At 40.4% G+C, this 139,355-nt stretch overlaps 4 protein-coding genes across 7 annotated transcripts in view; all 4 read right to left on the reverse strand.

Moving 5' to 3' along the window:
• Positions 1-70,645: 70,645 nt before the first annotated feature.
• SPTSSA (serine palmitoyltransferase small subunit A) lies at positions 70,646-75,352 on the reverse strand. Its single transcript, XM_066551782.1, has 2 exons — positions 75,197-75,352; positions 70,646-71,900 (listed from the first exon to the last, which is right to left on the reverse strand). The coding sequence occupies exons 1-2, from the start codon at positions 75,297-75,299 to the stop codon at positions 71,797-71,799; spliced, it is 207 nt and encodes a 68-aa protein (XP_066407879.1). The 5' UTR covers positions 75,300-75,352; the 3' UTR covers positions 70,646-71,796.
• Positions 75,353-80,233: 4,881 nt separating this feature from the next.
• EAPP (E2F associated phosphoprotein) lies at positions 80,234-85,278 on the reverse strand. The gene is made up of 6 exons (XM_066551783.1): positions 85,145-85,278; positions 84,494-84,675; positions 83,764-83,853; positions 83,290-83,413; positions 82,341-82,460; positions 80,234-80,849 (listed from the first exon to the last, which is right to left on the reverse strand). The coding sequence occupies exons 1-6, from the start codon at positions 85,216-85,218 to the stop codon at positions 80,588-80,590; spliced, it is 852 nt and encodes a 283-aa protein (XP_066407880.1). The 5' UTR covers positions 85,219-85,278; the 3' UTR covers positions 80,234-80,587.
• Positions 85,279-85,505: 227 nt separating this feature from the next.
• SNX6 (sorting nexin 6) lies at positions 85,506-115,101 on the reverse strand. 2 transcript variants are annotated; one of them, XM_066552263.1, is made up of 14 exons: positions 115,050-115,101; positions 114,842-114,889; positions 109,237-109,341; positions 107,393-107,503; positions 105,841-105,962; positions 103,764-103,887; positions 102,446-102,541; positions 101,072-101,177; positions 98,567-98,642; positions 97,262-97,301; positions 96,046-96,132; positions 94,990-95,149; positions 93,866-93,951; positions 85,506-87,329 (listed from the first exon to the last, which is right to left on the reverse strand). In XM_066552263.1, the coding sequence occupies exons 1-14, from the start codon at positions 115,053-115,055 to the stop codon at positions 87,276-87,278; spliced, it is 1,221 nt and encodes a 406-aa protein (XP_066408360.1). In that variant the 5' UTR covers positions 115,056-115,101; the 3' UTR covers positions 85,506-87,275. The 2 variants fall into 2 exon arrangements, with proteins under 2 accessions (XP_066408360.1, XP_066408359.1); XM_066552262.1 differs by having other exon boundaries at positions 114,842-114,892; positions 115,050-115,093.
• A 21,311-nt stretch (positions 115,102-136,412) lies between these two features.
• Positions 136,413-139,355, reverse strand: part of CFL2 (cofilin 2) — a 5,716-nt gene continuing 2,773 nt past the window's right edge. For all 3 annotated transcript variants that reach the window (XM_066551633.1, XM_066551635.1, XM_066551636.1), the window contains exon 4: positions 136,413-139,355. This exon is cut by the window's right edge and continues 629 nt beyond it. The gene's annotated coding sequence lies outside the window, so the exon portion shown is untranslated.

The raw sequence follows: 139,355 nt of genomic DNA on the forward strand, positions 1-139,355 counted from the left end.
AGCTTGTAAATGAAGAAACTTTCCTGAAAGAGATCAGGAAAGTTCCTTTTCTAAGCATAGTTTGGTATCATACCAGTCAAAGCTGGAAAGTTAACGGGTTGCATATAAAGCTTAAGACAAGCTGATTACAATGAAGTCTGCTTTTGACAGCTACCATCCTGGCACTGATGAAACATTGTATTCTGCCATCAGGTTTCTCCCTCTAGCAATTTGTATTTCTACTAAACACATAAGCAAATTTCTTCATATAAAGAGGGAATCAAGCTATAGCTTCACCTGTCCAAAACACTAAAAGAATAAAGCTAGCAGAAATGAAAAGCTAGGGTAAGAGGATTTTATGGCTTCACCTGTCTGTTTGTTTTGCAGCTGCTGTTCTTGTGTCCTTCCAGGGCAAGCTATGGTCAGAAATAGAAAATTACATACCACAAAGAATGTTTTATCAGAAATCCAAGCTATGCTGAAAGTAGCAAGTGTCAAAACCACAGCAAGAGCCTTTCTTGTGAGATGTCTCAGCTTAAACACCTTGAGCAGTTCAGATAATGTTTACCAAAGCCTGTGGATATGATTTTCCAAGCCTCTCTAACTGTCTACTCTCAAACATGTGGATTAGACTAGCTGGTTCAGCAGCCATTTTCCATCCTTTCTGCTGGGAGCTGACAGTTACATGGACATTGAGCTTTCACAAAAGCAATCCTCAGATTCCCAGGAGCACCAAGCCTCCTAAGTGAGGCTGGCACTCAGACCAGCCTCACCTTGCTACTTGCCCAAGGAGGTTGGGGAGGGCAGCATGAGGAGGCTGTATGTGAGCAAATGAAAGCCAGCAAGAGCACTAGGGAGCAGACAGACAGACAGACAGATGCAGGAGTGCTGTTAGCCCAGACACTGCTGAGCTGCTGGCAAAGCTACCCTGACACCCCCCATTCTTGTGGCACTGCCAACCACCTGTGTATGACAAGGGCCAACCCAGACCTTCTATCACATCACAAAAAAGATATGATGGTAGAGACTATTCAAGATGCACCAGGATAAAAATATTGCAAACTGATAAGCTCCTCAGCATTCATTGTCTCTATCCCATGCATAGCTACAGTATTTGCATGCCTTCTCTTACCCCCTCCTGCAGCAAAATCCCAGCAATCACAGAAAATAAATACAAGCTATACACACTGGTCATTGGTATCTGGACCATATCTTGGATTAAAAAATTCCTTCCTAAAGCACTCACATCTATTTCACCAATACAAACAGGAATTTTCAAATTTGAAATGTTAAGAAAGACTGCACAAGTTCACCAGAGGAACAGATGAGAGGTGCACTGAATAGAATTTTAGTGCTGCTCATTGTCCTAATTGCAGTGAATAATACTTTGGCAGAAAGACCAGAGTCCTGATTGTTCCAGGAACTTCCAACAATCAACAGACTATTACCTCACTTATTTACCCCAGAGACCTGATCTTCCAGTCACATGAAGCACGTAGCACGGGCTTTAAACACATGAACAGTCTAATTGACTTGTTTGCCACAATGAGGTGCTGAGGAATGAACCTGAGACTGAAGCACAGGTTCTTCTGCTAAAGGCTTTCTTGGTGTTCTGCATACTGAAATCACTCCAGCCTCCATTTCTTTTCCCCTCCAAAACAGCTCTGATATACTCCCTGATGTCCTGCCACCAACCCACCACACTGGCATGATTTGATCTGGAAATTCAGATGGCTTACTTGCACAAGAGCCCAGTGGAGTACCCCAGTCACTTAGGAATGGCTGGAGAGGATGGAAAGGTTTGGCTTTGTTGGCAGTAATTACAAAGGTGATAGCTACATTAAAGCAGACTCATGAAGTTCAACGCACCCCTTTCTCTTGCACTGAGAACATATATCCAAATGCAAGACTTGCAAAAGGGTAGAAAATTTTAAAATTCCAGGTCCCCCCAAATAAACTTCCTTTGATTCGTGGGTTGTCTAGGGCAGTGAAAGCTAACAAGGAATAAACCTAGAACTGGAAATCAAATAATCCTATTTAATTTTATGGTTGTTGACACAACTTGTTACATGTGTTTCCTACCAGAATAAATGAAATCATAGTCATCTGATTTCCAAATTACCATATCTATTGTTTCAGAAATACAGGGTGTAAATAATTGCAGTGCAATCGCCTATGTCTGGACCTCTCTCATCCGGAACCGTTATCAGGATTAGCATAAATTACGGTGCCATCTAATAATGAAATCACTGAACACTGATTGTGCCAGCTATTTAAACCTGTAATTATTGCTCATTAGAAACGTGGTTCACATCATTTGCCCCTTGCAGGCCCAAAGTTTTTGTCTAAAGGCTTCTGCAAAGAATTCTACAGAGAAGACTGTGGAGAAATTTGAAACAATAGGCACGAATTTCAGCTGCAAAGACTGTCTATCAAAAGAAACATGTTGTGGGCACCGTTCATCCAACCTGAAAGACATTTGTATCTGTTACTGCAGAGGAAAGTTGCAGCAGGCAAGAAAGGAATGCTCTGGTATCATTCAAATAGGATGAAGAATACGTGATTTTCTGCTTAAGTGGGCAGTGATTAGCTCACAGTGTTTGTTATCATAGTACACAATTAGCATAACAGACTCTAAATGAAATAAGCTCCTGACCTAGCCAGAGGGAAGACTTTTTGGCAGCTCTTCTCATGGCTAGGTAGGGATTGACAGCTACCTGGGACACCACACCAAAGGCAGCTTAGGACAGATGCCAAAACTAAAGCAAAAATGACTGTAACTCTTGCATGCTCCTCTGTAAAGGGTTTGCAGAAGAGAGCTGATTAAGACTTGTCAGTTGCCCTTCTGGATCAAGCTGTTTACAAAATGAAACGTTTAAGAAGAGGCTTACATAAGTGCTCTTCAATCCCAATAGATATTTTAAATCCATTTTCCTTGACAGAGTGAAACCAATTTAGTTTTTGCCATCCTCTTTGAACTGCACATGCAAAAATTTTAACAGAGGATAAAATAATAGTTTTTGACACTTTCAGAAGCAAAAGGGTATAAAAGCAAGAGAGGACAGACAAGTATATATCATTTTGAAAGACACATCTGAGTGCAAAGATCTCAGCTGACAGTGAGCCTATTCATCTTCCTTGAGGACTCCCTCCAACAGCTGATTCAGGCCACAGTTTAAAGTTCCATTCCTGTGGTGAGTGGGTTCAGTAGACACACAAACACACACGTGTACCTTCAGCTGCCAAGGTACACATCCCCTGCAGACTGCAGACCCTCACAGCAACTGGAGGCACACCTGTGAAGGCTTGAGCACTCTTGAAAGTTTAGCTTGTGTAAATACTTCACAAAATTGTAGGAGCCCACCTCCACTTCAGCCTGGATGCAGAAGGCTCAGACTCTGTCCATTCTCTGAACAGAAGGCCCTTATTTTACTTACCACAGGCTCTGCAACAGGGAGAGCCTCCAGCCTTCTGATAATTGAGTGATTCTGCCCAGCTTCCAGCCATTTGCACCAATATATTGCCATGATGCAAGGCCAACAAACCTAATCATTGTGTGGGGCATTTAACTAATTGGTTCTGTATCCTTAAACTTCTTACCATCACCTGGCAGGTATTACAAGCCTTACCAGAGGTTGTAATTTGATATATGCAGAATATAGGAGAAACTCTACCCTTCCTGACATGATGTGCATTATGTGCAGCTGTTCTTTTTAGCCTTCAACAACTAACAGCCTCAAAAAGAAAATAAAATGTTTTCTTGAATGTGTGGGACACAATATGTTCAAAAAGTAAGCCACAACTGTTGTGTTGACAGGTGTTTGCAAATAGAATTAAATATTCCAGGCAAAGACAATCTAAGGGTGTTGTACCAATATGATACTATCTGCAGGTATTTACCCTCAGATAAAACTTTGCATTACCTGAATATTGCCTTACTTACACCTGTAGTCTGTGATGTTACTACTGCAAATATTTGAAATTCAATGTCTGATGGAAATAATAAGTGGACTTGGCTTTAAAAAATTATTAGGCAGTTCTGTTGTACTGCTATTATCTCTAGTTTTCTGCTCTAGTAAATATCCTCACAGAACTGTTAGTGAACAGCCCCTCCTCCAAAAAAAAGAGCCATTCTTGGCTGTTCTAATCTGTATCTGTGAACGATGTAGAGCCCAAGTGCATTTTCTTTTTTATTACCAAATAGTCTTCTCCAGTAATTTGCTGGGCACTAAGCCAGATTCTGTTATTTGGTCTTTCTCTCCAACTTTTTGGCTTCGTGAGGAAAATAAGCCCCTTTCTCTTTCCTAGGGTGTATTTCCGAAAATAAGGCTTTTGCAGGTTTATTATTTATGTTTCTGGAGAGAAAAAACTCCAGGAGTTTTTTATTTTTTTAATTGTTTATTAAAATAGTTTTAATTGTTTATTAAAATAACAGAAGCACTTTGATAATTTGTCAGTGTTGGTAACCTTCAACCTAGACTATGTGGACAGCACTGGTTTCTATTGCACAGGATGAAGGATACACCAAATGGAGACAAAATATCCATCTTAGAACTGTTAAACTTCATTAAAACTGTTGAAATCTTTAAATTATTTGTACTTTATAAAATAAATTGGTATTCTTTAACACCAAAGAGGATAAACTGCAATTCTATTCAAATTATTGTTCTGCATTTTCTTTTTGACAGTAGAAACCAGGAATTTTCTTTCCATTTGACTGTAATATTATATTTGGTGCATTTATTCTGTTTTCTTCAAATAGAAGTGGTGATGTGTGGTGACAAGAAAACAGACCTCATATTACCATATATTTATACTCTCTAGAAGGAATGATGGTACATTAATAGGTTTATTAAAAAGACTGCTGTCCTTTAGGAACATGAAATAAAGGACAAGACATCAACCAGTTTCACAACTATCAATCCACTACCTATTTGTTTACCCAATTTAACATATTGAAAACTAATCAAAGAGGAGAGATTGGGGAAAGAGGACAGTTTAAAATAGCAGCAGTTAGCAAATACATCATTGGAGAGATTTGCACATCCTGGACAAGATACCAGGGCTCTGAAGTGGATTCACCATTTAAGTATGGATTAATTGCCTTGGTCATATTTCATTGCAAGGTCACGTTAAAGCTTTGATTAAGAATTATCTTGGCATACCTCTGACCAAGGGAGAAAAAGGAGCACTGCTATTGCTGCTGCTACAAGAGCAAACCAACAATCAGTCATTCAAAGGAACTGTGTTAATGATACCAAACATGTGCTTTGTACTATTTTGTGTATTTTATACCTGCTTTCATCTCCTTACTTTCTCATACAAGATAATTACTAAAGAAAACTTTAAAGCAAAAGTAGGTAAAAATGTCCTGATATTCTAGTCATACAATGATACACAAAAGTAAGGATACCAGGAAACACTACTTTATTATAAATATGAAGGGAAAACCAGAGAAGTCTTAAAACACCTGAGATACCAGACCTTAAATGAATCTTCTCCCTAAACTTCTCAATGGCCTGAAATAGCAGAAAGAGCCTCAGAAGAGGTAGAATAGGGAGTCAAGTGCCTCTGTAGTCAGCAGTACGCACTGAACACAGTTTAGCATAGGTAAGATAAAAATGCTATTATCACATTTAATAAGTGTGAGCATATAGGGTTTGTTGAGAGATGTATAAATATTTGCCCATTACGATGTGCGTGTGTTCACATGCAGGTACATTTAAATATGATATAATGTCCTGGTATAAAGAAAATGGGGAATTGAAATCTTAGTGTAGTTATGTCTCCATAAAAGCCTGCCTAATAGCTCCAGGTCAGGGAGCCCTCAGCAATAGATGGCCTAGCTCCAAGCTGTAAGCAAAGCAATATGGTTCTAGCCTAAAAAACTCACAAAAAATTACACCATGAAAATTGGCTTTATAAATAAAGGAGATGATAGCCTGGATGCTTAGAAGTCATTTCTCTCCACATAAGAGGGTAAGATCTTTCTGGTATTTCTACATGTAAATTCTGAGTCTTAACCTCTCTGGGAGAGATAAATGTGATATCAGACTCTAGAGCATTACATATTCTCTCTGTCTCTGTCCCTTTCTCTCTGTATATATTAATTTTATAGATCTTTTTATTGTCTCAACTATACTGGTTGCGTGAGAAGCAGAACAATAGGCCAAGTACTTCCATTTCACACATGCCACCTCCATAATTCAACAAAGAATAGTAAAGAAGATCTATAAACTTGTTATAAATCACTGTCCTAAACTAAATTAACCATTGAAATAGATTACCATAAAAATAATGTCTTAAAAATATTCTTCACCTTTCTAGCCCGTGTGTGTGTGTGTGTGTGTGTGTGTGTGTGTGTGTGCCCACACTTGGGCTGCTATCCCAGCACCAGGGGCAGTGGTCGTGCCGACCCTGTGCCAAGATGCCTTCCACAGCCCTGGAGGAGACAGCAGGCAGCCTGTGAGGATGGGCTTTAATATCCCTGTGGCTGGGAAAGTAACCCATAAACAGATCCCTAACTACATCAGTCACCTTTAGTAGTACTGAGTCAGCTCTGCTTTCTTATTAGCACTGAAGCTCTGGTCTTTGTGGCTGTATTTCTGAGGCACTTTTGGAAAAAAGATAAAACCAATCAAGTCGCAGGCTAAAGGATATGGCAATTTATGCAATACAATCTTTCCCAAGTCTGGGTCCTGCTCTGCTGTCTCTACACACCCACCCCCCAGTATTTGACCTTTATATACATTAAGCTGCATGAGAAAGGCATGTGTAAATACATGGAGAGCATATCGAGACAACTGGATGAAATTCATTTCTGGACTGATAAGGCACTGTTTCAAGAGCTAGTAGGAGTTCTTCTGATGAGTGGACACTCACTCTATAAAGAGACATTAGAACAGCAGAGCCCAAGGTGGTGCTTTCCTTACCCCCCTCCAGCAGTGTTTTCTTCTGAGCTCACACATTGCTATCATTTAGTTCACAGTCATCACATGGGAGCACACCTGTATTTCTCAGTTGTTGTCTAATGTTAGCCATCAAAATGGCTTTTTAAAATCTGGAAGTGCCAGATCTTCCAGGCACAACAACAACAATCCCTGAGAACCAGTGGCAACACGGCAAGAGTAACTCAGCCCCTATACTGGCTTCCCTCTACAGCCTGCCATTCCTGATTGACTTTCTCAATCTGTATTTTGACAAGATGATTCTCTCAACAAAACTGAACTGTGAAATCTTCCAGAAAGGCAATTCAGCTGCTTGAAATGGTAGAATTGTGCAGCAGCCACCTGGCACAACCAGGATCTCATCAGCACCAGGAAACATTGCCTTTTGCAAAAAATGGGAATGGAGCACAAAGAATAACAATGTCCAGCCAATAAAATGGGTTAAAACCCTAGAAAACTGCTCTCTTTCCTGCTAGTGAGATGGAGAAAACAATGTGGAGAGCAACAACCACCTCATGAATAAGAAAGAGAAAGCCTGGGGAAAACATGTAAGGTCTGAACTGAAGGAGAGGGAGTTGTGATACGTGACAGAACTGAAAACAGCTGTTTGGGAGGTATCAGTCATTATCTCAGCTCACTTTAAAGGGCTGGTCAACACTTCAGGAAGAGCCTGTGAGGTATTTCCTAACTGGGGATTTTAGAACTGGACAGGAAATATGGATCACACTGAGGAAATGGATTTATTTCTTTCTGCTCACTGGGTTCACATGTCTCTATTTTGTTCTGATATAGGACATAGTGTTGCTGTAAAGAGTCAAGCAGATCACTGTCAACTAAAGTTCCCTTCATTTGAAATGAGCTCTATCTCAAAGGAGCAAAGAACAGTCTGTCATTACTGGGGCTAGGGCTGAGAGAGTAGGTGCTGAACTAGGATAGAAGTAAATTAAAGCAGCCATACAGAATTGTAACATGAATTTTCTAGTGTAACTGGCACAGAAGTTAATCCAAACTGTGCAGCAATTCCCTTTTTCATACACTGTGGGAAGCAATGGGGTTCAAAGCACCATTGCCCCCGAAGGGGAAGGACTGCACATTTTGTTTTTAAATGCCTCAGTCTGGCAGATGAGATAAACTCATCCTTCAAGATAGAAGAGTCTTCATGCCATTCCAAATAATCATTGTTAGAAATACACTGAACTGCTGGGCCAGTTAATAACGACATCACATTTTATTTATATGGTTCCCATCTGCTAAAGCCTTCTAGGCAGCTCACAATGGGTTTGATTTTTGGCCAGAATTTAGCATAGCTTCTGTTTATATGGATGCAAATAACAGCAGTTGGATGGCTGTGTGCATAAACAGGTCTGACTACTAATCTTTGTGGCCACGATGCAGGGTTTTATTCCTTCACGCAACAACAAAACATCCATCTGAAAAATCCCTTTGACAAAGAATACAAAGTGTGAAAAAGAACTAAGCTTTTCTGAGTTTGAATGGTTTCAAAGAATCCAGCACTGGCCTTGGCAGCCTCATGAAAGGGTCATCCCCATGAAAGGGGCATCACCACTGTGCCTACGGCTTAGCGAGGACCCTGGACTTCACACTCCCCAGGACAGGGTGCAGCCCTGCAAAGAAGAAAGCACTGGATGCTCATTTCCTCCTCCCATCACCTCCTCTCTCACTCACCATTCTCTTCTGTACTGTCAGCCAGCCTTTCTCACCCAACTCTGCAGGCATCTCTTTGCCAATGTCCTTCCCCTCTACCTTGCCTCCTTTCTGAGCTTTGTTTCAGCTTCTTTCATGCTCCTCACAGCCTCTTCTCTGACTCAGGGTACTGACTTCTCCAATGGTACTGACTTCTCTTCCTACACCACCAGTGCTGCCAGTGCCACGTGCACTGGTCTCCATGCTCTTGCTTGGCACTGCCTCCCACATGTCCCTCACCAACATGTTTCAGCAGTGGATGACTGGCTTCTCTCTTAGGTGTCTGAGTAGGACAGATTTCATCTTTTTTGCCTTTCATGCTGAAAAAAATGGAAATATAAATACCCTGTCGAGTTCAGTGCTTATTGTCTGGAGTGCTTCTATCAACTTGATGGCAGTGAGTGCAGTGCCTGGCAGTGCTCACTGAGCTGGCCCTTGGATAATGGGGATATTTATAGTATATGCATTGCTTATGTACCCAGGGCTGCCAAAGTAGTAAACAAACAAATGCTCTCCATAAAACAATGAGAAAGTAGGATCATAATCTTTGATCGATGAATGAGGATGACAGCTTTAAAAAGGCTTCCTTGCTCTTTTATGCAGATTGCTTTTCCAACTTCCTGAATCTCAGCCAGCATGAGGAGGCTGAAAGTCTGGAAATGGATTGGGAAAAGCAACTCTATGCTCTGCAATCCACCCACTGTTGGAGAAGGATGTGAATGTGTGTCTAGCACTGACACTACAGGGCAAGAGATGCAAGAGGACAGTCTGTCCAAGTGCCAAGAGGGACAGCCCGGAGCCACATTGCAAGATACACACCAAGAAAGCTTCACCTGCAGGAGCAGGATATGGACAGGACCTAGCAAAAAAACTTGTCAGACCCTTTGAGATAGATCTCCTGCTCAGATTGGTGGAGACTTCAGTGGGTGTAAGAATGATCTTCTACAGAAGCTGTTCTGAAGAGTGTTTCATTGAGGTTTGCAAATTGAATCTACTCCTGGAGGACAAGTATAGGCATGGTTCATCCAACAGGTGCCCCAACAGGATTACAGAGACTTGTTAAAACTAAGATCCATATATTACTCTGTATCTAAGCTTTAAATCAGTGTCAAATCTGCCTGCAAACTCTAAATCTGCATTTGCATTTCCTTCCATATACCCACATTAAAATGAAGATATGCTCAGTGCAACCTCATTTATGTTTAAATTCATATATAAACTAACCAATCTGTGAGTCTGAGCATGGCTCCATGCACCTTCCTGGAAGTCCAGAGAGATTTAAAATCAGTGATCTTGATCAAGATATTGAGTAACTAATTAAATTCCATTTAGATATTTGTTTAGGCACTACCTCAGTAAATTGCAATATGTGTGGTTTAAAAAACAGCTTAACTAAAAATGTGGGACAGTTGTACCGCACTAATCCAAGACAGCTCATGGTGAGTTTGAGCTATTACATGTGAATGGCCTGACTTCCAGATTGGCACGCAGTAATAACTACAAGTTACATCAGTGGGTGTTCCTATGTTTCCTTTGAAAACCCAGCCATTAGAGACATTCACCTTGAAATAATATTAAAAATATTAGGATGTAATATTAGTGTGGATCCAGTAAAATAGTATTTTTATGAAAGATCTGTATTACCTGAATAAGAACCATTATTTGTTGATTGAAATACAGAATAAAATTAATGTTGATGACTGAACTAATAACTCTGTATTTAAACAACAAGTTTCAAGCAAAGGCTCCTCAGGCATTATGGAGATGGGAAGCATAAACATGCCATTAGAATTTTAGGTAGGCAGAATGCAATTATCCAAATTGGATTCTGGCCAGAAAAAATGGGCACTACCCCCTCCTATTCTTGTTTTTAAAAAAGCTCCCTGACAAAAGAGACAACAGCTGTTACAAGAGAGGAATCCATCAGTTGCTCACACCACCCACGTACTTGATTTAAACATCCTCAGTTTCTACCACAGACAATCAGCAAAGAGGAAGAAACCGGCCAATCACCTACACACGGAGAGTTGCAAGCTAACATTCTCCTTTCTCTTGGACTTTATGCAGGAAAAATTCAAATTTCTTACTTGAACTTAAACTGCTTTAATTTCTCCTGGAAGATGGGGGTCCAGAGCTGCTTTGAGTGGGGTGAATCTGCTGGAAGATATTACCCTGTTGGGCAAGACTTACTGAGAGATGCAGGAGAAAAAAATGGCATTTGTAACACACCTGCTGCTGTATCCTCCCCATTTCTCTTTGCACTCTAAGTCACCAGGATCTGTCCTGATAAATGGGCTTGGCAGATAGAGACAGTAATTAGCTTTGTTCCCACTGGTGATCATGAAGACCAGAGTTCACAGGAATTCTCCCTGTACCAAGATGGGACTGCAGAGCGATCCTCTCTAGAATCTATTCCACAACTTTACTATCCCAAAATGAATATTCTCAAAAGACAAGTCTTCTCACTACAGTTTCTCCTTAAATTACAAGGCATTATGTAGTCCCTCTGGGATTCAAGTATCATCTCAATCCCAGAACAACCTCTAAGGGCCATTTAGGATTCACAAAAGACCTGTTTCAGTGGGGCACTCAAGCATGACTCCAGATTATCAGAAACTGCAGGTCAGGAAAGCACTTGCACCCTGGAAAAAATTGTAGAATTGAGGTACGTGTCTAAATCCCCCCTGGATAGAGAGGAGGTTATTCACACTTAAAAATGCTTTACTTTTTGGGGCTCAAGATTCCTAGAAGAATTGCACTGGACCAGCATTGAACCCTGCCAAAAAAAAAACCACCAAAATTATCTCCGTCCCTTTCTTCTTGAAATGCCTCCAGAGCTGTTAGCAGACCAAGGCTATTCTAGAACTAAAAAGGGAAATTTATTCAACAAGCACTATAGCAGGTGGCAGCTGCTAAACAATCTGCCACCAATCAGCAGTTTATGAAAGAGAGTAAAGAATCCAATAATAACTCACAGTTGGGGAGGGAGACACCAAGCCTGCAGTTACTGAAGGAAGCTCATAACTACACAGAGTCAACTCTTCAGCAAAATTATTTCTCCTAAAATCTGCTTAATTGCTGAAGTTGGCACTCCCCAGCTCCTGCAGTCAGGACATCCACAGCTGACCCACCACAAGGTAAGCTGTAGGTTAGAGCTGGGAGGCTTCTTAGGAGGGCCAAGTTGGTAAAAATTGAGGCTGGTGGGTAACCCAAATAATTTTATCTCTGTTCTTTTGACCATTTCCTTCTCCTGGAAAAAGTTTATCCCTATGCAAGAGCTCTGGATTTTTAGGACATGCAGCCCTTTCCAAGATGTAAGTATGCAGATCAGACAATGGCACAATTTTCTGCAGTACCTCCATGGTGCCAGTCTGGTGAGGTGGAGCCCAGGCTGAACAAAGCATGAGGAAGATGGTGAAGGTGGTGTGCCAGGGCGCCTGAGCCCATCTGCAGGATCCTGTACCACTCCATCTCCAGTGAACTGAGTTTGCTGTGGTTACTTAGAACTCAAAATCCTGCAGGTATGAAATTAAGCAAAATAGATCTGAGTTCAGCTTCTGAGGACTAAGACAACTCCATCCAGCCGCTGAGTAAATCTATTTTTTTTTCAGTTATATTACAGCACCATCTACAGGCCTTTCCTGATGGAAACCGTGCCTCAGACAGGTTGTTTCACTATATGTGTATAAATATTTTGCAGCTGCAGCAGCATGCCTAGTGCAGTGACAGACTGCACAGTCCAGCTTAGTGTAAATGGGGCAAAATGCCTGGGCTAAAAGAATGGGCTAAAATAGAAAAAAGTTAGGTAACAGATGACAGACAGGTTTGCTTCTTCACAAGAAGTAGCAATTAGTGAGTGGCCTTGGATTTCAATAGCTTGACTCTACAGGACAATGTAGGGTCCATCAATTCATTCTTACTTTAAACATTCAACTAAAATTGTCTTTTAGTTACACAGTTCTGTTTAGAACAGTTGAACCAGAACTGCAAGAGAGAAAAGTAAAAATGCAGAACTCAGATTTCAGCTAAAAATGGAACAATATATATTTTTCTGCTATAGTATAGGATGAAAATACTACTGTCCATGTAGGACCACATATAAGTAAGAAAAGTTGATCCACCAGGATCCATGATTCTGATCTTAGCTGTTTGACACAGGTAGAACTCTCTACAAGACATCTGGCTCATCTCTTTCTGGAGACTATTATTTGCTAAATTGCATGACAGAACAAAAGAAACTTAATTTCTACTATGCATTTATAAGATCCTGGGATAAGCACTGGTTCAATGGGAAGGGGGGTGTGATGAAGCAAACCTACAGGACAGCAATTATTTTTAATAAAATAGCATCTCTTCATGCAAAATTTATCTGTCATAAGAAAGTGTTTCTGTGTTCATCTGAAGAATAAAACCACAAGCACAATGTAGATTGGTCATTTCTGGCACCAAACGCAGTCACTTGAAATCCACAAGAAAGATCAAAAAAAGTAAGATCTAAATGGGAATCAAAAACTCCAAAAACTGGGGAAGAAAAAAAAAAGCCTTGGAAAACTTTACCTTCCTCCTGATGTTTTTTGGCTCTTGGGAGGGGAAATGGTATTTCAAGATGTTCTCTGCAGCTAGGAAAGAAATGGGCTTTTCTTTTTTGATAGAAACTTAAGATTCAAAAAATCACATGTAGAGAAAACCTGAAGCTTTAGGACAGAACATTAACTATCACAAGGCTCGTGATAATATCACAAGTGCTGGCAGCACTTTGTGAATCAGCACACAAAGCCTACTGGAAATTTTCAGTTTTTGAATCTCTGCCATGAAAATAATTTAGCTCTAATATCTATGTCATGTGGGGACCACATGCATAAATGCCTTTTAAATGACATTCTCCCTCTCATTCCAAAATGGAGAAAAGGTAAATGGTCAGGGGGATATGCACACGTCACTGTTACCACCTGTGCAAGGATTTTGTTTTCTAAAATGTAGTTGTCTTGAATAGTACACATCTTATGGAATTAAAGTCATAAAGTTGCTGTCTTCTTGACGTGTAACAGCACAGAGTGCACACCAACCGCTTTGGATTAATTGCACGTACAAAAACAGATTTCTTATTTAAAAGCTTGCACACAGAGAAGAATCATTAATTTCACTTGAACTGATTCCCAAACAGGATACAGAGCTCTAACAGCCCTTTGGGTTGTGCCAATTGTTTTGTGCAGGTGTTTAATCCAAGTGCTGAAGCGCACGTAGGGAACAGTCGTTCTGCAAGCACCGGCTGGAGTGGGAGCTGCATGCTGGTGTCACATAACTGCAAGGGGTTGATTCCTTAAAATCAGCAGAAACCTCGGGAAGCTGCTAATTCTTGTAAACAAGAGCCTGGCTTTTATGGAGCAAAATGGAGCAGAAAACACTGAAGTACACGAAAACCAAATCCCTTCTGCGAAAGCCTCTTTTATTATACCAGGGAAGCACTAAAAGCTGCCATAAACAAGCTGATTGCTCATTCCAGCCTCTCTCTCTGCAGTCAGGAAAAGCAGCAGCAACCACAGACTGAGCTGAACGGCTGGAATAGGAAACATCTCTTGAAGGTCAATGTTCCTTGTATTTTTAGGTTTCATTAGAACTTCCTCATTCACACAGACGTGAAAACAATGTATACACATATAGGATAAAAGCTGAGCTGCAATCGTATGTACAACACATCCCACCCTTTTCCCTCTCTTTGTAGCATTGCAGTTTGATAGCAGGCTACAGAAAGATTGGATGGCTCTGAGGTGAAGGAAGGGGAGAGGTTCCAAGGTGTCATAAAGAATTTTTGAACCCACCACATCTGATTGTGAGGAGTTTGATGAAAAGAGAGGCTCCCTTAAAAGCCAGCATGGCATCTAGAGAAACAGATTGCATGCCCACCTCTGACTTGCAGGAAAGCAGTCCTGCTGCAGGAACCAGGCTGAGTCATTGGCAGTGTCCTGGGAGGACAGAGAGAAAGAAGGGGAAGAGAAAGTCAAAGAGGATGCAGGAAGACTGCACCCCACTGCCCTGCATAATCAAAATATGTTTCCAAAGGGATGGTGGTTGCAAAGCTCTGTGCAAGGCTACCTGTGGAGGCTGAGTCACAGTCTCAAACCTCCTAGAACTTCTTGTCCCAGTCTCTTTCTCACAGGCCACCTGCCACAGCTCTTCCTTCTCTAACTCAAGTAGGTCCTCAAAGTGACTCCCATTCAACAGATCTGAAATTAACTCCAGGCAGTGTCAGTTTAGTACCTTCTGGAGATGCGGAACCAAGCAAACAAAAAAAGTAGAAAATCATTAAATGGGTATGAAGGCTACAGATGATGCTGTGATCAAAATCCAGAAAGCCCAGAGTTCAGGCCTTGAAAGAGGAATGTGGTCCCATGAGAATCTGCACTCCTGCCTGTGTTGATCCAGAGTTAGCAGTTGCTTTCACTCAACCCTATTCAAAGATCTGTGTTGCTTTAAGTATTGTCAGGCCAAATACACAAACTTACTGGAGCAATTGAAGGGCAGAAGCTGAGCCATGGCAGCAGTGGGTGCCAGCCCAGCGTGCCTGGTTCTGGAGGCCGCAGAGAAGTGCAGGGAGAGCTCCCAGCCAGCCCCCAAAGCCCACGGGGACAGCAGCGCCCTGCCCGCTCCGCACCGCGGTGCCTCCGACACAGCCCCTGGAACACTGCTCCTGCCACCAAATGGGACGGGCTGCTGCAGGCAGGCTGAACAGAGCAGACCAGCTCAGACTGGGTTTCACCAATGAAATTTAGGTGGCATAAAGCAAGTGCATTCACTAATGAATTATTCCAAGATAATTAACAGTCTGAGGGAGACATTTGCAACAGTTTAATGCTTACTGTCAAGGGAAGCGAGTACCAAGCTCAGCACTGCCTCACCAACTCACAAAAGGAAACAAAGCAAAAATACAAGGGAGTGGAACATCAATGAAAAAAATATGGCATCTGAGAGCTGTTAATTACAAAGGTGCACATGTTGGATGTTAATAGAGTGTTATTAGCAGAGGAGAGATCTGGTTTTGGTAGCTCTGTAAAAGAGGAAGCACCCAGTGGACCCAACACTGGGCTGGTGCAAACAGAATTTCACTAAAGCCAATGCAAACCTGACTTTGGCACTCAGCACTGTCTGCATCTCCCACCTCCCTAGTAAAGCTGCCTGCAAGGTGCACGGGGAGCTGTGAGGTTCTGTGCTTTTCACACACTAGGTGGTTGCATGCCTGGCATTTGATATACATTTGCATCTTTCAAGCCACAAAATGCATTTGTTTTTCAGCCTTAGCACTGGCTCTAAGTCTAACACTCAGCCCACTAAGGTGCTGGGCAGTTGGAGCCCCTGCACAGGCAGAGTGGCAGCTGCACACACAGCCTCTGCAGGGAAGACACCCCCAGGAGATTAGTAGCTTACCCACATATAACAGGGATAAATAAATGGCAGATAATCTGATATCAATCTTACAATGTGCTTTTTTTTTTTACTATGCTCGAGGCAACATAACTCAAATGCTTCTGTGCAGTCATTATGCACAGAGCCAACATGAGCTCCCACTTATTAGAGTATATTTAGCACCCTTACTCTGAAGCTCTCTGATCAATGGAGTCCACAGTCTTAATCTCATGTTGTTCTTGCTAACAATGTGGTTACTGTAGTGTTGGCCCCGATTCTCCAAGGAAAGAGGATATTAGAGCAGAAACTTCTGGTAATGAAATCTCGTGTAATGAAAGAGTGTTTACAGTGAAATGTTCACATGTTGCCAGCAAATCAGAGCCTTACAAGGTGATTTCTGAAAGCCTCTGTAATTATATGAGTGCCACGAAGTGCAGTTGGGTGGCAGGCAGGCTATTTAACATTTATTGTTACCACATAATACACTACAGCTCTGCAAGCAAAAAGGGTGTGAGGGATAGCAATATTTCACAAAATACACACAACATAATTAAGAATCACAGGCTTGGAACATTTATAAGTGCTTTGAGTATATGTTACTCCTTATTAAAAATGAACTGCATGCAGCTCAAGAGAAAGTCCTGTAGATAGCAAGAAACCACAAGGGAGAAGAAATCTTTCCAGTGGATACTAAAAGAGTGCAGCAGCCATATAATGAAGAATGAACATGGTAAGGAGAAAGCCTGTGTGCTGTGGAAGTGCTGTCCTGTGGGACAAGGTGGTTCAGCTTACCTCATAACTGGTAACAGGTGAATCAGTGCAATCTTCTTGTCACCAGTGGTACAAAAAGAAGGGAATCCTTGCAGTGCTCTAAGTGTGAACAAACGCTGTGCATCTGCAAATCCTCTGTATGTGATGACACCTCAACACAGAAAGGTTATCTGTGTTATGAAGGGTTGTAGGATTAGGCCCTCAAGGTGAGAATTCAAGCAGAGGGGAGCAGAGTGACTTGCATGCACAGATGCTTCCCCTTGTGTAAAGAAACACAGTTAAGACATTTGCTTTTGGTTTGCCCTCTGAGTTAAATGAGTTAAAGCTAAGTGTAACTAAAGCCATCTTCACCTCTTGCAGTTCTAATGCCCATCCTGACATTCAGCAGGAATTCAGCAACCCTTATTCTGCTACAATAATAGTAAAACTTCTATATTTGAAACATCCTTTCAGAATGTTCTCAGCAATATCAGCAGCTTGCAGACAGATGTACCCATGTAATCATCAACCAGTTGATTATCTACCGTTTACAGTATCCCACATTAGTTACTCTCTCCCTAAACAGAAGGTCCATAAAAAGACACTGGTGTTCAGCTCCTCGTTATCAATTTAATTTCAGAGGTGGAGTAGGGGTTAATAGATCAGGTACTATGAAAGCCAGGAAGCCAGATGTCTCCTCTGCATGAACAAGCATGCTAGAAATACGTCTGTCTGCTTGGCCAGCTCTGCCAAGATCATCTTCCATCAAGATCACTCTATCAGGATAGCACAGGTGCAGCTTGTGAATCCAGTACATTCATCAGCAGAGCCTGAAAACTCTATTACAAATTGGAGCTCATTTGATCTAGACTCTGTGTTGATACATTAGAGGCAGGTCCTAACATGGGATATTCAGTGTCTGAACAAATAAGGCAGATAAAGACTGGGAGGGAAAGAGACAGCACAGCTCCCCCATGATCATAAAATAAAGGAAGAACCAGGAAAAGAAGTGCTGTAGTCTACCCCATCTGCTGTGCTGTTCAAGGACCTTTTATTTTCTGTTCATTACTTGTTAATTATTTCTGAATGCTGTAGAAGGCAAAAAGCTAAAGACAAACAAGCCCCCACAGAGTTAGAAAACATCCCTGCTGTAAGGCAGACTCAAATTGGTTGAGTTTGCAGCCAAAAGCATTCCCAGGAGAGGGAGCAGTGCTTGCTGCTACAAGAGAAGGGCCAGTTGGTTTCTGAAGCCCATGGACCCATAAAGATAAAACTTGAGACAGAAACTTGGAGCTAACTGCCCAGTGGAAGCTGCCCACACATGAGCAGGCTGTGTCTCTCAGAGGCTGGGATGTGCACTAGCAGGCTGCTGTGTGCAAGCATGCAATGACTGGGACACAAATGTGCCACAGCAAACCTGGCTCCTTCGGCACGGGGCTGCCCCAGCGCCGCGCTGCAGCTTCACGGGCTTTAAACACCAGCTGGCTCGGTCACTCCAATCCTGTGTCCCTGTAAGCTAACCAGCAGACATAAAAAACATCTCAATGACACTGCAATCCCACCTTTCTGTGCTGAGGAAGTGCCTGGTAGGCTGGGTGAGCACTCAGATGGACAACTCAAAATTATTTGAAAACTGTGGGCATGTACATACTATCAAAGGTATTCTGGCTCAACACAGCTGCTGCAGATGCTCATGCAATTTACACAATAAACTCACCTCAGACACCAAGCTCCAGAAAGTATCTTCCATTTTGAGGTTTTATGTCTCATCAAGTCAAAAGTCAATTAAAATTAAAGTATGACAGCTGTATAGAATTTTATGGCAACAACATAAAAAATTGTGACTTACAGAAAGGTTTTTTTTCTTTGTTGTAGACCAAATATGAGGGGCAATCCCTTGTCTATAAAGCCATATCCTTCAGTAAAGCCATCATAAAGAATTTAAAACCCTGATAATGATAAGGGGCAAGCTTTAATTTTTTAGTACTTGGAGTACCTATGCCAATGCAGATATCCTCTACATCTTTGCTTAACATTTAACCATTCCCTTTTTTCCCCCTAAAAATTTTTTTTTGAGATAAATTTCTAACATATATCCAGAAATATTTTAATATGAAGTTGGTTTTTTTGAAAAACTCTTGTATGAACTAATTACCAAGTATAAGAGAACTGAGCAACTGTTTTCTTTGTCAGAGTTAACAGTAATGTTGGGTCAAGCAGTAGAGCCCAGCTTTACAGCTGTTTGCAGCATTTATTACAACAGTGCTTAAATGAGCAATCTGAAGCTACCTGCTTTCACTTCTTGCCTGAGCTCTGCCCTTCCCATGGTGAATTCTGCTGTGACTGATGGGGACCGAGCCCTTCCTGTGGGGCAGAGCAGAGGAGGAAGCGTGCAGGCAGACATGAGCACCACTGACAGGGTGGGTCCTCAGGACAGCAGGGATCTGATGGGGTTGAGGCAGCTGCTGAGTGCCCAACCAGCACCTCTGCTCCTGGGATGGGTGATGAGGCACTTCTGCGTTAAGAAGTGGCATTAATCTCACTGCGCTTGACCACCAGCAACTGATCTACCCCTCTAAAAGAGTGTCTAATCTTTTTTTGAGCCCATTTAAAGCCTTGTTCTCTAGTCAGGTTAAAAAAATAAGAACACAATTCAATTAGGAGCTGTACAAAACAAGAAGTTTCTTTTATTTCCTGCCTGAAAGGTTCACAGGTTACTCAAACGAAGCTTCGGCACTGGTGAGCACTTTCATCTCCCATTGGCTTCAAAAAGTTCCATGAGCTCTTAGCAACTACCAAAAACCAAGTCCAATATAAACACATAAGCTAAATTACACGCACATTTCCTTTCTTATTCATCTTTCTCCACTCTACAGAAATGTTGACTTTCCTAATGATGTTTTAGACATATTGGAAAAGTGTATAACCCATTACATAGCCATAAATATAACTATGGAATTACACTAGTTTTCTAATTGTCTAAGGAATTAGTAGGGACATGAATGCCCCAGCTTGCAAAATCAATTTGCATATTCAGCTTAGATGTTTATCCATCAAAACATTTTAATTTCCAGTTTAAATCATTATCATGAGTTCTGCTCTGATCTTCTTGCCACAGATGTAACTCAAGTAACAAAAATCGGAGAAAAAGCTAAAAAGGAAATCAATGAAAGTTCTGTGATGAGAAGGTCAAAATATTGTTCAAATTTGAAAGAGAGGCAGTGGTGTTCATGCCACTACAGAGTCTGTATTACTCACTGCTTTTCCCCAGCAGGTAGCTTTACCAAGCATCATATTCTGCTGGGTTTCAGCTATACTTGTATGGATGTTGCTCCACAGATAAGAGACACAGAACCATAATAGAGGGAGTCATATTCATAAACGTGCTCCTACACCACTGATTTGGCTGCAGAGCTAGAATAGTTGCTATGTCACCACTAATCCTCTTTTTTCTGGTCAGCTTTTATATGTTATGGCTGAGACTGTACTTACTTCTTTTTAGTGACTGGGTAAGGCACAAAATACTTCCCACAGGTCTCTTGTTCACACAGATTCAGGCAAAGTTCAATCCAGGCATGCCACCACAGCTTCAGAGAGCACAGATGATGGACGCACAAATTCATGGCCACTGTAAGGCACGGACAATCAAATCAGTGATGGATAGCTTCCCCTGCTAAAACATGGCCCAAATAAAACTCAAAAAGGCTTAACATACTCACTGCAGATGACGAGGATCCTGAATAATTGCTCCAGGGAGTGTGTGCAGTATACAGCCATTTCAGTGTAGTAAATCAGGTGATTTGGTTTGAATGCATGTCTCCCTATCATCACTCCTGCATTGATCATGCTGCCAGACCCCAGATGAAGTATCTGCAGCCTCAAGAAGCCAGGAAGGGACTGGTAGGTCCTGGCCACCAGTGGAGTGGCAAGTTTCCCTCTCCACAGCAATGCCTTGGTATGAAAGAGAATGTGAAGAGTGGCAGTTTGCAGGCAACACACATTTAACCTGTCTGCCTCTAAACATGCACGGTCCAGAACTGCAATTAATTTCCAGATCAATCCAGACTCCTTCTAGTTCCCTCTCCAATGTTTTCTAACAGGTCTTTGTTATGAACATGATCTGTGGATGGAGATAAAAACAAAGAAATCAAATAGGTAGGAATAAGATTTGAAGTCCATCAGCAATTTGATTCAGCTTGTAGTTATGAACATTCATGGCTGTAGAAATATCCCTGGTTTTAAACAGTTTCTGGTATGGAAAATTGGAAAACCACAATAATTGGAATCAACCTGATTAATTTAGTACTAGGACACAACATTTTGGAGGGGGATTTATGCAAGTTCTGTTGGTTTCCATGGATCAGCTCTAGTGTAGGGCAACTCTAATGTCAGGTAAAAGACTTTGATGTCTTTTATTATATTATAACATTATACTTTAGTATAATGTTATCTAGCCATGCTTTTTATAATTTATTTTTAAATTTTGAGCAGAAAACAGAAGTATTGTATTTGTTTCAGCAGACATCTGATAAATGTCTCATAACTCTATAACTTCCCTCCATTTTGTCCTACCCATTACCCTTTGCCCTACATTTCTGTTTGAGGGGTTTTTTTGGTTGGTTTGAAGGGGTTTTCTGAGAAAGAAAGACAATTAATTTTTTTTTTTAAATGCAGCAGTTGCCCTGCTGCATTTTCAGTATGCCTGTACAGGTAGGCTAATCTAAATCCTCCTTACTTGTCATTTTCCTAGGTTACCATCATGTTTCTGGCAAAATGAGGTGTGTTTTCAGTTCACAGAATGCAGATACGACTAACAGAATTTCCAAAGATGCTCAGTGTTGATCTGCCAGCTTTCCCTTCAAAAATGACTTTCTACTTGCCATCAGTATGAAGAGGACAAACTAGCACAAAGCACTTTAGAACCTACTCTTAGCACACTAAAGAGAAAATTACTTCTTTAATGATTATCCTTCTATTTTCTTGCATAACTTCTTTACTCACTCTTATTCTACTACTTATCTGTGGTTATCACACGGATCTTGTACCTTCAGAAATGGGTCTCTTTTCTCAACTCTAGATACTGTTATTTGACCTAATGCAAAATTTGTTTTCTCTTCCTTTCCTTCACACTTTTTGCCTCTCAGTAAGCTTCACAAAATAACTTTTCTAGCCTTGCCACACAAGTTACTTGCATTGGTAACTTTTATCAAAGCACACTTCCCCATATACTTTGTGATCTCAGCTCTCAAAATCTCTAGGAACTTGCCTGCAACTAAGTTCAATTTACTACCCCATTATTTCCTCTTACGATACTGCTTCTTTCAGAGACTAAGATAATGTTAGTTTTCTTTGTGTCCATTTACACCACTCTGCCTCCCTATAGAAATATTACATGTTCATTAATAATTCAGTCAATATTCTCCTACAGCAACAAAACTCAGTACACTCCTCTGTCTATTTTTGCCAGACCTGAAGTTCTGCATGAAAGTGTTCAGGACCATGTATAACAATTCATACACATAATCGTGCAAGCTACACCTTGTAGATAAAATCTTTATTTAGAAGGGAGGGGACCAGGGGTCATAGGCAGTAGTGAGAATGGTATAAACACTGAGTAAGAAACCTTTTCTACAACATCAATTTGCAAAAGGCAGACTGAAGTGTTTCTGCTCCCCATGGTAGAGGAAGAGTGCAGGAACCCCTCTGGCTAGACACATGTTTAGAGGTAATGCCACTAAAAGGAGGGAAAAAACCCAGAGATAATTTGCAAAGCTCTGGCTTTAAAATACCCTTTTCAAGAGTGTAAGGGAAGTACAAAGCAGACCTTAGTACCTAACATGCCCTCTCTCATTCTGTAAGGTAAGGAAATGAATCACACTTGCAGGAAAACAATGTGGCTTTAAAAAAAACATATTTCTGGGTGCCTTGCTACCCCAGCTCAGCTCTCAGCCTCTCCCAACACTGTCAGAGTCCACCTGTGATGCTGTAGCTGCTGGTGATGCCAGCAGAGGCTGCACATTAGGACAAGGAGTCCACAGTCAGTCCCATTTCACAACTCTTGGCCACAAACTCTTTTCCTGGGTCAGGCCCTTGAATAAATTGGTAGTTACTGCCTTGATGAGCAAACACAAAGTATTCCAGAGCCTATAGACCCACCCTGAGAAATTTTTCCCTTTTCCTGTAATCAGATTTTTCCACAGGCAGACAAGCCTGGGAATGTCTTCTGGCAAATCCCTCCCCAGAGCATTTCTCTGGAGCCAACCTCATGACAAAAGAGTGAGTAGCTCATTAGCTGTGAGGAGAACTCAGGTGGCCTTACAAACACCCCTTGCCAGGAGATGTGAAGGCAGGGGCTCCAGGGCTGCCAGCAGCTCTATGTGCCTCTGCACGGGCCAGCAGAGCCTGGTGGGCTGGCTGGGCTTGGGAGGAGGTGGTGTGGGCTTCCTTGGCTGGCAGGATCTGGCCAAACAACAGTGGCTTGACAGAGCTTAAGCTGTAAATCATTTCCAAACACAAGAATTGACCTGCCAGTCCGGAGCTTGTCCTGAAACTCTGGGTTTCTTAAACAAAGACAGAAAAAGGTGAAATAAAGCAAATCTCTCATGGGCTAAACCACAGACTGTGTCCAAGCCCTCCCCACTTGTATTAACCCTAGCAAGTCTAGGTGATACTCTTTGTATCAAAAATAATATAAAGGAATATCAATTTAGCCATAAGCTTCAACTTATAATTTATCACAAATCCTTTACTGACCTTAAATACTTGATGCAAAGAGAGATGTTTGCACGCAGATTTTGGTGCACACACCTTTTGGGTATTTAATTAGTGACTGGTTTTGCCAAGTTGCATGCCTAGTGGGAAGCCTGGCTCTTATTCATCTTTCTCCTAAAACACAACTAAAGTAAGAGGCCTCGTGCAGTCATCCTCAATGGGTCTGATCCTCAGAAACAAGACTGGAGGCAGCAGGTGTCTTGTGGCACACTCCCAGATGGGCCGGGCCGATTAGTGCGGCGGGAAGAGCTGCCTGCGCTGCGGAAGCCATTCCAACAGCTTGGTAATGGCACCGCTCTCCTGAGAAAAGCAGGGTCATTATTAAGTGGATGGAAACTGTTGGTTGTAAAAGGCATTCATACAAACATAAACCCTGCTTTACTGCCACATTAAATTTATCACAATGCAAAGAACTGTCAGTAAGTGGGTGTTCAGTCTTCCCCCTCTACCACAAGCCCATTTAAAGCAGATAACTTCATCACTGGTGTCATAATCCAAAACTGTATGTTCAAGAGTTGATCAAAATACTAATCCTGTTAAATCCTTTGCATTCCTGGTAGAATCCCTTTCATTCCTGTTCAAGGTGAAGCTGGTCACTGATTGCATGACATACTGGGAGCAATGCTTATATAGGGTACTTAACACCTTCCTTATAAAAGAGAGGGACAGAAAGAGAGAGAGAAATTGTTCCTCCTGAATAAATTTGCAAGCAGCTATTACTCACAGCAGACCTATGACATTTGGTTTGAAGAAAAATGCCTTTACTTTCTTTCATAAAATTTCACTTGTGCTTTGCTTGGCTAACAGCTGAGAAGAGAATCCTCTCTTCTCTGGCTTCCATTTTCTGAGGAATAGCAGCTCCACAAGCAAATCCATAAGCAACAAGGAAGCACCACAATTTTTTGCTGGAAATCCAAGAAATTGCTGCAGCACTTGGAAAAGCAGAATGGAGACAAAGAGGCTGATTGTTACCCAGCTACAAGGTCTGTGCAGCTTACACCCCACCAACACCCAGAGACAGCAGAAGCACTCCCAGAAATATGAAAAAAATCCAAAAAAAAAGAGGTTTGCCATAATCTTTCCTCACTCTGCTGAACATCACCAAGAGCCAAAAGGTAACTTTTATAGCCCTATCCATCACTGGGATAACAGGATCTCCTGCTATCATTAGTTTTCAGTTCAAGTGGTAGTAGTCTCTGCTGCAATGCTTAAGGAGATGGATGAAAATCCTACAGGTGACAGGGAAAACGTAATTCATAGCATCATACAGTACTCAGTTTAACTGTTTTTCTTTAAAGAAGTCCTAGTTTAAAACCAATGCTTTGCTTTTTAAAGTGATATTCTGGTTTTAAAACAATGTTTTCCGATTCCAGCACTATGAAATATCATTTCTTCCAGAAATGCATTCCCATATACACACTTAAGGGACACAGTCTGCACTAGCATTTCTCCACAGAAACCTGCCTCAGTCAATAACACATTGAAAAATTAAAATCAGGGCAGCAACTAAAGCCTTCTTCAATAAAGGCTGACTAGGTTTTGAATGTAAAACTAGCAATTATGCATAATTAAGAAAAAAAAATCAAAACAGCAAACAGTTTTCTTCAAAGTAAATTTCATTTAGTTATCCTTAAAAATATTTTCCCCCAAAAGAAATGAACAGGTGGATATAGACTGACCTTGAAGTGTTACACCATTATCTTTTGTGATATCCAGCAGAAAAAAAACCCCACAAATTATTTTATAGGCACCTGGCTCATTATGTCTTACAAATTAAATCCTCATTTATCTATATGCACCTAACAGTACCTATTCATCGACTTCACTTAAAAACACATTGCCCTTCTTTCTAGCCTTGTTAATTTCCAGATGCTAATTAAATTTAAACTCGTAAGTGTATCTGTTTAGCATGCATGACTAGATCATCCCTCAATATCCATTATCCATTGTACATTCCAACATGTTTACCTACTGCTTTTGTTTTGGTTTGTTTTGTTTGGATCCATTTCCATCAGTTTAAAGGAGGGAGCTTATGAATTTAAGTTTCCTATTTTGATGCTGGATGGCTGGATTCTCAGGCTTAGTGCTTTTGTAAACACCTTTGTCTCAACCTACTGTGAGACAGAGGTATTTTCAGATTATAGCATCAGAATATGGAAGAGCAGAATGGAAAAAAAATCCCTCTGCAAAGCAGCATATGGAGCATTTCAGCAAAGGTAGATTTTTTTTTCCCAGTCCTGCCCTGCCATTGCAAAGTCTGGCTAAATATGTTTTCTGTATTCCCTGCTCCACTCAGTGCAAGCAGCACAGCCCAAACTCCTGAGGAAGGGGCTGGGACTGTCACAATGGAAAACAGCACCTGGGTTCCAGCCTGACTGCTCTTGCAGGTCTGCAGGATCTGGTCAGGAGGATGACCTGGCAGCACAGCTGAGCACTTCCCTGGTGACCTGACAAGCAGGCAGGTGACTGCCTCCAGCTTCTGCACCTGAGCAAGCACAGAGCCTCGAGAGAAGTCTCAAATGGAGAAAACCTCTAGAGCTCTGTCCCTGTTCTTGTCCCACACACTGCCACTGCATCTGCCCAGACTTGCAGCCCGGCCTTCACTGGCTCTCCCTGCAGCCGGCTCCCAGACTTCCCCAGCCACCATCTGGTTCTTAGGGGAGGGACAATAAAAGACAGATATTTCTTCTTCTCTCTTTCTGAGCCTGAACCAACTCCCTGGTGTCAGAGCCTGGTCCACGCCACACTCTCCATTTTTGTGTGTTTTGCACTTTTTTGGCATCAACTAATGCCATCAACTTTGGTCTGACACTGAGTGACTGGGATTTGTTGTCATGAAGGACACTTGTTCTATAAGAAATCCTAAGATTTCAACAAAAGTTTATATTTCAAGATAGGATTAAAAATCTGCTTTTTAGCAGTTGAGAGCATTTTGGAAAAAAATCTACAAGTTTTGTTCCTTTTCTCTCTCCCTTACTAATATTTTCTTACTGAAATCTGATTTTTTTAATACTGAATTACATCAGCCAGGGAGGAGTTCAACCCAGTTTGACATTTCACAGTGCAGACTGCATATCAACATAGCATTCCCTGCCCTTCACTGAAATTAAACCTCAGATCTGTCTTAGACTCCTAAGGATCTCATTCCAGGCTGCTCCTTCTCTCCTGCCATGCTCTGTCCCCCAGCACAACCACAAAAACCATGACTTCCAGCATGGCTCGTTCAGTCAGAAAGTTCTGTGTAGATAGAAAATGCACCTGTCCAGGAAGTCTGAGGTCAGAGAAGCCGTGTGGCTCAATGTCCACAAACTTCCACCTGCACTGGCCATTGCAGTACTTTTTAGGACACAGATGGATTTTGATTCAGTCTAAAAGCTACCCAATTTGATTGAAATCAAGTACATGCTGAATTACAGAACCTGTCCTCCATTTTCTCCATGTGAAAAACGTGACTAAGCAAAGTCAACTGTTTTTTGTTAAGAAAACGTAAGTGAAACATTCCCAGTGCAGAACTGGCACATGTGAAACCTGTACATGTGATGCTTACTTGCAGAGAACTCAAAAACTTGGTTTAAGCATGCCCCTAATGCATGTCCCCAAAACTACCAAAATACATCACTGCTCACCAACTTAATGGAAAAGATTCTTTTAAAAAGTCAGAAATATTCCAAGAAGGATGGTTTGACTGATGCATTTGGCTTTGAAGATTACAGGAATGGCCTATTGGGAAGAAAAGAGCAAATACAATTCTTGTCACATGGGCTGGTTTTACTGCCAGTAAAGCAGGAGAGTCCCGCTGTAAGAAACACCTGAGACTGAGTTTGCTGCAAAAGCAGAGGCAAACAATGAAGGCCACTGGTTCACTTACACGCCACCAATTCAGTGATTCGCTTCAGCACAGGATCTGCAGTGATATTTCATTCACTCTAACACAGACAATCATTATCTGCATGTGGGTGCTGAGAGGACAAGGCGCGAGCGTGGAAATCAAGGTCAAGGAAGCAAGAACTCCCTGGTTTATCCCAGGGAACAGTTATTCCATTCTGCAATAACACAGGTTAACAAATAATGTAATAAAGATTGGCATGCTGCCAGGATGACTGAATTGATTCCTACACAGCACAGCACAAATCTTTTGATCTCCCCATAAAGAATGGGAAATTATAGCCACAGTGTGTACCTTGCAGGGAAAGCAAATAAAAATGAAATGAACATTTCTAGCAGTTTTGACCTTGCTTTGGGGAATACTGCTTTAAATTTGATTGCCCTGCCCACTTATTATTTCACAAGAAGACACAAGCAAGTCACAAAGACAGTTTTTAGTATTCCCTTTGATGAGGTAAAAAACTGGATTGTCTTCTCCCACCCACTTTTTTTTTCCTTCATTCTTACACTCAACAGAAAAGATTTTATCCAGGCTTTGATTTGATTTTCAGGATTTCTGGTGGGAAATTCTTACAGCAGATATTTTGCTTCCGTTGGGGTTTATGGTGCTATTCTGTCTAATTATTTCTGGCATTTTGCCCATCAAATTGTGAGTTTCTTCAAAGGAACGAAATGACAGGAGGCCTCCTTTAGAGCAATCATGGATCGGGTTTGAATTTTGTTGTCTTGGAAACAAGCTAGTTCTTGTCATTGAATATATTCATAAAATAATGGTTGAAACATCACTGATAATAATGGGCTCTTTCCTTGTCAAAATTCATGTTCTGGGGACTTTGCTGCAAGAGGCTCTGTCAAAGAGTTTTTGCAGATGTTGAAGATAATTTCAGCACTTCTGTTTAAAATCTCCAGCTCAGGATCCCCATCTTTCCACACCTGTGGCCAGCTCTGCTCATGGGAGGGGTCAGGGGGTTAGGAAATCCCCAGCATCCCTTCCTAGCCCAAGGAGCACTGACTGCATCCCTACAGCCGAGACACCGAGACACGCACCCTCCTATCCCCATTTGTCAGCAATGAATCCAAACTGGGGGGTGAGCACCCAGCATGGATAACTTAGGCTGCATTGTGCCAGTTAGGTAGAAAATGTATTTTCCCCCTTGCTTGCTGATACAAGTCCCCAGGTTGAGGGTATTTACACTCTCTGCCAGGGGTCTTACCAGCTTTCCAGCAGGTTCTTCACTTTTCAAACAGACGGATATTGACTGATGAGTAAAACCCAGAGACCCAGAGAGGGGCTGTTTTTCAGGGAGACTATTCAAATCAGGAACCCCCTGACTCTGACCTTCTGTATCAATTAATCTGCCTTTGGTTTCAGTTTTTTATATTTCCCTTGGTTTTAAAATCAAAGGAAAAAAAGCCCCTGTACTGAGATGCTGATGGCTTCTGAACAGTGTGAATTATGCTGAGAACTGTGCAGGACTTGACAAACTCCTGTGTCTCCCTGAGACTTCCTTTGTGTGTGTGGACATGCATGCATGTGTGCATGAGTGTGGCACACAAGTATGGAGGAAGAGGGGGTGAAGCTTTAAAAGCCACCAGTGGGGACAGGTCATAAAAAGCTTCCATTCTGCCAACTTGTCCGTGAAGCATTTGGCTGGATATAGTAAACCTATGGGAGGCTTGAGAAAATTAAAACTCTAAATTATTATGAGTGAGACTAGCTATAATAGATCTGCTGTGAGAATCTTACTAGCAGTTTTATGATTTTATTCTGTCCTTCTCAAATCACTACATAATGACACTCAATACTCAAATGTCTAACAAGGCCATTTAATGTAGCCTGCAGAAGACGATTCTCCTGTGAAATTTTACTACAGCCTCTTTAGCACAAAGCTTTCTCAGATTATTAGTAATTTGCATTAGGTCTATTTAATTTTGAGGAGTGCCAGTTCAGTGACCACATGCATATTAGAGTTTAGCAAGTGCATGTGTCTAAAAAGTTACCAAAAGGTCATAGGAATTCTACAAGGCATTTGGGATTTTCAAATTTTCTCTTCATTACAGCAAGGGAAACCAGCATGAACCTTTTCACAAGGCCAGAGCCTCTCATCAGAGATGCGATAAGTTGCAATGCTATGCAATGCTCATGTCCCTGCAGCAGAATCCTTTTCCACTATATATAATGGTCTTTTAGCAAAATTTTCCCATTTCACTGTGGAAGAATAGCCTGATGATGGGGAAAATTCCTGCCAAAAATTCTGAAGGAAAAGCACAGCTTTCCTGGCAAGAACTGGTAAAAGCCCCCTCTTTCCAAGCAAGAATCTCATGAGCTGCTGGTGTGACACATAGGTGGTCATGGAGCTAGGGGTCATTAGAGAAACTCCAGGGCTAACAGAACAATCAAATAACAAAGGATAGCAGCAAATAAAAGCAATATAAAGAAAAGTCAGTTTTCCTCCACAAAGACATTCCTACTTTCTCCTTTCAAAATATCCAAATTCGTGCTTTAAGTAGTTCCCAAAGCCTCTGAGAAGTGTAACACCCAAATGAGCAGGCATGATACACCTTTTTTGAGAAGCCAGTTGCTTGGTAGCTGTGTTTCAGCAGAAAGGCCACATCCTGCACCCAACTATAAGGTTACACCTCAGTGGATGTAACAATTGGTCTCAGAGCCATGTATCCTCCTGACAAAAACACCAGATGATAACTGCTTCTTCACCTTGGTGAGATGGAAAAAAACCCTAAGAGTATCTGCTGTCCTGTGCACCAAGGGCACATGAGATCTACATAACCTCACCGCTTTTTAAGGATATTTTTATGCACTGACTATTTTACACACATGCAATATTTCAGACTCCTGTCACAACTACCCAAAGACCAGAAAAAATATGATTATACTGGCTCAAGAAAGCAGCAACTTGCCAACAAAATTAGCTTATCCCTGTGAGTCAGACACTCCAATCAAGGTTGTAGAGTATCCTGCTGTAGGTCTGAGAGAAACACAGCTTTACAAGGACAGAGCATTTCAGGCTGTCCCACATCAGGATTCAAAATGGACTGGTGTTATGTGTTGTTCTAGTGTTGCATTGGTCTGAATGCACTGAAACCCGGGAAGATGGGGAGCAGACGGAAAGGAGAAAACTCTGCAATCTGTTCTTCGTAAGTCAATGATTATGAATCAGTTATCTAATGAAGCAGTAATAGGAATGATGACTAAGTAAAGTAGCTAATAAAGCTAATTTATGTGAAGTTGAAATTTTTAGTACTGTGCATTAAAATAAGCATGATGTCTCAGCATAGTAGGGACAATATTAGTGCTATATATACCAAGCGCTTGCAATACTTCAAGATGGTAACACAACTAGATATGCTGAGCTTCTGCATTTCTGATTGAAAGCTTGGTTCTTCAGCACAGACCAACCTACTGGCCTTTTCATGCCACCCACATGTTTGCTGTGAAACACACCTGGTCAGAAGTCCTGGGTGCCAGCATATCTTCTCAGCCCCACCAAGAAAGAGAATAAACAAATGAAGCACCTGATAAGGCAGATGGTTTTTTCCTCTTACTAGTGTGTCTCATTTACTTTGCTTTTTTTAAAAGAAAAAATCAACCATGAAACCAAACACGAGCATGTTGATAACCTTGAGTGGAATGAACCTGATATTCTGCAACACATATAGTGGGCAATAAACTATGGCACATACAGCATCCCAATACTGCATTTCCATTTTAACTGCTCAGCTATGAGAGTATTTCACTCATACGCTAACTCAAATGATTACAGATTACTTTAATGCAATTTGCTCTTTTTTTGCTTTCATGGACTTTGGAAAATTAATAGACATAAGCAAGCTTGCCAGGAAGTTTGAAGGCAGAAACAAATGAAGGTCTTGGGAGCCCAAAACACAAGGTACTTAGCTACTCAAACTATACCCTTCTGAGAGAGGAAATGTGTAGTGCAATATATTTGTTTGCTGTCACCGGCAGGAAGGCCTGCCAGGATAGCCTCACTGTTCTGGCACATGGTCAAGTTCTCTTCCCACACACAAAGTCAAACTGAAGCCAGGGGCACAAGGACTCTCGCTACCTTTTGCTGAGAAAACTTTTCCTGGAGAAAAGATAGCTGAAATGAATCACAAATTAATATTTGGGTTAAGACTTCACAGTTCAGGTTCCCAAGTGAAGAATTTGAATGCACCCATCAAGCCATCAGTTCATCCCAGCACAGAGGTGAAGGGCTTGGCAGTAGGTGCACAGACAGATTGCATTCTTGGGACCCCAAGGAGGCACTGGCAGCTCCCAGCACTGAGACACAGAGGAGCAAGTCCAAGAGCCCTGGCCAGACAAAACAGCCCATATCATCACTAGAGCACACTTTGCATCATCTGGCCCAGAGGGAGCAGTGCTTACCATGCAGGATTGCCATGATGTGGGACACACCAAGGTGATCGTGCACAGCTGCCTGCAACCCAATGTCCTCACCACCCTGAAATCACAGCAGCAACTTTAAAAGTTGATTTTTTTTTGTACTGCTATCACAAGACAGACAATACTTTATTAAGATGTAATTTGAGGGCAAGAACGATCTACCAAAGGCAGTAGCCAAAGGGCCAATATTTCTGAACACAGGCATTTTATTGCTTATCATTTCTACTAACCATTCTCTCTCCCTCTCTGAGCCTCCGCCCATGAAATTGAAAGATTTCTAGTAGAAATGCCTTTGTTGTATCAGCTTTGGAAATATGGATTACACTATTCTGTGAAAAACATTTATTACTCTGAACTGTGACTTGGACATTGTTGCATTTCTAGGGTTATAGATTTTCTTTCAGCTAAACTAAGGCTGTAAGTCACAGTGACAGTTGTAATGTGTGTAATACCACAGTACCAGATTCTATTACATACATATTTTTGCTAGAGGTTTATGATGTTAAAAATATTTCTTTTCTTTCCCCAATACCTTTCCCTACCTGTTGTGCAAATATATTGGAACCTATAACACTGAAGTCAATTTCCAGATAAAATGTGCATGAGAACAAATAGTTTTTTCTTTTTCAAGAAAAAAAAAAAAACAAGGATGGGGGGAAGGGTACACTGCATAAAACCTAATTATATTCAAGCACAATATTGAATTGTAATAAAAGATGAATGAGAGAAAGTGTGTGTCATTGTGAGGAATGAGGAAGGTTACAGAAAACTGAGACTGGGGAAGGATTTATCATGTGTGATGCTTCAGGCATTGTGTTGAAAGATCTGCAGACTTATTTGCAAGAGTGTTTTACTGGAAAAATAGAGCAGTCTGCATAGGAAAGGATTACTATAGATTTTCACCCTTTATACAAGACAAAGATACAAAGATAAAACACTGTTTCTGTTTAAAAAAAGAGAGAGAGAATCTATGGAAGAAGTCCCAGCTGCAATACAGAGGGGGAAACCTTTCAAACTGAGCTCTGAGGCCATCAACTGCATAAATTCAGGGAACAGACAGTTGTTAAAATACAGCTGATCCATAATTTTTAATGTAAGCACAAAAGTGTGTTGGGCTTAAAAAAAAAACCCCACAACTTCAACAACTAGAAAGCTTTCCAGTTTTGCTTGCAAAATCTCACTGCACATATACATGCAAACAAACCTTTTGGCTGGTTGTTAGAATTCAGCTCCAGTACAGTCATAACACAGCTGTGGAAGCTGGGAAAATAATGGCATTCTGGTTGTATTAGTATGCAAATGGGCATGCCAACACTCCCACTTCGCTTCCAGAATTCATCCAGTCTGCACATGTCATGTTTCAAACCAAATAGGTCTGGAAACCAGGAGGGTCAAGAACACCTGACATTCCTCTTCAGCCATTCCTCTTTAACCCAGCACCCAGCTGGGGCAGTGCAAGGCTGCTCCACTGCCTCTCCAAGCAGAGGTGGGATTAAGATGCTCCAACACCATCCCTAGCAAGCATGAACCTGCTGTTGGCAGTATGTTTAATAGCTACAGAAAGGCTCTGGTTAGGCTGGCCTGTGCACCAGACCCACAGAGTGCATTGGGAGACTCAACTCCATACCAAGAAGTAGGTTTTGCTCTTCCATCGTGCTTCCAACCTGAGTTCACAGGCCTCTAAAACAGGCATATCTAAATTAAGCTTCAGGAGGTGTTTACCCAGCTCACGAGGGTATTCTGGTCTCTGTTTTACAAATGGAAAAACTGGGTCACTGAGAGGTTAAGTAACTTGCCCAAGGTCATTGTGCTGAATCAATTTCAAAACTAGGATTCGACGGAAATTCATTCTGAGCATCTGATCACAGAAACACAGACAGCATTGAACTTTTTTTTTCCCCCCAAAAGAAGCTACTTATATGCTAAGCTATTTAGGGTTGAAAGGCAAAAGTAAAGAGCTTATTTGAGAAGTGAAGGGATTTGTTTTTAAGGAGTTTAAATTCAAGGAAGAAAGAAACAGGAAGCCACTGTACAACATTCCCTTCAGAGCTGGAGCCTCCCCTTGGGTACCCAGCAGCCAGCTAATGCAGTCCTTAACCCTGAGGGCTGCACAGCCTGTCCCCACATGTCCAAGTCCAAACCAGAGCACCCCAAAAAAGCCATTGTAGCTGGAAGGACAGGTTCCAAACCCCAGGGCTCTGCATCCCCACACATCCCAGTGAAGGGAAGAATGGGACCGTGACCTCTAGGCTGCACCTCCAGCTCCCACACAGCAGCTCGCCTGATGGCACTGGGCAGCTTGGAGCACTGCCAGCAGCCTCCCAGCCGGTGACAGCTAAGAGCCAGGATGGAGGATCTGCCCTCAACCTCTCTGCCCACCCCATCAAAGCTGTTTGAATGGCATGGGGGCACTGACATTTCAGTCCCCTTCTGTAAACTCCACTGCATTCTGATTTCTCTGTGTGGAATTAAAAATAACATTAGGAAAGAAGGCTTACCAACCACAGAAACTCAATTAATGGGGCTGTCAAAACTCTGGCAGACTTCAGTGCCACCAGGATTTCAGATGCAATCCCCATGACAACTTTAGCTTGACCCTTCTGTATATATGAGCTATGATAATGGCTACACAGCTTTAAAAATCCTTCCTTTTTAAACCACAGGCAAGTGCATCTGGGCTGATTCCCACAATGGATCACATTAAAGGGGATATAGCACACCCTTCTGAGCTGCTACACAGCCTTTTATCTCGTCTGCAGTCTCAGAGAATCCACAGCTTCAGATGGCATTGAATGAGTTGCGTGAGTTATTAGGGGAAGAGAAGACAGGGGTCACTAGAACAACAAATGCCTACTATGTTCTGCTGCTAGTAAATTCATGTCTATTAATTGCAATAAATATCAGGTTATATGAGCAAAGTGACACAAAGAAGTTCTCAGAAAAATAGGTAATGACAGGAAAAACAATCAGGCTGCAGGTTTTGTTTGCCACTCCCCCGGAGACTATGTCAATTGAAGCATTTTTTCTTATGCAAAGAGTGGTGCCATGTAAAGAACAGAATTTGCAAAACTGCTGAGAGTCATATGGAGTATGAATAGGCATTACAATTACAGAACCAACTTTTAACTGCCAGCAACAGGAATGACTCCAACAGCAACCCCAGCAAATGCAGTGATGCTTGGAGGCCTGGCAGGGACCAGCATCCCATCATATCCATTCATGTATGACCACAGAAGGACATTCTCAATCTAAACAGCATCTCATCCAAAGATCCATTCAGAGACCTACCCTCTTCTGCTGGAGGGCTTTGAGAAATACTAGTGTGAACAAACACCTAACAGACAAGAGCTGGCTTTATGTATTCTGGAAAACATGGGAACTTTTTGAAAACTTTAGTCCCTAAAATGAAACTTCCCATATATTTAATTTGTTCTTAGGCAAATTTTACTTTGTGTTCTGCAGAACTCTTTTGGAATTACAGAAAAGCTAAGTACCTTACCATTTTTCTGTGCAAGTAGTGTTTTAGATACTGGCCTATGTGCAGTTCAAAAATGGGCTGTGAGATTACAGGCTCAGCTCCACAGGTTAACTAACAGGTTTAATAGCTCAGCTGTAATGTTACATTAACATTGATTTTTGTACTTAACAGCCTATGGAGTCTAGAGGACTAGCACAAATTCATTCAATTTTCCTTCTGTCACAGAAAGCCTCCCAGTTTCACCCCAATAGAGAAATCCACCTACACCATGCTTCAGCTGTGCTGCTACCAGCACTGTCCAGGCTGGTGCAATGGAGGTGTTTCCCCAGGGACAGCAGCACAAATGCTGTCTGAGAGAACAGTTCAGAGTTGTGTTACATCCTTTGTGCAGCTCTTGACCGCGGCACATAGAACAGACCAAATGACTTGCTCAAGGTCACGCTAGGGAGCAGGGACTGACCCTCATACAGAGCTTCAGGGGTTCCCCCCAAAGCCTAGACTACCTTCATGCACCCTTCAAAATGCCCACACAGGCCAAGCTCCTCCTTCACCCAGTCATTTGGGGAACAAATGTCAGAGAGGATGTTTTCTAAACCAGGTGCCTTGAAAAGTGCTCTCTTCTGGATCCTTAGAGCCAGCCCCAGGAGTCAATCCAGATCAATAAGCCTAACAAGCTTCTGGAAGCCTTTTCTTCCAAAAAAAGCTTATGGGAAGGGAGGAGACAAGACACACACAAAAACAACATAGAAGTCATAAATACTCAAGAGAAAAGAGCACAAAGAAATTGCACAGCACTAAACAAGAGAGACCAACTGTTCTGAGATCAGAGTGTGCCATGGTGCTCCCCAGCAGTCATGGGTAGCTGGACTGGTTAAATTCTCTTTCTGTAACAGGGTGTTATTTGTGAGAGCTTTCAGCAGGGACTGATCTGCAGACACCTTATTATAAACTTCTGCAGAGGTGAAGTCAGTGTTGAAAAGCACTTCTCATTCTGTCTTCTTCCTGCCTGCCTTGTTCCTCACATATCATTTTCTTTTATCAAAATGGATGGCAGTATCAAAATTGAAAGGAAGTAGAAGCTGTGAAAATAACAGACCCAGGAAAAGAATTTTTAATTTTGCCTCAATTTCTTTGATGATGAAACCAGTGCTGAATATTAAACAAGTCCTGAGAGTTGAACATCAAGAATAGCTGAAAGTTTTGCTTCTGTCAGAAATGTGAGCAGAATTCCTCTATGGCCCACTTCAGCCTGTTATTCAGATACAGATAAGCCCTCCTCAACTTCCCCAGACAGATCCTGCTGTGCTGTGTCTACCCCACCCTTGGACTTCCCTGTGGCATCAGAGTTTGTCTGTGTTTTAACCAGAAAGGGTAGGGGGGCTTTCCTCCATTTAAAACCAGGGTACATTTTTACCCAATACTTTAAAATAATTTTGAGGCATTTATTCAGTAAATGAGAAAACTTTTTAAAAATACTATGATAATGATTATTCTATCATTCTGTTTAGTTTATAAGAACTTAAATTACACTTTAAGGCCTAAGGGAAAAGGAAAACAAATAATATTTTTCTTTTTGACAAAACCCAAAACCACAGTGGAAGACATTTTCCAAACTAGATTACAGTAATGGTCTCTTCTACCCTAAAAACCTTTGAGCATCCCTTGATGTCATTAATAATAAAATTGCATCTAGGGCAGGCAAAACAGAAAGCTCCACTTTGGCAGCCCTGTGCAGGGACGGTAGCAGTTTATAAAACTTGAAGCAGAAACACCACCAGAGGCAAAGTGATGCTTCCCTGGAGGAGCACTGCAGAATCATGCTGGAGGGGCAAGCTGCTCCTCCCAGCAAGGAGCAGGGGCAGCAGGGGGAGACAGGGACAGCACTTGGTCCTGGGATGGGTACAGAGGCTCTCACTGATGGTAGGTGAGGAGAGGACTTCATTGGACAAGGCATCCCACATGCTTCCCAAAACAAGGGGTTTGAATTTACAGAGCCTTTCTAAAAGTCTTTTTTTTCTTTTCTTTTTAAATTGGGAAGTTTAAAGTAATATCAATGTCTCATTACTGAATCTAACTTTGGAGATTTAATCCTTTCTCCTTTATAGGCACTTCCGAAGACTTGAGAAAAGTTTAGATGAGAACAGTGGGCTCCTCACAGATTGTGTCAGTGCAGCCTAGCTTGCCTATGGATGATAAACTCTAGTTATTCTAGTTCTAATGGTCTTTTTTATCTTTCCACACACAAGAAACAGATGAAACAATTTCCTCCTATTTACAAATACAATAGTGTTCCTTTGTTATTCCATAGACAAGCTCTTTGTCATAGAAAAACTGCACAAATCTTTTCTGCACTGCTTGATTACTGCAAATAACCAGAGAAAAACCTATTGGCCTCCTATCACCTTGGTTTCATCTTTGCCAATATTTTGGGTTATATTGCACCTTAAGGATCTAAATAAAAACATCACTTACTGATTTTTAATCCAACTTCCTGAAGTGAGGCAGTTGATTTGACTGCACTGCCTGAATTTCCAAGTTCAACTTGTTTCCAATAATGCCAAACCTGTTGTCCAGTTTTAACCAAATCTGACAAGAGCGTAACACTTCTGCTAAAACAAGTATCATAGGATGCCAAATATCTACACTGGAGATATTTTTTACATGCTGTAACCACAGGACAAGTTTTGATCAATCTCTGCACTCTGTTGGGCAAGAAAGAGCCTCACCATGAATGAAGTGCAATAAATTCCACTGCTCAGTGACCTCACAGCACAAGGGCTGCTATGGGGAGTTCCCCTCTACTTCCTCCAAGCAGGTGGGAAGCACCCAGCAGGCACCAAGCCCTCCTCTTCTCACCATTCAACTTGCCCAGGTTCAGAAGACCCTTCTTACCAACACTCTCTCCACTGCCATCAGGAAGGCTCTTTAGTCTCATGCAGAGCTTTTCTGGTGTCACTTTTAGGAAATATGAAGACTGTACAGGGACTTCTATGGACAATTCAAATCTGATCACTTCATCTTCTGTCCACCAGCAGGAGTGATGGTGAACTGTGTGCCCAGCACCCACCAGAAAACACCTGCAGCACTCAGGAGCAAAGGCAAGCAAAACAAATGACCCAAGGACCATGCTGCCAAGTGGGCAACAGCTCAGGAGCAAGTGCCTGCAGTCCGCATGCAGAGGCAGAATGTGAACAAGTGAGAAGGCTCTCAACAAGCCTGCACAAGGGAATTAGAGGAGTAGGAGCTCAACAAGTCTCCTGCCTAATTCCATTTCAGTCTCTGGAGAGCACTGGGATGGTGTCATGGTTTAACCCCAGCCAGCAACCAAGCCCTGTGCAGCAACTTGTTCACTCCTCACCTGCAAGAACAGAGAGAGAATTGGAAGGGGAAAAGCTAGGAGACTTGTGGATTGAGATGAAGACAGTTTAACAGGAAGAGCAAAAGCTGTGCAGACAAGCAAAGGAAAACAAGGAATTTATTCGCTATTGCCCACAGGTGTGGGCAGGCAGAAGTTCAGCCTTCTCCAGGAGAGCAGGGCCCCATCGCACATAACATTGACTTGGGAAGCCAAATTGCATCACTCCAAATGTCTCTCCTTTCCATACTGAGCATGATGTTTTATGCTTTGGAATATCCCTTTGGTCAGTTTGTGTCACCTGTCCAAGCTGTGTCTCCTTCCAGCCTGTCATGTACACCCAGCATGGCAGAAAGGCCTTGGCTCTGTGTAAGCCCAGCTCAGCAATAACAAAAACATCTCTGTATTATCAACCCTTTGTTCAGCACAAATCCAAAACAGAGCCACTGTGAAGAAAGATAACTCTACCCCAGCTGAAACTAGCACAGATGGCTGCCCTGCCTTTGACACAGCCACTTCGTCCCTGAGCACTACTCAATCATCCCATTGCAAACCTGGAGCAGGAGAAGACACTTCACTGCCTTGCATCGAGTGCGCTCGGGACTGAAACAGAAAACGCAAATGCTGTCACAGCTGCTGCCCCACTTTCCCCCACCAGCTCTCAGGCCTTTGCCCGTGCACCAGTGTCCCCCTGTACCAACAGGCTTTGACCACTCTTTGGGACCCACCACAACTGTTTCCAGAATTTGTGCTTACTCTAAGTCCATTTGCCAAATACCTTCCATTTTGGCTGTGACTGGAGGAAACAAAACATCAGCTGACCAAGCCACCTGATGGCACAGCATGGGAGCACGGGCCAGGAGCCTGGCAGGACAGACAGTGTCTAAAGCAGCACTTCAGCACCAGCACAGGTTCTCCAGCAGTAACACCAACTGCTGGTGAGACAACAGGCACTCCAGGGCACCCCATGGACACACAGGAGCAGCTGTGAGGGGGGGTTTGCACAATGCATAATCAGAGCACAAAGGAGACTGAGCCTTGCGCTAGAACACAGCCTGACAGTGCCCAAAGCGTGAGCACAGTTTTGGCCTTTGTTGTCAGGAGTTATTTCGGGGGCTGGCAGAGCAGCTTGAGTTGTGCTGGATTGCCCCCTGCAGCCCACGGCTCACATCGTCCCCAGCCCGGGGCTGGCCTCGCAGCATGGCACGGTGCACGAAATCAACCCCCGAGAAAAGACTGCCATCATTTTAATGGCATTTTCCTTCCTGGCTGTAACCACAGAAAGCTGGTTTGCTTGTTTGTTTCCAGATGGTTCTCTCTGATTACAAGGGGAGCTTGGCAAAAGAAATTACCTTTTAAGAAACACTGCAGCCTCATGTAGTCTTTCCTTTTGCTTGTGGACAGCAAACACCTTTTCCTAGGTATTTCTTTTCTTTTCAGAGAACAAAAAGTTGAGGAAAGAGAGAGGGAAAGAGGAAAGGGACAGAGAATATGTGATAAAATATTTTTAAATTCTCCCAAGTAAATTAAAGCAGCAAAGCACAGGAGATGTCAAAAGAAGGTGCTTTTTTCCCTTCTCCACACACTTCAAAGATATTTATCCTTGTATAAAAGATACAGGACAGATGGCTAGAGATAACTTTGAAGAGTGCACAGAGCACAGATGTGGAAAAAACCAGGGTAGGCCCTATTTTGTTTAGCAGCAAAAGCACTACCAGATAATCAGTTATTTTACTCATGTACTTATGTCTCTGCCTCACCACACTGCTGTGAAACTTTTGAAGTATCATGGTTTACTTGCCAGTAAATGCTGGACTTCAAAGGAATAGGAAATGGATGCTGAATGGCAAAGTGACCTTTTATTACTCCAGCTACAGTTTGTAACCGGGAACACGACAGAACATTTTTCATTCTACTTTAACAAGAAAAATCCCACAAAAAGGATCACACCTTCAAAGCAGCTTCAGTCCAAACATTACAGAGCAGTTTTGACAAGATACTGAAGTCTATTTTCTAGTTCTAGTCACGCAGCACGGACCGGGGTGACAGGAGGGTAGAGCTCATTGCAGAAGTCTCTCTCTGGCTTCATTAGCTGTCATTATAGGCTCTTTTCTGGCCTCAGATATTGCCCTCTCACTATCTCCAGATGTTTCCACTGGCAGAAGCAATCTTCTATTCCTATAGGTAAGTGGCTGCCACTGTGCAAGGTGGGTAACTGGGGTTTCCCCAGTGAACACTCTCTAATTTCAATCTCACAATCCAGTGGTACATATCAAAATTTGGTAGCTGCTTTGAAAATGTAGCTACTTGAATTATATTGTCTCTTGGGAATTGTCTCATCATGAGAATAGTCACCATATAAAATCTTTTGTTCATGTGTTTTGTGAATTTACCCTCAGCTAATGTAAAGAAAAAAGATTCTGGCAGAGGCTCAAGAGGAACTATTTGAGGCTTCACAGTCCCACCAAATGAAAGCAAAAGCGTAGCTTTACACTGCAAGACAGGGTTCATAATATATATTACAATATAGTATACAATACTAAAATTTCTATATTATCTTGGGCACTGATTAGCTTGGAAAGTAATATGGGTCTATCAGTGCATCAATGCAACCCAGGAAGGTCAGCAACAATTTGTGCTACTACACCCAAACTATGATGTTTAAACAGCACTAACAGTAAAGATCCCATCACTACTTAGACTTGGGTTTCTGGCTTTAAGTCTTGTCAGAATTTCTAGTCTGGGCAAAACAAAATGAGCATATGTGATGCTTGTCACATCACCATCACTCACATGACACTAAAATACAGCACTCTTGCCCTGTTTTGGCATGCTTGGGTGTCCCTAGGCAGCAAGGGCTAAAGACAGGCAGGGAATTCAGCTCTCCCTGTCATACCCAGCACAGTAAATCCTGGCATCTCTCCTTGCAGGTCTCTGCTCACAGAGGCTGGCACTCCCCAAAACCTCCCCCAGGCTCAGATGAGATCTTTGATCCAACCTCACCCCCTACCACCCACCCCCACTCCAGCCTTTTTTTTTTATCCTTGAGGTAAAGGCTGCAGGGCCTGACCAAATCCTCTTATGCCAGGGATGCAGAAGAGATGAAAATGTATTCAGCAGCAAAGTAGGCGTGGAAGGACTTTGGAGAACAGGAAGAGAGAACTGCTGCATCCATATGATAACAAGCAAGGTCAAGCTAATGAAACACATTGGCAACAAGTAGTCAGGAAGAGAAAGAGAAAAGCCCAAGAAGGAGAAGAGGAAAAAAATATTCTACCTAAAAGGGAAAATATTCAGCCATTTTGAAAATGAAGAAGAATCTAACTGGAAAGAAACATATGCTAGGAATAGAGAAATAGAGAAGTATGGAGAAATGAGAGAAATAGGAAAAACGGATGAAAGATCACACTCAGAAATTCATACAATTTCCATAGCAAAGTGGCAGACTGAATGAAATGCTCAACAAAGCAAAATATTAACAGTACTGGCACTATATCCTATAACCACTTCAGGTATATTATGATGTGACTGAATGAGGGTCCATTTCCTTCTGCTTTTCCAGAAATTGAGAACAATATGTGATAGTGCATCCAGATCAGGCAGAAAAGAAAACCCAATAGTAAAGAGGATAAGTCAGGACTGGTGACTTACCATGTTCTTTTCCTCATCTGTAACAAATGGATTTAGCACAGAAAAAGAAAAATGTGTAACCATATTAAAGGAAAGGCAGGGGCATCTAGAAAAAGAAAAGTATGCCTAAAAGAACAAGGCAAGAACTACTGAGAATAAACATTATGGATTTTAAATCCAATCAATATTTCAATATGGCACTTTAGAAAAAAGTTCTGAGTTTAATAATCCCACCTGTGAAGTTCATTTTCCTTAGCTTGAGAGGTTCTAAAGTTCCTCAGTCAAAGGTTCCTCTGATGATATCCTTGCTTAATCCTGAAACATCTCAGCTTCCTCCCAGCTGGATTTAAGGGTCCCCATCATGCTTGAGAGGGAGGTGGGCAGGTACCTAACGACAAAAAAACTTGCATGGGTGGTTTTAAAAAAATCCAGATGAGCTACTCAAAGAGCAGAGCTGGAGAAAACCACCTCCCTGATGCTAAGAAATAAGAGAAGGCCACACTGCCTACATCACCCCAGCTGAAACCAAAGAGTAGGAACTCCACTCCCCACATAGTCTATGTTTTTTTAGAGAAATAATTTTTAAAGTGTTTCTCTCCACAGGGTGAGGAATAAAGCCAGCATTTTGGCTGAACATCAGAAAATTTGTAAACACAAGCATGGAGCCTCCATAACCAGCTTAAATAAAGGTTTTCTTCCAAGCATGCTGATACAGAGAGTGTGTGGGAGACAAATTTAGACATCAGACAAGGGCCTGCACAGTAGAAATCCATCTGGCTACACTCAAAAATGGGCATTCACTGACTCAGACATGCTTTTACATTATATACTAGGCCATTTGGATGACAGTAAAACTGAGCCAGTCAGAAACATCATCATGTTTATGTCTGCCAGTTCTGCCAGGATAAAGTTGGTACATCATTTATGAGCATTCAGCATTCCACAAGGCTCACAATATGGGAAATTTATCTACGACCTCCTGTACATAAATAAATATTGCATTATCTCCTATGCTGGTACTACTGATATTGTGTGAGAACAGATTTTGTCTTCCATCAGCAGACTGGTGGAATTTAATAACATTTTTGGTCATTCCATCCAACTGGAAAGACACATCACACCCATTACATTGAATGGCTCATCATCAGCTGAATATATAAATCTGAGAGAGCTGCAAACAGCAAGAGAGTGACAGAATCTTTTACTGAACATAGATACATTTTTCTTTGACCAGTGGGAGTCTCCAGGGACTTAAAATTTATCAGTTGTGCACCAATAGTGTGCTCAGCGTTGCACATGACTCAGTGAGAAGATGGGCCTGATGAGTTTGCAATCCAAGGTACTGAATTCTGGAAATGCTCTGGTTGAAATACTCACAGGCATAAAATTAATATGAGGTGTCTTGGGTGGTGTCTAATGCCCATGGAGAAACAAAGGAAGTGGAACATAACATGAAATTGAGAAGAACTACCAGCACAGTTTTGCAGTCTGAAGGTTTCTCCAATAGCAGCCGATACCAGCAGTAGGTAACAAGCTGTCATCAGATACACAGCAGCAGTCAGACTTTCTTACAGTGTATGTGGAGACTTTCTCTTCTCTCAGCAACAAAATCCTTCCTCCACAGGATAAACTATATTGGCCAAAAGACTGCAAACCAGTTCATAGCCCTCTGTCTAGGACTACATGGCCAATAATTCAGATTTTTTTCCCATTACCTAAAGGTTGTGGCAAGTTCCTGCTTCCCATATGTAGGTACAAACTGGATTTAGCCCTGGAGCTTCCCTCTAAGCAGTACCTCAGCTGTGGTACTTCCATGTGGCATTTTTAGACATCTCAAATACTCCTTGATTGCAGATTCTGGTTTAGATGGCAGCTGCCTTCTTTTGCCTTGGCTTACACCATTTCTTTTTGAATGTCTTCCCCAACACTCCTCAGAAGGGGACAGTACCTGCTATGTTCCCACGTTCTCTCTCTCTCATCAGAGACTGAATTTGGTGCTAACCCAGGTCTGGGATCCTTGGGAAGCCAGAGGGACAGTCACTCTTCCATGAGATCCCACTGAGGTACTCACATGTGACTTTGGCCAAAGTCTCACCAAACTCCTCCCTTAATATTTTCCTGACTCTAGGTCCACTTTCAGCATCCAAAGACTTGTCTTTTGCCTCGTGCTGCTTTGCTGTAAGCCACTGCCTATGAGAGGAAATTCAGAAGCAGAAAATGAGGTAGAGGTTCTGCCACAGAGCCTGAGAGATTTGTTCCTAGGGCCAGAAGAACAGTGCCATGGCAATAGCCAGCAGCTGCCTGGGCGTGGGGAGCAGAAACCAGAAAGAGAGAAGGAGACCAGGATACATAGAGGTGATGCAGAGCCTTGGGAAACACGCAGTCAAAAATCCCTTACCATGCATCCTTTCAGCTCAGTGGAAATATGATTTCACTCCAGTTGCCACTCTGGCACATGAAAAGATATTGTGCTCCCTTCCTCTCCAGTGAGATCTCACCTGTTCTAACTCCTCTGAAGTGCTGCTCTATTAACCCTGTTCTGGATGCTGCACCTTATTTTGATCTGTTCTTTGCATGGAGAATAGAGTACAGTACAGTAGAAATTAAATCTCTGCAAAGTCTAAGGCATTACAATAAAATCAGAGCACATCTCAGGTAGAAGAACCTGTTCTCAGCTGATGCAAACTAATAGGAGCCAGTAAAATTCCAGCAGTTTCCTCACAATCCTCCAACTCTCTTTTTCAGTTACGTGAGGATATCAGAAAGGCTGCTGAAATTTGATAATACAGTAAATCTGCTTTTAAAAGAGGCTGAGTTCTCGGATCATCCCCATTTCCTTTGGAAATCCCATGTGTTATTTCTGAACCTGCAGACACCATTATGTTTTTTTAATTTAATTAAGTTCCAATAAAGCTGCTTATACTGGAAACAATAAAACTCTTTCTACCATGTCACTCTTCCTTCTTTAACACACATACAAAACACACAGAAGCCTCAAGAAAGCTCCAGGCACTCTAAGAAAAGAAATAACCAAATACCACCAAATATTTAATTTTCTATGCCGGAAATGAGAAACAGGTGTAATTAAAATAACACTTTTTAAATTAAGTGACCTCTCTTGACCAACCATCTGTGAATAATTCAGATTTTTTTCCCATTATTACTGCAAAATTAAAACTAGGGCATATAAATGACGAGATTCTCTTTAACTATCTTTAAGCACCAGCAATATATATTTTCCACCAGTTAAAATCCTTAATGATACCAAAAATCTGTCAAGCATAACTCCCCCAATTCATTTGCCTGAAACCATCAATATTTTATCATGCATTTGCAGTTGGCTTTAATTTAACAGTCCAGGTTACTAATCAAACAAAACACCCAAGTCATTAAAAGTTAGCGTGCCATTTAGAAAGTGCATTTCACGTTTATTAAAATATCTTTCATGGAGCCATTAGAAGGCTAAAGTTTTAATTACAATCAGATATTTAGTTCTACTTCAGTTATGCTTTTGGCACTCTCTTGCAACTGCCTTGATTAATCTTCCAGACAGAGCTCATCCATTACCTCCTGAAATTATTTTCCTCTTAACTTCTTCATAATTCATCTTTTTTCTTCCCCCCTCCAAACATATAAAATGCATTAAAAAGGTGTGCACAATACCTGCCTGAAAGATAAGTCATTAGAAAGATTCCATTTCAAATGCAATTTATTCTCAAAAGTACCAAATAACCATAATTCAAACAGATGTATTGAAATTGAAATGTAGGTTTTCTTGTCTTTGTTGTCATTTTAACTATTTTCCTACAAATGAGAGACTAATCTGTGCTGCTCTTTCTCCTGTCTCAGGTTTTGAAATATACAGTTCAGCTGAATTTAGCCTGGGTAATTCTGAGGGCATCTCAAGCTCACACAGAGTCTCTGTCATAGAAAATTTCACTTTTTTTTCCCCCTCCTCTTTAGTATAATGGTCATATTGCAATACATTTTACCAAACTTCTGTGCTGAGACCATTTCAAAGGCTCTTTCCTATCCACTTTATCTAACGTCATGTGAAACCTCAGTCAGCAGTAATGAGAAAATACTCTTGTGTTGATTGATATTTTAGAGCTAAACAGACACCTATACCATGTTTTGCAAAGTTTCACCCTAAATGGGTGTAAAATTTCAAGGACCGAGGAAACAAATTTGGAGGAATGAGTCTCTCATTTCCACTGAGCTTTGACATTTCTCCTGGATCTGGCACAGATAGATTCAAATCCTCTAAATTCCACATTTCTCATTTTACATGCTTTTTTGCTGCAGGTATAGACAGATTTGGATTACACACACAAAAGCAAAGCCTTAAAGAAACCCAAATGGACAGCTGAAGATCAGGCTTGTCACCCACAGGTTTAGATTCTTAGGTACATTGTATACTACTGCCCCTTCTCCAGAGCTCAACCTCATCCTCAGACTGAACAGGATCAGAGAATGGTCTTAAACTCTGCTGTGCATCATCATCATCATCCTTTAATTTATCCACACCTGCAGTAAATCTACTGAGAAACAGACTGGAGAGATCTTGCCAGACCTCAGACAGTCCTCTCCTCCCCACAGCTGCCCACTTCCAGGAGTCTCCAGGGAGAACAGGCTGGCCTATGTCCCCTGCCCACAGCCAGACCAGGAGCCAGAGATCACTGGGGAGAGGTTTAGCCATGCTCCCAGCAGAAGGCTCCCAACAAGCACCACATAAGCCTTTAACCTGCCTCTTCATCAGCTGGATCCAGGGCCACATCCACCTGCAGAAGGAAAACCTCTATGCCCATGTTTGTCTGAACCAAACACAAGTCAACATCTCTCCTACCACAGCATCTCACTACAACACTGAAGCCTGGTATTTCACACCAGCAGTGATCATATGGTGGGAGGCAGGGAATAGAAGGGATTCAAATAAAGGCCTCTACCCTCATTCACATGGTCATCAGAATTGGCTTCAGGCAGACTCGGGAAAAGAACTGCAGAAGCATTTCAAGACAAATCTCAAGCACTTAAGTTGCAAAATGGGAGATGCTTGAAAAGTCTCTCTACATGGCCCTTATACAGCACTGTTCTGTGTTGTACTGAAAAGCCTGCTTTTATTGTCTTCTGTGCTGGAGATTATTGATTTCTTTCTTTTGAACCTATTCAATCCATTTTTTAATTGGAAAATACAGCAAATTGCTTTAAGCAGATCTGTTTAGAACAGGTTTAAAGGGGTTTTCCATTATAAACAACATTTGAAAATATAAGTAAAGAAATGGGAGCATATGAGGAGGAGGCAGGGAGATGGGGAATTACAGGAACAGATTAGAGATAAATGAGATACTGTGACTACCAGTAAGCCAGGTCTCTGATGCCTGTCACATCCTTCATATGGACCAAGGAAATACAGGAGGAGCAGAGCTTTTCTAAAAGAAAAGGAAACAAGTAGATTGGGCTGAACGATGTCCAGGTTTGGAGCAGACCCGGCACTGGCAAGAGCTGATGTTCAGAATTAGGAAAGGGTTTTTGCCCTGCCGGGCTGTTCAGGGAGAAGGGAGAGAGCAGCGCCTGGCGGAGCCACGGCGGTGCTGCAGCACCATCTACTGCCAGCGGGGAGGGCAGCGAGCGCTCGCAGCCGCCTGCCAGCCTGCCGAGAGACCCTGCGCTCCCTACAGCCGCAGCCTGCTGAACAATGAGCCTGTAGGTTATCCCAACAACGCCACTTCCCCACAGCCAGGTGGGCCAAGGAAAATTCTGGCTCAGAATGTGGAGCACGGGGCTGCGGCAAGAGAAACGGGAGAAAACGTAGGGCCTGTACTGTATCAGTTCTTCACAAATGCGAGTGGCAAAAGTTTTGGTTCTGTACTGTATTCAACTTGTCTCAGGAAAACGATTTGTATCACTGAGCCTCTGAGACATTCGACCTTTTGAAGGAAAGCTTTTCTTTCCTTTAACTTTTTGAAAATACTGCTCTGATCCTCTTCAGTGTTTGAGACTTTGTCATCGTATAAATTGGTTAGATATACTCCCCAGCAGAACACTGAGCAATAATAAGCTGAAATTATGTTTAAGATCCTCTCCACATAGGACATAAAAGACAATTTCTGCAAGTGGAACCATTTAAGTGAAGCTAGGGACTTGCCCTTACCAATACATATCCTGAAATCCTGTCCTCACTGGAGTACAGCCAGTGTTACTGCTGATTTCAATGGGACCATGATTTCTTTCAATCCTCCCCCATCTCATCATGGCAAGTGCCAGATGCTGATATAACTTAACTGAAGCCTCCTGTCATATGTACTGCATTTCACTAAGTTCACAGGTGTGCCAAATAATGCAATCTGCTGGAGCTCTAGGCAGCATGATAGAGCTGAACATAGGAAGAAAATTGACTGCCTTTCATACAGGGCTTCAGTATTGACAGCTGATTGCTGTACTTCACTTAAGTGAAACAAAATCTTCGTAGAAGCATATTGACTAGTCTGTGCATAAAAATCATTCCATAGCTATAAAGCTGGAAAACACAGACTTTTTCTGACAGCAATATTCTGCTGTCCCTTAAGAGGGCTAGGGCTCAAAGAGATGATACTTTAATTATTGAAATTTTATTTTTCTCTAAAAAGTGTCTTCATTTTCTTGTAAGTAGCAGAATAAGGGCTGCTAAACCAACCAGAGATGGATTTATTCCTCTGCTTATAGAACATCTTTTCAATATGGCCCTTATCTCTGCAGACTTTGCACACTATAATAGCAAAAAAAAAATGATGGTAATATTTTTAGTAATAATAAATGTTAATTTAAAAAAAAGCCCAAACCTAAACATAATAACCAGAGACCAACAAAAATGCCAGTTGCTCTTTTGCCATAGGTGAGATATATGAAAAGGAGTGGAAAGCATCAGTTCTTCTTTCTTTACCTCTTATCTTTGGTGGTAAGAGTAAAGGAATCTAACACAAAAACAAGGGGAAAATCTAATGTGGAACTAATGCAACATTTACCACTTATTATCTGATTATTGTTCCTGATGATATTTCTGTTTCTCTAATCTTTAATCTTCTTGTATGTAGATTTAAAGTCCTTTGGGGCAAGGCTCTTTCTACATCTCTGTGTAACATCTAATACAGTGAGATCCTGATCCTCCCTCTAGCCTCCAGAAACTTATGAAATTAAAATATACAAGTGATAAGAGTCTCCAAGCTTGACTCACCAAAGAGTTTGGGAAATAGAGTACTTAGTTTCTCAGCCCTCCTAGGTACTTTGCCAGCTTGCAGAACTGGGAGTCCTTAATCAGGAGCCCAGGTGGCCTGGGCAGAAGCAATTGCAGCATGGATGACTGACCAGTGCCAACACATAACCAAGAATATGCTACTCAGGAACTGGATGACCTTGAAGGTCTCTTTCAGAATCTTGATGATTCTATGAAGCATTAATGGGACCCTGCAGGGCCCACACCTCCCTGGCAAATCTGCAGCTATTGTTGATGACAGGCTCAACAGAACCATGTGCCTGCACATTACCCCAGAGCACACAGTCACAGATTTGCCCTGTGTTTTATATTGGCTCAAACAGTTCATCACTAAATGTCAAACTATGTCTAAACAGGAGGTACTTAGCCCAGGTGCTGCTCAAGCAGAGCAGTGCTGTTCCACAGCCCCACAGCTTCTGCCTTGTTCAGGGCACAGACATGCAAGTAGGAGTCATGAGGTGGGAGATACAAAAGAGAATTGCAGGTGTTAAACCAGAGACCTGCTGTAAGGAGCATTGCCCATGTCTGGTCTGGATGCACAACCTTCAGCTCTCCCCTGCTTTAAGGAGCTAGCCCTTTATGATAGAACCTGGCCACCAAAGAGAAATTTTGGTACAACTTCCCTCATGTCCCCTGGGAATCCAAACTCACATAATAGGTGTGCAGCATCCAGGGCCAGGATGGTGTCAAAACCACCAGACTGTGGTGGTTTAGAAGCTGTTCTATTTTTTCAAGGAATACTTAAATATTCCTTGGGCCACAAGAACAAAAGAAAGTCCAGCTACATCCTTAAAGCTTAAGCTCAAGCGAAAAGAACAAATTCTTCTTCTAATGAATACTTTGATGTTCGATTGTAGGGATTCATTAATATTAATTGTTGTGTTTAAAGCCAATATCTTAGAAGTCTTTCTGAATATTACTTTCCCCTGTAAGTAGAAAACTACTGTCATCAAAATTTTGGTAGCCATCAAAGAGATATATGAGCTGAGGAAATACAGATGCTAGATCTCCACAAAATAATTTGTCTTTTCCAACAGGAAACTTTCAGGAAAGTTTCAGAAACTTTGACTAGGGAATGATTAAATAGTCATTTCATGCAAGATGCATTGTAGAGAGTTTAAATCATATCCAAACCAGACACAGGAGCATAACTTTCTTTTTAAGTTTCTAGAACATGGATTTCTTTGAGGGTGAGATATTGTCACTCCCATGTTTTATGAGTACAGCAGCATACCACTTTCATGCAGAAAATTAAATTTGCCTTCTTCACACATTAGTATGTTGTTATATGTGATAATAAGATCACAAGAAGAGACCTTATAGAACAAATTAACAATGAAAAGGGGTTTTTTTTTGTTTGTTTTTTTGTTTGTTTTTTTTTTAAGAGACAATATAACCAACAACAATGCAGGGAGGTGACTTCTGCCAGCTGGTCAGCCACAAAAACTGTGGAAGACAGAAAGATGGGAGCCAGAGGATTCATGCCTGCCTGCTGGGCTCCCACCAGGGCTACAGTGGAAAATGAAACTCTGCAAGCCCACAGCAAGCAAGCTGCGGAAGATAAATTGGAGTTTAGATGAAGAAGTATCAGACAAATAAATCTATGCAAAGCTCCAGTGCCCTGATGGGAGTCGTCCATGACAACTACACAAACTCATTCCAGGAGGGCTGGATGACTATGCTGATTCAAACAGAGATAGTTCTTCCTAGATTTGCAACAAAAGGTTTGGATTATTTTGAGTGATTTGAGTATTGACACATTATAGCAAGAATCATTGCTTTTAAAACCCAGGTAACACACAGAGCCAATCTGTGCCAAACAGGTACTCAAATACCTCAGGAGCATTTGCAGCATTCAGAGTAAACACAACCAAAATGTATTTTTGAAGAAGCAGAGTAACAGCTACCAGCCGGTGGTCCAGCAAATAAAATAATCTCAGCAACCATCTACTTGAGACTGACAGCTCTCCTTCCTTGGTGCTTCTGAGCAGTGGGGAACACTGGCCAAAGGGCTCTGTTAAACTCAGATAATACAAGATGTTGACTAAATGTCAAAGATTATGTTATTTTAGAGGTCACAGTCTACTTTGGAAATACCCAAGGAAAATGCACTAGCAAGGATAATGAAATTTTTTTAAAAGGAAGGAAAAAAAGACCAAAAACAAACAAACAATATATCCCCATTAAAACACTTTCCCTGAAGAGCAGTCAGCAAGGGGTTGTGCAGTTGTGCAGAAGAGCTTATGGCAGAAAGGAATTCACAATGAAAGACGGTCAGAAATACTAAGGCTGGTAGGGAGCCAAAGCATAAGAAAACAGCACAGTAAGATGAAATTAGTCTGGAAGGCATTTGGCATTAAAAAAAAAGAAATATTAACTCAGGTAAATGGACATGCCAGCAATACCATTTTAACTGGCTTATAAATCATTACTCATGGTTTGCTAATGTCAAGAAACAAAGCTAGTAATAGTACTAGACTGGATAATCAAAGTTAACAGTCAGTTAAGGTGATATTAATTGTACTTGACTGATGAGAAGGGGCAGAAGAGTGAATAGCTGGCAGAGGGAAAATGTAAAATTTGATGCCTGCTAAATGAGGCATGATGAATAATGGTTTTTCTTGTCAAAACCACTGCTAGATTCCCCTCAAGCTGCGAGTGGGTATTCAGAAACACGTGTCTGGTTCTAACCAGGGGTCTGATCATTCTCCTAATAAAAGCAACAAAAAATATGATAACTGATGCAAAAAGGAGCTGAAAAAGACCAAGATAATGTCCTACAGTCACAAGCTGAAATTCCATCTTATTTCATAAAATGTACATCCAAAGCAAGTTAAAAACAATCCAGGGAGGGTACCTATTATCTTGCATGAACAGACAGCAGTTGTTGACTGGAGTTAATAGCATTTCTCAAGAAACTAGGCTTAATCTGGTTTTTGTTGAACATTTTTTTTCATGTATTTATTAACAATAAGTAGAATTTCTGACAATATACTCTCTAAACAAAGCATTAAAAGTGGATCTCACCTAAATAAAATAATACAGCAGAAATATAAGTCATAAGTCATTCAGATCTTAGGATAAGGTTATTCAGAGTTAATATCAGTGGTTTGTGTTTATCTTACTTGCTAAATCTTTCCAGAAATTGTTCAGCTGTTAGCTGGCTCTATTTATACAAGCAGTTGTCCTGGAACAATGTGCATGAGGCTGAATTGCACTTTTTTGGGGAGGAAAGCAGAAACAATTGCATGTGTTGACTGCAGTCTGATATATTCTAAAACTGCTCTCAGTTCTTGTTTTAGAGAATCAGGACATTTCCTATCATCATTGTAAAAAATGAAATTGTGGTAGGGCAACAAATAAATCATTACTCTCTTTCATTTTCTTCTTATGCACAAGACAACTCTGTCCAATTATTGGGTCAAGAGCCCCAGGTGTTTTGCACATAGAAACTTACACCACATAACAAACTAATAAAGATGCTGAAAATAATATGCAGAACAGAGATGTGCAATAAAAACAACAATGCCTGAGATTCATTCCCTCCATAAACTACCTTTCAGACACTTTTTTCTCCATTGTTGCTGAAGCAAAGTGATGCTAGATGTTTAACAGCAGGTTGCAGAAATAATTTAGGCACAGAACAAGCAAAGCATGTCCTGGGGATGAACTGCTGAGCGAGCGTAGCCACAGACCCATCAAGGTCCCACTGATTCCAATGAAGAAAACCCTGAGCAGCAAGGGCTATGTAGCTATGTGGGTTCCACATCCAAACTTGTAAATCAAAGGTCAAAAAGAGCCTTAGCCAGCCATTCATTACAGAGCTTCTTACATCTTGCCCAAAGTATCTATTACTGACCACCTTGAAGTACTGTGAGACAAATAGATCCAGTGATTGCCCAGATTGCCAGACACACAAAGCAAATCAAAGTTTTGAGAGATAGAGAATTAGCATTCCCAGCCCACTAAATCATGTGATTGGAAATGAGACCACATCACCACAGAGTTCAGGCCAAAATCCAAACTTCCCCCAAATTTAGAGGGACTAAAAGTCCAAGTTCTAATTTAGATTAGATAAATTCATAAGCTCAAGGGTCTGCAAAGTCTGTTTATGAATCATGCTAATGGCATCTATTATACAAGTGTACAGTGCCACTGAGATCAGTGAGGAGGCCTGAAGATCTTCGAGCCCTTCCAACCCTTGCAGGCAACACAAGGCACAAGTAGAGGTCAGGCTGAAAAGCAGGAGGGACTTATCCACACAGCAGGACTTAAACCCAGCACCCATCTGCAATGTAAATTCAAAGGTACCACCTGTCATGTGTTAGTACTAATTAACTGATCCCAGGAACCTTACATTTGACAGCTTACTTTCACTATCTTTGCAGCTCTGTGGTTACCCAGTTTTTTTTCCAGTCCAAGAGCTCTGCTACACTGCTGGAATACTCAGGGTACTACCTCTGCCAGGTTCTTTCACTGCAGAGGTGGCTCCAGGCTGTCCCTACAATGATCCTGTAACCACAATTCCTTTCTCAGACACAAACATGTCTTCATGACTCTCACACACCTACAGCCACAAGCATCATTTTAACACTGCACCTTCTCCCTCCCACAGACCAGCCTCACAGAGCCTGCCAAGATGCTCCAGCATCTACCCCACCACAGGGAAATGCATCCAGAGCACTTGGCAGATGATGTGGAAGCATCTATCTCCTGACTACCTATGCTGGGAGAGGTGGCAGATGAAGCTCTAGCCTGGGTGTGTGCCAGAGGAGGAGCCTGGCTTTGTGGGCAGTGTCTGAGTGACAGGACAGGCAGAAGTGTGCATGGCCCCATGCAGCCTGCACATTGTGCTGCTCACACCACACTGTCATGCATCATTCAGAGAGAAGACACTGCATGCTATTACAGCCTTCTATCTAACAAAGCCCATGGTGAGGAAAGTAAATACTTACTACACAGGTAGTAAATAATTCAAGGTTTCAATATCCCCTATTTAGCAGAAGGTTTTGTGACAGCCTTTTTTTTTAACTTACACTTTTTTTTTTCTTTTTTTTAAATTGCAATGCTTGTGAAAGTAAAAATACTAACACAGGAATGACATAAACAAATTCCATATCAACTTGTAAGCAGATTTCTACAAACAGTTCTTCAGCCCAGCCTGAAATACCCCTGCTGATCCTATGCAAAACCTTCTAGTTTCACACAACTGCCTGCTGTTGATGTGACCTTTCAAAGATGTCAAGTTGAAAGAAATTACAGAATAGTTCAGTACACCTCAAACAGGCACTGGGAAGAAAGCACAGTAGTATGTGTTGTTCAGGAGAGGGGAAAGCACTATTATGTATGCGCCTTGCTGGAAACCAGCCCTTCATTTCTTTCTAACAACAGGGTCTCGCATTCTGCACTCATTTCTGCAAGGAGCACACATTGGTTGGTTTAATAACATCAATATAAGCAACACACACCAAAAAAAAGGAACTTTCACTCCTTTTTGATTTCACCCTCCTCCCCAAGCCCTGCGTGCATATGAGATCTCCCTCCCTCTCCCCCCAATCACTTTATGTTGATTTTAGCAATATGCCTCACACAAAGAGGTGCTGAGGTTGATTGGGACACTTTGTGGGTCATCTAGTCCATCCCCTGCTCTGCTACAGATTTCTAATCTCTGTGTTACAAGCATGCAAAAGAAGAACATATGCAGGAGGTATTCATCCATGAACTTTTCAAAGGACTTTCAAACCTTCTAGCCTATTAACTTATCCAGACATAATATTTTTCCACCAGAGAGAACAGAAGGTGTCTCTGTATGGCACCATGAGAAACAAGCTACAGCAAACTCCCATAAACACACAGCGGGGATCACCCCTGGACAATGAACATGCAGAGGCAGGCACAAATAAAGGCTTTGTAAATTCACATATCAGCACCGTCTATTGTCAATGGTAAAACTGTTGAGAAAGTCGTACTACCTTTAGGTGTCATCTGCCAGAAACTGCAGCAATTCAAGTCACTTTATCTGTAAATGGGAATACACCATTTGCAGCTCCCGCTCCTTTCCCTGAGAGCACTTTGCTAGGAGCTGTAAAAACAGCCCCACGTCAGTGCTGTCCTTACCTGTGCTCACACAAGCGTGGGCTCAGGCTCTCCTTGTGCAGCTTCTTGGTGAGCTGAAGCAGGGACAACGTTTATCTGTGAAATTTTTGAGAGAATTGATGGATTCTTTTTTTATTTTCAAAGATAAACATTTATGGCATTGAACTAATATGTAAACACAATATACTAGCCCTGCAGTAAAGAAAGCAAAGTACGTGGGCAACATCCCTAAAATCTGTTTGAAAATCGGGCTCATGCAGCTGAGCTGAAGCCAGGCTGTGAGGCTTCCCACCCGCTCACAGCAGAGGGCTGTGTTGGGCTGAGCAGAGCCAGGACTGACAGCCAGGAGACTGAGACAGCTGCAGGGGAAAAAGATTTCAAGCAGAAACAAATCCTCGGGTCGCTCACGGTAGGACAGGGAAGAATCAAGAAGGACCAGTATGACCTCCCCTCATGTTCCCCCCTCAGAGCACTGGAGGTCCTGCCATCACTTCTGCTCCATCCCAGTAATTCACAGTACATTGTGAACTCTGGGCCATGCAACCCATCCTCCCCTGAAATAAGCCTACTTTTCCTATGGTCTCACCCATTTTCAATTCCAAACATTAATTTGTTTTGTTAGACACATTTATTCCAGGAGAGAGTGGCTCCTGTGCTGCCGCTGTATAAATCAATTGTCCGCCCTTTGCCATAGGCACGCACACATTTCTGCTCGCTCCAGTACAAAAGGGATACATCAGCACTGACAGTGTTTCTGGGACAAATGCTATGGATGATTAGAAACCCAGGAAGTGTAGAGCAAGTGCAAGGAAATGGAACTGTTATCTCAGAAAGGAGATGAGTGCTACAACATATCCTTTAAAGCACCACAGATTCTATGTACCTGATAGAACATGAAATATTTCATTTCAGGGATATAAGGTGGGATATTCTGAGATATACAGTATGCACTGTTGCTATAACAACATGTCAGGAGTGCTACCATCACAGCATTAAAACTGCAGATATTTGTGATGGAGCTTGATTCATAAGCAAAGAGACAGAAGCCTAGAAGGCTGTAATGAGCACAAGCCTGAGGTCAGATCAAATATGTTGAGGGGAGGAGGGGGAAATAGAACTGCAGGAATTGAACAAGGCAAAACCAGCATTAGGTGGTTGCAATGACCACTCAGCCCAAAGAACTGCCTAGCACCAACACTGCTTCATCATAACACATCCATTTTGCTGTAATGTCAAAAAGTGTCTCATGTCAACATGAGGATGAGCTGTTTCACCTCTTGTATGACTTAGGTACATGAGGTTGACCTTCAGTGTAAGAGGTGCTCATTTAAGGGCGAGCTCTTCTGTTCCTGGTACATCTTTGGAAAGATGAGTTCTTATTTTGCTCACTGTGACATGTCAATACTCTGAAGAAATGACAAGAATTGCAGTCTAAATAAATCTATTGGTGAGCAGCTGCCTCTCATGTATTTTTGAAAAGTAATAGTTCTGGTGTCTCCTGGAGTTTTATCAAGGGAGCTCTTTCCTAGCAATAACATGAGGCAGAAGATCAGCAGAGAGATGTTCAGGCTTTATGGCACTTACTGTTGAGCGGGCTCTGTACCCCACTGCTATTTTCATTGTTGAGTCACCCAAGCACTGAGGCACTTCTCACAGGAACAATTTGTATAGAAACCTATTTTGAGAAGGGTAAGGTTCACTCTCAGAGGTACAGTGATTGCACATCAGGCAACTCAGGCCGTTCCCAAATGAATCACAAAAGTCTCCTCACAAGGGTAAATGTCAAGATACGCCAGCCATGAGTCACAGCTGTCATCCTCCCTCTGTTCTGAAAGGTTTGAATCCTTATGAACTGTCATTGAGACTGAGACAGAAGCATGATGCTGCTAAACTTGAAACACTGAAATTAAGCAGTTCCACGAGTCTGTCCTGTAGCACTATTTCAGGCAACTGAGTTAGCAACTGGACCAAAAAGGTGAAAATTTATATAAATAGGAAAGAGTGAGAACTGTCAGAAACTCAGTATCCCACAGCAGCAGTATTTTTCAAGTCTTATATGAGATAAATCTCATTTAGAGATTGTGGACTACTGTCTCCTTTTTTATTTTCCTATACATCTAGTATAACCTAGGAACGGGGATTAGTCTGAATATAAACAATCTAATCAAAGCAAAAATTAGGCAGTGTGAGAAATTGACAAGGAGGTGGTACATATTTTTCAATCATCTTGTAAAAAGGGTGGGTCTCATTCAAGAGATACAAATTAACAACCAAAGACAAATTTAGCAAAGTGCTGCTTGTTTTTTTCAGACAAAACTAGTCTGTTCATGCCAGCCTGATACACACAGTGATATACTAATGGAAACAAACTAATCCCACTGTCACATCATTTGAACTTTTGAATAATTTGCAGCTAAATTCATTGACAGTTTACAATGAAGCTTAATTTGCTCTAGATTATTGTATTGTATTTTGTACACCTGGCTTTGTTTTAATTTCAATTAGCATTGCTGACATTGTAACCCCATTATTGCTATTATGCTGGCAAGGAACAAGTGTTTACACATGTCATCTATCTGCCTCCAGAACATAAACTCCATGACAGGCTGCAATGTTCATCATTACTGAGCTGACCATGCCTCAATATTACATTCAGAAAGCAGTAAGCACCTAAAAACATGGGCCAGTGCAGATTCAACCTCCTCTTTTCAGTGCTGACAGCTGTGAGCACCACAGTCAGCCCACCTGCATGCAGCATCAGCACCCATCCCTGGGAATTGCAGGGTGCACCAACAGGAGATAAGCACTGCCCTGGTACAGCACCACCCACATCTGCTTAACTTCTCCAAGTCCATCACAAAATCCAAGGAGGTGACAGTGGAGTCGCCTCTCTTATTAATCAATCACCACTCAATTTAATAAATGCACATTCTCCTATGCAGGGGAATAGATGGAGCATGGATGTTATGAAATCACCAGCACTGGTGGTATCTCAGGTTAGACAGGCATAGGTTAGATAGGTTAGAGTCTAGTTCAACAAAGCAAATGCTGCTGATCTGCACAACTGGTTCTGCATTTGGATGAGACAAGAGCAAAGCCATGTCCAGTGTAACTTTTTCTGTGGAACTCAGATTTTGCTGTCCTAACCTTGCCATTTTTCTTCTGTCTGTTCATCAAAACAAAGCACTTATTGACTTTAAAACCCACAAACATGCAGAGCAGTGAGAGTTGCCTCCCCCTTACACCAGACTAGCTTAGACCCTGAGCAAGCCCATCATTACACTGTCTGAAGAAAGGAAATTAAAGGGGACTGCACTGGCCAGTCTGCTCAAGGTTACCTCAGCACTGGAAGCACAGGCTGGAACAGCATCACACACTGGTCCTGTCTGCAATAAATAATGTATTTATTGCAGTATTGAGTATTGCCCAAGAGTAGCTGAAACACTTCAAGCAGATAAAATACCTTCCAGATTAGACATAACCAGAGTGCAATTAGAGGTGTGGTTAGGAGCATACCCAGGCAACACTGTGGGTGCCCAGCAAATACATCTGACACAGTAAAACAACCTACTTCTGCCACATTTCACTATGGAGGCAAGATTTATATGGACCTTTGAAAACTACAAAAGCAGGTGTTTGTTCCTTCCCCACACCAAACACTTCTGATAAAATTAGACAGCAACCTGGTTGTACAAGAATTCGCCGACAATTCCCAATTATTAATTCAAATTCCCCTCACAATTAATAATTAATAATAACAATTATTAATAGACCTCTGTTAATATCCAGAAGCTGTGGCTGGGAGACAGCACTAGGTAATAATCAGGAGTAATTTTATAGCAGACCAAGCCAAAACAACATATGGACCCTGACTCATCAGGGGAGCTCCTAAATAATCTGTAACTAACACTCCCCAGTTCTTTCCTAACCAAGATATCCACAGCTACTGTATGAAAATGACTTCAGCAAACAAACACAACACAAGTGTAAACTGAAATGTTGAGAAAGCTAAAAATTCTAGGCTTTATTTGTTACAGGGTATGCTAAAAATCAGACCAAATAAAACCAGAACAGTAGGGTAATAAATATGGAGGGGATATCCATTAAGTATTACTATCCTTGGTTATTAATAGCCTTAAAATAAGGAAGAGTATAACCAACGAAAAACTTAGAAAATGGGATGAATTAGGAAACAGACTTTCAATACAATCAGAAAGAGCACAAATTTAAAACAGCATGGAAACTGAAAGTGAAAACAGTAAGCAAAGAGGGGAAAGAGGGCCAACAGCAGAAAAAAAGCAGGAGGACAACATAAAGAGCAGTCTTGTCAACTTTCATCTTTATAAAAATATCAATTCTGTCTCCAAAACATCATTACATTAAACACAACAACAAAACTCCAAAAAACAAACAAACAAACAAACAAAACCTGCAGGATTTCAAGACTGAAAATATTTTCCCCCTCCTCCTTCTTTTTCTTCCTTTTCTTCCTTTTCTTTTTTTTTTTAATTAAGAACGGCTTAACCTCACTTTGTTTATTAAAGATTTTGACTGTGCAGAGCCTGCACTTGGGTGTGCCTTGTTTGGCACCGAGCTGCAATACAAACAAACTCCAGCTGTGATGTATGAAAAGCTTAGGAGCAGCAGAGAGCTTAATGTCTCTAATTAATGTCTGTTTGGACCTAAAATGAGGCATTGGAGACTCCAGATAAACTTTGGCATGTAACATATTTCAGAGGGGAATTAGGAACCAGATAAATAGGAGTTTGTCACTACTGCGCCCTGGATATATTTTGCAAAACAGAGATGGTGATGAGATCAGAGTATTTTCTTCTGTGCTGTGCCTAGGCATCATCATTCTTGTGTCTCCCTTTTACTGCATGCCAGGTCAAGAAAAGGAGAAAGATGTGGAAGAATACCATGTTTAACTTAGCTTCAAACCTACCTTTTAAGCACTGCAGCTATGTCCAGATTTGACTTGAAACAAACCATATAAAAGTATGGGTTTGTTCCCCTGGAACAGGTTTTCAATGCCAATCTGCTTTTCAAACAAAAAATTACTGGAAGTCAGCTTTAAGTGAGGATAAAAAAGACCAGGTTTATCAAAGCTTTCAATAAACCCACAAGCCATAAAATAATCATAACCTTTCTGGTCTCTGTGCATCACAAAGAAGAAAACACACACGGAGAGTGCTTCTGCCTCTGCTCAAAAGCTGAGTACATTTGTGGGCACAGGTATCCTCACTCAGGTGCACCATCCTCAGAGCACAGACCTTGGCTCCATATTCTCCTGCTGAGGTTTCACTGGCTGTGGTAAAAGCACAATTAAAGGCACTATACAAATAATATCTGCCTGAACTTACAGTCCAGAAGCCAAGGTTTTTATTCCTCACATCAATACCCCTCCTTACCAAGCAATGCTACACACTTCCATGCTTTGTTCCATCACCTAGGTTCTCATTACTGCCTACTTGCTCAGGCTTGACAACAAATATGTATATCCATAACAAATTCTAGAAAACAAAACAGGAGTTGAGGCTGGCCAGGGACAACAAGGTGGTGGTGGCTAACTAAGAAGATCCTGTAGAAAAAGGGTTATTTCAGCTTCTTGTGCTTAAGAAGAGACCCAAGACAGCCAGCATGTGGCAGCAAATGTGTGTACAGTAGGATTCACCATAGAAATAGTATGCTCACAGAATGCAAAAATGAATTACCACAGTGAAAAACAAAATAGACACAGAGTCTGGGATAAGTCAATATAAAACAGAATGTCAGTCCCTTCTGTTCCCAAAGCAAATCAGACCACTGTGAACAATCCACAAATCCTTCAACAGAAACTGGCCAGCACAGGGTTGACTTTAACTCAGCACACCCAGTTAAACAATTTCCTCAGCTGCCCATTGGTCACGGCTTCCAGAAGGGGCTTCTAGGAAAAAGGAATCAGTAATGCCTTCTAGAAGGCTCCATCTCCCCTCAGAAGCAGTTTGTGAACAGGAAATGTTGACCTCAGACATAGATAATCATTGCAATTATCAGTGGTATACAAATATAGTGGCTCATAATGAAAACAGCATTTAATGACCAAAATTTCAAAACAATTTCCAGTGGTACTGTCATAATTATGAGCTTCCATTCAGAAAGACAGAAACATTCAATACCAGGTAATCCCATCTTTCAGATTATCACCAGTTTTTCAATTCTGTATAAATAAAATGGCCCGTACTTCAAATCAGGGTTGAATCATCCTATTACCCAACCAGAAGCAGGGAAAAAGGTATGGACTTAATTTGGATTACCCAATTTTTGGCCCTTCGTTATGTCAAAACAGATTGTGTTTAGCACCACTACAGGTCTGCAGGAATTAAAAATCTGATATTTTTTCTTCACAGTTATCCTTGATTACCTTCTACTTCTTCAGCTGCTGCCAATCTCAGTGTTAAAACTAGTGGAAATCAATGTGCAGAAGATGAGCAGTAGGAATCTGTCCCCAGCTTTGCAGGGCACGCCCCAGTCCCACCCCCCACATCTGGGTTGTGCTGCAGGGTGTGCATGGGGCAGCACCATCACCTGTGGTGCAGCATGGAGGTGGCAGTGCAATAAGTGCCCAAGTAAGGGGGAAGCATTAAGTAAAGATAAGATGGAGTTTCATCTAACTTTGAGATATCTCAAACAGTATCATAAAGCTTATGGGAGTAAGCCCTACTTGAACACCATCCCAAGGAAGGCAAGAAGCCTTTTCCACACAACTCCCTAAGCACAGCCTGAAGTGCAATCTAAATGGAGAGCAGCTTTTTAGGCAGTTTGCCAGAGATATACTCTTTATGAAGTACAGCAAATGGACTCTCATCAGAAAGCATATTTTAATTTTATTCTCCACTGAAGTTCAGTGTACCTAACTATAAGAAATAAGGTAAAAAATCTCATGGAACTGCTCTGTACTGCCATAGACTGAACCATTTGCTGTACTGTAGTCAGCTCAGCCTATGTGAAGTTCTCAGCCCTGTGCAGAGCTGAAATGTTAAGCCAAGGACCTTGCATCAGAAGTCCCCAGTTGATGTCCCCTAAGGATAGAGATCTCCAGCTTTTTAGCTTCCAAAACTACAGAAGATTCAGCTGATCATGAAAATAGTCTCCTTTCTTTTCAAAACCATGCACTGCATGTTGCTGTGCTGGCAGTCCCCAAAATGAATCTCTAATTGGAACAGAGCTCTGCAAAAGCCCATAGCTGGGAGCAGCTGGGGAATCAGCCACTTGCAGACAGACAGGTGCCACTTCCTTTTCACTAGTGTAAACTCCACTGCTCACTTGACAGCATCCTTGTTAAAGAGTAATTCTTGCAGGGATGTCATTTGCTGATGGCTTTGGGAGAAGGCTGTTTTGACTAGAAACATTAGACTTACAGCTCATTTAGAAACATAGCAGTTGTTTGATAGTTTTAATCTACTTGACATCCTGGCTTGTTATACCAGTACATCAAGATGGCATGACAAACAGGCTAATTAAATGAAGAGCAGGGACTATTTTCACAAGCTTCACCCCACACTGTAGAGGTGAGCTCTAATTCCTTGAGTGCTTTCATTCAAAACAAGTCACTGAATTTAGTGTTGTTGCCAGGGGCATTGCAGGGATCAGGTGAAGGTGCCCTGAGGTATATCAATTGAGTTGTCAACAGAAAATCTGTCTCATTCCCAGAGTAAAATTTTCAATCAAGGTGTAAAGAAAAACTGGAAGCTAATGTACTTGAGGCCAAACGCACAGTGTGGTCGAGGGGTACCTAGCCTGGACACATGTTAAGAAGGATGCTACAGTCTCCCTGATACTCCCTGATACAGCTAGAAAGGGTAACCACATCCCATGCCCATTAGACTGGACATAAAGACAAGAGGAATTCTGGTTACAGGGATCCCCTTGTTTGCCAAGATCTCAGAGACCTTATAGTCCAAAGAAGCTAAAAATCAGCTCTAGCAAGAAGAAAAGCTCTCTCTCTTTTCAGCTACTGCAAAAAGCCAAAAAATAAAGGGCTACTCTTTGACAGAAGGCATCTAGGTGGCATTTTTAAAGTGTTCTGACCCCTACAACAAAAGAGTTCTTTACAAGATGCTTTTTTTCTTGCTAAGGAAGATCCAGGGCTGCGAGATAACAGAGCATTCTTTTTACACAATTCTTAACCACATATCATTTGGGAATTCACAAAAGAACATTAACAGCAATTCTATAATAACCAAAAGGAAAGAAAAAATTAGTCCATAAATATTTACTGCAAAAACAAGCTTGTTTTCCCTGGTTTACAGTTTTCCACCTTTCATGAGAAGAACAAACTCCCAAAAATAAGCTATTTTCAAGTCCACATGGAACAGCCTCAAACTGAATGAGTGGGAATTACATTCTTCTTTTTGTTCTCTTCCAGAAACAATACTTTATGGAAATGAGAGGAAATATTTTGATTTCTCAGCAGCAGAGTCATTCAAGACTATGACATATTAAGTCTCAAATATAAAAGTCCTCAAACATGAGTAAGAATGAATCAATGTTGAAGCCCAGAAGACAACTCAGGACACATATTCCAAGGCAAAAATAACAGCAAACTACAGGTCAAGTCCATGAGACACCTGTTCTGGAAACAGAGCTCATGAGAAGGTAAATAACTGCTCAGCTTGCAAGCTGTTCAGTTTCGTAGGAAACATGCTTGCAAAATACTGCAGCAGATGCCTGTCTTGATTTTTTTTTCCTCATTTCAAGCTCAGAAAATAGTTGGGCTTGTTCTGTTGGTTTCAGTCTTATAATGTTTCATTGACTAAAAATAGCATTGAGAGAAATGCAGTGTTGCTGTAAAGATCACGTTGGAATCATGTCACCACTGTCACCTCAGCAGGTTCCCTATACTTTCACTCTGTCATCCTATGAGTTTCTAACACTGGATTCTGTATCATTCTCCTAACCCTACTCCTTCAGTTGCTGTTATGAGCCATGTAAATACTTTTCTCACACTCCTTCACCTGACTTCTTCATTGTGTTTAAAGAATAGAAAAGCTGTTTTAAAAGTGCTTCCTGAGATCATCTAGTCCAGCCTCCCTCTGAAAGCAGGACTAATGGCAACACTAGTTCTAATCAGGTTAGCCATGGCTTTGTCCAGAGGAAGCCTTGAATACTTTCAAGGAGAAAGGTTTCACAACTGCTCTAGGAAACACGTTCCTGACTCCTCATTTTCTTTATAGTCTCTTCAGGATAGTTTCTTACCATACTTCTGAAATCAAAGAGCCCAAAATCAGACACAGTATTGCAGCAGCTGCCTTAGCACACGATGAAGACAAAAAATTTTCCTCAACTTGGTGGCCAAATTCTCCTGCCGTAGTCTAGCATGCAAGCTGCCATAATTGTATTGTGAATTCACTGCTGGCTCGTGTTCACACACCACTGATTCCAAGGATCTCTCTCAGCAAAGCTGAGAACTTTGCACTTCTCCGTGTCAAAGAGCTTGAGGTTTCTGTCAGCCAAATTCTGAACCCAGGCTCTATCTTGCAGCATATTAATTCTTTTCCCCATAGAGGAACATTGACTGATTATTAGGGTCAGCTATGAAGATACTGAACATCAGCCTGAATATCACCTTACAGGGTACTCCACTTATAGCCACTTTACAAATTAACATTGAGTAACTGCTCTGAGTACAGTGATCCATCCAGTTCAAACCACCAAACAGTCCCTTCATGTTACTCATGGTTCCTCTGGTCCCCATGCAAATGCTGTGGGAGTGTGTCAGAAGCCATTCTAAAGGCATCATATGAGAATATCCACCACTGCTCTTGCTGACATAACAAGTCATTTAATCTTATAAGGCCATCTGGTTGCCTAAGCAATGTTTTTACACATTTATAGCCCATCCCTACTTATTCCACTTCTTTTTTGGTCTTCTAGTTCACTGACAAGCACCATACTTATATGAGTAAGCCTTAAAAAAAAAAAAAAAAAGAATTCACCTTCACAGAGCAGACCCTCACCACAGTATCACAACTGATGCTTTCCAGGTCTTGTTTTCCTTTGTTAATGTAATTCAATGCTTTACCCTTGGTAACTCTAGTCTCCAACAGTCAAAACACACCTGGTAACTCAGCAGGTGAAATAAAATGGACACAGATGGATTTCTGTTTCTCTCAGCCCTGCTTCCTTGGCATGTCTGCTGTCCTGTCTATGCCTGAAACTATTTAAGAAAGCATACAGTGGTTGAAAGGAGTTTAATGCACCATGCAAAGGGTTTATCAGTAGTTTATGGAGTTCCAATGTTGCTGAAACGTCAGACAAAAGCAGATTTTCCAGCAAGACTGCTTCTTGCAGCAAGTAGATATACCCATATCATTGATATATCATGGGATATATCAACATTGGTTTCAAAAGGAATGAGTCATCATCTGTCAAATTAGAGATTACCAATCAGTGTAATTGCACCTGCTCCCCAGATTGCAGTCACCAGGCAAAGGAGGATCAAAAGACTTGAACTACACTTGCCACCCTTTTGAACAAGCCTTAAGATTTTTCAAAAGGCACAAGACAGAACATTTGTGCTCACACTTGCACGTAGCATCGTCAGAAGCAACATGGAAAGCCAAGATGTCATGTAGATACCTACAGGCTGTCTGCCTCACCATACAGCACAAAACAGAGACCACAGCTGCCATGCTTTACTTCAACTTCTTCATGATTCCTCACAAACACTTGAAATTTTTTCAATGTAAGCATAGCTTAATATAACTCTCTTTTCAAGGAAACGTAGAGAAGTGGCAGAAGTCCTTCTGCAGGGCACTTCTGATCTCAGCATCAGGCACCATCACATCGTGCAGGCAGACCCTACAGCTGTGTCCTGACCCAGAAAGCCTCACGTCCCCAGTCCACAGAAGTTGTCACTTATTCTCTGGGTACACATAGTCCTTTGATCCCCTTCCAGTGAAGTCAACCTTTCCATTGATTAGAAAATCAAGAGTTCAACAGTCCCTCTTTGTGGTCTAAGACAAACAGACTGTACCTTTTATCCTCAGTCACACTGAGCTGCGCACTACTTTTTTGTCCAACCTATTGAAATACCCTACAACACAGAAAGGGTTTTGAAGATTTTTTTGAAAACAAGTCTAACAAAAAATCATTGACTAATTCTATCCTGAGTTGGGGAACTATTTGCTAATTCTGATTAAAATTCAGGAAGTATTACCTAAGTATATAAACTTCTTGGATCCTGGGATGTGGCACAGGAGGCTTTCTCTCAAAAATGCTTACTTTGAGCTGGTAACATAGCATGAGCAAAATAATAAGCTGTGAGCAGTCTAGCACTAGTCAGTAGTCTCAGCTAGGTATTCAACTTCAGAGTACATGCATGCCTGTGGATCACTCCTCAGATGAGCTAACAAGATAGTCCTATTATTCCAGCAAGACTATTATTCAAAGACATCTTCCAGAATTTCACAACCTTACCAGTGTGTATTAAACAGCAACAGAGAGATAGATATGTGTTCTGAGGCATTTGTTTCTTCCTTTTTGAAGTATGTGCAGTAAGAACATCTTGAATATTTTCTTGGAAGAGAGGACAACAGCCAATCACTACAGAGGCAAGAAAGGAACATAAACCTTGGCCAGAAGATGTTTGGTTTAAATTCCAATGTGATCATAGCTACATGATTTTTCTGCCTCAGTAGACAAAACAAATTTCACAGAAAAGACAAATAATATCATTGCCATGGCGATTTTTTCCCCAAAGAAGTTCTTTTATATAGGGGTTATATAGTGCATCTTCTTGTCATTGTAAAATCTGGGCCTGAGATATGCTCTCCATCTCAAATTGCAGAGAACACAAAATGCAAGACATGCTGAGACAATTCCACCTGCAGATACGGGCATAAATGAAAACCAGATACATCATACAATAAGTGATCAACACTTTGATTAGTTCCAATGATGTGACAGATCTTTTACTTTAGAAATTGGATCACTAAGATTTACATCAAGGCCTGTTCAACTCTTATCCAGCTACTCTCAGGTTCTTCATACCTTCATAACTTCTTTATGTTCCATCATGCAGTGCTAGTTAAGATGGACTGATGCGGTGATGCACTGAAGGTTATGAAAAGCAGAGGGATTTCTGCCCAAATCCTACACTGGAATCTAGATCAGACCTAGACATTCATCTCTCTCTATTACAAGGAGAGGGCAGATCCAGCTCTGGGCTATGATGCCAGATTTTCTTCTTAAGTCATCACTACACAAACAAAAGGCAGAAAAGACAGCAGCTATTGTGTTCGGTGATGACTACTGTTGAAGGCTGACCTAGCAGATCAAACAGAAAAACAATGCATAAAGGTTTCGGCTTCCTTTTGTCAGGAAAAAAAAAAAAAAAGAAAGACAAAAGCACCACACTGGTAACAGGATAACATGTCAGCAAGTGGGGAAAAACTGTCTTCCTACAATAGCAGTTGTAGAAGACACAAGCAAACAAGAAGGTGCAAGGAATTTCTGGCACAGAAAAGCTTTATTGGGGTGCCAATTCCAGAGTCCACAGCTCTGGTATTTTACCGAAGCAGGATGGCTGCTCTGTCCACACCTTTGTGCACAGCCTAAGGTACCCAATTCTCTTCAAGTTGTGACTCTTCACCTCAATATAACCTTTATTTGTTGTTAGTCAACAGCAAGTACCCCTTCTTCAGCATTTATAATGCACACTTCATTTCTTCACCTGAATGGAACAATGCTTCACATCACACCAGTCTGCAGTTACACAAAGCCCATCTATCACCCAAGATTGCCCTTTGCAGCGCTATGCTCCTTTCACACCTACTTCTTTTTAATATTGATGGATATACAAAATAAATTTCTTACAAAATTTTGTAAAGAAAGTCTCACTCTCTTGTAAAGAAAGTAAAGGATGCTCTGGTGTTTTCCTTCATAGGGAAGAAACCAGAAAAGAAACTCCACTGCCTCTCACTGTCTCCAAACTAATTGCTACATAATAATTTTTGACAAGAAATAAACAGTATTTACATATATATATATACATATACACACACATACTGAAAAAGTTTGTGTATATATGTGCATACATAAAAAGATATAACTGATTCAAGTCATACATACGCTACACAGGTCCTGGATCTGTTTCTGACTCCAGCCTGACATTCTGCAATACAATGCCTGTTTTGGTTAGAGCAGCTCCTTCTGCAAAGGTTTTTAATAAATAATTGTACAGTACCCAGCCCTGGAGGAAGCCAAGAAGCCTTTGCAGAGCTGGCTCTGGGAGCCCCAGGGCCTCCAGCACAGCGAGTCACCCTGGCTCAGTCTGCTGCCTCACGAACTGGAATTATCAGTTTTGCTATATGACACACCTAATGCATTTTTAAATGCTTATTTCTAATGATGCAATCTAAACCCCAAGAGCTATTACTATTAAAAAATTAACAGACAGCCAATTGTATGTCTCTCAGGTAATTTTTTTTTCTCATTTCTCACAATTTTTTTTTTTCAAATTTTATCTAAATTACTAATGCCTCAATTTTTATCAACATGTTTGAACAAAAGCATGATTGACCAGCTGCCTCCAAATGATATTCAAACTGCCTTTGACCTCCAGCTTGCACAAAAGAAAAAAAAAAAGCTTATGGTTCTATCATAGAGGATATGATAGCTGACACAACAATAAGGCAGACTGCAGTGGGAAAACAACTTGGTAGTCTTCTGATTTATTATTATTCAAATGTAATGATTAATTAAATCCCTACCAGTACTCCTACTTTAAAAAAGAAATCTCTGCTTTGTAATTATCACCAGTTGAACCGTTTCTTCACTAGCTCAACCTAAACAAAAGGACACACTGCAAAAACTTTCTTCTAGAAATTTAAACTTCAGTAAACACATTATATTTTATTAATGAAATAACTCTATCTTTAACAAAGTATTCAGAATCTAAAAAGAACTGTCCAAGACTAATAGATTCTTGATTTATGCTAAAAGAAATACTGAAAAACACTGTACTCAAATTAGCAAATTGAATTCAAGTATGGTATCAATCAAACCAACATAAGGCAAGTAACTGGAAATTAATGGTTACTCTTCTTTTTCTCAACAAAAAGCAGACAGCTAATAAAAGTCATTATACCAAAGGCCTTCTATAAAACATTTTACAATTAAAAATCATGCCTAACATTCCTAATGCCACCACCGGATCAGTTCTGCTACCAGCTCCTGCGGCTTTGTCATTCTCTTGGACCTTTTGTGACTGAAGAAAACCCAAACCTAAAAAAATCCCTTGTAAAGAAGGGATTTTCTGACCCTCATACAAATTACATTATCTACTGCTGAAAAAGAGGTTATCAATCATGGTAGTAGTTTGCAAAGAAACATCACAATCAGGTATTGATTTGATTCACAGAGAGATTGGATTTATGCTATGTTACTTCAAAAAGAGTACATTAACATTATCAATATCTCCATGTATACACTTAAAATGCGCACATACAACTCTGGATACATTTAAATAAAACCACAATAAAACACCACAAAAAATAACAAAAAACCACGATCCCAGAAACCTACCCATGTTTTGTTGGCCAGTTATTAAGAAGTGAAAGCACTGAATTAGAGGGAGACTCCTACCAACTTCAGGAAAGCTCAGGTTCATCTAAGAAGTTTAAGGCTCACTGTTTTTAGTTCCCAAAACAACAACAGGGTTTTTAATCAAATACATATGAAGTTTTTAAACACAGGGAAAAGCACTCTCTTCTCACGAGTACACATTTGAGAAAATGAAATAATCTGAAAGACAATATCCCTATAGATAGTGTAAACCTACATTTTCTGATGTCAACAGATGTTGCATAAAAGACATAACAGTACTGATTATTGGGCCATTAAAATCACAGTTCTTTGGTCAAGTATCACTTTTGGGAAGTTCTGAGAAAAGCAAGCAGCACTCAGAAACACATTAACTTCTCCAAGAAAGTTTTGCATCAAAGCTCTGCTTTTTAACTTTTATTTTTTAAATAACAACAACAAAAAAATTGTCCACTTAGGAAAGTTAAGTTGTTACCCTCTTACATTTCAGAATACAAAACTGAAAAAAATCCCTATTAAAAAAAAGACAGGACTTCAGCCAAGTATTCAGCTAGTTATTGCTGTAGTTGTAACTCAAGTCCCTTGAAAATCCCTATGTTTTGGTCGTTTGTAGCGAAAACATGTTTGGAACACTAGCAGCAATAGAAAACCCCTTGAAAACCTAGACGTAGTTACACTGTTGAATGAAAACCAGCAGAAACCATAGCCACTGGAACATAATAAAGCATCCTGTAAAAGTGAATTGGTAGCTAGAAAAACAGTTGGTTTAAAGTGCTATCCCAAAGCCATATGTGGGCCAATGCCGGTAAATAAAGTCCATTTCCCCCCCACCCAGACAGAGTCCAGAACCACAGCACTACTAAAAAACATAATGAATGCATTTTGCTTCAATGCCTCATCTCCCCCTCCCTCCTCCCACAGGCAGAATACAGAAACTTGAAATAATTGCTAATTCCAAATTTAGGTGATATGCACAAATATACTGTTGAACAAAGTTTGGACAGCGAACAGTACACCTGAGTTCAGTCATACAAACTAACTTTTGTAAATAGGATTAGACGAATATATCCATGTCTCTAATATGAATCTAGATGTATTTTCTTACAAAACGCATTAATAGAAATATCCAGGCAAATACATACCATACAATAGCAAAAGCTTTAAGCCCCATTTAATAAGATGACTTTCTGATTAAAAATAGAAGGCAATTAAGATTTACTCAAAAGTACAATTAAGAAAAGCTTTCACAGTGCAATATTCAAACTGTCACAAAGTTAAGAAAATACTGATATCAAAGTACAATCACAATGTTAAAGTAGACAAAACTACTATACAAGGGCATATCTTGTAAAATTAAAGGGAATGAACACAACACAGGGGACATCTCACGTCCCTGCTCTACACATCTCATTTCCTAGTCTTCAGAGTCATAATTGTGTCTTTCGGACATCAGTAGAAATCTTGGTAAAACTGAGAGGTTCATTCTTCTTTGTAGACCAGATTTCAAAGCCCGGTTACTTCTTGAAAACATGTTCTTCATCACTGCACAATTTCAAAGTAGTGCAATATTGCCATGATGTGCTGAGGCATGAACACATAGCCTGTGTACAGTGCCATTCCAACAATGGAAACTAGCATGGAATCTGAACTACAGTTGAGGAAAAAAGCTTTTGAAACAGAAACCACCGAAGACATCACAAATGACAGCATTAAAACTTTAGTGGTTACTATCTTATAACATTATGTTTCTGAAACAGACACAATCAACTGTATTCAGCAATTATAAGCCACAGAAGAACCTACTGAACACTGAAAATCCGAATGCCAGTAGAAGCAATCAGCTGACCTGCAAAGGATGCCTTGCAAGTTACCCACTGCCTTGTCAGTGACACAGGAGGACAGACGAGAGCATGGGAAGTGTGATGGAGAACAGAAAATGGGCACTGAGAAAACACACGTTTTCACATTCATCTTCTCAGATGTTGAGCAAGTCTTGCAGAAGCCAGCCCCATTCAGCCAAGCAGAAAAAAATCAACCACCATAAAAATAAAAAAGAAAACAAAACTACAATAATATGAGCAGCTTTACTAAATAAGAGCAACACCATTCTTATTTGTGGACAACTGCCTTTTTAAGCAGACAGCATAAGATGCTTTCTAACTACTTCACTCACAATGCCTCAGAGCATCAGCACAGTTTTGAGTCAAGGTGTGTACTTAAATAAACACACTCATTAGTACTTTACTATAGGAGATTGCCCTGCAAAATAAACTTCATGTGAAGCTATCTGCTAAAAATCTGCAGATAACCACTTTATTAGCTGAACTCATAACAGGGAGCTTTTGTAAAACTTATATAGAGAACTGAGACAATAGCTTATAAAGTACATGTACAGTTGGACTTTAGAGAACCTCTAGGACTTTTGAAGCTTTACCTAAACAAATCTGGGCATCACAGGAGACAGGAAAGCCCTTCCCCCCAAAAAAAGAAGGGGGGGGAACCAATGCCTTAGGTTTTAGGTTTTATATTTTTTAGATTCTGCACTGCTTTTATATGTAGTTCTGAGCTTCATATCAAGGGATGGTAAGCTCTCTTCACAGAGTAGCTAGACAAAACAATTCCTTTTCTAGCTTGGGACCAAGGACAACTGATCCAAATTTCAGGCCCAAGAGCATAAACAATGTGGACTGAAGAGAGAAAAACAAGGATGGGACTTCATAAACTAAAGCTATAACTGGACAATTAATTCCAATATGCTAATGGAGCAAAACTTATAAAAGCGAGAGACCTCTCTTTTGAACGGTTGTCCCTTTTGTGGCTATTTTGGGTTCATCTTGGGTGTAGCCCTGGCTGGGCTCTTGTACTGCCCAAGGTGTACCCATGAGGCCTTTTAATAAATATCTACTTTATTCTTTGACTCTATCTAGCCTCTGTTCTAGGTCAGCCTTGACAAGGCATCAATATTACTACAAGATTATGGTTTCAGAAAGCTTAAGGTCTCAGAAATTCAAAAGTACACAAAATGAATAAAAAAAGCCGTTGATTTCATCCAACTACCTGCAGAGATTCAGTAAACTTAGCCCCAAACACTGTAAAACACACTGGAGATTAACAAGCATGATAAAGCCAGACAGCAGCACTCAGTTTCCACAGGTGAAACCCGAGGAGCTGTGCATGCTCTGCGCTCTGTGAGACCAAGTCTGCACAGCACAGGTGTAACAAGCGCTCCACGCCCGACTCGCCCACAGCACAGCAGAGATATGAGGTGCACCTATTAGAGCTGCTTGGTGTATTTATAGTCCCAGAGGATTATACAGTGAGATACGAAAATGAAGGTCAGGTCATAAATCCACATTTCCGTATCAGTGCTCGCTTCTGATACTGGAGCACAGCCACGCACCACTAGTTCCCAAGGCCACTGTGCCCGCACTGCATCCATACAGCACCAGCAGACATGACCCACCTACAGCCAAAGCATCCAGCTTGGGGACGAAAAACAGTTTTGCTGATCTGACATCAGAAGTGATGCTTGTGCCACTCTTTACATTTGTACGTTATGTGGAAATTACAATATGAACATTTTATGAAAGTAAACGTGCACACACTTTCATTTACTTAAATATTTCGCAAAAGGTAAAAAGGAAAAAAAAGTACTCAAGACTAATATAATTGCAAGGAAAACAAAAATTAGATTTTCTCAGTGATACAGGCATGGCATAAAAGGAAGAAGGTACACATTAACATGGAATACAACATAAGAACCCCTACCTGCACAATTGTGCACAGTAAGTCTATAAAACTTACTACTTCTCTTTTCCAGTAATCACCATTTCTACTGACTAGAGACAGGAAAAAAAAAGACTGATCACACCGCTGTAACTTGGGCAACCACTTTTACATAAGAAATGTGAGTTTCTTTACAAAACTAAGCAGAATCTCAGTAAAAGCAGCTTCTTGCTACTGCTTATACCCTTCTCTATGCTAATCTTTTAATTAATTTCTCTCTCTACCACTCAGCATTAACTGGAGATGGCTCACGGTCACTCATATTGAGACATCATTTTAAGTCAAGATCAAAAAAATCAGAGAAAAATACCTGTGATGCCACAGCAATACTTAAGAAAATGTACAAAAGGACCAGGTAAAGGAGCAAACCTATAAACAGTCTTTATAGAGACGCCTTTATATGAGCATCTGTCAAGTTCTTCCACTCTAAAACAGCCAAGCAAACTTACCAGCTGGAGGATTAAATAGCCATGTAATAAAAGCCATGTGACAAAGCAGCATGAAAGCCTGGGTTAGCAAGGTTTTGCAGCGTGCACATTTACTTTCCTCTAGGCAAAATACAAAAGAAATTATTAAAGACACTTATCCTTAACAGAAAGGTCGGGATTTCAGTGCAAAAGCCACAACTACCGTAAGTCCAAAGATATAAACTTATGCCGGAGAAGAAACTGACTAGGCTGCCCGACGCCCGGACACAGCATGCGAAACATGCTGGTTTATTCCCAGCAAGGTTTATTCCCAGTCCGGGCAGGATGTTAGTTTGTTAGGATGAGGAGCTGAGTCCCCGCTAGCAAGGAGAGGTCAAGCCTCGGTCCCAGGCGGAGGCTGCCGCTCCTCCGGCCGCCGCGGGCTCTGGCCGCGCTCGGCGCCTCAGGCCGGCTGCCCCCGGCCCGGCCCGGCTCGGCCCGGCCCCGCTCCCCTCCCGGCCCAACTCTCCGCCGCCCCCAGCAAGCCCCGCCGGTGGCAGCGCTCTCAGCACGACCCCGGCCCTGGCGCTCCCCGAGCCCCGCGCAGGGCCGGCAGAGCCGCCACACCCGCCCAGCGGCCTCGGGGCAGCCTCGGAGCCGCCGCCGGACACAGCGCGACAGGGAGCGGGGCAGCCCCGGCCCCACACTCACACCCGCCCCGCCAGGCCCGGCCGGCAGAAGGATACTGAAGACGGTGCGCTCCCAGGGCTCCAGCATGTAGAGCGCGGTGACCAGCAGGTACTGGTAGTACAGCCACGACATCTGCTTCCACGCCGAGCCCAGCGCCATGGCGCTCCCCCGCCCGCCAGCGGCCCCGCGCCGGGCCCAGGCCGAGCGGAGGCGGGGGCGGTGCAGCCGGGACCGCCCTCCCCCGGCCCCGCCCCGGGCCCGGGTGGCCGCGGCCAGCGGCAAGGAGGCGCCGCGGCCTGTGCGGCTGGTACGGGGTGCTCCCGGAGCGGGGGAGAACGGCGGGGATGCACATCCTTCCCCGTTCTCCCCACTGAACGCCGACATCGGGCCCGATCTGATTAAATTATACGGCTGACCCTGAAGCTGGTAACTTCCCGGCCCGAGTCACACCGAGGAGGTGGTGCTGCAACCTATTTTCTCTCATCCTGTTTAATCTGAATTGACGTTCTGGGAATCACGGAAAAGCCAAAGCCTGTGCTTGGCAGGGCCTAAGGAAGACATGTTAAAAATTATCTGCACGATTCTTCAACTTCGTTCAGTTGTCGGAGGGTAAAGCTCACCCAAAAACGTGGCTCAGATAAATGCGACCTTAAGATAGGCCAGCTTTGGCGAGGTTAATCCATATGAATAAGAAAAACAAAGAGGCGATGAATCAGCTGTTTACTGTCACTGTTCCTAACGTTGCGCTACCCTAAGGCACTCGCAGCCAGAAACCAGAGATTCCCAGAGACTGGTTTGGGACTATGTGATTAGGAAGGCCCTTGGCAGTTTATGCCGGCACTGTGGAAGGCACGGTTTGCGAACTCGCTGGAAGGGGATGTGCACAATCATCAGGCACCTTGAATGAGCAGAGCGTGTGTTGCAACTTCCAGGCCCTGCGTCCAGGCCAGTAGTCCAGACCACACATTCCAAGTGTGCACAGCATAGAGTAGAAACTGGAATTGACTCACTATACTTACTCTGCTTAGTAAATCAATTTACAATTATGTTACTGAGCGATGTGATTCTGTCCTTGTAGCCGTCCCACCCCTACCTTCACCTGTGCTATTTATACAATGAAAAATAAGGAAGTACAACCATAGGAGAATGCACATTTGAGTTACTCGGACAGCTGCAAAATACAACTACAGGACCAGGAGATAACTGAAAAAGAAAAGCAGCTGGCAAAGAAAACTGAAGAGTGTACAATTTTGTGTGGCAGAATTTGAAATAGGATTTCTTTCACCCTGAAGACATTTAGACACACCTTATCTATGCAGATTTATTTGAACAAGAGGAGATTAATACCCTGACATAGCAGCCTATGGGAGCTGTTGCCATTATCCAAGTCGGCTGTTGCTTGTTGCAGTCTCTGCTGGAGGAGTCCTGTGTTGGTGTTGCTGCTTGAGTAAACAGTGGTAATCATGAGAGGAGCCTCTCTGTATAAACATGCCCAAAGTTCAAGGACAAGTTCAATAACTAAAGCATTATTCCCATTCAAAGCTGCAGGAAGGCTATCAACATGGAGCACAGGGGTCCAGTCCTCTCTGTTCCTGTGATTCCTAACAAGATGCTCTGCAATTCAAGTGGTAAGGCAAGCAAAATGCAGCAGCAATTAAGGACCTGGGATGAGAGGAAAGGTATGCCTAGAGGCACGCCAGCTTTACAATCTCGTACACCTGCCCTAACCCACCAGGTAGGTGGGCCCTTGCACTTTTTGGTATGGTGCATACTTATGAGAGTTTTTTTGCTAGTTAGCCCCTTATGGAAATAGACATTACTCCTCTGTACAGTTTCCCCTCCTTCACCAGCTCCATTCTACCCCTGCTTAGGGACTGTCATCATGTAATTGTTTTTCCTGATTCCACCTGCATCAACACTTGAGCTCTTGAACTACATTCTCACATGCTCATGTTTCCAGCAGGTCAATGCAAACATCCTTAACCCGACACTGCAGAGAGCCTTTCTGTTTCATCTGGAATGTAAAGAGAAGTAAATCAAGGCCAGCATGCTCCAGAGCACAGGCCATATTCCCTGTTACATGTATTCCTCCACACTTCTACCAAGGAACAGTACTTCATATATTCAAAATTTCCTGTGTACACCTCTTGGCTCATGGCACACAGTAAGAATTTATCCCACTTCACATGATCCCACAGCTGTCTGATACTGCAAGTCAGATACTTCACTCTTGAGTCTGAATGTAGGTAGTAGCAAAGATGAGACTGAAATCTTGTCTCACACATACCTCAAGCCTCAGAACCAGTAGAGCTCCATTTTGTTCCTAAGGTTGCATAGCAGAGGAAGGCACATCATAGTGACCAACCACATGTTCAGCAGCTGCATCAACAGTTCTCTACTTCATCAAGCAGAGGTTAAGTTTCTGCTGATTTGAAAATACTGTGTTTTTCTTATGTAATCCTGACAGAAGAACCAGCAGGTTTATTTCTTCCTAATCTCATGTAACAGCATAGAATGAGTGTGTGTAGATCAGTAAAATACCACACCAGGGACTACAAAAGGTAACCAAAGAGTTACAAGATTTTATTATAATCTAAGGCACAAAAGATGTTATTCAGGTTTCTACCTCCTAAATTCAAATATTTCTGACAATTCCTTAAAGCACATGTAACTAGTTATTCCTAGTACTATTACGAGAAAAAAAAAACAAAGAGATTTTATTTTCAGACAGACTCTTGTTCAGTTAAAAAATATCAGGCTATAAGAGATGTTACAAATAAAAAGTAAGAGTTTGCCTCTGGAACATGAGCATGTGAGCTATAAGAGATGTTACAAATAAAGAGTTTGCCTCTAGGGCACACACCTGAATGAAGATAGAGAAGGATCCAGAATTAACAATACAGTGGCTTCATAGACATAAATACCAAGTACAGAAGCTCTTTGTGTTTCCATAAAGAAGCTGTAAATGTGCTAAATAAACAGAAAAAGCAGAGTAGTTCTATGGTAATAGATCTGACTATAAATTTCTTCTTAAAATGTATCATCAAAAGGGAAAACAACAATAAATCCAGTACTTTCTTCTACTATGTATATGTAAATATACATATTTATATGTAGAACATTTAGCTGTATTACTAGGCATGTTGATTTACCTGATCAGTGGAAGAACAGTCCATGCCAGCAAAATCAATGTAAGCTCATCTTCCAATCTGTATAAAGAAAAGTTTCTTTTTTTTGAGATCTTAATGAACCAAAAATCCAAATATCATGACAATTCCTTCTTTATCAGTGTCCTAGTTTTGGCTGGGACGGAGTTCATATTCTTGTCAGTAACTTGGATTTAGTCTGAGAATAATGTTCTCATGAGCACCAGGATGTTTTGGTTGTTGCTATGTTAACTTCTAGGGCCCAAACAACAGCCCCTGAGTTAACCTCTAGATGAACATTCCAGCCAAAAGTTATGTATATATTCACTCATTAATAACATATTATTATATGTATTCAGTTATATGTATTCACTTATTTGCAATAAATAAATCATACATATCTAGAAACCTGGGAATGCCTTACTAGGGATGTATAGGATAAGAGACAACTCCCTTGGTTCCTCCTGGAGTCCTGGTAAGGCTTTAGGGAAAAGCCAATAGAAGAATGAAATTAGAAATTATGTCAGCTTGTTTGTTTAACAGTATACAATCTGGGCTACTTTCACAGCAAAGTCAGGGAGCCTGGAGGCCTGCAAGGTGGACACACCACTGGAGTTCTGTTACTGGGCATGGTTCTCCAGTCCTTGGCTGTGACAGCTTCTCCCCACAGCTGATATTTTCAGGACTTGGACAATGGTCAAGTAATAGGGTAACTAGTGATGTATCTTAATCACTGTAGGCATTCTTCCATAGTAACAATTAGGTGCATTGCTTATCTTATCCTTTTGTAATTCTTTGCTAAGGATTATGTGCATTGCATAGCCTGTCCTTTTGTGATTCTTTGCAGTTTTGCATTATAGTAAATTACACTGTTCCTTAAATTGGTGTTTGTGTCAGTGTCTCTGACCCTGCTCACTGGCAAAACACTAAGTGGCACTTAGGATAAGTCAAGGACTTTTCAGTGTCTCATGCTCTGCCAGTGAAGAGCACCATAAAAAACTGGGAGGGAGCCTCGCCAGGACAAGTGACCAAAGTGGCCGAAGGGATGTTCCATACCCTAGAATATCATGCCCAGTATATAAACTGGGGGAGTTACCTGGAAGGCAGATGATCACTGTTCAAGGCCAAGCTGGCTCTGGGTCAGCAGGTGGCGAGCAGTTGTGTTGTTGTGGTGGATTGACCTGGCTGGATACCAGGTACCCAGCAAAGCTGCTCTATCTGTCCCCTCTGCAAATGGACAGAGGAAACACACACAAAGGTCCATGACTTAAGGATTGGGAGAGCTCACTCACTGAATACCATCATGGGCAAATCACACTGAACTTGGGAGTATTAACTGAATTTATTACTAACAAAATCAGAGCAGGATAATGAGGAGTACAATAAATCTTACTTTCCCCTAACTCACCCTGCTTCTTGGGCTCTACTTCCTCCCCTACCAGAAGTGCAGGGAGACAGGGAATGGGGGTTATGGTCAGTTCATCAACCATTGTTCCTGCCACTGGTCCAGAAGTCCTTCCCCTGCTCCAGTGTGAGGTACCTCCCACAGGAGACAGTACTCCACTAACTTCTCTAACATGAATCCATCCCACAGGCAACACTTCTTCCAAAACTGTTCCTTTGTGGTTCATTTTTCCAGAGTGCAGTCCTTCAGGAGCAGCCTGCTCCAACATGGGCCTGCCACGGGGTCACAAGTTTTATCAGAACACCTGCTTTAGTGTGGGCTCCTCTTGCTGTGGGTCTGCAGGTCCAAATTTTCCTCCCCACTGGGGGAGGGGGTGGAGGGGAGTGAGCAAGCAGTTGTGTGGCCTAGTTGCCAGCCAGGGTAAAACCATAACACAGACCACGTGTGCAAATCTACCAAGAACAACAGCCTAATGACATCAAACATTCTGACTGAATGTTGTTTATCCCTTGCTAGAAAATAACGAATGCAGATATGGAAAATCAGTTACTATAAAGTGTTTATTCCAAGAAGCCATTCTAATACACACTGAGAGGATGAATGATAGTAGTATATATACAGGGAATGATCATAATATACAGATCTACATGGTATTTACAAAATATTTAATCCCCAATGATACAACCTCCGATGGTGGGAATGAATATTGCTCTCATATACACACAGTTAACTGTATGCCTTGTATAAACGTTGCAAAAAGTCCAACCATTATAAAGTTCTCAGATGAAAATGCACATTTTTAAGACCACATTTTCAAAAAGGCGAGTATGCCTGCATTTCTAACACTTCCCATGCTCTTAAAAACAGCACAGGATTTTTCCCCCTGCATTTCCACATTAGGAGTGGCTGGCCAGAACATTGAAGAAGTGAAAAACTTCATCTTTATCCATTACTGCTACTTCAGTTGAGCATTCAGTACATAATACTGGATGATATATTTCCTCTTCTTCTTGATTTGATTGTACAGAGTCAATTTCTTTGCTGTGCTTCCTTTTCTTACTTCTCTTTACCTTCTTTCTGTATTTCAGTATTTCCTCTTTGTTAACAACACAGTTCATCACAAACATTGCTCTGTACTGTGTTTTGTAAGATTCATGTCTATGGAGAAGGGGAGAAAATGCAAGTCATACCATTCATACAACACTGCTTCCAAAAAATCTGTTACCATCACTGGGTATGGGATTAAAGATAGGAAATAACATGCCAAAGGGCTGAAAGCCAAGTAAGCAGGAATTTCATAAACAGAAGTCACAGCTACAAAAATAATAAAAACATAGAATTGCAGCCATCTGTTGTTTTTAAGGCATTTTTTAAAATACTGTCTGTTGCTGAAAGAAGCGCCCTGGAGTACAATGGTACTGGTATTGCAGAATTATGCATTGCTACATATACCTCATAATAGTAAAGGATCAGGAAGCTGTGAGTGTAAATGACTCATCTGCTGGCAGTGACATCCTACAATGTCATGCAAGTCTGAAATTCCTTATTTATAAGTAATATCATTGACATATCACACTAGAAGCAGCATGTCTATAATAAAACATAAAATTTCAGCTGTCATCAGTCTTAACAACTGTATTATCTGGAGTATGTAGCAAAATTCAGTACCGTAGTTCAATTTAACACAATGTCCCTCAGGCTACAATTTTACAGCAGCCTGAATGAATACAACAATGGCTGCAAAAGTCCAATCTGGAATTCTGCTGGCTTATTGCTCGTATGACACTGTGCTGAGCTATTGCAGTGGATTAAACCCAGGAAAGACCAGTCTGACAATAAAAATACAGTTAGCTTAGCAAATTGAAATACTTAACTAAAGAAAAAGGTCAAGGAGTACCAGAGCCAGCAAAGCCAAAACAGAGAAAAACAGCAGCCAGTACTTAGATGATTTCAGGCTGCTGTGGAATTTCATCCTCTATCACCAAAAATACTCAGTAAATGACAGGTATTTTATTCCTCATTTCAGAAGATTTCTTTCTACTTTACTCCCACTTCTAGAGTCCTTTCCTTAGCACAGGTCAGCAGCACTAACTAGGCCTACAATGCAGTCAGATACTGGATAGTAGCAAACCATACTGTGGACTCTCACCTAAATACCTTCCTGGCATTTTTAAATGTAACTGCACTCAAAACCTAACTGCTGAGACTCAAACCAAGCAAGAATACACTATCTTTATTTTGCTTACTCCTCCTTTAAAAAGACATTTTTAGACAAAAATGACCTAGAATAGTTTTATGCCTCCAAACATCAGGCCAAAATATATATTAGATAGGTATCTCTAAAATCCCCAATCTTCCTGAAATGCCTTTTGAGTCTCCACAATTATTATTTTTTTTAAAAATTTACCTACTCCACTATGCTAACGTTCTACCCTATTCTTCCCCATCTCCACACTGCAGGTTAAACTGATCATCACTCTTACAAACCAGCATGTAAATCTGACTCACATCTACCTGCCTTCTCATTATTAGGGCTATCTTGTGAGACAGAGTTGATAAAAATCCATAGATCAAACTGAATATGCTAACAATACTACTGACTGAGAAAAAGAAATTACAAAAAGACCCCTTATTGTTCACTGTTATTACCTCTGGCAGTCCAGGCATAGTGTTGTCATGCAGGCAGGGCAGTTCAGAACAGCATCACTGTTTGGAACAGCTGCAGGTTTTGCCTGCCTCTGCTGTGGTGCTCTTCTCTGGTTCCGGTACCTAACAATTCGAGAGAGGAGGAAGCAGAGACAACAAGTGAAATTACATGCCCTTGCTGTTGGTCATAATAATTCAATGTCAAACCTCTCTTTGCATTAAAATTCACCAATTAATACTTGGCTCATTCTGGACACCTTTTGCATTAAGTCAACATAAATGAGAAGGTGAAGGGAAAACACATACCAGTATCTTTTGATTTACAGAGTATTTTCATTTGGTGAGACAAATACATCTAGCATGAGAATTTGTGCCTAACAGCCCTCTCCTCTGACAAAGCAGGTATCTCAAGCACCATCTCTGCAGGCAACATTCATTATCTTAATCAATAAATTTAGGTGGAAAATTTTACTTCTTCTGCAACAACCATTTTTCTACTTCAACCTTCAAAAAACCCTCATTAAAGTACCTTTGTATTGTTCCTGTTTTCTCTGCACATTTTGTGGCTTGCTAAGTTCAAAGTTTTCCAAAACCAGAAATTCACTATTTATCAGGAACAAATATTAATCAGCAATCAAATTATCTTGCAACAGTTTAATTCATAGCATGGTTGTTTAGATGAGATCTACAGGCAAAACTGGCTTAGAGAATTTTGAAATCTTGATTTTAAAAATTTTAAAGTTTTGTGTCATTTTGAAGACTCAAGTTCTATTACATACACCCAAAACATTTTACAGGCTTTTAAGTTTCTTATGCTTTAAGTTGATATATAAAAAATAGCTTCATATAATGGATTTGACAGCATTGGCATTTTCTCTACATTTACCATTTTCATTTAAAATTTTCAGTTGATGTTAAGTATCTTACAATTCAAATATTTATGGTTGCTTACCCTCTCCTCTGTGAGTCTACCCACTCTTGGTCTCTACTGTCTTCTTCTGGGTCATACAGCAGCTCATCATTGGAGAGAATCCGGCGTTGCTGATGTTTTCTGGTTTTCCGGACATCCTGTGTATCTGGAAAAAAATGTGCAAGAACATATTCCATCCATCAGGCACAAATTATCAAAATATACAATATACAATTTCCAATTTTCAATTTCCATCCTTGCAATAAATCTAAACTGAAACTTACATGCCCGGCTCATCTCTCCTCCAAGTGCATGACCCCAAAGCATTACATTGGGATACATCACAAAATTGCAGGAGCTATGCTGAGATGATATAGGCTGATAATTCCCCTCAAAAATGCTGCCTTCAAAAACAGCCTCTTGACCCCCCCCCCCCCGCCTCCCCAGAGGATTTTACAGGATCTGAGAGAGTAAGTGGCAGTATAAAGATGCCTTCCCCTTGCCTCTGTCATTTACCTATTTTATCTTCATCCTCTGAATCAGAATCAAAGTAAATGTCATCATAGTATTTTGAAGTGCTGGCAGATCCAGTACTTGAGGAAGTACCTACAGGTGAAATTAGAAGTGGTAAGGACACCCTGCTAAAAGGACAGCAAGTATATAGCCCACAACAAACCTTTACTTTCAAGTTACTCTGTTCAGAGTGCTCGGTTCTACCTGGGTGTGTTAAGTAACAGCTCTCCCAGGTTATTCCCACACCCATATCATTCACATCACTTGTGTTACTTCATTCACAGGTATTCTCAGAGCAAAGCTACTCCCTTCTCCCTCGAAGATGAACCTCAGGTACCATTTGAAGGACAGTTTCTCCCAACACTCCCTTTAGACACAGAGGACACCACCATCATTCTGTAGGGCCTGTCTGTGCCCTACAGAATACACAAGACATTTTTAGTCATGTGAAAGAAATAGAGGTGTGGCACATTGTTTCACAAACTTTGATTACAATAAAATTCACTAAAAAAGTCCTCCAAAATTTCAGGGCCACAGAAGTTCAAAAACGCCAACATGAACTGCCAAGCAGTCACAGCCACTCTGCATCACAATTCCTATTCTATGCTATATGGATGTGGTGATGTAAATACCTCTACATATTCTTAACTATACAACCAAAACCTAAAGATTATTTGGCCACTAACACATAATTCAATATTTCATATGCAAGCAGATGTTAAGCTTGATTTACCCATTTCAGGTGATTTCCATTTGCCTTCCATAGTCTTCATGGTGGTGTTTAGTTCTGCTTCCATCTCCTTTTGGAACTCATCGTCGCTGGAAGACTCGCTCTCGCCAGTCAGGCACTCCCGTATCAGCTTCCGCTTCTGGTCAGGAGTGCCGTGCAGGAGCACGTCCACTTCATCCTCTGAGCTACAAACATCCAAGTGGTACACACCTAATTATTACAAATAGGCTAAAACGTGGACATAGTCACTTGGGGAATGAACATCTAATTGTGTGGGTGCACGGGAGAGCCCTTACTCCTATGCTTATGGGCAATGTACATATTAAAACACTTTATTAGCTTAGGACTATTAAAACTCTGGTTTAAACGCAAAGGAGCTTCAGCCGACTGCGTGCGGCCTGCCACAACGCCCCGGCAGCTCTCGCTCCGCGCAGGGTGCTGTGCAGTCAGAAATATAAATTTTCATGGAAATCGCCGCGGCTGATGGAGCGAGGCCGAGGCCGATCCTCTTGCACTCTGCGGGCAGCCCGGGCTCGCTGCCCACGGCCTGGCACCGCCAGCGTCACTGCGCGCCCGGGCCAGCACAAGCCAGGCGGGGAGCGGGGCCCGCCGCCGCCGGCCCGAGCCCACCCCCCGGCCGGCAGCTCCAGGCACCTGCTGAGCGCTCGCTCCTCGTCGCTGGGCTCCTCCACCACGTACGGATCATCCTCCTCCCGCAGGCGGCTCATGGCGCCACCGTTGAGCTCGCCCGCTGCCGCAGCCAGGCCCGGCCCGGCCCCTTCCGGGCGCCCGGCAGCTTCCGGCGGCCGAGCCTCGCCCCGCCCCGCCCCGCCGGGAAAAGGCGCCCCCGGCGCCAAGGCCCGGCCCAGAGCGGGGGAGCCCCGCAGCCAGGAGCGGGCAGGCGGGCTCTTTCCCTTTCTCCGCGGAGTTGCAGGTCCTCGGGTCACGTTTTAAGCACTTTTTTCCAGAGCTACCGAGCCAGAGTTAGAGCTTTAAGAGACACACCCAATACCAAGAGGCTTGGAAAAAATTTAATGAGCTAGTAACACTCAACAGCCAGGACTAATCTAAAAACTGTTCCCACATCCTACTTAAAATATTTACAATATTGTTAACTATATATACATTGTCATCGTTGTCCCTTGTAGTCTATTTATAGATGAGTTCCTTAGGAATTATACCTGTTATATCTAGAAGATGAACAGCACAGTATTGGTGTAGTAGGCATTGCTGGGAATACTCTCTGTACTAGCTAAGTTGCCAAGACCCACTGGGCACTGGGCATCGAAGCCTGAGGTGATGGGTACATGAATCAAAGCACAATGCAAACTTCTCTGCCTTTGCAATGTTTTGATGTGCAAGGCAGCAGGGTAAGTATACAACACTGTGCAATTTACCCTATCTGAGAAAAACAAACCACACGCCTCTGTGTGGCAGTACAGGGCATCTGTAATCAGACACTGACTTACACTGATCTGCATTTTCAACCATACCATTCACCCAAACTTTGCTGCTGAAGGCCTGCAAACAGCATATATTGCTTATAAAGCAGAAATCCCACTGTGAAGAGTGATTCCTCAAGTGACATTTTATGACATCGTGAAATCACACAACATAGCAGCACCTCTTGGAAAAGGGTCATAGTTCAACAAAGGGAGACCAATCAAGACAACTAACAATACTGGATTCATAGCTCTAAGTCTTAAGTCCAGTTAGCAGAATGAGATCCTCTTAACACACTCCTTTATAGGGGATACCTTCACTTTTTTCCTGAAGCAAAACATTTTATCTGTATGACAGTGGGGCAGTATTACTTTTCACTGATTTTTTATGCACCTTCTGAACTCCCTTCTGCTACTTTATTTCCCCTTTCTCAGAAGAAACCCAGGAAGTTCTCTCAAATGTATTTCTGCCAAAGAAATTGCAGAGTCAGCCACCAAGCTCAAAACAATTTAAGTACAACACTGGGTAGGAAAGTCACAGACAAACAGATAAAACCTGAGAATGCAAGTGAAAAGTACTGGGCGAGTAGTGTCAGACCAATCCAATACTTAGTCAATGGTTTTTACACGATGAATAGAGAAAAAAAAAAAACAAATTAATCTAATTTACTAGAAAATACTAAGCTTATATATGATACAGTGTCTGCATCATTTTAGAAAAATCACTGATTTCATGGTTTATTTTACAATAATTGGATTAGTCTACAAGTTAAGGCAAACATACTAATGCATCTGCTTTTCTTTTTAAATCATAGTTATAAAGGTTACACAAAGTTCTCCAAAATTTCTAAGAAATGTTCACAATTGAAAAAAAGATAAGTTTTTTGATATAAGTACATGGAAAAAAAACTAAGACAGTGTATACAATGCCATTATAGTAACAATATTCAAATATCTAATGGTAATATTTAGGCCATTTGAACAATGTGCTTCAAATGGTGATCTTCAGAAATTACTTACAAAGGTAAATAAGATTGCAGCCGTATCATAGTATTCATAACATGAACATTATTATATTGGCTATTTTCACAAAACCCGAGCATTTGGTTTCTGAACAATGAAAGCGTATAATGATTAAATAAACATGAATATGTATGTATAACAAGTATGCTGTTCATATAGTCTGGAGCTACTTTCACATGTTTAATTCTTTTGAAAGAAGAAGCTTGCTTATGTGCACTTTGTCAAATGTTTTCTCCAGGGAATTGTAAATGCCTATTTAAAGTCATGAAAACAAAATCCAGAGGAGGGCAGCCCTTGTTAGTGGGAGGACAGACCGTAGCTTATGTGTCACCATTTAACACTGCCAGGCAGCTCTGCAGAAGCTGTAAGTTACCCTGTAAAAATAAAGAAAAGTATCACTACATTTGTCTTCTTTCTTTTAAGCTTGTGACAGAACAATGTTTTTTAAATAGCAATGACACAACTAAAGAAGAATAGACAGGTTTTGAACTTATGGAAAAATATGTGTAACTTTTGTATTGAAAGTTTTTTTGAATGTAGGAATATAGTGCCATAGAAATAAAGAGAGTCAATCTGAGATTCAAAAATAAGCACTTAATACCCTTTCACATTTCTTCCTAGAGGTCTAGTCTGGCCACAAAAACTACTCACTGCAGAGCACTCTCTCAGCAATGAAATTCACAGTTGCAAAGTTTAAAATATTTTATATAGCAGGGCCATTGCTCTGTCTCTAGAATGAGATCCCCTAAGTATTCATGTGTTACTGAATCCTGTGAATACTGTATTCATCAGCAAATATTAAACAATCCAGAGCGCTCGGGATCTCCTCACTTATAGCAGCCATTTGAGTTGACAGCTTTGTTCAAGGAGGAGGCCCCGTTAGAAAGACAGCAGACTGATAGACATGCTTAGGCAGGTGATTTAGCCATCGAGTTTAGCCATTACAGCCGGAGCTACAGAAGTGATTATCAGAACATTAACTCAACTCTAAGCCAAGCTCTGGCCGCCTTTCCAAACACAGTTTTTAATCTTATTTAAAGCATTCTGGCTCTACCATAAAAATATACAGACTGGTTTTCAGGTATCTGAATGAATTTAGAGAACTGACACTGTTGTGAATTAAGCAAATGTGATTGATAAGCCAGAATTTACTTTGCAGGAAAAAAACACCACCAAAACAACTCAGTATTCATATGTTCATTCATGTATGCTTACATCACTTTAAACTACTAGCTATTCACTATAAAATACCTGTACTACATTTGTTCCCAAATCTGAAATCTCCATGTAAGAAAAAAATGTCAGGATGTTGACAGTGTTAAGAGTAATTCCTATCAGGTTCAGATAAAATGCAGGAACAAAGCACTCTGCCCAGTTATGAACATGGAAGAAACTGCTGACTTCTAAAACAATTTTTGGATCAAAAAAGAAACGTATAAAAAATTCAGACACACAGAAGCATGTATCTGTGATTACCATGCCTTTCATAAACAGTCCACAGAAGTCCTTAAGAATTTGTAAATACTCCTTCAGTTAAGTGCTCCAATGACTTGTGACAGATAAGCAGGACATTCATCCCTCAGCCCCAAAAGCTAAAATCATAATTCTATGCCCCCTTCAGGTTCTTAAAATCCAGATTAAGCAATTAACTGATTTAAAGGCTTAAAAACAGATTCCCAGTTATGCCTACTAAATCCTTCTCAGTCTTATCTAGAAGGCAGCAATATCAGTTACAGCTTCAACAGCTTTTTTGTCTCTTTATGTCTAGACTGGCAGAGGACAGTGACAAGGTATTTTTCAGAAGGCTTGTAATTCGGTGACATGAATAAGTTCTACATATGCAAGGTACATGAGGACTTGGTGGCCCAACTTTGTGGTGTACAGGATTCATAAATTTAAGGTCTCTGCTACTGAAAAGCTGATTCTTGACCATAACGATCTAATGAATTTAAAGGAATACTTCAATCTGAAGTCTTCACTCTTCAAATGGAATTCAATTTGAAGTATACTTATGGACTGCACACATTACCTGTAACTAAAGTGTGACAATAACCTTTTGGCCTTCTTATTACAGAAGTATATTTGTAATTTACAGACCATTATGTAGCACTCTAAAAAAAAAAGTTACCAGAACATCTGTGCTGGGCTGGGGTAGAATTAATTTTCTTCTCAGTGGCTAATATGGGGATATATTTTGGATTTGTCCTGAAAATTATGTTGATAACATAGAGATGACATAATCATTGCCAAGCAGCTCTGACTCTGCCTTTCCTGCTTCTTGTACTGGCACACTGGAGAAGTGGCTGGGGGTGCACAGGAGATGGGAAGGGACACAGCTAGGACAGCTGACCCCAAGTGACCAAAGGGATATTCCAGACCATATGACATCATGCTCAGTATATCATGTAGGGGAAATAAGAAGGAAGAGGGGGGCATTCAGACTGTTGTCTTCTCAAGTCACTGTCACGCATAATGGGGCCCTGCTCTCCTGGAGATGGATGAACATCTGCCTGCCCATGGGAAGCAGTGAATAAAGTCCTTGCTTAGCTTTGCTTGTGTGCATGGCTTTTGCTTTCCCTGTTAAACTGTCTTTAACTCAACCCACCAGTTTTCTCACTTTCCTAAGTTTCAGTTGCCAGCTGAGGTTAAACCATCACAACATCCTTTACACCTCAGTCATTTCCAGACTAAGCCAGCCAGTCTACTCAAATTTTCCAACTAGGCACATAATTCATTGTCATTAGATCAAATTTACAAAGTTCACAAGAACCACCTTATTTAAATTATAATAAATCAAGGACAATAGAAACTGTGAACCATTACTCCTTGTGGCTGCAGTATATGACATACTTGACTTACATCACCACAGCTTGAGAAAGTCCAATACATTCAGATTCAGAAAAGTGTTTCTTGCCAGCTCACACTCCTAAGCTGTAGATATTAAAATTATTGGCAGAACCACAGTGACACAAACATCCTTTTCAGGAAAGAAAGAATTACTGACAAAACATTTCAGCAAATCCCTTAGCACTGCATTTTGCTTACTTCCTTCTTCTATCGGTTCCAAACAGACATATGTTGCTAGTACACAAGAAATTTTTTTCCAAAAAACACAGAGAGGCACGAGTGTATATGTAAGTATTTGTGGAAAATAAATGTTTCTGTTTATTTACATGAAGGAAGTGGCTGTCTTACTCAGTTACAATTCAATGTAGAAAGACTCCAAATGTACAGCCAAGGCTATGAATGCTATATGATTGTAACTGTAGCAGTTTCACCAGCTATCAAACCTCCCTTCCTGAACACGAAGTCCAGCACAGGAACACCTCAAAATCCTACCATTTAAAATGCTGAACAGTACACCAAATGCAGCTTTTGCACCAAAATGGCCAAACACTGACTCAGGTCTTACATTAGCTACAGCTGCATTAAGTCATGAAGAAACCCAGAACTAGCAAAACAGAAGCTAAGCACTACCTAGGGGGGGGTAATCAGCCAGAATGGCCACAGAAAAAGAAATATCAGTATGTTTAGAGTAGGTCACTGACCAACGATAATCTAAAGCTTCAGTTTGGCAGCTACTCTAAATAGATCTAGGGTACATGCAGCTGCTAAGAAAGCAGCTCTCTTTTATTACCAGACCCTCCCAGAAAAAACTGTGCGTTTTGATACAAGGGATGTTGTGAAACAAGACAAAGTAAAGCTTAGGAAAACCCAGAGCAACCTTCAGCACCTTCTTACTATGCAGCTGCACAAATAACTGTGCCAACATAAGGGAAAGGAAGAATCATGCATCATCATCCTTCCTGGCAGCAGTCTGCCCTTTCATCATCTTAAAGCAAACCCAACCCACAGATTTTTAGCTTTTTCAAAAGTCTTGAGTTGTAATTCAAAAGGAGAAGAGGATATTAACAATACTTCCAAGAAGTATGTTATAGGGAAGCAGTATGAACATAACTGGGCAGATAGGGTTTACTTAGAATTTGTATGTACAGTGTCCCTGATTTACTGAGTTTATTTCCCTATGGCCCTCAAGTCTTCTAGAGCTACAGGGAGGTATAGCTCACAAAATGCAAGCTGTGCCTCAGAACCTTCTCTCAATTCTTGGTCACTCTTGACTTCTTCTGTGCAGCAACCTCTGTATTTTAGGATTTGTGTTTTTCTTTCCACACAGAGCAAGTAACTTTAAATGGCAAGTCAAGCAGCAGCCTTCATTGTGTCCAAACTCCTCCAAAAGAGCCTCTCAGGTGAGTTCAACACACAACTGCTACATCATATTTCAGCTCTATGTTTTTTGTGTGAGGCAGCTCCAAGTCCAGAAGATACACAGCTAGACTGATTCAGAAACAGATGCATCTACATGGCATCTAGTCTGGAGACACTCACTACTGAAAAAGACAACCCATAATAGAAGACTTCTAGCAAAAGGCTGCAGCAGTATATCCATTGTCCCCAGACCTCTTCCCTACTAGGCATTTTTGCTGGAAGCAAGCACGTACGTACACTTGGGTAATAGTTCATCTTGCAAAGTTTGTCAGCACTGTGCTCCACACTCGACTGACCAAGCAATTGCCATTTTGTTGCTACTAAAACTTCACATGTCTGCCTCCAGGAAGTGCAAAAGCACAGAGACAGAGACTGCCAGCATCAGGCAAAGTATTTTGCCAAAAACCTAGAAGCAGGGGGCTTTTGATCTGACGTAATTAATTGACTGCCTACATGAAAAACACGGCTTTCTTTTATGCTTCCATTAGTCTCCAAGAGGAATTAGGTGTCTAGAAACAGCCCAGCTTAGCCCTGTCAAAACCAGGGCTACCTAGTCCTTGAAATGGAAGTATTGCTCATGGTTTGCATTTCAGTCATATTCTTCTAGCACTGCTCTTCCCACATTAGGGCACAATACTACATCAAAAAAAAAAAAACCCACAACCCAACAAACAATCTTTTAATATCTTATTTTCTTCTTTTATGGAACTAACCTAGAAAGTGTATATCAAACCATTTCATCCTTCAATACTCTGCATAGACTAATAAAAATCTATCCATAAGGCTCTCTTCAAATACCTTGGTTACTGCATTAATAAGAAGATTCCCCATTATATAATGTTGAAAAATACAACCCACTGTACTTGTAAATTTTGTAATAATCAAACCCAGAATTCATAGAAAGAAAAACACTGCAACCAAACGGATCCATCTGTAGCTTAGCTTGTTTTTAAATATGAAAGAGTGGCATTGAAAAAGAGATTTTTCAAACCTAGTGAGAAATGAAATCTCTTTCATTCAACGAGTTACAGTATTTGTTAATGTTTCAAGACTTATCATTCTTAGTCAAAATGACCTTTTATTATTGTAAAACTTTAAAGATTAAAAACTGTCTGGTGAATTGTGTGCTCCATGATGAAGTAGGTGAAAAGGGCAGCAAAAAAAATTCATCTTTAAAAGTAGAACTACAATTCAGAGGTTCTATATCCAGCTTCATGGACTCCTTGTTATTAAATTTACTAAGACAAGGTAAGTCACAGAGAGACTGTTCAAAGAAATTAGTGTTAAACACAAGCTGTGGCAACAAACTAAAGCTAAAAATCTTCAAGAACTTCCAGGTACTGAGGACACAGGAAACATGTATCAAGTTGAAAGCTACACAATTTAAGCATCTTCCCCCTGTATTCCACAGTTATTAGCTGTCAAAATTAAAGAGAATATTATTCCAACATTGTGACTTGCATAGTTAAAAGAAGTGATTCTTTAATAGAAGACAGAGACATGGTCTAAGCATTCCCCTTCAAGGCATGTGGAGACTTCAGCAAGAGTCAGTTACAAGAGATGATGAAGAGTCAATGACTGAAGCAGGACAGAAGCATTCCCTTACTAAAGTACAATATGGCAAATCAATAAAAACTGTTCAAGTAAGATTGCTAGGACTATTTAAAGTAAGGACTGTTCATCTGAAAAAAAGAGTCATGTGTTCCATACATTACTGATTGCTTTACCAGCAATACATAAATATCTCATTAAGCTGAACTTACACCTACAAAGATCTTTAAAAAAAAAGTTTCCCAAACAACCCTTATTACTGCACATGGATTATACAAGCAATGGGTTTAGCAGAAGGAAGAATGACAACATCAACACTACTGAAAAGAAAGTAAAGCAGCAATACACCTCTTAACAAGTCCTTCCAACAGATATATTCTGAGTTAATTCACAGCTTCCTAACCAATGCAGTTTCAGATTTGAAGAGAAATGATAAAGAACTGATTTTTAAAAGAAAGCTGCCTCCAGCTTTAAGACTGTTCAAGTAAGAGACTGTTGTAGTCATCCATGAAACCAAATACATTGTGAAATTTAAGGACAGTACAGGCCTCCTAAAGTTCTTTTCCCACAAAAATTTATGTTCCTGAAAGGGCTATCTGCAACATGCCTCTTTTGTTAATGGTTTAGAGTTTAAAGGCAAAAAGGTTCAAAACCCATACTTCATCATACCAGACAGGTCAGTGTGATCTCATGCTTAATATCCTATACATCAAGTCCCAAAATCTGGCTAACAGGAGAAACCACTTCCTTTCTCATAGTGAAATGGAGAGACTAAGTTTTAAAAATAGGTAAGGTTTCAAATTCTGCAGATGTAAATATCAAACAGTCAAATAAACACAAAACTGAAGGCAAAATTCTCTTCCAGGATATGAGTTTTCTCTGAAGGCACCTCAAGCATACCAATCTCTCAGAGACACTTCACCTAGACTTAATTTTCTCTTTATTAAAGAAATTTAATCTTTCTGGACAAAACTTAAAAATCTCCTTCTTGAATGTGAAATGTGTATCATACAACAACTGAAGCCATTTTGGTTAATCAAGCATATAATATTCAAAATCACTTGAAATATAGGCCAAAAAGGATCACAGTTACCTTAGCATGCTTTAATTCCAGTTCTGCTAGTTCCACCAGATTTTTTCTGAACGCTGCAACTCTTCTTGTCTTAAAGTCTATCAGTTCTATAGAAAATAAAAATGGACTCATTAACAGTATCCCTGCTAGTGACCTCAGCTATTAACAGACATTCCTTCAGGATGGAAGAGGTAAAGGGTGAGAGGAGGGAAGAAGAAAAACCTTACGTTTAATCTCAGCACATTCTGGGCTCAAAAATGCTGCCACTGAGTTGGAAGAAAGCAAACCATCACTGCAGCTCCTCACCTCTAGGTAAACTTTTGTGGACACTAAGCTCTTTTGAAAAAAGACGCCAAGTGGATGCTTTTAACACTTATTTCTCTTATTCCACTGCACTGTTCTTTCAACACTGATACTTGAAAGTCTTCAGGGAATATACTAAGCTAAAACTAGGGTGTATGCCTTCTGCATATACCATTGTGGCTAACAGGATCACTCATTCTCCACTGTCTCATTTACAGGAATCATTAACCAGATTTACAGGCTCAAACAACTCTTCAATGATAAAAAGAGGAGAGCATGGTGTTTAAACCTTGAACAGATCTGCCACAAATGATGACTCAGATACCTACTAACTCACTGAAGTTTAACCTAAAAAAGACAGTAAGTTTCCAGAAGAAAAGTAGCATGTAAATAAGGTTCTTTTTCTCTATCAACTCTGTAATTCAGTGAAATCTCATTTCATTATTTCTCCCTTCTCTAATGTAGCATCGTATCTGTGACAGATTGGTGCCTTCACAGAAGAAAGCATAATTCCCCCCAAAAGAGGAATTTTAACAACACTAAAACATTTGTTTGCTATTACTGCTAACAGTTATCATTTTGTATCCTAGCTTATGTATGTGGGAAAACAGCTTAACAAGTAATTTGCACCTAGACTTTGCTCTACCTATCAGAGCTGTAAGAAGCCAAAGAAAAATATAATTTGAACTTTCTAAAATAAATAAATAATAATTAAAAGATAATATCCCTGCTTAGGAAACAGTACAAAAATCTATTCTTATTAATTACATTAGTTCTCTCTAATACCATACTAAAATGTTAATTTTCAAATAATAACATAGGATCAAGGCCCACCCAAATACCTTGTTTTGCTGATTCAGAAATTTTCTCAAATTTCTGACAGCATATTTGCTGAGTAGTTTCAGCTTGCAGCACATCTTTATTTTTTGCTCTTGCTTTATCCAATGCCTTATTAGCATTTTCATAATCCACTAGTGACCTAGATCTTCTATATAGGAGATCCTATTAAAAAAACAAAGGTTGTATGGAGTTTATAAGACTCTACCCAAGGATTTTATTACATTCCAAGTAATTTAAAAAACCAAATTAATTTTAGTCCTTGTTGCTGTATTTCAGGTCTTAGTAAATTATTTGCATTCACTTTACTTCATCCTCCAAGTCACAGGAATGTCCATACTAGATCAGATCCACAACATAATTCTGTTTGGTCTCCTCTTGTCTGACAGAGGCTAGCAAAAGATGGCTTAGATCAAACTCCAAAAAGCCAAAGAAGGCAAACCATGGGAAGTTTCACAGCTTCTTAGATTAGAAACAAACTACATTTAGATTATGTATCTCAAATACACACAGGGCCCAAGAAGCAGTAGTAATATTTTTTGCGCAACAGTTTGTGATCTTGTAACTACAGACGTTTGTTTACTGTCAAATGCTTGCTCATTCTGTGATATTATTTAATCATCTCACATCAAACAATAGCAAGAATGAAATTTTCTGTAAGCACAGAATATCAAATTCAGCCCATGTGTTTTTGTATCAGCACTAGCAGATTATATGGAATATCCAATTTTAATATTTAAAAAAAGCAGAACTGCTTGCAATTACAAACACCAAACACACTGCAAACACGAGAACAGCCCTTTCAGTGTTTCTTATTACTGCCTGATTTGGCCTTGACAAGTGGCTTACTCAGCTCCACACAGCCAGTCCCACATCAGCAACTATTTTGTTACTCCTTATATTCAACAGAAACAGGTTTTAAAGCTAAGGGGAAAACTGTAGGCTCCAGGAGGCAGCATTTTAATCTATCAATATTCTGAGTTGATAAGCCCATATCACTTTCTCTAATTTTTTTTTGTTAAAAACCCACAATTTCACTGAACAAAAACCCATGGATTCACCTTAGCAGCTTGAGATTCCCTAAGGTAATATTTCAGAAGATCAGAAAGCTTAAGATCTTCATCAGCAGATACTCGAGCCTCTATTTTCTGGAAAAACAAAACAAAACACCACCATAAAACAAAAAAAAAAAAAAAACAGTAACAAAAGATCAGCTTAAAAACAAGTAGACTTTGGGTATTCATTTGTATGATACAAATTAAATGTACAATATGCAGTACACAACAGATGGTCTTTTTCAAAAACTAAGATCAGGTTTTAATGACAGGATACTTAAAGATGCAAAATGAGAAGCAGTATTAGGATTTTGTATTAAAATGTAAGGAATAAGCTACTCTACGAGAAGGAATTGACAACTGGCTTTTTATATTAAAAACTGGGTTTTTTTCCCAACAGCAATTATATTTATCATATGCTAGAAAAAATGTAGAGAAACAAACTTATATTAAGAGTTGCACAAGCAGTTTTATGTTGTTGAAATTAAAGGAAAAGAAATTTTTAAGGCACCTTTGCAGACTAATTGTGTAACTGCATGTGCTAAATGGTCTAAAAACCAATAAACTAATTTGCTTGCATTTGAAACAGATTAGAAATATAGTCTGCAAGGGCATTTTTAAACCCTAATTTAAAAAAGAATTTCTGAAATGCAACATTTTGAGTCAAAGCAAGTAATTCTGTCAATTTTCTTTAAAGTATGTGTTTATACAGATACAATTGTCAGTTTAAGAAATGCACACATTTTTCATTTAGAAGTCTTCCTGGTACAAGGCATACATATTCTCTCTACCAAGCCAAATAAGTAAGGCAAAACAGAAGATACATGAAAAACTGGTTACAAGCATAAGCAATATTACTTTTGAGTCAAATAATTGCAGAAACAGATCTTGGCTCCAGAAAAAAAGCAACATGACCACCATTTTTTTTGGATTAAGGATTCAATTTCTTCATTTCTTTTATCCATAACAAGTTCTGTGATTCCCAGTAACAAGTATGGAAGACCTCAATGCATTTTAGAGGAACAGAAGGGTATTACAGCAGACTGGCTAGAAATGTTTAGTAGACTGAGGAGTCCAAAGGTTCATTTTACAAAACACAACTGAAATCTTACACTTTCTCATTCCATACCACACATTGCTTAAATGCTCCATCTAGAAGCACCCATATTAATTCACATATTAATTCCTTGTTGACACATGATGTCTGTTTCATAGTACATACCCTTGTTTTGTCAAATAACTCTGACACCTTCAGAAAAAACCTGTGCAAAGGAAACAGCTCATATTACAACATTGTTTTGAACAGTCTAATTTCTAGAACTCACACTATAGTCTGTGTCTGGCAATAAAGATTGCAAAGGCATTGTTTATAGTTATAATTCACAGAACTCAGAGAACATACTAGTTTCAAACTTCAAATGCATGGGAACTGGGCAATGTAAGAAAGGCAAGGTAAAACAAAGCATAACAAATGGATATTTTTAAGTAAAGAATTATTGCTCAGTTCCTCAAGGATTCTTTATGCTTCTGTGAATTAAACCCCTAACACCAGCACGATGGTCAATGGTCTTACACTATTATCAAGTGTCCTTTACACAAATTTGAATGTACTTTTCTTCACTCAGTAAACACGACATATGTCCTACTTGGAATTCAGGGATGCTGAGCAACAGCGTGGCAACATCTCCACTGCAGGAGACAATACAGGGCTTCAGTCCTAGCGCAGACTGAATTACAGTCAAATGATATTTTGACAGAGGACAGATGTGATTTTTGACACACCCTAATGGACTACAACAAATATCAATACTATCATCAAAGTATCTGGTATATAAGCTATCACCACATCTGGAAGTAAGTAAAAAAAGTACACTGTAATTCAGGTATATTAGAAAGTTAACTTTCATGTCCTACCTGTTGTCACACTGACACCAACATCACACTAACTGTGTGTATGTTGACAAGCACTGACATCTTTAAGCTAGTAACTAAGTTTTATTGTCAGATACACCAGACTTCAGGCAAATCACTGAAAGATTAAAGAACAAACATCTGTACATGGAGACACCCTTCTAAAGTTCTGGGGACCCCTGAAGATTCTTTTGTTTTCCTAAGGGCAGCAAACTTGCCAGAACAGCAGGACTATTTTTCAGGATGTTGATATACTCAAAAAAAATCGATATACTGAGATCTGTGCTTGATCTGCATATATCATAGAATTTGAAACATTTTTTTCAAATGGTGAAAGAATTGTGGGTTTTTTTCCTTATTTGATGAGGACTTTTCCATCTCAACTGTTCAATTTTCTACAGATTTTAGAAATTGGCTTTTTTTAACAGACGAATATTAAAACAAAACTGTTAAATGCAACCTGCTAAAGCAATGAAATACTAGAGGACAAAATGATTTAATGTCATACAGCTGTAATAACTTCTGGTTTTCTCCTAACAAGAGCTACCAATCTCACAGGCCACCATTAAGACTGCTACACAGCAAATTGCCCCATAGGTTATTAACAATATCTTACTTGCATATATCTGTGGAGTCCTGCGTTCCTAATGCATATAATGAAGAACCAATTCTATTATAGTCATCCGCCACATCTAGAAAAACAAACAAGCACTTGTTTTACTACCTCATTCCTCTTCTTTCTGAAAATTTTGAAATTCCTTTCTTCAAAAATAGGTATTTTTCTAAAAGGACATGCTTTAACACAGAAGTAGAAATAAAATTGCAATCTTATCACTTAATAGGAAGGATAACTTCACACAATAAAACAGTGGTTTCACCAAATTGTGCAATCTGTAATTTATCTAGGAGTATTTTATGCAATTACAACCTGCTAGGTGAATTAATCATGCAATTTTTTTAGGTTTTATTTTAGTGGAAGATGCACAAACTTAATGGTTAAAGTCTGAATTTAAATTTTATTTTAAAACTATTTGGAAAAAAAATCACAGTTTAACAGTTACAAAGCCTGTGTGCTTGAGAGCAGTTAATTGACTACAAAACCCAAACTACAAAAAATACAGCATTATATACACAACACATTTTCTAGCACATCCCTGTTTTTAGAAAACCCTTACCTCTTCAACAAGCAGTCAGTGGTTAAAGTAGCATTAGTGTTAAATCACTTTAAACAATAAATTAGAAGCAACATTTGTAAGAAGGCTGCATAATTTCACTAGCGAGGTATTGCTGTATAATATAAAAAACATAAATCTTTGCACACAGAGCTTTTTTAAAAAAGCTTTAAGCATTAACTCAATGGATGATGAAAACTAACAGTCCCCAGCAATGAACAAGAAAATACACTTGTTTGTTATTTCTGAAGTTTATATGCCTTTAAGCAGAATTATTTTTTCCTAATAACACAACCTTAACAGATTGAGTGAGTCAGCTTTCACCTAATTCATTACTCCATACATTATCAATGCAGCTGGTTACAGTGAAGAATGGTATCAGGAAGCAATTAATCTCTCCTTCTATTCCTCCAATTTCAACATAAAAATTGATTTTCTGCTGGAAAGAGCAAGTTGGTGTCTTTTCAAAACCTGCAGCTCTCTGTTGATCATGTTATCCTTAAACTACAGATTGTCCATTTCCAAAACAGGTTCCCCAAGTCATTGCTCTACTCCTCTAGCCAGAACTTCAAAAGGTGCCATTTGTCCCAGTTCACAGTTTGGCAGAAGTTGTCAGTAAACATTTATGCGATTTGAGCCTGGAAACCAACCAAGCTTTGTCGTGAGTTTGATCAATCCTTTTCCATCAGATCCTCTACAACCTAATTTCAAAGGATTTTCTCACTTCTACAGCCAATGTTAAAGCCTTTCTCACTCTGTAAATAAATCTTGGCACTTCATTACCATGAATGAAGTTCAGTTCTCATTTTAAGAAAGCAACCAAAAAGACCAGAAAACACTTCAGGTGGGAACTGAATGCAGATACAGGGCCTTTAGCTCATTGAGCCATATTTGACTCTTTCCAGCCTCTAGCACAGATACTAAAACTACAAAAGACTCAACGTTCATGCAACAGCAAGAGAAGCATCTGAAGAACTCAGGAAATTCTTGGTTTAACATCTCATCCAATATCTATTTTAGAGATCTTATCAATGGAGATTCATGAAAGGTTTGTGACCTGGTTTTGTATGTATATTACTGTAGACAGCAAAGACAGTATCTGTAAATCACACCCAAACTTCAAGGAATAGACAGAATCTGGAAGATCAATTTTGATTTATCTAGGCAGAAAAACTTAAAATCAAAGACAACACAGGCCAATTTCTTCTGAGCTTCTCAAAGCACAGTAATCCTAGATCAAACACTATAGTCCTAAGCCAAAGATTTTTCATTTTCTCAAATAAATGAACTGCACTTGAGAAGACTATCTAGAGCTTTCAGAAATCACAATGGTTAGCACTCAGCTCACAAAGACAAATCAAGAGGCAAGTGGTAAATCTTGTCTCAGTAAGAAAAGGAATCCTGTAAACCAGACTACTCAATGCACACATTGCTGTCCCCACTCTAAATGGCTAAAAAATGGAGACCTAGTCTAGAACCAATGGGCCAAACAGGAGTTTGCTACAAGAAAAGGTAACTTTGTTAGCAAGGTAATGCAATGCCCAGTTTGCCAAGAGATTGCCCTCAATGGAATCAACCACACCCAATCCAGAACAACTGCACTAGGAGTAAAATCACCTGTACTGCCATATTACCCACCTCTACACCTAAATGACTAAGTCAGACTTCAAAAAAATATTAAAACTTAAAGTGTAATTCTTTTCAAGCAGACAGCATGAAGAATAAACATATCCTCATTGTTGCACCAGGCTCTTCTTACTCCATCTAGTCTACTGCAGCAAAGCCTAAACTTAGACATTCAGACTGAACTTCTTTAGACTAGGAAGGCTACACTTGGAGAAATGAATTCACTTTTCACGTGCAAAAAGTAAGCTAAAAATTACTTCTCCTCACTAACAACTTCTGTACACTTTAACTAGTACTATTTTCACCCTGAAAAAAAAACTCACTTTTATGTGATCTTGTCATTTTATCAGATTTGGCAGAGGCATCTTTGACTCGGTTGTGATATTCTACAAGGAATGTTCTCTCATGTTCAAAGAAGTCATCCACATCCTACAAAAAAAAAGGGAACTATTAATAAAACAGGATTTCACCCACTCTCCACAGAGCAATTGCAGAGTAAAGTTGCACATTTCACTGCTGCTGTGACAGGAAATGCATCTGGTTTTCATTCTCTAAAACACCATTTATATGAACTGATTTCTTCTCCACTCTTATATCATGACCTTAAGTTTTATTAAGAATTTAGTAAGAATTAAGAATTTGCGAGAAGTATCCTAAAGATCTATATAACTAAACAAGAAGGAATAGCAAAGGATCACCAAGGGTGACAGACAAATAGAGTACATGTAATCTACTTACATGTAGAGAAGGAATGAAAGTCACCCAGCAGCACAGAGGCTGTGGTCTCAGACAAGATGATCTGAACTCCTAGCTCAGAGTTAAGATCAGAACACTGATCTTAATGACAGACTTCTTACAATTTGGTAAACAAAGGTAAATGTTAATATTGTCTGTATTATAATTTGAGATAACTGGTTTACACTTTTTTTTAAAAACCCTCTAAAATAACACAGATGCTCAACACCATGGAATAGCCTACAACATGGGCTTTGAACAATATTATGAAACTGGAAGTTATTTGGACTTCATATTTTTCTCCAAGTCATAATTAATCCATGGTCATATCCACTTTCCAGCAGTTTCAAAAAAAAAAAATTTAAACCTAGACACTTAACTCTTGTAAAAATTGCTACCAAATGGAAGGTCACCACTAGAAAGAAAAGAGATTAAAAATCATTCTCTGCAGAATTTCTGCTTGCTATAAAAGTGATCTTGTACCTTTTGGAAAAGTATAAATTAAATTGAATTTTCATTACTTTTTTTTCCTCAGTTACCTTCTTTAATCTAGGAGATGGGAAAAATCATATAACCTACTGCTGCTCTTTGAAACAGCAGACAGATTCTAAAAGACTGGGAAAATTCACTCCATTAGTAACTTCTGAACAGAAGCAGTTGTCAGACCTACTTCTCCTTTCCATTACATAAAATGGCAGGCCTGAACAAAAAAGAACCCCAACAAGATTATCAGTTGTCTATGTATAAAAAAAGGTGCTTAATTTCATAGAGTACTGAAAGGTCAAGAAAACTCTCAGTTAATTTGTATCCAGGCCACAAGTTCTCACCCAAGGTCTGCCAATAATTTTTAAGTTAGATATCACTACAAAAATCTATTTTTGTACCTATGTAAATTCTGCTTCATTAAAAAAGGTGACAAATGTTAATGCATTTTAAATCTTGCTATGTGAAGCAGTAATCACCTTTACTCCTGAAACAATGACACCATCTGCTGATTTAACCATATTTTTGAAGAAGTCTTCAAGTTTCTCTTTCTTATTTTTCCCACGAACACTCAACTGAAAAACAAATTATTTTATGTTAATTCATTTTCTGGAGGCAATACAAGCTTTAAAAAAATTAAATAGAACTACATACCCCTACTAGCTATACTTAAAACAGTTCTACTGTTCTCTGTTTATTCTTATACTCTGCACTAATGAGGACAGGGCACCTTGCATACAGAATGAAGATAACTTCATTTACTAGATTGTTTATCACCTAAAATACCATTCTAGGGTGAGAAAAAGGATAAAAAAAAGATCAGCACCATTCTAGCACCTGCTGTACAGAGTGTACATTTCAGTTACCAATAACACGGTATTTATCATGCACAGTATAGCTGAGTTGATGTAACAATAGTTGAGTTAATACAACCATGTTTCACTCTCTGGTGAATGGCAGATCTTTGACTTCCAGAGGATCATGCTAGTTTAAGCCTCCTCACACTCTTCCTTGTCCATCTAACTACTCCCAGTTTAAGTAAACTGAGTGCCTGAACCTGTAAGCATTTTTACATCAGGCAACAGAGGAACCTCTGTAACACATTTTGAATTAAGTATGTACACAGTTGAGCCAGTCTGTGTAATAATTTCTTCCACTTAATGTTTATTCCTGCAATTCTAAAAAGTAACTGAAACTCTTTGCAGAATAGGAGCAAACACTGTCTCCAACACCAAAGAGTTATGAATCCAAAAATACTCTCCATTATCTCAATTCAGTATGTTACATGTGGATAGCCACACTAGTCCAATATTCAGAAAAAAATTAACCACATTTTCACTCACATCATTAAAATTATCAGAATATTTCATCAGAAATTCTCTCTAGTTTTGTTAACAACAGAATTTACACCAAAGTTCCAAATCCTAAAAAATTAGTGTTCCATTTTGTTCCATCATTCTTCCTCGCAGCAAATAAAAATAATTCAAAAAGTGGAAAAGTATACTGTCAAGTAAAATCACCACCAAAAGCTCACCTTTTTAATCCAAAATATAGTGGATTTCCAGTAATCTTTTTGAAGCTGAGGTTAAAGCATAGAGTACATTTGGTTCCCCAGGTGGCAGAAAATGAACTCCTACAGACTAAACGAATTTTTAACTTTTACGATACAAGTATGTCTGGCATGAAGGAATTGATGTAATTTGCTCCAGGAGGTAATTCCCTCTTAATCAGTTTTCCATCCCACCATAAAAGCACATCTTGATTTCTCTTGCCAGCGATTCAGTTTTCAATACTCACATCCTGATTATATTCCAAGAATACATGGAAATTTAAGTCCTTTCTCAAAATAGGATGTGCTGCCACGCGACACAAAAACACTTCATGCATTGCAACTGTCTTCTTGAATATTGCCAAATATTCACTAAAAACAAGAAATAAGACAGACATAAGAATTTCATATGAAGCAATTAAGTTTGAAATAAACCTAGTGAGCAGCTTTAAGAGCTGGGTACAAAATTACAAGCCGATATATTGGAGTTTATCACTCCAATGTTTGATATAGACATAAATACTGCAATGTTAATACTAGGGAGAAATTTGAAGCCCAAACACATTACAGAGAGACTTTTAATGAAGAGTCAACAAATACACTCTAATTTTTATGGTTAGCTAACATACACTGGTTTGCTGAAAGTGTAACCTCATTTCATTGTCCTTTCCCCAGCACCCCAAAATTCAAGAAACTAAGGCACAGACTACAGTCCCTCAGCACTGTGTATTGATGTGCAAATTCCTTCCTCCCCATCTCCATCCCCTTGCCCATTTGCACCCTCCTTACTTATTTATATGTTTATGTAGTTTTGTTAGCTGTTTAGACAATCTTTTATTTCGTGTTAAAGCACCTAGCCTTTTTGAGCCAAAGCTTACATTGATGTCTCACTTCATAGTGGTTCTAAAAGTGAAATTAAGAGCTGCATTTGGTAGGTACAACAAAAAAACACATTTAACCATAACAATCACATAGTTGCCCAGTTCAGCCAACTCAACTTCAAAGCAATCACTCACTTGCAATTTAATTAAGAGGAAGGCACTCTTATCAATACAAGTTTGGTAGAATTCATTGTGCTTTGCAAATTCAATGAGTAAGATGCAACTCATCTAAAAATGAGGAAAGGGCTCTTTTTCCCATTCTGAGGTCAAAGAGTGAAATTATAATCATTGCTTTTCCTTCCACTATGTGCAAGGAGGTTAAGATTTACATACCAGCAAACCAGCAGGGCCAGTGTTGGGAGATGTTTGATCTCAGTGAGAGTAGTAGTCATTCAGTGAAGACAAAAAAGGAGGATGCAGAGGATGGAGGTGGCAGTAGAAGAAACCCAAAGTTTTCTGTGTTATCCAACCCCTAACCAGACCACAAGAGAATCATGATCAGGGCCGCTGGAAAACCAGATTCTTTAAAATCTAGAGTGTTCTGCTAATTTCCAGTTTTCTGCATATGAAGTGTATATCTACTCTGCTATAAATTATGCTGTACATATCACTAATACAGAGCTTTTAAGACATTTGCTCACAGCAGCTGAAGTTCGGAGAGAAAGCAGCAGTTGTAAGAGTTCTATGTACTTTTCTTGCCAATTCACAGCTCTTGATAGAAGCAGTCTAGAAGCAGCGTAAATATACACTTGAAAACTGAAACCAATGACAGGAAAAAGATCAAAGAAGTGAATGCATGATAAAGAAAATGGACGAAGCAAGGAGAAACTTCACTGTGTAACTCAATATGGAACAAGAAGCTTCAGAGCAGTTATTTCAATATAAATTAAATTCATAGTAAGGGAAAATAGTATTTTCAGGAAGTATATTCTCCTTGTGCAAAAATTAAAAAAAAAAAGTGTCCAAAAAGGAATTTTCTAGTAATCTTTGTATTTCTTGGGGAACAGAAGGTTGGCATCTATGTTTACAGTACCAACCACATGCACAACTCCCTACTCCCAATCACTGCGTGTATTACCCTAAAGACTAATTATACTTATCAAATGTGGAATACCAGAACTAAAAAAGATAGAGGTTATTTCCTCCCTTTGCAGATATTCTGTGAAGAACAGGATCTAAGTACTTTCCTTCTTATGAAGGAATGTTCAAGAACAAGCTAATTTATTTCCTGTTTCAGAAGATCTTCCATGAAATTATTTCTACAATTTTCCTAATGGCACTGATCATGATCACTAAGATTAACCTTGGTTATATAACAACTAGATTCTCAAGTGTGTGTTTCACAGAGAACCATTACAGTGAGACTGGAAACATGGGACAGCAAACAGCATTAAAAGTTTTGGAATATAAATAAATTAATAAAGTAGTAATCAAGTCTACATACGCTTCCAGTTCTTGTTTCATCTTGGTGAATTCTTCTTTAGTCATTGATCCTTCCCCTTCTCCAAGTTTCTGCAGCTTCTCCCTAGAGGCATCAAAGTCAGGCCTGGGTGGTGCTGGTGGAATCTGGAATTTAATCCAATTTTTTTTAAGTTCTCATTTTCTCAGTGAAACAACACCCATTCACAGTACAGGAACTGTAGACTGCCTGCAGCTTTTTAATACATGTTTCTCTCTTTCATCATTCATTACAGCATTTCTGGATAAAGTCTCTTATTCATGAGTTATTCATGCTGCATTACTACACCAACTTCAGTCAAGTGCCCTTGAAGATTACTAAAGGATTAACTAATGGCTTCAGTTTAATTACAACAGAAGCAAAATAATACTTCATTTCCTATGACAATGACTTAAAACTTGAAAAAAATATTTTTAATTGGTTTTGGTTTAACTTATTTGGTAAGGATTATTTCTCGTTTAAAGAAAGAAGAAAAAATTCCAGAATTGTTTTCAGACCATCCATTTCTAACTCCCAAAACTTTAAACCAGGAAAACCATTCCCTATTGTTTGCAGGCACTAGCTCTTTCTTGCAGCACTGCTGACATTAAAGAAAGACGTATGTGTTGAAGTAACAAAGCCTCCAGTCAACAAGGCTCTAGGTTACTTTTGTAATACAGTATATTAACACTGAAAGAGAAAACATCAGAGTCAAACTAAACCTGAATTGGTGCCAGGAAAGGAACACAGAACCAAATATGTTTAAATTTTAATTTACTGATATTGGTCCATTACATTACATATTACAAAAAAAAAAAAAAGAAAAGAAAAATCCAGCATCTAGACAGTCAACTGCCTGAAACTAGTTATTACCACACTGAAGGTCTAATCATTTCAAATAGCTCTTCTGACTAAGAAAAGACTAGCTCAAGAATGGTATGACCATCACAGATTATACTCATTATAATTTACCCAGTAATCAATTAGAAATATCTGTAACCCTCTGAATCAGCAAACACCCCCCAAACACAAAACAAATACCAAACTTTCATACCAAGATGACAAATATTCCTATTTGCAATTAACATACGAAAAGCAGCGCCATTTTTAATATGCCGTATCATATGGTGCCTGTTGTGAGACCTCTGTTCCTGGAATGCCTGAAATTAACTTCAAACTGTAAGTTATTATATATTGAGGTTCCCTGTGTAACTCGGTTAAACATTAGCTTGCAGAAACAATACCACCAAGTTACACAGTTCAACCCTCTCCCACACTTTTAACACAGTGGCATAAAAATATACTTGGAGACAAATTAAACTACTCACTTCTTAGGAGTAAAGGGCAAGAAAGTATGACAGCTACTGTAGCTTTCTTCCAAGCTCGCTTCAACCATTAATTTTGTGTAATTGCATAAAATGACGTATTAAAGAAGCTTATCTGATTTTATAAGGAATGAACACCTGCTGTTTCCACTGCATTTAAAAGCAGTCTCAAGTAGTTTTGATCCAGCCCACAGAAAATGGCACACATAAACCAAAAGAATACCAGTACTTACAATATAACCAGCATAGTCCTCATTCTCAACAAAAGAGTCATGAAGCCAAATAAACTCTTCGTGTTGCCGGACAACAGAAAATTCATTTTGTTTGAAATTTGGCAAGGAACTCTAGAAGGGTAAAAGGAGGTAGAATTATGGGGGGGAAGGAGATATGGAGGAAGAAAAGCTCAACAAAAAACAAGGTTTTTCATTACTACATGAGAAAAAACCTTGAGGGAACAACAAAAGTTCATACCACAGTAATTACCCTCATCTTAATTAGTGCAGCAATCAACTGGCATGGGTTGCCATAAGAGGTTGTGGAGTGCCTGCTCTCATCAACACATCTAGTATCTTTATCAACTTAATCCTGGAGCTCCATTTAGTATCTTTACTGATGATCTGGATGAGGGGACCAAGTGCCCCTTAGCCAGTTTGTAGATGACACCAAGTTGGGTGGAGGTGTTGACCTGCCGGAGGGCAAGAAGGATCTGCAGAGGGATCTGGCCCAGCTGGATCCATGGGCTGAGGCCAATTGTAGGAGGTTCAACAAGGTAAGGAGCCAGGTCTGCACTTGGGTCACAACCCCAGACAGTGCTACAGGCTGGGGACAGAGCAGCTGGAAAGCTGCCCAGTGGAAAAGAGCCTGGTCAACAGTGGCTGGACATGATCCAGCATGTGCCCAGGTGGCCAAGAAGGCCAATGGCATCCTGACTTGTATCAGGAATAACATGGCCAGCAGGACCAAGAAAGTGACTATTCCTCTGTACTGGGCACTGGTGAGGCCACACCTCAAGTGCTGTGGTCAGTTCTGGGCCCCTCCTGACAGGACAGACACTGAGGGGCTGGAGCGTGTCCAGAGAAGGGCAACAGAGCTGGTGGCAGCTCTGGGGCACAAACCTGATGAGGAGTGGCTGCGGGAGCTGGAGGTGTTCAGACTGGAGAAAAACAGGGGTTGACCTTATCACTCTCTACAAGCATCTGATATGAGGCTGTAGCCAGGTGGGGGTTGGTCTCTCAAGTAATAGGTGAGATGACAAGAGGAAACAGCCTCAAGTTGCACCAAGGGAGGTTTAGATTGGATATTAAAAAAATTTCATCACCAAAAGGGCCATCAAGTTTTAGAAAGGGCTGCCCAGGGAAATGGTGGAGCAACCATCCCTGGAGGTATTTAAAAAACATGTAGGTGTGGCACTTGTCCCTACATGGTTTAATGATGGACTCAGCAGTGCTGGATTAATGGCTGGAGTCAATCTTAGAGGTCTTTTCCAACCTAAGTGATTCTATGATTCTGTAATTGAAACCCAAATGGACAAATGCTGAGCAATGTGCTCTTGCACACTCTAAATTAATGGTGAGGGTGAAGGAGGAGATAGGATTAATGATGTCCAGATATTCTATTCAACTTCAGTTATTCTGTCACTCTGCAATCAATAAACATTCAAATCTAAAAAAAGCCATAAACAACAATAATTAAAAATGATCCCTGAATGTAATACAATTACAAAATATGCTTTTAGAATCTGAAAGTATAGTAAGATCTAATCAAATTAAAAAACTATACTGAAGTATATTCATGTATATTAAAGATTCTACCTGCAAACAGGCTAATTAATAGGCATGGGAATGGCATAACAACACATCAATGCAAAAAAAAGTGAACACAACTTTCTTCTAAACAGTTTCTTAACTCTTAGTCATCTTTTTCTTATGCACCGCAGCTACCTAGTCTTGTAAACATGAGATAATTCTACTTTCTCATTTCCTCTGGATTGTGTTACACTTTGTTTCAACAAACAGTTTAAGCACACTCTCTTTTGTATATAATTAAGAATTGCTGCATGTACAAACCCAAGTTTTACCTTTGTATGGACTGTGAATTTCACTTTATCCCTCTCACTCAGTGCATCTGAGATATCCACTTGCAGAGCAGCATCAGTCTGGAGATCTACATTTATTGCTCTAAGCTGAAGGAAAATATATTTAGCTTAAAATTTTTTTAAAAAAAGGTAAACTATATTTCCATTATTCTTTCTTTGAAATGAACCCTGATCCTGTAATGCTGAAGACAGATCACAAAACCCCGAACATTAAAAGGTTATTTCCAGCAGAAAAAGAAATTCCAGCAGTACTCCTTATGAACAACCATACAAATAATAATCACCTTTACAGTATGCCTTGTTAGTGCACTATTTTCATTTCTGTAGATTGTTAACTTGCTAGTAATTGAGATGCTCAAGACAAAGTACATTTACAGATAGCAACAAGTTTGGTAGGTTTTTCTCTTTATTGTCCCCATTCCTCTGAACTGACAAGCTGCTCTAAATATACTTGTAAAGGTAATTATAAAGATATTTACAATTGGAAAGGTACTTTTAAGGAGAAAAGTGGCTCTATATTTCAAAGAAACAAGAGCAGTTACAGACTTGATTTACTCACACTGTCTTATTACACTATTCTGTTCAACATATCTCATCATGTAATGAAAAAGCTTAAAAGAGTATCCTGAACTTCACAGAGATAAGTCTTCTTGGAACTATTGTTTTTTCTGAAAAACCCCAAAGCAAAACACTCAAACCCAAAACTTTGATGTCTTCAAAATGAGCATGAGAAATGGCAAAAGTTCAAGGAATACATGTGTTTTTTTCTACAAGACATGAAACCTGAACTCTTTCACAAAATAATTCCAGTCACACTGGAGAAAAAAAAAAAAAGAGAGACAATGATAAAATATAGCAAAACTGAAATGTTATCTGACCACCACAATATTTGGCAGAAACCGGACCAAAGGCTTCGGTACTTAGCGTAACCTCATCTAGAGCCCAACTGGAAATTCAAGTCCCCTCACCCTTGCACCCTTGTTGCTCTAGAGGAATTTGTCCCATGACAATTTCATCATCATGGCCAACATACATTTGGAATGTTTTTACAAGCACTAGTGCTAACCCTGAAATCTTTTCCAATCACATTGTCAAAAAATATTTCAACATCATGCTCACAAGGCATACTTTTTACTGAGACATGGTGTTTTCTCTGCTGCATTTTTTCTACAAATATCCCATGCTACGGTATAAAAATGCTTTACCATACAGAGATTTGGACTTTTCTCCATAAATTTTTTCAAGATTGCATTTTTAAGTCAATACTTAAGTACAAAAATGCTTTAAGTATTCTCAACACATAGTAGGGAAGTTACACATGAGCAGATTTTGAAGGTAACACTGTGAGGCACTGGAAAAGCTCTAGGACCAGAAGCATCAACTGTCACACCTTGTTTTCCATAAGTTACCTTTACATTAAATCACAGTGGTCAGATCCCAGGCTAGTGTTGCTGTTAACCTCGATGCAAGGACAACTCTTGCCTATGTAGCAGCAACCAGACACATGGATCTCAGAATCAGTGTGTTAAAGCCAACCAGAACCGTGCAGTCCAGCATATTCTGCTAAGGCTAGCAAAATGTAACTGTTCAAAAGCTCTAACACATAGCATTTCCTTACAGTGAAGTTGGAAATCATTAAAATGACTGCACAGTAACATATTCACACACGTGATTCAGGCACTGCCTTTTGCTTTGTTTTCCCAAGGTTTAGAGGGTCACTGCCTCACACAAAGGCATATTATCATGCAATGGTTTCTTGCAGATCACTTCTCATAGGCACAATCTCCTAGCTCCTACTGAGCTTCCAAAGTGCTTACCATCTAATTTAGGAAAGAAAAATATAATGACATACCAATGTCTCCCTTATGTCATGACACCACATTTTTCAGCATGTAAAAAGGTTTTTGTGGTTACATTGTCTGGGGTACTGTTTGTTTTTCTCTGGTCCCCCCAGAATACATTAACAGACTGAGTACTCTCAGCAAATAATCTGGATTATCTAAATGGTATTTCTGTAATCTTTCACAGGTCACAAATATTTCTACCAAAATACTTTTGCATCTCCTTTTTTTTTCAAAGTGGTACAATACAAAATTCTAGAATTCAGTGTAACAGCTGATCAAGTTTGCCATTAGAGCATATCCAGTGCAGTGCAGCCTGATCATATGCACTATTCCCAACTTCATATACAAAAGTCCTATCTGTGCTGAGAAAATTAAGAACTAAATATGACAACTTCACCCATGACATACAGCTGTAAAGGACTATTTGTTTGATTTATACTAAGTTAAGTTTGTAACAGTTTTGAAGAGTTTAATCACATGTTAAGTTATGCCATGTAGTCTGACTGCCAACAGGGAATGTTTTCATCTGCAATGGTAATGAAGCATTTATGAAAGGTGTCAAAGACAATCAGTAAGTTGAAGGACTTTAAATATATTCATGTGACACAATGAATCACATTGCATTACTAGAAATTGAATTCACAAACAACATCATCACATCACAAACTTAAACAAACTCTGCAGCACTACTTCCAAACTAAAACTGCCACCAATGGATGGTTTTCTAGTGACAAAGGAAGTAGAAAATGAAAAAATAAAAGAAGTCTGATACAGATGAAAACTGAAATGAAAGTACCTTAGAGTAAGGAAAAAACAGAGATAGGGTAATCTTGGCCTCCTTCAAGTCTAATACATACAACAATGCAAAATAATTTTATGCTTACATAGGTTATCTACATCCATGCTGAACAACTTGCAAAACAAAACCTGATTTAATTACTTTACAGTTTCCTACGCTATACCAAAGCTATACCAAGAAAGTCCCTGTTCTATTCAAAGGATCTAGAAAACAGCAGAAGCCAAAACCCAGGCCAAGGGATGTTACAGTACTAACTGAGAACACAATGCAAGCAGAGCATTTACATCTAAGCTCTTGCTTAAGGATCAATTATACTTCAAATGATAATGGAAGGAATCTGGTACAGACAAGGGAAACAACCAAGTGTTACATTCCTAGGTAATGTCATCCATTAACAGTAATTTTCTTGCCCTAAGCTCTTTCAAAAATGTTAAAGAGTAAAAAGGACCCTATCTTCAGCTGGTTCTTTACAGGCAAATACACAAAACAAGGAGACAAAGAATACCTTTACAATAAAAGCTTTTGAAGTGTTTTCACAGCATTAAGCTTCCAGCAGACCTGTTCTAAAGGATAGCTCATTTCCACTGAATGAGTGTTACCTAAAGATTACACAGATATAAAATACACAAGGCAGTACTAATGGAGCAATACTACACCACTTTACAAAGATGTATTGTTTATGTTAGAGAGAGCACAAAAATCCTAACAGGACCCAAGTTACACCAAGGAAACTCAATCCTATCCTATTTCCTAAGTGAAATTCAGAAAAGCAATTCCCACAAGTTCATTTTATGCAGACCATTTATAATAAGTTCCTTCTACAGACCACCCACTGCTACTTCCTCAAAGAGGATTCTCAGTGCTCTGTTTTACAGTTCTCCAGTAAAGGCTCCATATGGTGTAACACCATTGTCTGAGAATTACTCTTCTGTGTGGCATCAGCATAAATTCCAGCCCTCTTTCATCCCACCACCCCAAGATTAAACTTAACACAACTGTAGCCAACAAACGTTCCTGCAGCAGTAGAAGTACAGTTGTCACAGCAATATCTGAATTCAACAGAGGCAAGAGTATTGATTTTCAAAACTAAAAGCTCAATTACTCCGACTAGAAGTTACCATCCATGCTTACAAGTAAAGGCTTGACCTACTCATTATTTAATTGCAGAGAAAGGCAACAAATCAGAACTAGGGAATGACTTTATGAAAATATGCTTATTTTTACTACTTCTACTTAGAAAAAAAGTATTACAGTTTTGAAGATTAAAGCACAGCAAATCCATTCATGAACAGACTGCCATATTGCTTTTGATTAACTTCCTGTATCACAAACAAAATCATGCAGATAACAACCTGTGTTTTAACTCCAGGCATTTAGACAAGAAAAAATTAAACCCCCACAGTGATTGGTGATTGAAAATAAGAAACCCTTAAAAAACTAGGGAAATGAGAAGGCCACTGTTCTAGTTTAATTCCTCAGTACTGGATGAAGATGCAGGAGAGAAAAAAAAATTACTGCATTTGGCCAACTGAGATGGTAAGTCTTACAACAGTACAAACAAGACTGCTAAGAGATTTCTTAAGGTTTTCAATTACCTTGTGAACTCTTTACGACCTGTAGCTTTAGAGGGAAAACTAATAACCAGCCAAACAAACAAGTTTCACAGGAGGTCAGATCCACATTGTTATGTTCTACCTGCACCTTCAGATAAAGGCAACTTAACTGTGCACATCAAAGGCTGTTCCTAAGTACCAGGGAGAACCTATGTAAAACACCTACATAAATAAAATTCCACAGTTATTAAGCTCTTCGGTCCTTGCTCTGAAGACACTCAAAGGACAACAACGACAACCTCCTCTGTCTTTTATCTCATATTCTTAGTAAAGTAGCTGTACCCATAAAGGCAACAGCTTTACAGTGGCCAGAATTGGCCTGATACAATATTAGAATGCCTTTTTAAATTTCTGGCCATAAACTGGAACATAAAATGCACTGAATTTAACATCTGACTATGGTGTGCATGATAAAACATCACACCAACACAGTGTGTCTCAGATTTTTGTATTTTTAGTAATATATTGTATGCAGTCACTTCAATAACCACCAACAGCCAAGGGAACCGAAGCGACCCTGAAGCTGCTCTCCTACCTTGCTCACAGTTGGTCCTTCTCAAGATACTAAGTGACAGGGATAATCAGTCTGACTAAATTGTACTAGGTTAGCTGATTTGTTGCTTAAGTGAGGCAGGCAAGTTAAATAAAGATGGACACAGCAGTCAGAACAGAAACTAAGGCCAGAAACAGAAGGGCAGAGAAAAAGGTTTTCTCAGCAAGAAACACAATTGTGGCATCCTGTCCCACCAACAGAACTTCTCTTCAATAAAGAGTTTATTATGCAGCATGTGCCTGCAATGTAAATGTCCCATTGTTATCATACGGGAGAGCCCCCTGGGCCTGAAGGGAGAAGGGAGGGCAGGACTGCATCACCCAGGCCCTGGATCGTGGCTGGCGATGGAAGCTGGCGCTCCCCAGGGCTGCTCAGCCTGGGCAGGACCGGCCCCGCCGGGCGTGTGCAGCGGGAGAGCGGGGGCCGCAGCGGAGAGCGAGCATCCATCCTCGGCCACAACCCCCTCCCAGCCATTCCAACGACAGCATCAAAGAACTGTCCTTCCAAAACTTGGGTGACACAACAATGAAGGGCACACGCACACAGACGCCGATATCATTGGGAGGTTGTGCCAGGAGCAGATCCCGGCGGGCGGGCGGACGGACGGACGGACAGACAGACAGCCCGGACGCTCGCAGCCCAGCATCCCGCCTCCGTCCGACACCCACGCGGCGGGCTCAGGCCAGCAGCGCCCGGAGGCCCCCGAAGAGGGGCCGACCCCGTTTCCCCCACGCCCAGCCCCAGGCGCCGGGTCCCGACGCCTCCCCGCGGCACTTACACCTCGGTCCTCCTCCGAGAGGAAATCTGGGCCGTCGTCCGAGCCTTCCTGCTTGGGGGCGAGGCGGCGGCGCAGGCAGGGGGCACGGAGGGGCACGGCCGGCGGCGGGGAGGGTGAGGGGAGACAAAGCGCACAGGTTAGCGAGTGCCCGGCCGCGCCGCCCGCCCTGCCCCGCCCCGGCCCGGCTCCGCGGCCGCCCCGGACCCACCATCATGGCTGCTCGCGGCGCTCTGCGCCCGCCGGAGCCGCGGCCGGGCGGGGCTGCGGCGTGCGGGGCGGGGCGGGGCGGGACAGCGGCGGCGAGCGGCGCCTCTCGCGAGGGAGCGGCCGTGAGGGGAGGGAGGGAAGAGAAGGGGAGGGAAGAGAAGAGAAGAGAAGGGAAGAGAAGAGAAGGGAAGAGAAGGGAGGGCGCCGGGCGGCGCTTCGGCGGCGGCTGCGGGCGAGGGAGGGGAGTGGGCCGGCCGCACCCAGGACGGTGGTTGCTTGTGTGGCGGCCGCGCGGTGTTACCGTGCGCTGCTGGGGCTGGCGGGTGCCGGGACGCGGCTGCTGAGGGCACTGGGCTTGCCCCGCGCGGGGAGCGGCTCTGTCCGCTGGAACGCGGCGGCAGAGGCGCGCCGGCCCCCGGAGGTGCGGGCAGCGCCGAACCCGCAGCGCCGAGTCCGCAGCTCCGGCCGCAGGCCGGGGCCTCCGCGCTGCCCTGCGCCGCTCCCCGGCATTCGTCCGGGACACGGGCTGCGCACGTTTGTGCAAGCCTGGGTGTGAATCTGTGCGATGACAGCGCGAGAAATTAAGAGGCTTATAATATGGCTTTGATCTTTGGGCAGTTACGTGATTTAAGATTGATAGCTGCCTGTTTCACACCATGGAGTGGAGCCTTTAAATCCTGCTTTGTCTAATGACAGTGGAAAAGGTCAGCATCCACACACTAAAGCGGATGTAAGCGTGGAGGGACTCTATGCCTGAGGCTGCGTTTTTGTGTGAATCAGCGCTAGAACGGCCAAGAAGCGGCCCCAGGGTGAGGTTTTGTAATCAGCACGCTCCATCTCGGTGTTGCCGAGGGATGCGGGCCGGTGTGGACATCAGCGCTCCCGTGGGCCTACACTCACACAGAGGAGGGCACCAGCCCACCTGCAAATTAAGACTGCAACAATTTCGTGGTTTGCATCCTAGCTGGCTCCCTAGCCAAGTCCATCGTTAGTTACAAGCACGAGTGGGACAGGAGCACCACTTGCCACAGCAGCACCATGTATTTAGGTGAAATTAAGCCCATCAGGAAACTGCACCTTGAGAAACCGTGTTTGTGTAGCCTCAAGATAAGTGAAGATAATGCTTTCTGAACTGCACACTGCTTAGAAGGCTGCTTTAGGACTCAGAAAAGGAAATTGTCTCCTGAAAATTGTTCTTAGTATGGAGAAATGTACTTGAATATGCATTTTGTAAATAATTTTAAAAGCTGTTCTTTAAACAATTTTCAAGTATGCAGCCTGTTTCTCTCTTGATACAGAGGTGCAACATCATCCAAAATACTGACTTACTTCTGAGGTCGAGAGAAATAAAAATATTTTATGAAGTATGGAGAAAGTAATAAAAGACCTCTGGTTAAACACTAATTTTGTCATTCTGAAGGGGTAAAGACAAAAGCACACAGAAAACTGATTTCTAGGGGTTCACCTGTATCTGTTCACATTCTGGGTTCAGTATCGTATACCATTCCACTCAGCAAACATCTATTTTTATGGGGAAAAAAAAACTGGAGACAGATTGATTTTGCTTTCTTAATATTTATTATTTACTGCTGATACATTTTATTAGAACCAAAGAATCCAGGTCAAAACATTGAGGAAGTGCTTCACGAGGAGCAATGACACGATTTTTTCTTACAGGGGAGAGCTAAGTGGATCAGCAGACTAGTATGAATCTAGCAGGATGACCAAAGGTTATATAGCTTTCCAGTGTGGCTCTGGGAGCATGGGCTGGTCATGTTTTGCTTGGCACAGAGGCTCATAAGGGACCTGGTCTGGTAAAAAGTGTCCCTGCATTCAGAGGCATTCAAACAGGTGATCTTTAAGGTTCCTTCCAACCCAGCCTATTCTATGATTCTGTGATTCTATGGTATTCCATAACAGCAGTGGTACTATGGCTCTAAAATTTGATACCAAAAGATGATAAAAAAAAATACTAATCTTTCATCCTGTCCTGATCAACTTATCCCAGGCCCATGTCTTTCCCTACTTTTCTCCCCATGCTCTGCCCCACTGGTGGAGCAATGCATGCTGCCTGCTGTTCCTGCTTCAGCAGCCAAGACAGATGGTATGTGCCATGGGACACCCTGGCCAGGAGGTGGGAGAAGAACATTACCTCTTCTCACTGCTCTTCTCTCAAGACTCACTTTAATCAACCTGCTCTGCAGCTCCAGGAGCAGTTTCCTTTGACAGCTGAGCTCACCCTACCTAACGAGTTTCCATCTTGACTGTTTGCACACTCTTTTCTATGTCTATACAACAATAATAAATCAAGTCAATGAATTAAATATAACCCAGGAAGAATGAAATTACAAGTTGCAACTGAGACAATCTGACAGTCCTTTGGTGTGACCGCATTCCTTCCCTCCTCCACACACCTGGCTGTCTACACCAGCTCTGGTCTTCAAGCAGGCCCTTACTCCTGCCAACCTATCTCACCAGCAGGAAAATTACATGGGATAGAGGAGAGGGAAACTCTTTTAACAGTGAGTTCCACTGACTCTGATAAACTGTATGGATGGCCCATATAAATGCAGTTCAAAATCAAAAGGAAAGGAAAGTGTTGGGGCTTTCAAATGACATATTGAGAACTTATTCCCTTTAGTAGCAACATCCTCCTTTAGCTGCAGGACACACTTTGACTCACTCAGCTACTCATTTTTGGTCTCATTTTTCCTCCCTTTTTTCCTCATTTTTTCTATTCAGATACCATGTTTTCTTAGTCTCATTTAAGATGCTAAACCCTTGAGGCAAAGATCAGCATTATCTTGAGTTTACAGAGCTGTAAATACAAGGAGGAAGCGAGCCCGTTCTAGATGGGGGAACGCTGCCGCGCTATTGTAACCCGTAGGGCTCCCGATTTTGAAAAAACATCCACCTGCAAAGACCCATAATGTCAGTAGATGGTGCTATATCCATATGTTTCGGAATTCTTTTCGGCCGAGGTTTGTCCAACCAGTAGCATTTCCTTTGTGTTTGAGCGTGTTATCCCTGGAAAATCAGAAGCCATACAATTTAAGAAATATTTGGCTTTTGTTAGAGAATCACTGGGGAGATCTTCAGTCTTCCCACTCCATAGCATCATATCATATAGTACTGTCTGCACTGAATGACTCTCCATGGAGTGATTCAATGGATGCAAGCGTTTGATATAGGCAGGAACTGTAGTTCTGGTATTTCATTAGCTGATATGTTTGTTTGGTTGGGTTTTTTTAAGTGTGAGGAACTATTCTTCATGCACTTTTTTCTTTTTGAGAAGTTTCTCGACTTTCCTTTCTAAATCTAATTACTCAAAATTTCCTTCCAACTACCTCATATACTACTGTTCATGTGAAGCTCAAATAGAGCATCTTGCTGTGGTTGTAAGGACCAGCTTTCCTGTATCTCAGTAACAGATTGATTCCTCCTTTTGTTTTGAGATAAAAACACTTTATACCCTTACGTACTTCATTTCAATTTTCTCTACTGATACTAACTGAAACTGTATTAAGGACCCAGATCATTAAAGCTTTATTGGTGATGCTTTTTTCTTTTTTTAATGACAGAGCAGATAATTACATTTTGTAAAAGATTAATCAATATTTACCTTTTATTTCTGTGGAAAACTAGACTTCCAAGTGTAATGTTCTCAGAAGTTAAAGGCTGAACAAGAAAAAGTATACAAAACCTTAAAAAATCTGTCTAAAAAGCTCAGTTAGCAATAGAGGCTTTTTACCTGTTATGGAGATGGATCACTTTATAGCAAAAAATTACTATCAAATGGATCATATTTCCTTAGAAACAGAAAGAGGATGTGATATGTAGGATTAAAAGAACAGACAGGGAAAATCGTATAATATTATAGCGAAGAAAGAGAAACATAGCTTAGTACTGCTCAGTAACTTCTAGACACTCTGAGGAACAGTGATTTCCATAAGAAAAGAAAAGAAATATCTGTTCCTCAGTGTGGAATAGTCTTCTGTGAATTCCAAAGCATAATGGGGACATATGCAAATAGTAAGGACGTGTGGGTTTCTATTCAGACTGCAGGGACCCAGAAAAAGCTCACTCTGCAGTTTTAAAAATCCTGGCTTCCTTGTACAAGAGGCTGACTGCATGTATGAAGCTATATTGTAATGCAATTCCACACACTTCTTCCCTAGGAAAGAATCAAATTCTTTCTTTTTAAAATTCATTGACATGGCATTATAGACACTGTCTGCCATGAATGACCTAATGTCCATATGCACTACACTGATGCAGAAATTTGAACTATATAAAGCCTCATTTTTCACCAGTGCCATGAACTAACACCAAGAAGCTGTAAGGGGAAGAATATATTATGCAGTACACACAGGTAAAATTCACTTATTCTAAGCTCTGAACATATTGACAGTTTTCTTCTTCTTTGGATTGCATGCTGTTATTAACCTAATCATCATATTTCTATAACAGATTGTAGATGATCACTGATCTGCACAAATTCTTCATTACAAATGCATGCTAAAGGAGACTGCATATCCCATAGCTGGGAGATGCAGTCTCCTATTGCATGCATTTGGATTGTCTAGGAAGGAGCCTGTAAAGTAGTTCTCTCCTCCCTGGTTCACAGGGATGCAGAGAAATGTTTATAAACAAGTCACAGACTCATTAGCATCAGCTACCTACTCTGGATTTAAAGCATTTGAACTCATCTCTTTTCCTAAACTCCAGTCCCTTCTTTATAAATCAGTTGAAACATGGAGTATTTCAGAGAACGTTCTGAGAGAATTCTTTCTAATCATTTTTCCCAGTACTTAATGTCCTTTTTTTAAGAGAAAGCCGAAATTTCCTGCCTCACCTTTGCTCCAGACTAAGGTTTTACTTGTTCCAAGTACAGCACAAAATTCTTTAGTTCTTTATTGTAACGAAATTTATTATTAGAACAGAAAAAGAAAACCATTTTGGTGACATGACAGCTGAAAACAGGGAGACTTTTTTGCCATGTCAGTTATCAGGTTTTTAGTTTTAGAGCTGCCTGGTTTAATCCATGTGCTGTGGAGGGCAATAAGAATGTTTAGGATATCAGCTTCACAGCAGTCTTAACTCTGTCAGTCAGTAACTGCAATGGTAAGAGCATTATGGGAGACTTCTCCAAAGCAGTGTTATTACTCTTTTTGTTTAAGATGTTGAGATGAGTCTGAGGTAAAAATACCAGAAGACCATTCACAGTAGTGCTTGTCACAGTTAGGGTGTAGAAAAATTGAAAAGAACCCTTAGTATAAACAAGGCCTTGTTGATGAAAGTGCGACCAAGAAGGATAAGGAGCAGATTTGCTAGGACTGACCTCATACATGTCATTCCTCATAAGCCAGCTCTGCCCCAGCAGGGCAGCACCAGGCAGGGAAGACAAAGCAGCTCTTGTCACATCTTGTCACTGGTACAATAGTGGGTATCAGGAAGGACCGCACAGCGCTGCTTATGTTGTCAGAACTGACTGAATGACACTTTCTGCCTAATTCAGTATATATCACTATTGTTGGGGACTAGTAATCTTTTGCTCCCTGTTATCTTATTGCCTTTTATACTAAGATTTGTTTTCTTTTTTATTGTTTCCCCCTCTTTTTTAATATTTAGCATTTTACCTTCCTAATATCTTATTCTCCTTCCAGTCTGTCTCTTCCTTTCTCTTTGTTGGACCACCCCATTCCATACCCCAATTTCCTTTAGCTTTGACTGAGGGCAGCTGTCTGTTCTCTCCAGCTTATTGCAAAATTGCTGCTTTCCCCTCACTCCCAAATCTTTACGTCCTCTGTGTAATCAGCTCATTCCATTTTTCTCTCTGCTTAACCTCAGTCTTAGATTCAGTCTCCTCCTATTCTGCTCCTCATCAGCTTCTTGGTCACTGTTTTTTGCTGTTGTACTCTTGGAAGAGACACTGTTCTGAGTTCTCCTCTGAAAACCTTAGATGTCTCCCAGTGCTTCCTCTGAATGCCAATATTAGTAAGACATTACTTGCAGTGTGAGAGGATGTGATGACCACTAACATGTTCTGCTTGAGGCAACATTCACAAGCCAGCCAAACACTAACTGGGTGTTCTTTGTCTTCCTGCACATATCAGGTGAGCCTTACCTGACCAGCATTCTAACAATTTTCTGACCAAAGTGATCTCATTCAAAATGATCAAAGATAAGAAAAACCCCAAACATGTTACTTCTGATGTGTTTACCAGAGGAAAAGCTTTGTTTGATAGATGCCATTGAGCAGCATTAAACCAACAATCATCTGAGGCATTATTTAATGGCCAGGAACAGCTCTTCAAATGTGATGATATCTGACCCAAAAGCAAAGCTGCTTCCATCTCCTGGTAAATCTGTTGTGACATTCAAATTACAGCTCAGCTGCATGGGAGTAGCCACCCTAAGACACATCCTATGTTTTGTTTATGGTCTCAAACTCCTGCTTGCTCAAAGGTCCAGTAAAAAAAAAAATTCTACGCTGCATCCAGATGTGTTCCTTTCTATGTAGTATCTGCAGAGCCGGAGGCATTAGGACTTGAGAGGTAGTCAGAAAAAAAAAAAATTGGGCCACGGAGACATTAGCTGGGCAACCAATCACTTTCTTGGTTCTCTTTTTCTGACTTAACAGCTATGGAGATGCAGATGCTTGTTAATTTTAAATTGTGTTGGACAGCCAGTTGCAACACAGAAAGCACTCACCGTTTAGCTTCACTGCAGTTTTACTTCCAGCTGTCTGCTTTTGAGTTAACATCTGAGACAGCTTGACTCAACTGATGGTGCTCACTGCAAGCAGCCAAGACGTGCAGGTTTATCATAATAGCTGCACTTAGTAACTGATTCCCACAGTGTGACCACCAGCACTTGAGCTGCAGCCCATGCTTCCAGACAGGCCAGTTCTCTCCATCTGGAGATGATGAATGGAAAACAACCAAGGGTGCAGTTTGGATTAAGCTCATTGTCATCACTGAACTCCAGCTGGCAACTAAGTACCACACAGCTGCTCACTCACTCCCCACCCCAGTGGGATCAGGAGGAGAATCAGAAAAAGGTAAAACCACAGGTTTGAGATAAGAACAGCTGAATACTTGAAATAAAATATAAACAGAACTCAATTTTTTTTTTTAAAGTGATGCACTATATAATTGCTCACTACCCACTGGCCAATGCCCAACCCATACCAAGCTGCACTCGGTGCCCTTCCAGGTAACTCCTCCACTTTATATACTGGGTGTTCTGTGGTATGGAACATCCCTTTGGCCAGTTTGGTCAGTTGTCCTCACCATGCTCCCTCCTAGCTTTTTGTGTACCTCCTCACTGGCAGAGCATGAAACAGTGAAAAGTCCTTGACTTGGGGCAAGCACCACTTAGCAACATCTAAGGTATGAGTGTGTAACCAACATTATTGTCATACAGAATCTGAAACACAGCATTGTACCAGCTATGAGGCAGGAAATTTACCCTATCTCATCTGAGGCCAGGACACACATCAAAGGCCATGCTCCCACTAAGGGGGAAGTCATGTCTCTGTCATGCCCCGACTCTCTCTGCTGTCCCAGTGCTCCCTCAGTGCAGCCCCAGGGGCAGAGAGATGAGGGAGGTAATCCAAGTTACCTGTTTTTCTTGCAGGATCAGTTTCATTTAGGCCAGCATAATAAGAACATAGGGAGAGTATTAAGGGTAGCACAATGCTTTTTAGCAGCAGTGCAGTTTTAGGTTGGCTCAAACCAATCAGGAAACTTCTTGTGGCACTCCTAGTACATTACTTCATCCTGCCCTTCAGGTGAATTATAGTAAAGCATCCTACTGTGAAAATCCAGTGAGCACACCAGGAAAAATTTGTTCAGCTTCTGCTGTGATGTTTTAGAGCAGTGCAGTGGTTTTCACTGATGGACAGGACATGCCATCAGGCAAACACTGAGCCCATCTAAGCACAAATTCAGCTGGGATAGCTCGTATGACAGAGATGTCTGCACGGAGCATGCATGGCTAAAGATAACAAAAGCACTTGTCCATCAGCCTCTAGGCAGCACAACTTTATGATGTTGTCCAGGCCATAATCTGGAATGAAAGCTAATGAAATAACATTTGGGTTTCCATTAGCACTTTATTGAGTTGAACTAGTCCTGCGGTCAAGGCAAAGATAATATGATACTGTAAGAGTATGTAGAAATCTAAACTGTAATTGTGTACTTGAGCACAAACAAGCCTTGTGTTGCAATGTGGGGAACTGAAATGTTTGGTAGTTAAGCCCCTGACGTGCACCACGTGTGGTCAGGCAGAGAGGTACTCGTGATGTTCATGAACAGGTCCAGGGTCAGCTCTTCAGAGAAGAACCAAGCAGTGTTAAAGATGTTTTGTGTCCCAGCTGGACAATGTGTGTTGGAGGGAAGGAAAGAAAGCATTAGTGCTTTGAGTTCCTTTTGTTCTTTTTCCACATTAATGCCTTTTGATTTACAGATTTTTGCATCTGAGTGGGTGAATTTGAGGGTGAGCAGGTGAACCAGCCTAAGTGAGAATTTTCCACGTGGCCAAAGCCACATGTGTTGTCATTATAGCACAAGAGCTCTATTGTCATTACATTGCAAGGGTTCCATATCGCTAGAGTTTCGTAGCTCCTTGATGTTTCTTGTAGGCAGCTCCTCTAGGCACTGACTCTTCCTTGTCCTTGCAGCAGCCAACTGACTCCAGTTCCCCTCAACCAACCAATCCACTCTTTTATAACACTCTTATGACTGGCTACAGCTGTGGCCTGTTAGCATCAGGCCTGCTCCTAATCCTTAATAATTGGCTCAGCTGCAACCCCTTAGGGGGTAAGGTTACTTTCTATACTACCTTTATTTACTTATGTTCTATACCCCTATACACATGGGTGGCTCTGCAAACAGAGACTGAGCCAGCCTAGAAAATGTTGCCAGTCCTCACACTGGGATGAAAGTTTCTCATTCCCAAGCTACAAAACCAAATCCAGAACATTAGTTTGGGTTTGGGAATCTCAGCTCTGTTATCCTAACTGCCATGTCCAGATCTGTCCACAATTATCACAGCAACCACAACATGTAGGGCCAAATCCTGCTCATACATGGAATAATATGGACTCAAAAATAAAATCTTCAGTGAGGGCAATGTTTGACTCCATGCAAAGGGCAGGGAGTTGAGTGTCCTGTTCTTTGCTGCTGAATTCTCAGGTACCCCCCTCTGCTCCTGTGGTAGATGCTGTACAAGTGCACAAAGTAATACATAACAGCAGTTGGAGAGGGGAGCTGTGCCTCAGGACTGGTGAGGGATCCTCATCCAAATGAGGGAAAAAAAATACAGTAAGTTCAGGTTCCCCTCTGGGAAGTGTTCCTTGCACTTTGTGCAGTATTACTATTACAGCTTTGTCACTGGAAGTGTAAGGACCTGCAGAATGGAGCTACAAAAGAAACACAAACCCTTAATAATCTCTATTTTTGATAATTATTTCAGGAATATTATCCACATTAACAAGACAATCAGTAATGCACCTCCTTCCACTCAGCTCTTCCGCTAGTGCAAATCAATGTTTTTCTATTAAAGTCAATGGAGCTTTGCTGATTACATGAAGTCAAAATCATTATATACAGTTTAGTGGCTCTAGCCATTTTATAATACTCTACAATAGGAAATCTTTTACCTCTGCTTCTTTTATAAGATACAAAGGACCCCTGCAGTTTCAGGTCATTATGTTTGTTCTAGTCCCACCTTCTCAAAAAATATCCTTTTGCTATCTCTTGCTTGAGGGGGCAGCTATGACTAAGTGGCTGAACAAAACCTTCAGATTTACCAAACCTGCAGTGCAGCTTATTTCCCAGCATTTAAGGCAATGCTATTTTTGGAATTCAGACTTTGAAATCTCCCCACCCAGAGAATCAGTGCTTACGACAAAGAAAGGCCTTACAAAACAGGGTAACATTCAATTGCCAATGCACCTAATAAAGGTCTTTGCTAAATTTCACCTTTCACTTCTCACAAAAAACATTTTATTTGCTGTATTTCTTATTTTAAATCTCAAATAATCACCCAGCTGTAGCACTGAAGACTGAGGAGTTACAGTAATATGTTCTGGCAATGGATTCCCCCTCCAGTCTGGGCTGATTTTTCTTAGCTCTGGACTTCATGTAATCCTGTGTTCCAGGCATATAGTCACAAAATCAGCTCTGAGCCACCCACAGCTAAGAATTTTACTTAATCATGATTACTGTATGTCAATGTGTACATTAATTTCTGATCCATAAAACACACCACTGTTCTGCAGTGGCACAAGATTGTATCAAATTCTGCAGACAAACCAAAACTGAATTACACCACATCAGTAGCTGTGGGACAAGCTTATAGGAAGGAACTCTAAAATGTGCCATCCTCATGATTCATGAGCTGACACATCCCTCTGCAATGCCTCTGACCCAATGTCCTAAGGTACACAGCTCTCTGATTTCCACATGAATCATAAAATGGTTTGGCTGCTTTTGAGATATGATTGTGTGTGACCTGTAAACTTTGTATGAACTAAATCAAATTAGAAGAGCAAGTAAGGTTCAATCAGATTCAGTGAGGCTCTTTGTTAAATCTACACATTTTCAGCTTAAGTCCCATCCCAATGTTCTACCAATTCTTCTAACCCCCTCCCCTTTGGGTCACCTGCTGTTTACATCTGGTTCTGAATCTAAAACACATCAATGCTGAAATTTATTTTAAGGATGTGCAATGTCACAGCTGAGTCTGATTGATTCATATTGGGTGACAAGGCAGTCATGTAGGGCCCCACAGTGAGATAACAGCATGCTCCTTAATTCAAATTTGGCTAAATGCTGTTTACAGAATTTATGAATGTCATCCATAATAACATTTATAGCTGTTTCATTGTTTTCATATTTCCCCTCTTTATACATTTCTGAAACACTGTTTAATAATTATTAACAAAATGTTAGAAAATAATATTTTTACTTGTTTTAGCATTTTAATTTTGAATGAACAATCAAATATTTGGGGTTTAATTTATTAACAATAAAATTGAGATCTCAATCTCTTAATATTAGTTTTTAGATTTAACTAAGAAAGAGAATAAATTAACTAGGTAGCTGCCAAAGTATGTATCTGTGAGCTGAATAATGATCAGGATTCTATGACACATTTGGAAGGGAAACATCATAAAAGATAAAGAAGGATCAGAAATAGGATAAAAGTACACCACTATCATGGATAAATTCTAAATTCTAGACTTGTTTGATACATTTATTTGATAAAATATTTTTGTGTTCTTTATAGAAATAGATTCTAGACCTAATCTTGCTGGACTCCTGAAGGTATTTTTTATTATATTAATTAAGATGAAAATCAAGACTAACATATGAACTGTAAAGCATATAATAAACTGACTGAAGAGTAGTCTTCTGTCAGGAGAAAGGGAATTATTAATGGAGTTTCCTAGATTCACTTTGGGAACAGTCTTATTTAATCTTCTCATTAATGATCTTGGCACAAAAAATAAGAGGTAAATGAGCAAGTGAAATCTGCTAAAACAAAAAACTGGTAGGTACTTCTGATAGAGAAGAGGATTGGAGTGTCATGCAGGAAGACCTTCACGACCTCAAGGACTGCAGTAACAGAAATAGGATGCAATTTTTAGCAAATATTGCAAAGTGATGATCTGAACAGGCCAAAAGAAATTTCTGTAAAGGCAGAGGAGAAAAAAAAATTAGATATACTAGTCATGTGATATAAATAGATTTCTATGCAAGAAGGCAGAGGATCCTGTGATGCAGAGAAAGCAATGCATTAATATCTTCATAATCTGTAGTGGTAAAGCATGGTCAAATGTGTCCTGAAAAGATAGATTCAGACTGGACCAGGCACCAACAGGTGCTGCTAGAGCAGTGAAGGGGATGAAGGAGGCTATCTTACTAGAAATATCTTGGTGTGAACACATGAAAAAAGGGAATATAACATCAGAGAATAAAAAACAGGGAGAGGAGGGAAGGCTATTCTAAATAAAGAATGGTACAGGTACAAAATACTATGCCCAAGAATATATTTTGGCTAGTATTAAAATAAGGCCTCAAGGCACCAATGCAGGATTCTGAAACATCATCCTCATCATAGTACTAGGGAAAAAAAATTAAGTTGCACTTGTTACATTTGAGGGAGGGGGAAGGAAGAGCAGCAATATGGCCCGATTGCAGGCAATAGCCAATGACTGGAGTGAAAGCTCCATTGGATGGGGTCAGGTTCTCTATTCTCTGTCAGATTTACATTGAAAAACAATGTGTGAGCTTTCACATATGCTGCATGGAGTCCTGATCTGTACCACATCTGCAGGTATGGGGCTCTGTGGTCAGGCTTGCAGGCATTTTGGGTGCTGTGGAACACCACACCAGCTGGAATATGGGTACCTTTGTGAGCCTGTGTACCTTTGGTTGTATCTTTGGCAGCCCTGTCCTTCAGCAATGCAAAGGACCAAGCAATTCCCATGTGAGAAGAAGTGAGAAGCAGCTTTGACCTGTTCAGTGAGCCCACCCTGGCAACATGTGAATTTACAGCAGTAACTGATTTTTATAGCAATAACTTACAGGGATGCCTATCTCACTTCCCAGATTGTGAGTGCATGGAAATATTTCTTGGCATCTCATCACTGGAGCTTAGGCTGAGAAAAACAGGTTTACTTACCTCTGATCAAAGACAGTGATCAGGAGATGATTCCTGAAGGAATGAAATTAAACTCACGGTGATGTTAAGCCATCAAAACAAATAAAGAATTGTTCTGACAACTGAATATGATTTTTCAAAAAAGTTCACCTGGCTTATTAAAGAGAAGTACTAAACAGACAAATAACACAAGTAAGGCATGTGTTAGCTGTGGAGATGTTCATGTTATGATCTCTAAGAGCTGAATCTACAAAGTGCCAAGTGAGCTATATAGGATGATATATCATCACCACAATGATACAGACATCACCGTATCTGGTTTCTAAATGGCTGCTCCCTTATCACTAAAAAACAGAATATTTGTACAGTTCTGGAGGCAGAAACCAGGCAAAGATCCTGACCAGTAACCAGTGTCCTTCAAGATGCAAAGTTATGCTGCAGTCAGTGTGAGGGTGTGTTAAAGCACTGATTTGTACCTTGGCAGTATCAAAGATAATATTATATATTATCTATATAATAGATATAAATGGCCACATGGTAACAGCATTTATCATTGCTTTTGGTACATTTAAAAAGTGAGAGCTATTAGGTTAAATTAAAAGAATTTTTATTAAAAGAATCATGCCTGCATTTCTTGTATATATTGAGACTCATCACTTTTCAGTCTGGACTCTTTGTTGCCTAAAACTCCCAATCTGTGTTGCATGCTCTGAAATATGCATAATGCTGGCAAAATGTTTGGCTTCATCTATGGTACACCCAGTGCATTTCCCTGCTGCCATTAATATCACACCATACTATTCTCATGATTCCAGAGAGCAATGAACTTCTAATAAGCATTTCTAACTTCTGCTGATTTTAATGGAACTACACCTAATAATGCTTGGATTACATCAATCCTGACAAAATCCCCCTCCAACTTCATTTATTTTTAGCATATGCATGCACTGCTTGAATTCAAATACACATCAGGTGAGCTATTTTGCCTATTATTTTTGTTTTCTAACTAGTCTATAGTAAATCCTATTTTACTTTCCCACTTAAAACACCACTAGATACAATTCACCTGGAATGCTAACAGGAAAGTGAAGCTGAAAAAACAAAGTTTTTCTCACTAATGAAGTGAACAAAGCGAAACCCAAACTCTGTAGAAGTGATAGTCAAAGACCTTAGATAGTCAAAGCTCAGTGACTGTGCTGTACATGGAGCATGCTTGCCTACACCCTTCAGAATACCATGGCATGGCAGCATTCCCAGTCCCTGAAAGCTTGGAGTCAGAACTTCAGAATCTGAGGAATTCAGTTAATTCATATCACGGATTTCATGGGGGAAGGGTGGCTGGAAGTTCACAGTTCCGAGGAGGGAAGGGAGGAGGCAAGAGCTGGGGTCAGGCATGCACGTGGCTGATGCGGTGCAGCTCCCAATTTCACCCTAAACACTGAAATGCCTTTACTTGTCCTGTGCTGCATGACCAGCAGCTGAGTGCTGATGGACTGAATTTCATCAGTGAACTTCAGGAGTCAGAGTGCTGAAGAATACACAGTTTAAGGACGTGCAGAAGAAGAAGCTGAGATGCCAGTGATCATTGGGCTTTCCACATTTTTGCCCCAGGTTTGCCAGATAAGACACAAGATGATGATGTCAGAATCCTTCATTACCTACCAGAGACCCAAACATCTGATTGTTCTGATCTTTGCTAAATACACTGTGAGTATACACATCAGCTGTGTGATATATGGACAGAGAATGTCCAATTCTTCCTGGAAGTGTTGGATTTACTGTACAAGATACAGGAGCCCAGCATCACCTAGAAATACACTGAGCAACATGGAAGAGCATGGTGGCTGTCATGAATCATAAAATCATTTATAAAATCATAGAATCATGGCATATGCTGAGTTGGTCATTGATTCCAGCTGTTAACCCAGCAATGTCAAGTCTACCACTAAACCACTGAACCACATCCCCAGGTACCAAACCTACACATCTTTCAGATACCTGCAGGGATGGCGACCCCACCACTTTCCTGGGCAGCGTGTTCAAATGCTTGACAACCCTTTTAGTGAAGAAAGTTTTCATAATATCCAGTCTAAACCTCCCCTGGTGCAACCTGAGGTCATTTCCTCTAGCCCTGGATATTTGGGGGAAGAGACAAACCCCTGCCTGGATACAAACTCCTCGTTCAGGCACTTGTAGAGAGTGATAAGGTCTCCCCTGAGCCTCCTTTTCCCCAGGCTGAACAACCCCAGCTCCCTCAGCAGCTCCTCACCAGCCCTGTGCTCCAGACCCTTCCCCAGCTCCATGGCCCTTCTCTGGACACGCTCCAGCCCCTCAATGAACACTAAGTTTAGCTCCCCCACAGACACCCTGCATACCAAATGCTGACCAAGGCAATTCTCTGAAACATCTGAAACATTTCAGGCATTGTGCCTCCCTAAACAAGCAAAAATTAAAAAAAAAAAAAAAAAAACCCAAACTTTTCCAAAGCAAGTGAGAACAGTAGATTGACAAATTCACTGCCTGATCAGGCAGATATGAGCACCAGAAATGAGGGGGGCATTCAGCCCAGCATGTGCAGGAATGCCCCTCTTATCCCACTGGTGTCAGTAGAGTGCCTTCAGTAGGTTGTCAAATAGCACCCTCAGATGGCTCTACTTCATATATCTCTTCATCAGATTTTTTTTTTCTTTTCTTTTTAAAATCAGGAAAAGGACATACATCCTTATTGCAATGCTGTCAATTCCTAGTGCTTCTGACTGCAGAGAAAAGCCCAAGGAGATGAAGAAGCCTAATACAGGGTTCCAAAAAAGGAAGCAGATAAAAACACTTAAAAGGTATTGTATTAATATAATTTCTGATTATACAAAAGGTTACTTCAAGGTTTATTGAATCTAACTTTTTAAACATGTAATATTGCAATATGGCCTCTAATGCTTGTAGCAGTTTTCTATACATTTTATAATACTGAGATGTTCTCAGTTTTGCTAGGAACCAGTGCATTTGGCAATGAACCAGTGAGCCATGCAATTAACTTGGAGCTTCTGTGTTGATACACAGTTTATTTCACACTATTTCTACAGCTTCAGTTTTCAATATATCATAAATTCATGCATCTGAAGCAGTTCCTCACACTCTAAGAACTTAACTACTTTCATGGAAGTTATCAACTGAAATCAGATGCTTTAATGATTGCAAAAAAAGGAGCGTTCATGCTTCTGGCACTGAGGAGAGCATAAAATAACCCAATATGGCAATTTCCCATCTAAATGGTGAAGTCTGGATTTCTGAGTTAAACCCTGTGGACAAAATGGAACTGCTCAAACATCTCAAGAGATTATTTCAAACTGTTTGACACTTTGGTAAACTTTGGTAGTCAGGTTTCAATTTGAATAATTTCTTCATAAGGATTCATATTTTTAATAAAAGAAAATAGTAAATAGATAAAAAGTGGTTTGGTTTGTGGGGTTTTTTAAAATTGTTTTCTCTCTGTTTATGATGAAGACTAAAGGACACGTCTAATATGAAGGAACAGGACCAGAGGAAAATCAGAACTATCAGGGAGTAAAAAAGGGATGAAAGGAAGTGAAACTGAGGTAAGTGAGGTAAATAAGAGGATTAGAGGAAGCAGGTGAGCAATATCTCAGGGATAAAGCTTTGGAGGAAGGGAAGGTGCTTTGGAGGAGATAGGACACAAAGAAAATCAAAGGCAGGGGAAAGGCTTGGGTTTGTCATTTCCATCCTCAGCGAAACAAAGACACAGCAGGACACTTACACCTGTTCAAAGGGAGCTAAATGTTACTGTCTGTGAAAATGACAAATTCTAATCTGAGAATATTTGTTATTCCTTTTGCATAGAGCATGGCCTGTAACTTCAGTACCATTAAATGAATTTAACGTCAGTGATAACAGATACTATGTTACTATAACAGCCTTTCTGTGCATTCTTTCATACTGTGCCCAACAGATGGAAAATCAAGCCTGATAACATTACAGGAATTCCCCCAAAAAGATTAAGGGAAGTGGTTGCTTCTATAACCTTCACTTTAATTTTCAGACCCATAAAGGATGTAGTTCTTCAGAAATAAATTTCCACTAGTTGGAAATCATCTTTTAAAAGACACAACAGATTTTTGTGAAAACATCAAAACATTGATCACAGGTAGAAATATTCTATATTCATCTGGAGGGCTCCAAGTTTATAATAATAGAAAATTATCTCAGACTAATATCACAAAGTAGCTGGAATATTTATGTCTCTCAGTTGCTGATGCAACGTTGATGAGATGGTGTATGATTATTTCAGGATTAAGCACTACAGTAATAATCTCATTCCCACTGAGTGCTCCTAAATACTCTCAGCAAACCCATTTGTCCCTCTTCCTTGACTGAATCCCATCTCTGTAGAAAGAAATAGCTCCATAAAACTGGGTCAAGCAAACAGTTTACTCTTTCCTACAGAAACTGTATATGTTATATACATAATACCTTCTTCCTTTGATAACAATTTTATCCAGTCCATATTAGGCTGAAACATGATGCAGTGTGGGGAAAGTGAGAACACCAAAACCAAAAAACTAACAAAAAGGGAAAAACAGATCCTAATGGGTAACTTCAGGAATAAAAAGTAAAGTGCTAGCGAAGGAAACTATAAGCTTTAAAAAGTTATTAATTTTTTCTCCCAAAATATGCCCTTTTGTAATTAAAAGGTTTTATCTCACAGCTCAAAAAACATGTGCATGCTCACATTAATACTGTAAAATGTGACTTACAAAAATCCTATGTCCTTGTCTGTTAACCACTGAATGTGATCCAAACACTATTTTAAGGAGAAACTGAGAGGGTGTGTATTTGCACACAATGTAAGATGCTGATGCAAAGAGAAGTAACTCTTCTCACATTTCCACAGTTTGCTGTTACAGCAGAAAAACTGGTTATTAACACCATTGCTAAAAAAAAAAAAAAAAAAACACCAAAAAAAGGTAAAATCTTACCTTCACTATCTCCCATAGAAGATAGCTGTTAAATTAACATAAGATTCTGAATTACTATTAGTGTTAAATATATATTTATGTGCCATTATTAATTTGTGCACAAAATAACTGCAGATAAACACAGAGCCAGCCACATGCTTCTTGAATCTGGTGTGCACAAAGCAATTACTGGAAGTACCTCAACTTTGTATTTTCTGGAGTTTTCCAAGACCATGCACAACTCATTTGACAAGGTCACATTTTGTACCTGCTGGGTACAATAGCTGAAAACAATTATGATGCCTGCATATGATTGCAGTGCTGTGTTTTGGCCTTATGCTGCACAGTGGGATGAGACACATTCTTTTCTCCCTTGTGGTAATCAGGAAAAAAATTAAATTTATAGCTGAGATCCTTGACTGTATTATCCTAGGAAAAATGGAGCATACTCAGCTGTGATTGCAGTCTGTCCATTCTAGTCAGAAGGAGAAGGTGAAATACTTTAAATATTGATACCACAGTGACCTCAACATCTTCCAGGTGAGGAAATGCATCCAGCTATGCAAGAAAGCAAAGCAAACTGCTCTGATATGAATGCCCCAACACTTCTTCCATCTTATCACAAAGATCTAAGGCAGGTGTCAGTCAGGAACTTCCTGCAAGACCACCTAACTTTCTAAGAGAGTTGTCATTGTCCTTGCAAAACTGAGACTAGCTCAATAAAATAAATAAATAAAATTGATTTATATTATTACTAGTTTTGATGATGACTACTTTTAAATGTTCCTCAAGCTGTGTTGCAAGATTACATTGGCAGTGCTGAACACTAGGCAGTTAAAATTGTAATGGAGGTGAAGTGAGTGAATTAAAATAATGAGATCAAAGCAACTGCCAGAATTATCAAAAGGTTATATATCTAAATATAGCTTGTCCTGAAGATACTTCCAACCAGTGCACCTGTCTAACTAAATCCATAAAACTGGCTACAATCAAAGCCAGGTGTTTTTGTCAGGACAGGTAAAAAGAAAAAATCGAAAAGTTGTTATCACACCCAGCTTGCAAAGTCTTTATCTGAGCAAAAACATTTGCTCAGAATTAAAACATTCTTTCCTGTTTCCACAAATTTTCTGTGTTGGGCTATTCCACAGAAACCTGAATGAGGTGACCTTTCATCAGAATAACCCAACAGGCAGAGATGGCACGCAGGGCCAAACACGTTCAGTGGCCACGCAGGCTAATACCGTGCATTTGTTTCCTATGGGTGTTCTACAAGATGCCTTTCTACTTTAGTCACACAGAATAAATATTGTTTAGGAATTCTGGTTACTTGGAAGGAGAGTTCTGGGAACTGAATTTGAAGTATGGATGCAGAGAAATAATGCAGCACTACAAAAGGAATTTGTCAAGCAGACAACTAAAAACCCTCAGGTGACAGATTCTGCATCAGTATATTCAGTGAAGAGCTAAAATTATGCTACTGCTGCTTAAAAGAATTTGTGAAGGCAATGAATTCTGTGGACTGGGAAGTGTTTCATCTTTAAGTCATGCTTAAATAACAGGGCTAAGATTCAAAAATATGACCATGAATTATATTTGTCGCTTGCAGTCACCTAATTAAGAACTACATCCGTTCGTCCTCAGTGCCCGTGGAATAGCATAATTATTGTATTTGGTGTAATCAGAAGCCACACATTTTTTAAGGATTGTTCAAATGCGGCTTAGGTGCATCTCTCCATATGACATGGCTAACCAAGAGCACTGCTGTAGCAGGGCTTCACTTTTGTAGGAGTAAACCACATTTCACTGATAAAGAGCTGTGTGTTCACATTTCATTGCATGAAAGCATTGAGACAGTTGAGACTGTGGAATCAGTTTGTTCAGGCAGAGCAAAAGATAACATAAGCCCAGTCATTACAGCTGCAAGCTCCTACTGAAATTAAAAGGAAACAAATCCTCTGCTGTAACCCTTTCCCTCCCACCAGATGTACAGGTCTCTATGAAAAACTGCTGCTTCTAAACCTTCTCTGCTTCCCTGCACCTTGTTTGCTACAAGCACATTCCATTTTCTGTTGAAACAGCCAAAATGGAAGAAAAGCTTAGCTCTCACATCAGCTTTAATAGAAGGTCACAGATGAAAGCAGTGCTGCCACTATGAGGAAGCAGACACAAATAAGGCTCTCTAAACCGGCTCTCAAAATGACATCTCTTTTTCCAAGCCAATGTACACTCTGCAGCTGTGCTCACCAGAGATTAACTGATGCTTTTAACTTTCTGCATAATAGAAAAGGTTTCGAGGAGCACAGTGTTACAGCAGTTAGTTTTTCTAAACCAAACTCCTACAATCACAAACAAGAGAGGGGAAAAATAGATACTGAAAGGTACAAGTGGAGATTGTCTGTAAACCTTTACAGAAGACAGTGGGCAGATGGTAGGGATTTGCAGTGACACAGCTGTTTTTAAAAATAAAGAGGTGGAAGAGGAGAGGCACGATTACACATACATTTCTAAGCCTGTACACACAAGAATAAAAATTAGGCTTGTAGTGGGAAATTGAAGTTTGTATATTATTTTATAGTCCAAATTGACATTTAGAAACTTCTAAAAATAATCAGCAGCATCTTCAAGTTTATTTTCCAATCATTAGTTTTCTAAATATCTATGAAGCAAAGCTGACAACAGAAACATTAATCCACAGTGAGTTATTAAAAAGACAGTCACAGAATCTTAGGAATGTAAAAATTACTTTCAGTACCTGCAATTAGCACATTTTTTCCTAAGCTTTATAATGTAAAAAGACAATTCTATGAAATCATTAAATGAACGTAAATTATGTCACCCATTTGAACTTCCTATGAAAAGATTTAATTTTTACTGTTGTATTTATTTTTCAGAGGTTACAAGTAGAATGCATAGATAAGTAATGCAAGAAAGAGTAAGATGTATGGGGACTGTTGTAGATTCAACAAAATGGGAGGTGAGGCAGAAAAATGTCCAAATTCAATAGGGTCAAGCACTGGATATGAATTTAGTAAAAATAGAACATTTTTAAGCTAAACAGTAATTTTTATTCAAAAAACTTCAGAGACTTTTCATTCTTTTTAATGCAGATTCTTATGTATGTTCCCCACAGCCATAGAGAAGGCTTATGTTAGATAAACAGTAAAGGGTTTTTTAATGCACATTGTTAAAGTCTGCCTTCTCCAGAGAATTCAATGAAGCTGTTTCTTCACAGCTTTGTTTACAAAATTAATTCTTCCAGATAACATATTCCCAGATCCAAGAAATCTTATGTTAACAAGAGACAGGCCACTGATACCAAAACAGTAATATTTTGATCTTTCTTCATGGAGTCAGTTTTTTCACACATCAGTTCGCTTCCTTCCCTGTACTAGAAATTACTTGCCAGTGTAAACATACATTTTACATTTTCTATATAAAAGCCATCTAATTTTCTGAACACATGAGCTGGGATCCAACAAAAGAAAAAGGCTATCTAGAACCAGCCCACTAAAAATTTCTTTATATCCATCTCCGGAGCCACTAGAGCTGGCTTTTGCTACAGTTGGATATTGATCTGAATGGGCAGCAGAAGAAACCTGTTACAAAAAATCCAGGTATTCCACAACTTCTTTCACAGTATCTGGGCTGCTCCCAGTCCAAAGACAACAAAGTGATTAACGTAGGTGATGTCTAGCACACAAACAAACTCAACAACTGAAGACATTTAAATTAATTTTATTTATACCAGGTTTTCAAAATCAGAAATATTTCAAAGAAGTTCAATAGACAGGTGCTACATTGATGATCTTTGATCCACCATTAGTGCCGTGTTTTCACTCTACAATCATTAACTCGCCACCACAAACTAAAGGGGACTTACAGAAGTTTATAAAAAATAGGCAGACATGAAAATTTGGTTTATACTGGAATTGGCATAAGAGAGTAAAGCTTATTATCAAATTGTGGCAATTGCTGTATTCCATCACTTGTTCTGAGGGAATGGTAGAGAAGGAAAAGTCTTCCCCTTAGTGAAACACTTTGGGTTTAACAGAGCATACTCAAATTCTGCTTCATGATGTGACCAGAAGTCATTTTTACAGTCAAGTCCATACAAATTTAAGCTTTGCACTTCTAAAATCGCCACAAACATAAACCTCACTTGCACACTCTAGTCTTGGATTGGTTTTCCTTTTCAGAGAACTCAAACCCATCTATCTATACCTCTTCCAGGATTTACCAAATCAAACAAAACTGCTGGCTTTGAAATATTATTTTAGAAGAAAAATGCCATTTCTGCACAAGCTACTCTCATGAAAAATTTAACATTTCTTTATCAATAAAAGAACTGAAGCCAAGATATCCAAAAGTCACGTCTACACAGAGATACACAGAAGATACTCAACTTGAGAGGATTTTCCTCCACTTCTCGATCACAATGAGGCCCTCACCATTTTGCATAATGACAGAAAACAACAGCTGACAAACCATTTTGGAACAGATGCCAGCTGTCTCTCATTTGTTTTATAATTCAAACAGTAACAGTTCTGTAGCACTTTATTGGTTTTTGTTTTTTTGTTTTTGTTTTTTTAAAAAGCAAGCCATCTGAATTGGACCTCACATCAGTCAGTCAGTCATTCATTTCAAGAACAAACTGAAGGCAGGCTGATCCTTTTGGATCCAAAACTTTAATTTGGTAGGAATCTTACATAAAGACAGTTTGTGCTTCAATTTCATAGCTAGTTGGACTGAGTGAATATACACCTAAGCTATTAAAAAAAAATAAAGAAAAAAAAATAAACCTGTAATATTCAACTAAAAAGCCACAGACATTTTTCCGGACTGCAGCAAAAACAAACAATAAATTTAAACACAATACTCCTTAAAAAAGTTTACTGTCTAAAATGAAAATTCAAATGGTTTATTAAAATTTAACATTTTCCATTTTGGCTTTTTCTAAAGAAACAATTTATTCCTTGTGAAAAATCAGTTAAAAGATAATTTCATTTTACTGTACTGAAGTCAAGTTGAACATAAAGCACAGGTATCTTTACATTAAACTGGGCTTTGCATACAACATGAATGATCAGAAATAGACTATTTTGAGGAATAAAAAGTTGTAGGATTTTTTTTTTTTCACCTAGACAACATGCATACCATCAGTTATTTTGCAATCTTAAAAGGTACCTGAAAGGAGAGTTTTGTAGAACAAAACCAAGACTCATTAATACACTTAGTAAGTCAGTGGTCATCATGCCTTTTTACTTAAATTCTAGTAAAGTTTAGTCTACATAGAACAGCAAACACAATGAAGTGTGCAAGTCACAGGGATAGCCAGAAGCCTGAAATAAAGTCTTAAAGTTCTACAGGACAAGAGAGCCTAAACACAGTACCACTAGGTTACTTAAATTATTGGGGGGGGGGAAATAGAGAAAGTATTTGGATTATTATCTGCTTCGTTGTTGAAAAAGGGCTATGAACTGAACATAAAGAGCCTGCATTTAAAAGCTCCACAGTTCAACTCTACCAACTTTTTAAAATAAGGTAATGATAAAAGAGCATTCCTTCAGCAGCATGTACAGTTCAGCTGCCAGTGGCTGCCTAATGGCGCTCCTTTATGCATACCAGGAGAATCATGTCCAGTTTTGCCATTTGTGGATAACGATGACAAGATACAAAAGCATGTGTTTGCCATAAATAGCTCTGGCTAACGGAGGGTTGCTCACACAGAGCAGATCAAATTCTCTATAAGGAGAGCATTATTTGGCTCCCAGCCAAAACACGTCCCCTATGCAAGCCTCAGTAGTGGCAAACACTTTCCAGTTCTATTTACATAGAAGCTAACAAGTAGAACAGTTCATTTAGGCTAATTCTTGTACTGGGTCGGTCTAACTCTAACACTCAAGAAACAAAAACTCTTTCCCCACTTCGTACTCTGCATGTAACTGTTATTACACATCACCTTACCCAGAAAGACAGCAAGCTGTAAAAACTCCTGCAAGGTTTTACTCTGGCATGTAGAACTTTAAGAACATTCAGGTACAAAACACACTGCATGGTTAATTACTTCGTATTTTTGAGTTTCTGACACAAGTGTTTCATGGAACTAATGGTCTCCAGCAGTGGTAGCTTCTTTACTTTACGGTAAACTAGGAGCAGGTCCTTTATTGAACGGCCAGAACAGAGCCACAAAGTATTGTAAAGCAGTGCCTAAATCAGTATTAAAAACTTGCATTATTCAATATGAGATTAATGATTGTTTACCTTTACAATACTTTCCACAGAAGTTATTTGAAATATGCTTAAACACTTAAAAACTATATTTTCCAATGAAAACAAGGCAACGTTCTGTAATAAGCCACAAGTTTTATTGCAACGTGGCCAGTTTTTGATCTCAAAGAACAATGTTCCATTTAAGGCTCTTTTTAATACAGAAATTGCCACCATGACTGATGTTTTACAAAACTTTAGTGTTTCAAGACTCATATGGTAAACAGATAACTTCTACTCCTGTTCAGTAGTGTACATTCAATGGAAAACGAAAGGCATCATAACAGCTACTTCATTTATAAAGATATGCATGTAACAGGAATGAAACTGAGGTACTACAATAATTTGATGACACAGTTACAGCAACTTAATTGGCATTCCTTGGGGAGGGGGCG

Source organism: Molothrus aeneus, chromosome 6 (genome assembly GCF_037042795.1).
Source record: "Molothrus aeneus isolate 106 chromosome 6, BPBGC_Maene_1.0, whole genome shotgun sequence".
Classification (NCBI taxonomy): domain Eukaryota; kingdom Metazoa; phylum Chordata; class Aves; order Passeriformes; family Icteridae; genus Molothrus; species Molothrus aeneus.

What these genes read in the sequence shown, in the direction of transcription:
- SNX6 (XM_066552262.1), bottom strand. An exon ending in TCTTGGAATATAATCAGGAT is followed by an intron (nt 102,542 to 103,763) that starts GTGAGTATTGAA and finishes TTTGTTTTTCAG; the next exon opens with TTGAGTGTTCGTGGGAAAAA. An exon ending in AGTTATTTGACAAAACAAGG is followed by an intron (nt 96,133 to 97,261) that starts GTATGTACTATG and finishes TTGTTTTTCCAG; the next exon opens with AAAATAGAGGCTCGAGTATC.
- EAPP (XM_066551783.1), bottom strand. Translation starts at nt 85,218, where the DNA reads ATGAGCCGCCTGCGGGAGGAGGATGATCCGTACGTGGTGGAGGAGCCC. An exon ending in AGAGGATGAAGATAAAATAG is followed by an intron (nt 83,414 to 83,763) that starts GTAAATGACAGA and finishes ATTTTTTTCCAG; the next exon opens with ATACACAGGATGTCCGGAAA. An exon ending in GTAGACTCACAGAGGAGAGG is followed by an intron (nt 82,461 to 83,289) that starts GTAAGCAACCAT and finishes TCGAATTGTTAG; the next exon opens with GTACCGGAACCAGAGAAGAG.
- SPTSSA (XM_066551782.1), bottom strand. Translation starts at nt 75,299, where the DNA reads ATGGCGCTGGGCTCGGCGTGGAAGCAGATGTCGTGGCTGTACTACCAG. An exon ending in CTGGGAGCGCACCGTCTTCA is followed by an intron (nt 71,901 to 75,196) that starts GTATCCTTCTGC and finishes ACTGTAGTTCAG; the next exon opens with ATTCCATGCTAGTTTCCATT.